General features: G+C 40.1%; 4 protein-coding genes across 6 annotated transcripts in view; all 4 read left to right on the plus strand.

Moving 5' to 3' along the window:
• The window catches only part of SCARF1 (scavenger receptor class F member 1), a 17,292-nt gene extending 15,827 nt beyond the window's left edge, over positions 1 to 1,465 (plus strand). Inside the window, exon 11 of the mRNA XM_053457119.1 lies at positions 307 to 1,465. Coding sequence (XP_053313094.1) covers positions 307 to 1,352 — 1,046 coding nt within the window. The 3' untranslated portion in view covers positions 1,353 to 1,465. The remainder of the gene's footprint in view (positions 1 to 306) is intronic.
• An 11,255-nt stretch (positions 1,466 to 12,720) lies between these two features.
• Positions 12,721 to 37,794, plus strand: SLC43A2 (solute carrier family 43 member 2). The gene is made up of 14 exons (XM_053457120.1): positions 12,721 to 12,927; positions 16,604 to 16,796; positions 23,538 to 23,760; positions 23,842 to 23,897; positions 24,159 to 24,235; positions 28,422 to 28,514; positions 29,530 to 29,663; positions 29,749 to 29,951; positions 30,513 to 30,659; positions 33,341 to 33,479; positions 34,146 to 34,278; positions 34,557 to 34,630; positions 34,935 to 35,058; positions 35,238 to 37,794. The coding sequence occupies exons 2-14, from the start codon at positions 16,637 to 16,639 to the stop codon at positions 35,397 to 35,399; spliced, it is 1,725 nt and encodes a 574-aa protein (XP_053313095.1). The 5' UTR covers positions 12,721 to 12,927; positions 16,604 to 16,636; the 3' UTR covers positions 35,400 to 37,794.
• A 31,547-nt stretch (positions 37,795 to 69,341) lies between these two features.
• Positions 69,342 to 90,352, plus strand: PITPNA (phosphatidylinositol transfer protein alpha). Its single transcript, XM_053457125.1, has 11 exons — positions 69,342 to 69,483; positions 72,170 to 72,200; positions 81,890 to 82,035; positions 82,661 to 82,752; positions 83,381 to 83,388; positions 86,410 to 86,484; positions 87,241 to 87,324; positions 87,829 to 87,906; positions 88,112 to 88,222; positions 88,878 to 89,000; positions 90,291 to 90,352. The coding sequence occupies exons 1-11, from the start codon at positions 69,464 to 69,466 to the stop codon at positions 90,336 to 90,338; spliced, it is 816 nt and encodes a 271-aa protein (XP_053313100.1). The 5' UTR covers positions 69,342 to 69,463; the 3' UTR covers positions 90,339 to 90,352.
• Positions 90,353 to 99,417: 9,065 nt separating this feature from the next.
• INPP5K (inositol polyphosphate-5-phosphatase K) lies at positions 99,418 to 121,548 on the plus strand. 3 transcript variants are annotated; one of them, XM_053457123.1, is made up of 14 exons: positions 99,418 to 99,689; positions 102,409 to 102,478; positions 109,602 to 109,709; positions 110,789 to 110,897; positions 111,255 to 111,371; positions 112,174 to 112,349; positions 112,985 to 113,096; positions 114,290 to 114,399; positions 114,505 to 114,531; positions 116,347 to 116,539; positions 118,051 to 118,188; positions 120,021 to 120,104; positions 120,211 to 120,315; positions 120,882 to 121,548. In XM_053457123.1, exons 2-14 carry the CDS (start codon positions 102,411 to 102,413, stop codon positions 120,975 to 120,977), a joined length of 1,443 nt encoding a protein of 480 aa, XP_053313098.1. In that variant the 5' UTR covers positions 99,418 to 99,689; positions 102,409 to 102,410; the 3' UTR covers positions 120,978 to 121,548. The 3 variants fall into 3 exon arrangements, with proteins under 3 accessions (XP_053313098.1, XP_053313096.1, XP_053313097.1); XM_053457121.1 differs by lacking the exon at positions 120,021 to 120,104; XM_053457122.1 differs by lacking the exons at positions 114,505 to 114,531; positions 120,021 to 120,104 and having other exon boundaries at positions 99,419 to 99,689.
• Positions 121,549 to 121,896: the final 348 nt, after the last annotated feature.

Consider the following 121,896-nt stretch of genomic DNA (forward strand, 5'->3'; position numbering starts at 1 on the left):
TGACACAGTTCTTCTTATATTAACTTAAAAACAGGATTTTAAAGAAACAGTTCAGCTTCGTTATCAACAATGCCTTATTTTCACATGACAATTATGGCTTCCTGGCAGAAATTAAGATGTGTCAACCTTTTACACAATTCAGTAATTATTTCTAGTATGGGTTTGGCATTCCACTGTGAGAACGATGTTTCCAATTTTGCATTTAGTTACAATTTAACAGAGTAGGTGGAATACCACATTTAAAGAGCGTGTTTTTATAATAAAGTACACCTGAAATATAATATCGAAATGCTTGTTGCTTTTCAGGAATGTCTGTAGCAGATATGGATGGATGTCAAGAGATGAGTTCTAAATGCAACGTGTTTCCAGATGCACTGACATTGAACTCGGAAGATGCAAGTCATCTGTTTTCTATCCCTAGGACTTCCAGCATTGCCAAGGCCAAAAGACCATCAGTATCATTTGCAGAAGGGACCAAATTTGAGTGCAGAAGGCCCTCTACCACTGAAACACCTAATCTTGCTCGAAAACCAAAACTTGCATCAAGTCTTCTAAAACTACCTTCTATACAGTCACATGCAATAAAAGGTGGAGAATTACAACAATGTGACCAAACCCATGAAAACACAAACACTAGTCAGGAACCAGAAGATCATCCTAAACTTCAGAGGACCATGCCTGTTGGGCGACGAAGAACTATGTCTAATGCTCATAAAGTAGCATTAAAAAGTGAAATGACAGAACCTGCTTTAAATGAAAATATTTATGAAATGAAAAGGAAGATCCCCAGTGTTACAACCGTTTATGTTAGCGTTGGACCACCCAGAAAACTTGGCAAACCCCGAAGAAAGTCAGAAAGCAATTTAGATGGGGCTGTTCAAGCCGTGTTGAAACGACTTGGTAGTTTCCAAAAAGGTATTCCAAAACCAGCCAGGAAAAGCTTACTCCATTCACCAAATTTCAGACCTTCTCAAACAAAGATATCTTGCGAGGAAGATATAAAAAATGAAGACTCCACAATGGAATGTCCCAATACTACATCTCGGGGTAATGCAACAAAGAAGCCTTTAATTCCAACGTCTGCCATTCTTAAAACGATAGTAAAGGAGGGGGAGGGTGATCCAGTGCGTGGGGGCAGCACTGGTAATTTAGAGAATATGTATTCTACTTTAACAGAACCTGTGATTTTGGAACAAAACTTAAATGAGGAACATATTTACCAGAGACCAGAGGGTATAGCAGACTCAGAACCAAAGTATGAAAATGTGTCAATTCCAAATTCATTTGTGAATAATGAGGCTCATCCGTTATATGAAGACGCTCAAATGAACGGCGAAAGTTCAGATACATAAGTAATTCAGGATAAAATCATACAGCTGAGACTATAATTCCGCTAAACATGCTGCTTCAGATCAATCTACTGAATCAACCGAGACAAATAATGTCGAATTTTTCTTTTTTGTATTAGAAAGTCGGTGTTGGACTATTTTTTTGTTGAGATTTCCTTGTCCTATTTGTTCCTGCATTCCTACATCCACATCAGGCATGCTGTCAGAGCAAAATTTCTGTACTTCAGAAGCTAAAAATGTACATTATTTGAGCTTCAAAAATGTATCTATTAACAACATAAACCCAGTCATGTGCTGAATACAAGGCGTTATGTTATGGTACTCACATTTTGCATAACAACAAAAAAACTGTGTCTTGCTCTGAAGACTGTGAGGATTAGAGCTAAAGCGGGTTCTAGTATTGGTTTTTCCAACACAAAGTAGAACTAATACATATTTGATATTCCTTACTAAAAACTTTTACTGGACACAGTAGCAGGGGTAGGAAGCAAGAGGCTTTGTTGAAGACATATAAAGAATTATGTATAAAGAATCATTCTGGTGCAAAGAGTGGTCTTATAACCGTAGCAACCATTGAAGGCCGATACTACGGTAAATGATAAAATCAACATTACTGAATGCTATGTGGGCCTAGAAGAAACCAAAAGATTTAAAGAACACCAGTCCAGCAACATATATGAGATATGCTGTGTGGCCGTATAACCTACCTTAATACCTGAAAACCAGCCTGATCTGTGCAAAAACGAATTAGTATTTTCTATACCTAAAAAACTTCTAGCTGTATGATCCTTGCATGTGATTTAGTAGGTCATATGAAATCTATGGTGGAATCCCCTACAGGAATTGTATGGCATCAAAAGGAAATGATCTAATAATTAGCATTCGATAAGTGTAAAAAGCCAAGAAACTCCCCACAAATACAACCCTACGTTGGAATTGAAGGCTATGTTGTGTATGTATCTGCTATGTGATGCTGTAGCAGATATGGCTATCCGTGCAAATAGATTGTTGTCAGTTATTAAATCTATACTCGTTTCTTTTTTTTTTGTCTGTAAACAAGTGTTGAGCTTCCCATGCAGTCATTACATCTCTTTTCTGAGAACTAAATCATCAGGTTGTTCAAAAGAAATACCTGGTCATGCATTTCAGGATGGCTTGTTACAATCTCTGAATTGTAATGTGTAAACTATTACACTTTGAAGAGCAGTCAGACTGTTTGGAGCACTAACACCCTCAAGGATGGCCAAGTCTGAGGGATCTTCCTATATCGTTCAGAGATAATACTCGGAATTTAGATAAAATAAGAGCCCATGTTTTGCAGTTTATTTAGACAGTTAAACCAGCATGTTAAATATTTATTATTGGTGAACTTTTTGATGACACTCCATAACTGCTCATAGCATTTTCACTGAGCTGACGATTTGCTAATTACTAAGGCAGAGTTGCAGCTCTGTGGGCATTTAAATGTTTCAGATCATCCAACTAATTTTCACATAAGACAAAGATAATATGAGTAAACCCGAAATGAGTTAATCAAAACCAATATTACTGATGTGAAGAAGAAATTGTCCCCAATACCTAACAACTGGTTGTGCCACCCTTGATGGCAACAACTGCAATCAAACATTTGCAATCACTGGCAATGAGTCTTTTATGACTGTGGAGGAATTTTTGTCCCCCTCTAATTGGCATAATTGTTTTAATTCACGGACATTGGAGGGTTTTCAAACATGAACCTTTTTTTTTTTTTTAAGGTCACGTCCCGCATCTCAATCGGATTCAGGTCAGCACTCTGACTCGGCCACTCCAAAACCTTCATTTTGGTTCTTTTGGCTCATTCAGAGGTGGACTTGCTTGTGTGCTTCGGATCATTTTCCAGCTGAAAATTCCAACTGCGCCTGAGGTTTAGGTCATGAACTAATGGCCGGACATTCTCCTTCAGCGTCCTTTGCGCCCCGTAACCCTCCCATGGATTCCATTTTTTCAAAGTCTCTTTCTTATTGTAGAATCGTAAACACTGATCTTGACCGTGGCAAGTGAGACCTGCAGTTGTTTACCTTAGTCTGGGTGCTCTCGGTCATATGTGTCAGTCACAAATGACCAATACGGCAACCCTATTGATGTCCAATGTATAATTAGTAGGTCTAATACATGCAGAAGAAGAGTATACATCTCTAAATGGCCTACAGGGAGAGATGTCAAGGTCTTTCAACTATAGCCCATACCAGGTTGACCATCAAGGTTGACTTAGAGTAACCATGGTGGAAATGAGCATCGGTGAAGACTATTATTATTATTTAATATTAATCAATAATAATAGGCAAGGTAGTGCCAGCTGACACAAGATAAACACAAGGGGACGTCCAGGTAAAAAAAGTAACAAACTTTATTGCAGTCTATAGACCAAAATAAAAGCACACAGACAGCTCAATTTGGACTGCTCAAACGAGGGACACTTCATGGAGCAAATAATGAACAAGGGGCAGAGGTATCAATCTGATTCATGTACAATCCTCCCAACTGTGGCAGACTTAAAATACAATAGTTTTTCAAAGTTTGCTGTTAATAATGGTATACAAATAAGATTAAGATTAATTAATGACAGCAAACAAATACATGAATAGACTTGATTGGTTAGTTGGTATTGTGCCACAGAAATTATTTCAATATGTAGTCAGGTAGCCTGTATATATTATTACTGGCACAGAGAACTGGTACTAAGATTCTAGTCGTTTTGAATATTTTTTCTTTCCGTCCGATGGAAAATTCCAACCTTGCTCACATACCTTAATAAACCTTCTGACTTGTTTTGGTGACAGATCCACCTTATCTGCACAATAATCTGTACTCACCTTTCCCTTGCCCAGTTCTTGTTGTTACATATATAGTTGCTATACACACCATTTTATTTTCCCCATCATGCTTTTGCTTTTATCCTTTGGAGAGTAACTAAACAGCAGAATTGAGCATGTTGTCACATTATGACATCATATTGTGTGAAGTTGTTTTATCTTTTCAACTACTACAGAATCTGTAGAGCCTGCACACTTCTCATTGTGTGTTTTTTTAATAATGCTCCTAAACACATAAAACATCAGTAAAAATACAAAAAATTACAAAACATGGCATTTGGAAGTAGAAGAATACGTTTTATTTAGATCTCTTTTATACACACATTTTTGCTGCTTTACAAAACAATCGGCCAATCAGGAAGAAGAGTTGAGGTGGATAGTTTAAAATACTGTTGGTGAGGAGTGTGTCATTTCCTGTCACATGAATATTCACTGTATTATTTCTATGACAACAGGAAGTAGAGTATCGTGTCATTTGCTACATGACATGTATTATTTAAACACTGATATATAACAAGTACTTCTGGTGCAGAGTATCATCCCCGTAAATCCCCGTACAGTATTAACCTCTACCACATCTGCTTGGATGCTGTTCCACTTACCTATCACTCTCCCAGTAAAGCAAAACTTCCTTACACTACATTAAAAAAAATCTGGCATGAAAAAAACTTTTTCTATACATATACATGTTCTATCACCAATACAGGAGGAAATGTGAGCTGTGAACTGATTAACTTTGTTCAGAAGCCAGTTTGTTGGCATCAAGAAAAAAACACGCATGAAATCGAGTTACTTGGCTGGTAACAGCCATGCTGACGCAAGGTATTGCCAGAATCTTTACGAACATTTAGTAACATTTTGTTTGTTAATGTTGTCGAAATGGTTGTTCCCAGATAATGACTGTTTTCGGGACATGTTTATCTGTACATGGAAATTAAAAAGTTTTAATATTTTGCTTGCGATAGGTCAGTTCTTGTCAAAATATACCCGGCTGTATACGCGGAGGTTTTTGTTGCATCTTGACTTAGTGGAAAATACATTTTATTAGCATAAAACTTTAGTAATGAGACAGAAAATAACTGCTGGGGGTTGTTGCAGAGAGATGTGTAAGCGAGAGCTAAAGTAAAAAATGGACAACAAAGTTTCATAAGGGGACACAAGGAAGATCCACGATAGGAATGACAGAGGTCCATCAGCGGAAATGTGTCCAGACCAGACACATCATCACCCTTAATCCTTATCCTTCCTCTCCTCGTGCCTTTACAAAGCCTCCCCTCCATTCATTTCTCTGTATCTAGATTAACTAATGGAATCTACATTATTGCCTTTGCATTGGCTTTTTGGTTAACACTTGACAGCTTATTTTTATTATTGTCAATGAAAAGGGGCCAACATTAGCTGTGGACTTGAGAGTCTCTGACCACCGCTCTCCATGAAGTAGACCTTTTAGTTTATCTTCTGTCTTTCTTGAGGAGCCTGACCTCTTTCTAACTAATAAGGGGCTTAAAACTATTACTGCACCCTTATGATTTACTATGTAGATCTTACAGAGAATATTTTATTGACAATAAAGGAGAACTGATTAACTTTAGCTATGGACCATCATTGAGAATTGTATAGGGTTAGTTTCCCTACTTTTTCACTGATGCACACTTAGTTCTGATGGTTGCTGAGCAGAACACGTGAATGTACAGCCATGTTGCAAGAACAGACACTTTAACAACAGCTCTTGACCAGTTGCCAATGAAGGGAGGCATCAACCTGGCTTGAACCTGGTGAAGATCACACCTGTTACCACTTTACCTGTGCATGCTTTGCTGTTCTAAGTGTATGCTTCCCTATGATAGCAAGACTGGGCACTGGGATATACTGAGCACAAACAGCTTTAACTCTGGAATGGTTTCTACATGCCATAACACAGACCCTTGTCACTATCATTTAACGTCACAACTTCGTAAGGGTTAGTGCAAAGTCAACCCACACAGCTTCCACCAACCCAAGTCATTCAGAACCATTAAAACAACCACCATCCCATAACATTTTAATCAAACCTTCTGGCACTAAAGGAGTTAATGAAAAATGTATTAAATTCTGTATTAAAAAAAGTGTTTTTGAAATACACCACAGTGGGACAAATTTATACACAAGGTCAAGAGAGACAAAAAAAAAATCAAATCACGTTGCCTCCCTCGAGCTGTTTGGTGTACACCTTGTAGTATTTTAAACACGAAGACAATTTACGACGGAATACAGAGTGTCACTAGAGGATAAAGGGCGTCCCACGAGAAGCCGAGCGCTGCAGGCTTCCCAGATATTGGTCTACACCCTCATTTATTATGTTCACCCTTGATATCTATCTTTCCAAATCTAAAGTTCTTTTCTTGTTTTTGCCTGTATAGCCAGCCTACATGATGTCACTATACATTTAAGTGTATAGCAAGCAACATATATTTCTCATAATATTGCTTAAAAAGCACTTGTATTTTTCCTTTAAAAATAAGGTTCCTGGGTATACATAGACAGCCATACAGACTTAGCAATGTTTAGCCAGCATGTTTTTTTGAAAGCACGTAGTTATCTGTAGGCAGTAGAAAAGGTAAACTGCCAATTAGGAAATACAAACCTCGTTGGGGAAGAATTGGATGTCCTAATGTCAAAGCTATTATATGCTTTAGATTGCATATCTTATGTTATCACACATATTCCTTGGTAAAAAGAGTCCTTAGACAATCAATGACTGCCTAGACGTGTAAACACAGTCACATTTACATTGAGTCTTATCTATGCATAAACGCTATGTCCCACAAGTTGTAGTAGCCTGGGGACAGGAAGAAAAGAGGAGAATAAAGGAAATGCATGCAGTGTGAGTAGGACTAACGAAAGTATTGTAAATGGCACATTAGGTAATGGTCTGCCATATGAGAAAGATTGTCCTAAGGCTCCAACTCACAGTCAGGGATCATCCTATGTATAAGCAACTTGTTTCACCAAATTGTGTATGACTGTGTTATTGCTCCTAGTAGTAGAGGGCAGTAGACCCAGTTCATTGCTTTTGGAGGGCATTGCAGTCCCACCTCTGTCCATTAGCAATCCCTGCGATAATTTCGCACTATGACCACTGAGCATTGGGGGAGCGATTCGAGCAAAGCATCCAACATTTAGTGCCAGTCACCATGATAATGTGCTGAAAAGCCTCTATTCCTGCATTTGTTGATAGACACATAGTAGTAAGGAGCCTCAAGACAATTCTCACCCACCGCCCAATAGATAGTCTTGTTCTTGTCCTAATATATACATTTTGTGAAGGCCAACACATTTCCGTCACATCAAGGATGCCAGTTGACCTCTTATAAAGCATTGAAGGGACACTCCCGTCATCACACGTACTTTAACGCATATGATGGCTGAGAGGTCTCTTCAAATTTCTGAGGTGTACCCATTGCAATTGCATGTGGGTTTTCTTTGTTTACTTTAAAGTACTTTAAAGTGGATTGGCTATTTATGGGGCCTGGAATGTCCCTTTAAGATTAAACTTTTTCCTATGACTCACAGATTAAAAAGTGAGTTAGTGATTAAGACACAAATGTCTATGTGTATGTCAAGCCAAAAAAAAAAACCACATATCCTTTCCCTGCTGCCATTGCAACCTGCCCCGAAAAACAAAACTGGGTCATCAACCTTATATGACCCCGCTGAAAATCACTACTGTACTGCCCTCTGGGATGAAATAAGAGGCTGCGTAGAATACCAATCATCAAGAAAAAATGAAGCAAGTTTATCCATCTCAAATACAAGGCGTTGTCAGATGGTCAGATGGAAACAAAACCACCGGGCAACCGAGACCCTTTCGGCAATCACACCACCTTTTTTTCCAGGCTTGAGACAATGCACTGTCTGCAATTTTGAAGCAGGGAGAGAGGGAAAACACTTTGCTCCTTCTAATCTTATCACGATAGAAAAAGTCTGCTAACACATGGTCACTTAGTCCAGAAACAAACACTCACTGCTAGCAGTCTTTACTTCCATCTGGGGTATATGTTAATATTAGTCTATTAGCGCCATTCATTTAAAGTACCCACTTTTTTTTCCTGACAGGTCTAGCATTCAAACCTGAATTTGTCGTATGGCATCGTTATTGTTAAAAACCTCTTATAAAATATGCAGCATTTGGAAAAGTGGATCAGAGCTTCTGGTGAAGATCCTCCGTTTCGATTGCAAGGCACCTTTGAGTGTTGGATGCCCAGTGAAAGTGCCATACAGAAAACATTCTAATGATCTCGTCCCCCATAAACCCTTTGTTTGGAATTTGTTCCTTTCCATAAATTTTTTTCCAAATCTGTCAGTGGAAGAATTTATTGTGGAATGTAATACAAACATCGGCAAATTTTCTCATTGTTTTTTGCCTGTTCTTTCTCCATTTTTTATAACATTTTTTATTAAGGCTAAGAACTGTACAGGTTCCAAAAACAATCAAAGTACATATAGAACCAGGGGCGAAAATTCCTTCAGGCCCCCCGCAACTACTTGTCTGTGCCTTCTTTGCCACTTTGCCCCCCTCAACATACATTCTGGCAATATATGCAGACACGCTTACACAAATTACACACACTTACTCACTCACTCACTAACATATACATTCACACACATTTACACATCCATGCATCATTCATCATCATACAAACATACATTCCTGCCCCTGCTTACCTCTCACTGCTCCTGCAGCTTCTTTCCTGCCCCCCCATAACGATCCCACCCGCATTATGCTTAAAGATGTTCGATGTTCTGGAAAATCTGTGACATAAGGAAGTCTACAAATGCAACAATATTCCAAGCCCAAATTTTTCCCTTATAAAGAAACAAAAACATACAATAATTACCAATAAAAGAACATGAAACCAGTTCCACTTCCTTTACTGTATTTTCTTGGTCATTAAAATGTCGATGTTGTCCTCGTCAGTCCAGATCTAGGACAAAACTAACTTTTTAAATCTCGAAAGACAAATATTGTTTGAGGCTGCAGAAAAGACAGATATTGTTTGAGGCTGCAGAAAAGACAGATATTGTTTGAGGCATGGTGTTCTGAGGCTGATCACTTGATATTATGCAGTAAGGAGTTGCAGTGCTAGCTAATGAATAACATTGATTGCATGGGGGCTACCATACAAAGGGGGCCCTCTGCAGTGGCATATTCTGGCCTAGGCGAACTAGACCGAGGGTGGCAGCCTATGGGACACTTTAAAAGAGGCCAATTGCCGTGTTGTGTGATCAGCCTCCCTAGTAAACCACAGCAGAGATCCCTTGGTTATTCTACAAATGCCTATACAGTCCTTTGTAGTAACATTTTCCATACTACCTCAGGTGGGGCATTGAGATGTGATGGGATATCCTGGTACTCTGTGAAAAGAAAAAGACCCCCTCAGCATGGTAGAGCCGAGGACACTGCCTGGGTCAGGCCTAGGGCTATAACCCACATAAGTATATCACTGGACCTCTGTTAAGTCAGGTGTATAGGTTGTTTGTGAACATGGAAGGTAGAAAGTATTTGGAATATCATGTGGAGAAAAGGAAACCTGTAGTCTAGGGGGTACATGGGGAGCAGAGTTGAAAGACAAAGAGGATATACTATCATAAAATGTCAATAAAGGTCAAGCTATAATTGTTCATCCAGCAGAGGAAAAATAGTTTTATTTCCTTCGAAGAATCCCTCTGCAAGAGAATACTTGTACTTTTGTTTTAATTAAGTTCATCGGTTGGCTTAAAAAATAGATAAATTCAATAAAATAGGGTGGAACCGACCATGTCATGCTTTATACTCTTAGTGTTAAAGTGAAAGCCTAGACTATTATGACCTTTAGGGCCTGATTGTAAGCAGGAAAAAAAGATGTTTGGGGCGCACTGCAGATGGTAATGAAGTTATCAATTAGCCAACAAGCGCCCCAAAGCTGGGACTGTGTCCTAAGACATTGTACATAAAAGAGGTACCGCTGTGACACCTGGAGAAGAGTCTCTACTACAACGTGAGACTTCACTTTGGCGTTGCCGTTGTTTATGGTGTTACTGTTATTGTGTGAGTCGCCAGGACTACCTACCGAGTAACCGGCTGCAGTTAAACCTCATGCTACAGGTGCAATTCAGCTTTCTCTCATATTCTTTTCAATTGTGGTTGTGTATGTGTATATATATTATATATATAATATATATATATTGTATATATATAATATATATATATTTACCGTACTCTGGTTACAAAACCAGTAAAAGTCCTACAATAATGTGAGAGGGAAGGAATTATAAAAAAGGTTTACTGGACTGAGAAGACCTGCCGTGTTCATGTCTTATATACATACATTATACATACCGTACATTGTACTGCATTCACAGTCCTTACGTAATATGTCTGATGTTTATGGGTGAGCTGTAGGTGATTCTAGCGTATGCTACATTGAAAACACTAAGATCAAAAATAAATCAAATGCAGACAGGAGAGAAAATCTTTAGAATGAATAAAAACTACTGTTTTTGCAAAATAAAACATAGTAAACATTATATGTGATTAAAAGACATACTAACCAAAATACCAAAGGGTCTCCAAGGACAATTATAGCTTTTGCTCCAAGAATTGCAGAGTAGATCCAGGATAATTTTATGCCTAGCTTATGCATGTTTAACTTCCCTCATTGTATTAGCCTCTACCACTTCTGATGAGAGGCTGTTCTATTTATCTCTTGATAAGGTGAATCTCTTGATAAGGGGAATATTAAATACCTCCTCTGGCTTTAAAGATGTCCTTTTATACCACATCTAGAATTCCAAAATCAATGAGCAGTTGTTCCACATGTACAGAGTGAATATTGTAGACATTGCTTACACATCTGACAATTATTGTTGTGAGAATGTGTCTTGTTCGCTTTGGATCGCAAGTGATAAATATTTTGTAACCTTGTCTGCACATTTTAGGTTTTTTTTTTAATACTAAATACTACTTAAAGTTGTCTGTAAACAATCGGTGTTATTGAAATAAACAATACCTATACTAATAATTTACAGTACTTTGACCACGATCCAAAACAGAGCTGTTACTACGAAGTCCACCAGGGGGCGCTCTATGGCTTTCCAGCAGGGTTTGCAAAACATGGTTAAAGATCTATTGAGCAGCTTCTCTGGAGAAGGAGCCATGATCGTCCCAAATCTTCGCAAGAGGCTGAAAAATAAACTACAGCTGGCTCTTGCGAAACTAGGGTTTGAAAGTACACGAAGGGTTTGGTAATTCTTAGACACGCTGTTCCCCGAATCGAGATCAAGACATAATCTATTATTTGAGGCGACTGGAACATCTGTTTATAGAGAATACCCTGTATATTACAGTCACTGCAGTGATTGAATTGCTATGAAGTCATTTCACTACTGAGTACAATCCTCCGTATTTGTTATTACATCACATTCATGGCTAAGGCTCTTAGTGTCCCTCCAGGGCTCAGGATCCCATCCAGATTCTTGCAGTTATGTTTCCAGTGGTCAGATGGAGTGTGTTGCCCGAGAACACACAGTTGCTGTTGTTTTTCTGCAGCTTTGTCCTCATTCACCCTTGGATCAAGAGTGAAAAATATGCTCTGGGTGGAGATTTCTTTGTGTGATTTAGAGCTCATAATGTACACAGCAATTTTCTTAGCTGCACGTGAGCATAAAAATACTTATTTTAGAGTAAATAACAATCATTAACTACTTGGGTGCCGTGGGGTGAAAAATACAGCAAGATTCTGAAATAGCGAAATGTTTGCTTAGCTTGATCTATAAAAAAGAGCAGTTTGGGTTTAACTTTGTGAATATCAGCATTTATCTAAAATATGATGAGGTCTTACTGATCTGTGTTTCAGATAAACTACACCCCTAGGAGAATATGTTCATGTATCTCCTGGTGTTGTTATTGAGTTGTCTTTAGAATTTGTCTACAAAGGTTATGATTGCCATATCAGCATAATACTACATTGCTTTATGGTTCAGTTGCCTGAGTGAGCTCCCCCCGTGCTATTTATTGTTTTAGTGGGTGAGGGTATCAGCCTCAAGTCTTTGTCTGTCCTACTGGATGCCATTGGCCAAGCTCTTTGGAAAAGACTTCTTTGTTAGAAGGCAGTTGCTTTATGCTAAGCTCGGTGCTCCCAACCCACATAGTAAATAGCTAGTATTTTTTTCATTATATAACTCGCTGTAATATATTAGTGGAGATCTACTAATACTTTTTCTTTGCGAGTCTTTTAGGTACCTGAAGTGTCCCTAATACAATGATCCCAGAATGTTAATGAGCATGACATAGTTTGAATGCCTTCTTTCTATTTCTTATCGATCCTGATTCAAATTTCTCTGTTGCCCATATTTAACTCCAAAGATTATCTATGTAACTACTTATGTATTTGTTCCAGTTGATCTTTAATAATCGCTTCCTGATTGGTTCATTTCTGTCTCTAGCCCATTTCAGCCAATCGCATGCGAGCAATGTTTTTCCCCAGAAGCTCCGCAATAAAAGGACCTGAATAAAGAAAGGAGAAAACAAGTCGGTCGGGCCCGAGTAAGAGGAGAGGCTGCGTCACCTGGACAGCTCCGGGTCAAAGGAAAATTGAGATCAAACGGCCAAACCGGGACCCTGACCGACCCATCATCAGAAACCGGACCTGGTATCATCAAACAGCCGGACTGCAGAAGGTGTCATCAAGGAACTACCTGTAAATCCAGTAAGTAGGATAGATCAACGGGTGAAGTGATAACTAAGTGACGGGTACTGGGCTCGGGGGTCGTTTATGTAAGTGAATATGGGACCGTCAATAGCTGGACGACGTTATCCTTATTATGATTGGAGGGTCCGGTTTAAGATGTTGCTCTATCTTTGTGTGCGCGGTACCGGTTTATACGGGTTGATACAACGGGCACTGGAGTGGATCAGATATACTTCGTGAATAGGTTAGGCTCTGAATGTACATCTCGGATATACTTATAAATGGGGTATTAGGGGGATGGCGAGAGTGCCCGGATTATTCAATTAACCGGGTACTAAGCCGCTGTAAATATTATCACTTGCAGTGTCCGGTGTGCCATCATTTATTACATGTTTATGACACCGGCAGTGTTCTGTTTATCGCGATGTACCAGATTCTTGTGACACTGTCAGCGTTCAGTTTATCGCGATGTACTTTATTCTTCTGACACCGTCAGTGTTCTGTATGTGATAGTTTTACTAGAAATGCCTGGTATACGGTGATTCTCGTGCGCTATCTAGTGCCGGTTCATTGATTCGGGTGTAGTTGCAGAGCTTCTGATACCGGATTGTACCGGTATGTCCCAATGCGCTGTTGTTTATCAGCTGAGTTACTGCAGTTGCGCTGTTGCGGGTATCCTCTGAATGGATTGCCGCATCCCCTGGTAACTACACTAGCTGGCCGCAGCGGCTAATGACATAATTACCCGGTATCTGGTTACTGCAGAGGCTGCGCTGTATTGCGCTGTTACCCTGTCAATTGATGCCGATTTTTGTCTCTCACCCTACACCTGCTCCATCCCCTCCAACCCGCAGCACCGCTTCGCCTGTGTCACCCCACCCCCTACTATGTATTTAACGCAGTTCTACCCCCCCCCTCCTGCTTCCTCCGGCCGCTACCTGTCCAGCATCCCACAGCCCTTACTGTGTGGTCACTGCATGACAGCCTGTACCTTACGCCTTAGCGGGTTTATATGAAGCGTCCGTTACCCGCGCACTGCCGTCTCTTCAGCTGACTCCCATTTATTGCCCCTTAACTTCATTTGCACCAATTCTTTACCGCATCTAGTGACCGTCCCTTACACTTCCTCACTGCCCCCTCTACCTCCCGCCTTACTGTTTGTTGCCCTGTATGAACGAGCACCCTACTCTGGTCTTTGACAACACCCACATTACTTCACCTCCCTCCGCCGCCCGCGTAGCAGCGCGACCGTGGGGCTCGTGCCACTTCGGGATTTACGTGCATCAGCTGCAGGGTCTCGCAGCCTCGCGCCGGCTGGTTCAAACCGGCTAGTATGACACCTGCTTCCAGCTCGTGCATTGCTCTGACAACGGGCCAATAGCAGAGACGATCATGGAGAGCCTAGGACCAATCATGCCTCGCGGGGCGGTGCCACTGTCACCGGAGCGCGCGTATTTGTCTGTTTCTCATTTCTCGGGGACTGAGGCGGGAGGCTGGGGAGTGATTTGGTTTCTAACTCACACAGCAATCAGTTGACAAAATGGAGAAAAATCATTATCACAATAAAGCCGCTTTATCAATCGATTGTTCTGCAGTCTGATAGGAATTCTTTAATAGAGCTGCCTGCTGCAGAGTGTTAGGAGTGCTGAGTGTGGAAACAATGTTCACTATAAAGATACATCTAGATTGTAAGCTCCTGCGGGAACAGGGCCCTTCATTTCTCTTGTATCTCTTTGTCAATTGCTGTATTGTACTTGTCATTATCTGTAACAATTTTCATCTTTGTACAGCTCTGCGGAATCTCTAGGCGCTTTATAAATAAAGTATAATAACACATAAGAACTATAGTCTCCCTATAAGAATTTAGAATGCCCACACAGGCATAGGTCTTTTGTCCATGTCGCCTGAGTGTTATGGAGGCTTCTGTTTTACCCCTGTCAGGACCCACACCAACTTCTACACATTGGGGGTATTATCTGAGGAGGCTGCTGGTACCCCCTGGTCCAGTCGGCTGACTCACCTGGCCCTAAGAACATGACATTTACTTTGCTGCGCATGAAACACCGGTAGACATACTTGTTGGCATAACTGACACACGTGCAGCCGTGTTGCAATACTGTCTGGCAGTCGGAGGTCTTAATTTTATGGGTCGGCCGCACCACACTTTCAGATCCCACAGGTCTAGGCGGTGGGAATATGTATCTCTAACCAACCAATTCTGTCAGATTAGTACCCTGTTGCGAGTCCAATTTTCCATCACTTTGACAGAAATGTAGTCTTGACCATATATAGTATTTTACTGTGCTAACTGGCAGCATCTATACTTCCTGTTGCAGCCAACACCTTCCTGTCCAACGCACCCTGACCATGTGACATCATCTAATGGGCCAGGAAGCTGCCACATTAGCCAAGTCATCTAGTCCATGGCACTGTGACCTGTTGAGTCCTAATGCTAGTCAGATCACACTATTCAAGTCATTTTATGGTATTTCAGGCCCTCTTTTTTCTTCTTCTACTTCAAATTAAGCCTTTGGAATATTGGCTTTGAGAACCAAAACTGGGTTTTATATGTATGAAAGCAACTGTCCCTGATAACTAATAGTGTTAGTCCTTTGTCTGTAATCCAGTTCAGGATGGCCCATGTTGGTTGAATTTTGTAGGTCTGAAAGCAGCTGTCCCAATATCTAAAAGTATCGGCCCCATTGTTTGCCACTAAAAGCCTCCCATGTAGATGTAGACCTCAGAAGCGTCATGTAGCATCTTCACAAGGCTGCTCTCCAGGTGTTAATGATAATGTTGTGGAGCTGAAGAGCCTCTCTTCTTATTTTTATAATGTTTGTTTAGCAATAAAGACGGCTCAGAACGGGAAGCAATTGGGCTAAAGCTAATGTGGTTAGTCTTATCTATGCTCTATTATCTGTTAGCCAGTTTTCAATTCTCACCATCCAGAGTCTTTGCTCAAGAATTATGCTGTTAGATCTTTGCCCCTCTCAAAGACTTACAGTTGATAAGAAAGATGAACCCATTGACTTTACTTCACTATATTTAACCCCTCCACTGTTGATGCACTGCTGCTGCGATTAATATGCATAATTTAAATGCTATTTTTATAAATGTGTAGTTATTATGTCATAGCAATAAATAATGCATATTAATGTATTTTTGTAATCACTTTAATATGCATTAATGTCTTGCCGGTAGAGTACTTACCCATAGTAGATGCCGCAGCCCAATAGCCCATCTGCTGTCCAATTTTGAAAGCGCCAATCACTGACAACAAAGCATCCCAGGTGAAATGAGTATGAACCACTTTTTTTCAGGGCACGCTCACAGGTGGGGGTAACTGTAGACCCCCTGCGACAAAAGTTGTCTCCCAGTGAGTATGCTGCATGGCTTATTGGTTCATATGAACGTACGCCAGGCACCTAGTGGACAGGAAATGTGACAAATGCATAGGGTAGATTCTAATGTAAGGGCCATAACGAGTATAATTTAAAGGGGACACTCTATTATATTAAGGTGCATATGATGCCTGGAGCATCCCTTTAAATTCCTTTACGCATCAATTTCCCCAATTTTTTTTCATCCCCCCCCTAAATTGTAGCAAGCTTGGTTAAAGTTTTTTGTATAGACGTTTGTATAGTTCTGTTTTTAACCTTATATACACTTTTATCTTTTCCATTTCTGTTTCCAGGTTGACATTTGAAAAAAGAAACGAGAAGAAACAATGGCCCCTACTTTGGCCACGGCGCATCGGCGCCGCTGGTGGATGGCATGTACAGCTGTGGTTGAGAACCTTTTTTTTTCGGCAGTGCTTTTGGGCTGGGGCTCCCTCCTTATCATGCTGAAGTCTGAAGGGTTCTACTCCTACTTGTGCCACTACCCAGGTGAGAGCCAGGCTACCTTAAACAAGCTTATCTTTATGATATTCTCTATCATATGCACTTCGTAACACTTTAACCCCTTCATGACAAAGCCCGTACATGTACGGGCTCACAATGCATTGTTTTTTATGGGGTTAAGGACAACCCATTGTCCTTGGGGGGGGGGGATCCTTTGAATACAACTGAAGTTCTATTGGCTTCAATGAAATCTTAAGGTTTTTTTTTGTTCTACACGGAATAAGTGACATAAGATGCAACAGTTTTTATAATACTATAATAAAGGCTAAATTATTTCAGTTAACGATTGTAATGTCTCATAAAACACTTTATTGCCACAGTGGTGGGCAGTACGCATTTGTTTTTGTAACAGGAAAGTATAATTCATCGTTATGTATGCTTATGTATTCAGTTTTTCAGCTTTCCCCAAAAATGAAATGACTATAGTTGTTCTGAATTAACCCCCCCACACACACGCCCATATGCACGCACACATGCACGCACACACACTCAACATTGTCCTCCTGTAAACCACTCGTCGAATGCTATCACCTCTGGTCTGGTACTTTCGTATCGGGTCAGGGAAGAAGGGTTGGGGCATCAGCCATTTGAAACATAATCTGGTCTGTAAATGATGACTCAAGATATGTCTATTTTTGATGCCTTATCCACCTTATCCAAACATATTTTACTTTGCTGGTTGCCTGCCGTATGGTTTTTTTGAGCATGCTCTGTTTTTAAATAATAAAATAAATCTGAAACCAATCATGACTTTTCTTGTAAGCCTCCAAAGCACAACCTTTTTTTAAACTGGTGTAGCGTTAACAATGTGTTGGTGCTTCACCCAAAACAGGATCTGCAAGTTTGTGCTGCAATTGTATAATGTCCAAAGAACGACCAGTAATGTTTCCATATAGATGAGCATTACGGTTTAATCATTGGTCTAAAGACAAGGACATATCTGTCTCCTCCAGACGTACAAAAAGAAACACTGTTCCTCTCCATAGTTGGTCAGACATTGGATTTGGTGACAACTTCCTAATAACCGGAAGGACCGCTGCCAAGCGACCGGGAACTGATGACTAAATGACAAGTTTCTTCGCGTGTGCCTTGTAGGCAGCAAATATCATCTCAGACATTTGACTCAGATATTTATGCCGAAGGGTACTCACTTTATAAAATGTGTGACACCCCTTCTTTAACCCTTTAATTCCCAGAGAAATGCACATCCTCCCCTTTGTTCAAATAGTTGCATAAAACCTGATGTTTCTCAGATGAAGAACCAGTTGAGCGCCACTACATGAAATTCCATAAACGTTTTAGATTCTATTGTTTTAAGCCAACATACAACCGGTTTCATATTTTCTGTGTTGTAAATGGCATCATCGTTTAATTCATAGTAAAATGGAGAGGAAATTAAGGTAGATTCGCTGCCCAACACTCTGAAGGTTCAAGGTGGAATGGGTAATTAAATGCCTCCTGCAGGCAACTGCTGCTAATAGATTCTGTCAGGAGACTGGTGCCTCGTGAATGAGTTACTTATTGTACATGAACTGGTATGAAACAAGCACAACGTGTGGTCATCCATTCCCCCCGTGCTGCTCCAGGTCAGGAAAATGTTCAGACGCTTTCTTGGAATCCCCTCGCTGTCTGGTTCTGCTTTGAGGCAGGTAGTCGAATTGGTTAAGGTCATGGCCAGATATGAAGATGGCTAGGAACGCTACTGTACAGAGAACCCTACACTAACTAGGTCACTAGTATTACATTGAAACCTCTACCTGAAAGCAGTGCCAGCCAACAGGCACCCATTGTACAGCGCTGCAGAATATGATGGTGCTACGTATAACAATCAATAACTGCCGTGATGCCTGTAACAGTTCCTATGCGCGTCAAGGGAGTTGTAGTCCCTAGCAGCTGGTGAGCTTTCTGTTGGCTACTTTACCACAGGTGAGTTAGCGTTTTAGTTACCAAAACTATTCCCTCTCCATCATTTTAGTAACTGGTCATAATTATTGAAATTCTCCAAACCAAGACCTTTTTAATCATTATATATATATATATATATATATATATATATATATATATATATATATATATATATATATAAAAATATAAAAAAGCTTGTTGCCACGTTCTCCCCACACCCTGGTTATTTAATTTGACTTTACCACAGGGCAGAGGGCAGATTTTTTTTCTTAGTTGAGCAATCTGGTAACTAATTCTGGAAACGCCTCAACCGTAATTTGTTCTAAAAGCTGCTGGCACAGGCAAGAAATAGAGTAGATGTAGCATAAAATATGAGATATGAAAGAAGGACTCTGATCACATCTGCATGTATGCCTGCTATCTTTCATCTCTCCAGAAACGGCATCTCAGCACTCCAGGAGCTGCCCTTTGGACTGTTAAGTAAATCTCAGCTGTCTGTCCGTGCGGCTTCCAGAACTGCTGAGCGCGCCTTTGGACTCCGGATACCAAAGGGCAGCCAGCCCAGTCTAAATCAAGCTTATATGTGTATGGCTAAGTGAATCCGCTCAGGATGATGCTATTAATGAATAATAGAATGCCTTAATTTTCATGCCACATTTAGCTATATGGCGCCATCTGTATCGAGCGCACAATGAGAGATCATACGATGGGAACACACAAACGTGCGCAATAATACACCAGAAATGGAAGCCTATTTGCTTGGGCATTCTGCTTTGAAGAGCAAATCTGAGTCAATGTATGATTCAAATGGATTTTTTTTCTACTCCCCATCAGCTTACCCACAGACTTCACATATTGTCTAACTACTCAATATTTCATACAGCAGGGATGACTATCACCCCATCATCTGATGTCTTTGCACTAATCATATATATATCAAGTACATTGTATTTGCCATACAAGTGTAGATTTTAAGCTTGTGAGCAAGGCCCTCTTAACGCATCGGTTTAATCTAGTTTTGTATGTATGTAAGAAGTGCTGCATCATTTGTTGGCACTATATATAGATATTTTATATATGATAATAGCACATCTGCCACATAAGGAGGTGTCTTTGAATCGAGAGCCCTTTTAACGCTCATGATCCACATATCCGTAAGGCAGAATCCTTAAGAATCCCTTATATTAAAGGGTCTATATGCCATGCAGCCCTACTAATGAATATATATTAAAATGATATGGAGATGAATCTCTCCACGCACACGTTATATTATGTGGGTTTTGTAGAGATTTGGCACATTGTGGGAGGAAGATGCTGCTAAACATGTCAGATTCTCCCTTTTTCTGATGTTGGTACTCAGGAGCTTTTAACCAACTAAGAGACTATTTCTGATTAACAGAAGTTACATGGATTTCACTGGCCAAGGCATAAATATCCCTGGAAGGGCAGTTCATCTAAACACAGAGAGGAAGCAAACTTTAAGCTCCAAGTACTTTTGGTTGTTGAAATACCTCCTAAACGCAGTGTTCTAGTTTGTGTAGAATATACGTTGTAACACAGATACTCTTATACACAACCCAACATATGAGCTGGAGTGTCCAGTTATGTGGACTTCTTGCAATGCTACATACTTGCCATTAGTCTGTTCCACCTGTGTAAACCTATTGGCAACGTATGGTACTAAAAACATGGCACCTGACATTATCTTAGTAAAAATGAATACCCTGTAACTAGCCTTTAAAGCTTAATTACTCCAGCAAAGGAAATGTACCACATAATGTTAGATAGTAAATAGTTTTGCTTACAATGGAGAAGAATAGGTTGGTGCTTCCCAAAAGCAGCCGGAGATCTTTCAGGCAGGCCTTTTATAAGCCAAACCTGCTGGAAATGAACCTTTTATTCTGGTGTCTGTCATTCTTTGAGTTTTGTGTACTTTTCTCCCCTATAGGACGGGTCTGTAGAAACGAGGTTTACAAGTGCTTACATGTCATTCACACGGCCTTGTTCATGGAACAGGGTAGACAAAACCTCTGTTTTCTTGTACTCGGAATCTCGAGAGGATGAGTGTTTTCAGACAGCTGGTATGTCCAGTGCACCTTAACGTGTTCCAACGGTTTATATTTATCACATAGTTACATAGTAATGTAGAACTTGACGGCAGATAACAACCCTTTGGCCCATCTAGTCTGCCCATTTTTCCAAACTCCCTATCAGTCCTTGGTCTTATAGGGGGTTTGGATCCCTTTGGATAACTTTGTTTTACAGAAATGTTAATTAAATTCATAAATCTTAAAACATTGGCCACATTTGTCCCTTCCTTCCAAACGCATTTCTTGCAGCACTGAAAACTAATTGTAATATTGAGATTTTAATAATAAAATGGCTATACAAAGAATGAGTTTTATAAGACTAAAATAATGCTACTTTGAATACTATGTCACTTGACTGTGCTTTTTTATCCCATTGGATTTAACACACAATGCATCGGACAAATATTCAGCATAGTCAGGGGTTAAGGCCGTTTCAAGGTATGCTACGTTCCTGGAATTTGCTCCCAAGCATGCAAGATAAATCTAAAGGTAGTACAATATAGAACAGCATATAGCCTTTACTCCTAAATAATACAAGGGTAATGACCCAAAACTGCATGGGGGAGGGGGGAGTCCAGGTGAAATTATTCACAACAAACTGGCACATCCCTTTCTTCTGCGTTCCTGTTGCCACGTTCCGCATGAAATACCGATTTACTGAATGCTAACCCTAGTGAGGCAGATGCTGGAATGCTGAGGTGGTAGGGGGCGCTATAAGGGTTTTTTTTTTATGCACGTGAGGGGGTGGCTGGAGAAATCTGCCCTTTTATGCTAAAATTCTACTTTTAGAATTACAAATAGCAAAGGTTGTATACCTTTTCATGAAACTTAATGTTAATGTATTCTCAGAAGAGAACCTGGAGCAATCATCACTGATCATACCTGATCACGCTGGTGGGAATTGGCTCGGTGCCTGTCCCAAGCGCTGAAATTTGCTTAATGGTGTGCTTTTTGACTCATTGGCAGTCCATTACGGTCTCCTGCACGGCAGGCTGCTTCCTACTACAAGCCCGTCCCTTGACAAACTAAATAAATATACTGGAATCTCCAGCCGTTGGCCCGCGGCATGGTCAGATCACAAATAAACAAGATTTAAAGTGGAGAAAAAATGAATTCTTCTACTTTGTGGTTCTCTGTGTGTTAATTTGAAATGGGACCAATGTATCTATTCAACAATAAGTTACCAATTATATTGTTGTGTTCTCGCTTTTATGGTTTCTATAGAAAACAAACTATATGCGTTATACATGATCAGGTGTACTACTGCTGCTGACTCAAGATACAATGGATTTCAGCTACAAGGCAGGGCTATTGCTTGCGATCTTGCTTCCTATGTTGCTTCCCGTTCCTTTTTGTTTTTCATTCTTTCCATCATCACCTCAGCGCACGCCGTATGAGAACCAGGGACAATCTTTGGTTTTGTGTTTGGAAGTCTACTCTCCTAATAACTGTAATGATGTCCAGCAATCCGCTGACTGCTGGATATAAACTCCTTCAAATCATTTTGCTTGTAATTGTGTACTTAGACCTGAAGGTATGACAAACACACACTTGGCTTGTTACCTGTGAATTTTGTGAAGGAAGCAGAAAACACGCCATTTTTAACAGTATCTGCGCAGTGAGCTGTTCTAACTCGTTCCTGTAAAGTTTATTTTTTTTCGAGGTCAATTCATAGAATCTGTAAGACAAACAGGGACACTTCTATTTTGGGAATGGAGCCAGGATACTTTAAAATAGCTTGAGAACACCGGGGAGACCTTTACACAGACAGGCTGTTCTATCACCAAGCTAAAACAAACTTGTTTACAGATTAGTTAACGTCTTGTTCACGTTGCCTGCCGCACGAATACCCAGCCCATCCATAGCAACTTGACTGGGAAGCCCAATGCCATTAAACTGCATTGTCCACAGAGTCAGTGCCTCTCCCTCATCATGTTTATCTCCATGACCTTTCACCCACATCTGTTTCCTGTTACCATATCCTCCCTCTGCCAAAGTCCCAAGATCATATGAGAAAATGGTAAAAAAAGGAGAGAAAAAGCAGGGGGGGAGGGTAGAAGAGAGCGCAGATTACGCTGCCGTATGTAAAAAAAATTTTTGGCTAATAGCCAAAAATGTATGCACTATATTGTGCTTAACCATTATTTATAGATGGATACAGCACCACCATATTGTGTAGTGCTGTACAAAGTGTAAACAGGACATCCCGTTGGGATTTACAGAAAGAAACCCCCATAATATTCCATGACTTGCTTAGAAAGGAACTGTAGTAGAAACACAAGATTATAATATGTTCAGTTGTAAGATTTTGAAATCGTTTATGTGCTTTATGTTAATCTAGCTAGTAATCCGCCCGCAGGTACCAAGCCTCCGGGGTGAAAAAATATGTTTCTCACCACAAATATGTATTATCACCTATCTTTTCTTAATCTGCCCATATGCCCATACTGGCTTAGACTGGTACAAGACTCCAGGTGAGTATTACCTAGTGGGATCCAGACGTCTTGTGTTTTGGTTTTCCTGTCCTGTCTTCATGTTAAATCCACATTGGACATTTCCGAACCCCAATAACTAAAGAGTTCATGGAGTCCGTACAACTCAAATATGCATTAACGAGAGGAAATTTGGGGTTAAAATAAATAAATTAATAAAAAAGCCAGTACGGAGCAGATACTGTATGTAGCAGTCCAGTATCACCTGCCTAATCTACCGTTTTTTTTGTTTTTTGTAGACAATGTTACCTCTGCAAACATCACTAACAGCAGCAGCGTGTTTGGAAATGAGACAGTCAAGGAGCAGATCATAGAGATAAATGGCTGGCTGGTGTGTAAAGAGCAAGACGAGATGTTGAATTTGGCCTTTACCGTGGGCTCCTTCCTCCTCAGCGCCATCTCCTTACCTCTGGGAATTATCATGGACAAGTACGGTCCTCGCAAGCTCAGGCTAAGCGGAAGGTACGTGCATCTCTCGTCAGACGTTTCGGGCTCCTGTTCTGTTGCTTGTTTGTTTATCAGGTGATCTATTTTTTATTTCAGTGCCAGCTTTGGAGTTTCCTGCCTACTGATTGCATATGGAGCAAGTAACCCCAACTGTGAGTAAAACCCCTCTCTGCTATATGGGTATTGGGGGGACCTATCCACTTGGCTCATTCCAACACCCCGTTATCAATATGCATTATGAAGGGTAGACTCCAATGAACCTTTCCGTCAGGCCCTGTTTAATGCAAAACTAAATCAGCAACAAGAGCTTTAAGAAATCTCCTGCATTCCCATTTTTTTTTGCACCAGTGAGTTGTCTTGGTTCTGAGTGCAGCAATCTTGAACTTCTTGTCTTTTCTCCCTTATGATGGCAGCTTTGTCTGTGCTGATATTCGTTGCCCTGTGTCTCAATGGCTTTGGAGGAATGTGTATGACCTTCACTTCATTGACCGTAAGTATGAAGCTTCTCTGCCTACTTGCTTCTATTACAGTATGTCTTTAGCAATGCAGGTCTGTAAAGTGCTGTAATGCTGATGTTTGTGACAAGGTGTTAAATACATCGCACTAATCTGTGAATTGCACAGACACCCATCCATCTATCCACCCATCCGTCTATCCACCCACCCATCCATCTATCCACCCACCCATCCGTCCACCCATCCATCTATCCACCCATCCATCTATCCATTCATCCATCTATCCACCCATCCATCTATCCACCCACCCATCCATCTATCCACCCATCCATCCATCTATCCACCCATCCATCCATCTATCCACCCATCCATCTATCCCATCCATCCATCCACCCATCCATCCATCTATCCACCCATCCATCCATCTATCCACCCATCCATCCATCTATCCACCCATCCATCCACCCATCCATCTATCCCATCCATCCATCCACCCATCCATTGATCCAAGGAAAACCAATGCGTGATCTGCTCACACTGGCCAGATGCACCTAGACAAGTGAACTCACAAAGCCCGTTGCCTTGAAATGCTAGATGGAGCCAGGGCCGTGGAACCGCTTGCCGTTGCTCAGAGATAGTTAGGTGAGGATTAAACCCACACGCCATAATGTAGCTTCACTGTCGTTGCACTAATTGGATCTCCTCATGTGAATGATTTGTTTGCTTTTGTGAGCCCAGCAATTTGTTTCTGCAAGAACACATTTATTTAGGTGACACTCGCCCTGATTCCATAGAGACGGATGGAATCATCCGACTGAGTTTTGTTTGGCTGTAGCACTATTTAACACACCTCACAATTACAATATGAAATTTGTGCAGCTCGGTATTAAGAGTATCATATACAGTTCAGCAATATGGGCTACAGGGGTGGAATAATATAGCAGAGCCTCAAGAGCTCATCATATGGCATCTTGTTTAAAAGTATGAAAGTTGAATTTTAACACTTCTGTAACTAAATGATGGATTAGATATATCATGCCTAGTTCTGTTGATTGGCCCAAACCCTTCCCAGATCATAATTATTTAATCAATTGAAATGTTGCTCCATTGTCCATTTTTGGCCGGGAACACTTAATTGTCATGTGACATAAAAAGCAGACTCTAAACTATTATCATTTTTGAATCAATTTTTAAAGTCATTAAACCCTTGGACCAAACATAAAATAACATTTTGTGTAAGTAGACGAGCCCCTCACTCCCTGTTAAGTTTGTACGAATGATTATACTGTTGGGGGAGGATACATGACGTGCGCTTTTTGTTTTGTTAACGTTGTGTATTGTTATCTATATATACTCTTTTTTTTTTTTGCATGCTCATAATAACGAGAGCCCAGGACCCGCGCGTGATAACGTTAGGAAAGTTACTCCCATACAGTGACATGTGCGATAAGTGGCTCTCCCCTGGCGTCCACCTGCAGCCCTGCAAACTGTATTGATGTCTTGTTCTCCAGCTTCCACGCAAAACACATGTTGGGTGCATCTTTCATTTTGTCCCAAATATATATAATAGAGAATGAGAACTATGCAGATGATTTAGTTAAAGTTTGAGAGCAGAAACTGTAGCAGCGTCATGAAACATAGAAACGGAATAACGGGTCTCTAAAGCTGCGCATGTTGCAGATGCAGGGCTACAGCTTACCGAGTGGCTGCTAATTTTGTCTTTTTATTTTGGTGCAAAAACGCAACAAATCATTTGATACGTGGCATGAGCATCTTATAGCGCATTGTGAACCAAAAGCTGTTCTACACAATCCAGAGCAAGTCTCCCCCATTCACTTTTTAACGGCCAGATCAGTTTGAGATGACGCCGGAGTGAGAATACTCGTGCTTTCTATTCACTTATTGAATAGTGGGAATTTTCTTTTGGATGAACATCAATGTCTGGAATGATATTTATCTAGATATAAATGTGAGAAAATATTTAATGATTTATTTAAAGGCTTACCCCTGAGTTTCCTATCATAAAATATGCTTCGTTGTTTTATCCTAGTAAGCGAGGCCTATTAAATTCATATAATATATATATTATATTCTATATATTCACCGTCACTCGCTGATCCTACCTGTGGATATTTATCATTGTGTACGGGAATGGGTTGGGTAATCTTTGGGGTGGGGGAAGGGTGATCTCCGTTTTAGGAGCTCTGTCGGAAGGTATTGTTTGTTATCACAGAGATATGTAAGGGTGGCGCAGAGAACGTGTCGTGTGAACGGGGATTTGGTACCAGGCGCAGGTCAGGGAGGGCTGATAAATGGCTCAGGGGGGTCAGTTTGTTGGCTAACCTTCCCAAAAAAATCTACAGTTACAACAATGCGGCACCAAACAGGCGATTGCCTGATAAACAACATTTAAAGAATACTGAATGTAGATTAGCCCGTTTAACGGGATTAAAGCACAAGATGATTGTTTTCGTGTTTACAACCTTTGGAACAGGTACCAATCCACGATTTTCTTTTCTGCTGCTTAATGTCGCAGATTAACCCCTTTTCCTCTGGAAATTGATGGGATTAGAAACAAGAGGAAGTAGCCCCTATAACATGAACTGAATAAGAGGGGTTCTAACTGATGTCCTTAAATACCCCCATACTGGGCAGTTTTCTGATGTCTACGTCGGATCTCAGCTGTCCGCTTGGCACAGCGTCACGTCACACGCTGGGATCCTTTTTACATTCCTCCTTAGTTCAGCAACATCTGTCTGTCACGGGATCCTGTCCAGCACCCGGTTTTCTGGGAAAACGGGATCCCCTTAGGGTCTGAATGTGCCAGAGTTTAAATAAACTACAGAGCACACGTTACACAAACACTTCAGTTTCTCCGTAGCCTCACCCGCTTCTGTTCTAGAACGGCACATTGTAAACATTGCAGCTCTGCTGGCTGTAAGGAGAGGACACTCAGGGCTCTGCTTACTAAACAGTGCGCCCAGATTTTGGAAGGTATCCAGACAAGACTGAAACGCAGGCTTGTGTCTGTCTGCACCATAGGGATCATGTGGGATGTTTATCGGCTCTCCGTGTGGGTGACATTGTTGGCTGACCTGGTACATAATGGCCCTGAAAGTCTCCGTATCGTCACAGAATGAATACAGCAGACACACCTTTTGTGAAGCTCAGATCAACGTTCAGGTTTCCAAGTCTCTCCGGCCATCTGCTCTTTAGAAGGAATTGACCTTTTTGTTTGTGCCGCTGCAATGACCGTCTGCGGCGTTTACTAACACGGGTCATTAGAAAATCAGCGGCTCCCGCCAACATATATGTGCGTGCCCCGCAAGGAAATAAAACGATTACGCTTCTTATCTGCAGGCTCGGGAGTTATAAATTCCATTTCAAAATAAAATGCTAATGATTCCGATAATCTGGGCTTTCTAAATGAGAATGTGTCATAGCCGTTTACAACACGGTGCCGTGCTCTCTGACTAATATATTAATGTTTAATGTCTCCGGAACAGAGTGTTCGCTGCACATGCGAAGCCAGGCAAGAATAAAAGGAACCATGTGCAGAATGTGGGATTATTAGAAAGAATAAGATTATCATTTGTTATTGTAACCATTTTCAGGGAGCTCTCACGTCATACTTTTACCCCCAGACTCCTTTGGCATGTGGGGTATTTCTCTGTGAATTACTTGCGGGGCTTTTATGTCCTTCTCCTTGATTACTTGGCACCTCTGAAGGTGTGAAGGATAGCCGGCCTAATCCCCATTCTCATGGGAGAAATGCATGGGGAGATGGTGAATAATACCCAGAAACCCAGTGCTGCCGATTTAAAGTTACAGGCAGCGTCTTGGTAACTAAAAAAATGAATAATAATAATAAAAAATGTATGCCAAGCAAACATGGCACAGAACCCATCGTTGGCTTCTTGTTAATTGTGTTGTACTGTTTTGACTCAACTTGGCATTTCTAATTAAAGGAACGATTAATGTATAAATGAATGTAGCCGGGCACGTCGAAAAGGACATATTGGCAGGAATGATTCTTGTTTGGATTGGTAGTGCGGGTTGCGCAAGTTGGAGGACAATAAACCTCAGTCATGACAGACTGCCCGGTATAAGTAATGGCGATGGATAACATCTTTTAATTTCCTGTGTATTTCAGCCATTGTGAAAAGATGAGATAAAAGTCCATATTTCATAACGGAACTGTTTTCATCTCTTCTCTCCTAGCTGCCCAACATGTTTGGCGACCTGCGCTCAACGTTTATTGCACTGATGATCGGCTCCTATGCCTCCTCGGCGGTCACTTTCCCCTTCATCAAGGTGAGGGTCTGTTCTTTAAACCAGTAGATGCTCCTGTACGAAGGATTTGAAGGCTGTTGGCATTCCTCCGAGAGGCTGTTCTCTTATACGGCTGCTATGAAAATATCAGTTTCAGAAACCAGTCCGATCTGGTTAGAGATTTGCGCTTCCTGGTTGTTATTTTAAAATGGCAGGAAAGGCAGGGGAGGATTAAATCAATCCATTTGTGATCCCTTTGGACACAAAACATTCGGACAACAATAACTCCAGTTTACTTAATACCCTGTCCTAGACTATACTCGCTATGTGTGTGCAGACATAAAACAGGTAAAAAGCTGTGGGTGACCCGGTATATCATACAGAATGTGGAAGCTTCACTCCCCACACAGACTGTGAAGGAAGAATGAACCCCAAATCAGCATTTCTCATTCTAGCACACATTATTTTCATTTCAATAGCTAGGGGAGGCAGGGGATATGCAGACAGCAAATATTGACCAGAGAGGGAGATTGTAAGACCTGCTCACACTTCTGTTTGACTTATGACTAAACATTAAAATAAATGCCCTACTATCAATCACCTATTGTTCCCGTGCCCAGGAGTCGTTTGCTTTTACCTCTTTAAACGTTAATTCCACAAAGTACCCACTATAATAGAAGAGGTTTAAAGTGAATGGCTATATCCATTTATAAATGCTTTACATGGTCTATTTACAGCTCCTGAAATTGGATCTGCAATTTAATTTGATATAAATAACTTATATAATGCCTATGAACCTTAAGACTTGGGCTATTAGGATACATATTAAACATGGCTTGTCCATTAGCTGAATGTTTTTATTTCCAGTGCTGCACGCAATGCACATATGTTTGACTTTGGAAGGCTATATAATCTTAATTAATTAAATGTCTGAAAGTATAAGCATTGCATATATAACTATATATATATATATATATATATATATATATATATATATATATATATTACAGTCTGTAATCAGCTTTGTTAACTATTGCTCATCTGATTCAATTTTTAGGTTATTTACGATCTACATGTGAGCTTTATAACTATTTTAATAGTCTGGGCTGCTTGCGCCATACTTGTCTTTTTCAACTGCTTCTTCAACTGGCCGCTAGAACCGTTCCCCGGCCCAGAGGACATGGATTATACGTAAGTTCTTCACGTGGCTCCTCTACCCGCTTGCTCTAACTAGATGGTGTTTGGGAATAACTAATGTATTTATTCTTGCCTCTAGAGTGAAGATTAAGTTCAGCTGGCTGGGCTTTGACCACAAAATCACAGGAAAGCAGTTCTACAAGCAAGTAACAACGGTGGGCCGACGACTCAGTGTAGGAGGCTCCATGAAAAATCCCAAAGAACTGGCAGCCCTTCAGGAGGGGAACAAGCTATGTCTCTCCACCGTAGATCTGGAGGTGAAATGCCAGGCAGACAACGCAGGTACATCCATGTCTGCCTGCTTGAGTAATTCTAGGTTTATGGGGAAATTGTGAAAGGCAACCTGCTTTTATTTTTACAACTTTGTATCCACCCAGCAGGCCCACTGCCATTAGCCTATCATAGAAACACCAAATTTGACAGCTTATGTTAGAAGAACGTTTTCTTTTTTTTTTGTACCTACTTTAAAAACTGTTTATTTGGCTTCACATGCATGTTTAAATCCCACTATATCAGAAAGGTTACCAGAATGGCATGGAAGGGACCATAACGTATATTAAAGCACCAAGGTCATATACTCTTTTAGACTTTGTAAATTATTAACCAAATGCATAAGTTGATAGACAGTTGTGTGTGTGTGTATATTGGTTTTGAAATTTACGCTAGAATGCTGATTCCATTTTGAACTTATCCGCAAACTTTAAAGTATCCGCATTTCCATCATATAATTAATTAAAACAAACATTGTAAATATATATTTCAAGGTCTTTGCGATGTGGTATTTCCAGACTAATCTCATAAAAAAAGAACTCTGTTAATGCTGCGCTGATGTTCTCTCTGCAGCAACTCCATCCTTTATGAAAAGCGTGTTCAGTCCCATTCTTCTGCTGAGCCTCATCACTATGTGTGTCACCCAGCTCCGTCTCATCTTCTATATGGGAGCCATGAATAACATCCTAGAGCACCTTGTGGATGGAGATTTGGAAACTGGTAAGTCACGTCCTGTGGCAAAGTTTCGTGAAAGTGTTCTACTTACAAGCCAAACTCTTGGATGAGGCATCTTTATGAAATAGAATGCGGATGCTTCACTGCCTACGCAGACCGTGGTTGCTATTGGTCAAAATACCTCACCAAAGCAATCCCAAATCAATGGGTATTTTTTATTATTATTATTATTCATACATTTAAATACAAAAACAGCACAATGGCAGTGACACTTTATGTTGTGATCTAACATCTGCTTTGGAGATGCTTACATCAGATGGCCATTGGATATCCAGAATAAAAGTCCCATGGGCCATTGCCTGTATGGCCATTGTAATGACAAAAATGAATGCATTGTATCGGCAATGGTATTAACCCCTGGGGAGAGTTAAGCCTGCCTGCCAGTGGTGTGTATAGAAAGGGCTACCCAAGTGTGGCTATAATTGTTCTTAATCCACTTGTGCTCTAAGTACAGCTAATTTATTATATAAAGCATTGCATCACAGAGCATTCGTTTTAAGTGTAAAGACTATAGGTGCATGATGCCTTTAGCTGTTATTGTGAGTTTTGTTCACTGCAAATATATATAGATCTCTTATTCCTTGTCCATCTATCCGTTAAATACGGTATTAACTACTTTCACTAATGCAGACCTGTAGTAGCCACAGTATAGCGTTAATGGCTCTGCAGCGCCCCCTGGTGTACAAAAATATTTTTAGTGACTCACAGTGAACAATTCACGTGCTATTTACATCAGTTATGATCATCTTGAGTTGCAAAATAGTTTGTGGCAGAAGTTCAATGTGGCTGATCCAGTCTGAACCTGCTCTATCAGCAGTCATCATCTCAAAGCTGAAAGACATTGTTCACAGATAAACAGGGAGACACGAAGCTTTACTCAAATAAATGTGCTCACGAATGTAATAAATAACAAAATATTTATACAGCACGCAATCGAAAGGTCCAAGGCCGTAAACCAGACCTTATAAAAGAATATCAGCAGTTGTGCCATTATGAAATAACATAGAGGGCTGGTTACCCCTTGGTCACACGGAGAATATTCCTGATGAGCACGTCACTCCAATAATGTTTAACCCGATTCTATGCACTATGTGCACACATTCCTGTACATACCTGCAGTAAATACCGTAACTAGTACTTTGCCATCATGATCCTGTTTTTCAACTACTGACATGCCTACTAGGGCTTTAAATAAAAAGCACGTTGCCCAATGATTGTTTTAATGACTACATATAATATGCCACGCGGTCTATGAATGGTAGCTGCAGCTTTACAGTTTTACGGGGACATTTGTGGAATACCTCGGTCACGCGTCACTTAAGCTAGAAAACGAGGCAGCAACATTGCTCCTGCTTTATTTGGCTCATGATGACGGCCAGAAATCAGGTGCTATTTACTAAGTCGCCAAGTGTTAAAAAGCTTGCATGAAACCCGGGTTGGGGGAGGGGGGCTTCTAGATTATCATATAACTGCAATGGATGTATATGGGGCTAGCACTGAGCACTCCTATATTACATGCTTCACTGGGTGTGTAGGTTGTTGTCATTCTCTGAATTGACGTACCATGGCGGGTACAGCTTTACCTGATACACAGGGAGGCTTTAGCAGTCATCCCGGTATAATACATTCATGTTCTATTTTAACTTAAGATATATATATATATATATATATATATATATATATATAATATATATATAAATATAATATATATATAAGTATGTGCCCCGAGCAGTTAGGGAAATAAAAACTAAATTATGTCTGATGGGAAGTAGTGACTGGAGCCTTCAGCAAAGATCCAACAGTTAATCAGAATATTTCTGCTCGTCACTCTGGTAATATGCTGATATCGGATTGTCGTACATTCACTTCCTCGTGGTTGACACAAATGCATTGGAGAAGCAAAATAAAACACTTTTGTATTCTGCTTGGGTTTTGCTTTCTGCGGGGAGATGGATCCAGTTTGCACGGACCATGTTTAGTCACCCGCTGTACAGTCATCATGTGAATTCCCCAGATGGGTTTGGTGGGTTCTGCAGTCCGTGCTAATGGCTCTCTCTTTTTCTATTGCTTCCTCGCTGTCACATGCTGGCTTCATGCTTTCCACACGTTTAGTGATGCACACGGGTAAGCTTGGAGAAACCTTACATTAAAAGCCATCGCCAACTATTTCTCAGACAGCATTTCTCATCATATTTGGGAAAGGATGTTTTAACCCACATAATAAAATGGATTGGCAATCCTGCAATGATTAACCCCTTAAGGAAAACAATGCATTTTGAGCCCGTACATGTAGGGGTTAAACACGTCACAGTTTACAGAGTAGACCCATAAACCAGATACATCAATCCGGGGCTTTTCTGCCTTTTCCGTTGGTCCCACTGCGTGCGGATGGATGGCGTGCGTTGAGTCTTGCATGGTGTATAAAGCCCCTGGTGTGAGGGGGCAAAAACAATGATCAGCGGACAGTTTCTTTTCCCAAACACTCTTAGAATTCCACGAAGAATCCCAGAAAGGCTGCCCGTAACTGTGTAACATCTTCCCTGTTAGTGCAAGGGAGGTGTATATCAATACGAATGATGGAGAATAAAATATTTCACATGTTCGTAGGCTGGTGTTAACGAAGATGGTCGAGGGAACGCTAACCGTATGTCTGTTTCTCTTCACAGTCAGCCTGTATACATCCATTTTTGGGGTGTTACAGCTGCTCTGCCTGCTCACAGCCCCGGTCATTGGATATATAATGGATTGGAAGCTGAAGGAATGTGACGACGGAAACGACGATGAGGAGGACAAGAGCAATGAGCAGTAAGAACCGCCTTCAATTCTTTAAAGCAGACCTTTTCCAACATATCTCCTAGACACAAAGACCTTATTAACCTTATTACTCAAAAAAGGATAATGCTGTCCTCTTAGATATTTGTGTTTAAAAATATAATCAATCCAACAAATGAGACATGTAGTTTATAATGTATTTTTATGTAAAAATAAATAAAATATAAAATCCATATTCTTATCAGCAGCGCAAAGGTTTCTCCAGTGCTGATAGCCGTTAATACATAAAGCAAATATTTCTTTGTTGGTTCATGTGTTAAAATAAATGTATAGATCTGACTTATTGATGCCACTGAACCAAGGACTCAGTTCTGTAATTTTACGGTCAGCTGGTTATTAGAATTATAATAATATATGCAACTGTATAGACCGTGGACTAGACAGAGTTTAATATCACACCTACCCTACACGCTTGTGCCAAAAGCATTATTCAGTTAGCGTTCTGTAAATGATTTTCTCATTCACTCTATCATATACCGTGTTTGATAGGATGATGTTGTTTTTTACAAAATGCTCACATTTCTATAGAATATGTTAATTCACTTTGTGTCAAAAAACTTTCTGCTGATCTATATTATGCCCCCTGGCTTCTTTGTTTTCATATATTATCTCTTTTACAAAATCCATATTCTCTTCCAGAAATGGCAAGAAAAAGAAAAAACGGGATCGTCAGATTCAGAAGATCACAAATGCCACTCGGGCCTTTGCGTTTACCAATTTCCTGATGGTGGGGTTTGGAGTCACCTGTCTCATTCCCAACCTACCCCTACAGGTGTGTGTGAATGTCTCACATACTGTGTGTTACTTATGGATGTCTTTGTGACGGCTGCCTCGGGTTATCTGTATCTTCTACTATGCACTAGTCACATTGGGGAATTTGTATAAACCTTGAGTCTGCTAGTAGGCGCTAAATGTGGTGCAATCACCTTAGCAACCAAGAATCTTACTAACTCTTTGGTTAGTTCTCCCTGCTGTTGATTAAAAATTTGTGGGTTTTTTTGTGTTGTTTCGTTAAAATGACGTAATGCTAGAATTTCCCATGTTTTTCAGATCCTTTCGTTTATTTTGCACACGATAGTCAGAGGATTCATTCACTCTGCCGTGGGAGGACTCTATGCTGCTGTGTAAGTGAACAGGGCGTCCGATTTAACCGTTTTAGAACCAGTCTGTTTAACGTTTGTTGGCCCAGGAGTGAGTTACCCCATCCTTCAGAGCCCACAATCTTAACACGTGAATGTATCGGGAAATGCAGTGCGTTTAGCAAACTTCCGGTATAGGCCACACATTCATTTTTATAACGTGTCCATTGGAAGGTCAGGGTGTAACGTCTATCCGGCCTAAGGATGATTTATTCTGCCTTTTGGTTAACTGACACACAATTCACTTGGAGAGTTTTTATTCTGACAGCTGACTTCTGTGTTTTTTCAGATATCCTTCATCGCATTTCGGCAGTTTGACCGGGTTGCAGTCTCTGGTTAGCGCGCTCTTTGCACTGCTCCAGCAGCCTCTCTTTCTGGCTATGATGGGACCTTTAGATGGCGATCCACTCTGGGTACAAATAACATTTAAATCATTGTCCTCATATATACGTATAAACATTGTGTTCTGTGTGGCCTACTAATAAAAAATTAATACATAATTAAAGCTATCTCACATTATAATTATAAGCCACTTTCTGGTACCGTTAATATTTTTGATAATCTAATATTCCGTTTTCTTTTCTTGTGACAGGTCAACGTAGGTTTATTGGGAATGAGCATGCTGGGATTCTGCCTTCCTCTCTACCTCATTTTCTTTAAGCGAAACCTGAAGAAGCAACAAAAACAGAAGATCGAAGATTCAAAGTTATACTTGAAAATCAACGGCACTCCTGATCACGAAGCCTTTGTGTAAATAATGTCAGGCAGCGAAGGCTCGGCCTTTCTCTCCAGTATGTTTCTTCCCATTTTCTCGATGGGAAGATGTCACTCCAGCGATACCACTTCAGAACAACTGTCCGACTCCTCTGCGTTCCCACCCAAGCACCAGATTCCTCCCGGTGCTTTCTCTAACAATGTCTCTCATTCTCCACTATGCTATTAAGGACAATTTGGAAGCAGGATCTTCTTCACAGAGAAATCCTCAAATAATCCTTTCCCAGGAACCTGTCGGTTACCATTTCTCATGGAGAATAAGCTTAAATCAATGTTATTATTTTCAGGAATCACACTGTTATCATATTGATACCAACCCCGTTATTGAAGGGTTATTCTTGACATGGAGCATTCTTCTCTGAAGAAGTGCGCAGCAGTAACTCTTGGGGCTATGATGTCAAGTATTAACACGTGTCAAAGCTGGAGATTACAAACTCAGCGCTGTCTGGATTCATTATTTCCTTTATGGGTGCTCAGCAAAGAAGTAGCAGGAATATTAATTTTCACAATAACACACGTCACGGCACGGCACTCTTTCCTGTCTCGGCTTCTTCTGGTAAGAAAGGGCCGCTTTTGACGTGTAAGCACCAAACATGGCAGTAGATTCCACAAGCCCTTTCAATGACTTTGAGTTAAGGGCTACTTCAAACACCTGTGTGAACGTGACGCTGTGCCAGGTGATGTCATAAAACGCTTCGCCACCAAATCTCAACAAAGATGACAAAAGGGATACCGCAAGCATCCTATAGATTAAAAAGTACGCAAAACCCAGTGTGTTGCAAGTATATTTGCTGTGCCATAGTGTCTACAGGCAAGTGGTTGATGTGACATTCTAAGCAATACCTGCGTCTGTTCACCTTTTTGATAAATATCAGTATGCTATATTATGTTCCGTGCATGATATGTTTGTGTATTTTATATGGAAATGTATCTGATTTTCTTTTTTCTTTGAATCCGTGTTTGGGTGGCGGTAGAAGTGACTTGGTTATCTATCTTCAGTGTCTGAGCTCCTTGCTCACACGGCCAGTCTGTTCTCATTCTGTGCCTTGGTGTTCGCCGTTTGTCTTTTCTGCTTACAAATTATTCATTCTGATTCATTTCCTCGGCTCCTTTTCAGTTTGTAGATTTCTGTAGGCATTATTTTTACTACAAACAGTTTCTGCTGTCTCTGCACATTAAGTATACTTAGGGATTATTAACTCTTACCTCACTCCAAGCCACCCTAGAGATGTTTTAATGTACCGTTTTTAAACAGGGTTAGCAGCTTAGGGTCTGCCGGCAAGCACTGCTGCCAGTGTCATCTGGGGCTTGTTTTTTTATAGGGAGGGCTTTATTTAATCAGAATTATATACCATATAGCCATACTCTATTTAATTACTAATGTAATGCGACGGGGCAAATGTGGTTCTGAAACGCGGGGCATGCATGTGTCCCTCTGCATTACACCCACCATTTGTATAGCAGGTAAGCTTCCTACTATGCAGTCAACTTCTATGTTATTCTACCGATTTCATGTAGTAAAACTAGAGGCTGCACATGTCACTTGCAAAGACTCTATGGGATTTGGGGGGATTTCTTACCAAAGTAATAATAATAATAATAAAAAAAACCCACACCTGCTTATCAGGCCTTAGGACCTAAAGTAAATCTGAAGTCACACCTTTAGATTTCCAATTTCCCCAAAGGTGATATGACTTCATTTTGGAGTAATGGCCACCTGTTCTTCATGATATGCTGCATATCTGTACTGTGAGTAGTTCACGTGCAATTGGTTTGGAAGCCCAATCCGCTCCAGGCAATACAGATAATACTCTGCTGACTTAAGCGCCATCGCGTTTAAAAGAGTAGTCTTCACAGCTGACCAAAAAAAAAATTTAGATTTTAAACACTCCTGTCCTAAAATGAGGTTACATATATATATTTATATATATATATACACACACAGAGATAACATCAACATCCTTGATTTTTTAACAACTGTCACATTGCAGTTTGGAAATAGTAACAAAAGGAAAAGAGACCGGGTATGACAAGGAGTTACGCCTGTTTTCCTGACATCATGGATGGAGAGAAGATGTCACATGACAGCAGGCATCTTCAGATAAGTTTTAGGCATGAAGGGGACATACAGCACAAAAAGCAATAGGAAACAAACCTTCAGTTCTTCATGTCTAACAGAGAAGTGACAAAGTAACGTCCGGTGTCAAAGCCCAAGCGCCAGCACTATGTAATCTTGGGTAACATATTGTCTCTCAGTGCCTGAGGTGCAATAAAAGATTGTAAGCTCTTCTGAGTAGGGATTTTGTTGTGCCTGTTCGTACTACATACAGTGTTTATTGGTACTTCTTAAAAAAATAAAATTCTTCTAAATCCAACTTGTACACGTGAAATTGTGTGTATCTTTCACTGTTACTTGGTTGTACCGTAACTCTGCTTTGTATTAATCTGGGAAAATGCTAAATTAATGTATCGCGCCACGTTCATAACCAGCAAGGTCAAACGGCACAACTGCCATAATACATTTTACAATATCTGATAGCAACAAACACAGGTAGCACAATCGGATGCGACGGCTGTTCTGTTTCTTCGATAGAAAGCAATAGAGTAATACATTGTGCAGTATATTTCACTGCAGTACCTTATTGCCTTCTTTGGCAGCGAAAGGTCCTGTGTTACTGGCAATATTATTGCATGAACCAGTAACTGACGTGTTTTAACAGCCATATTAACACCCATGCTGTTTGTATGCGGTCGGTGGAAGAAATGTTAGCATTTGCATAATAAAAAGGTTTTCTTTATATTGAGAAAGAATATGTATTTTGTGAGTCATGTTTTGTTATTTTAGCAAGTCATCAGTTCTTTGCTGGCAACTCGGCAGAATATTGCGTTACTGACTGGGAACACTGGTTTATGACGTTATCCCAGTATGGCCGGTCAATAACGCAGCACAATAGACCATGGAGAGGTATTGGAGGGACACCAGGGACTGGCTCCATTCTCTCTTTTTTTCATAGCTGGTGGAGATTTTTTTTTTTAATAAACCTACAGTTACAAGCAAAATTTACAAAAAAAACTTAGTCATCCATGAAAGCAAAGTGCAAGTAAGCGTTAAAAGGGGTGGAATAATGCCTTTAGAGTTATGGCAATAAGATCCACATGTCACATACTCCCTGATATGTATGCTACAAAGCTATATTAATAATCTACAACATAATGTCTATTATATAATCCTAAATACATTAATTGTTTAAATATGTGCTTTAAACTTATGGTTTAGAGAAATACTGTACTAAAAACTGGGTTGTAATTCGTTGATCTTCACCTTTTGTTGAACTGTAACAAAAAACATAATTCTTAGTCAGCAAGGTTTAATGAACATTATTTAAATGCTTATTAAAGTACCTTTTATCCACCCTCTCTAAAAAACTTTCCTGTTCTGTGGCATAGCTATGACGCACGTCACTGGTGCCATCACAATGCCACGTGTTCTGGAACATAGCAGAGATTCTTCAAGCTGCAAGATTTGTCTTCCCTTTGGCGTCAGCATTGGGATAATAGCATCAGTAATGAGCTGTTCTGGCACAAGTCCAGTTCAATACCTGGTACACCTACTGTGGTAATTTTCCAGTATCACTTTGGACAGGTAGCTTGTGAAATAAAGTAAGCAGTGCGGAGTCTTACACTCCATGTCACTGAACCGAACTCATGTTAAAAGTTTACTTTGTTAGAGGTGAGATGCTGTCAAAGGGTTGGTTAAAAAACAACAAATGGGAGTTATTTGGAAAATCCTTACAATTGGCTGGCATAGATTAGAAAAAATCTTGGTCTGGGTATATACATATACATACACACTCGCTGGCCACTTTATTAGGTACACCGGGTTGGACCCCATTTTGCCTTCAGAACTGCCTTCATCCTTTGTGGAAACATTCCTCAGAGATTTTGGTCCATACGAACATGATGGCATCACTCAGTTTTGTCAGCTGCACATCCATGATGCCAATCTCCCGTTCCATCACATCTCAAAGGTGCTCTATTGGATTGAGATCTGGCGACTGTGGAGGCCATTGGCGTACAGTGAACTCATTGTCATGTTCAAGAAACCAGTTTGAGATGATGTGAGGTTTATGACATGGTGCATTATCCTGCTGGAAGTAGCCATCAGAAGATGGGTACACTGTGGTCATAAAGGGATGGACATGGTCAGAAACAATACTCAGGTCGGAGATGCTCAATTGGTACTAAGGGGCCCAAAGTGTGACAAGAAAATGTCCCCCGCACCATTACACCACTACCAGCCTAAATCGTTGATACAAGACAGGATGGATCCACGCTTTCATGTTGCTTACGCCAAAGTCTGACCCTGCCATCTGAATGTCGTAGCTGGAATCGAGACTCATCAGACCAGGCAACGTTCTTCCAGTCTTCCATTGTCCAATTTTGGTGAGCCTGTGTGAATTGTAGCCTCCATTTCCTGTTTTTAGCTGACAGTAGTGGCACCCGGTGTGGTCTTCTGCTGCTGTAGTCCATCTGCTTCAAGGTTTGACGTGTTGTACATTCAGAGATGGTATTCTGCATAGCTTGGTTGTAACGAGTGGTTATTTGAGTTACTGTTGCCTTTCTGTCATCTCGAACCAGTCTGCCCGTTCTCCTCTGACCTCTGACCTCTGACATCAACAAGGCATTTTCATCCACACAACTGCCGCTCACTGGATATTTTCTCTTTTTCGGACCATTCTCTGTAAACTCTAGATATGGTTGTGCGTAAAAATCACAGTAGATCAGCAGTTTCTGAAATACTGAGGACAGCCGGTTTGGCACCAACAACCGTGTCACATTCAAAGTCGCTTAGCCCCTTAATGACAAAATGCAGTTTTCAATGGGTTTAGGGACCGCCCATTATCCTTAAGGGGTTAAATCCCCTTTCTTCCCCATTCTGATGCTCGGTTTGAACTTCAGCAAGTTGCCTTGAGCACGTCTACATGCCTAAATGCACTGAGTGGCTGCCATGTATTTGTGTTAACAAGCATTTGAACAGGTGTACCTAATAAAGTGGCCAGTGAGTGTATATATACAGTATACAAACATGTGTTTTGTTGTTACAAATTCAACTTCAAAATACACTAAATTCTATTAATGAAACAATGTTATTAAGTGGAGACAAATGACCTTCTAAACCTGGGAAGGAAATGGTGGCGTGCATGTGGGAATTAAGGAAATGGGATGGTGAGATGACACAGGATGTCAGCTTGAATATTAACACAAAGAAAAAAGTAACATCTAAAAAACCACAAAAACTAGAAAAAACAAATAACCTACACCCTATCTATACACTACGTACATCTCAATTATGAAGACATACAAACATACTACAAATATAGTTAAACTTATCTATAAAAACAAACTGTATGGTTATTCCAGAATACTAGAATATAATCAAATGTAAAATAATAAATAGATGTAATACACTGAGCCCAGAAACTGAGTGTTACGCCGACCTGCTGCCGCTCGTAGCCAGCACACGTGGGATGGCGCAAGCATCAGCGCGGCACACGCTCTTAATCCGGCCCTGCCTCCAGTGTTCATCAGCCAGCTGAAATCCAGCTTGTACCCACAGTGTGCTCCAGCCTTGTGGAGTTTTATTTGGCTAAACTTGTTTTAAATGGTTTGTAGACTGACTTTGTTTCACTTTTTAAGTAATTTAGTATTGATAGAATGACATATTAAGGTTGATCAAAAAACTGTTTGTCCACTGCTTTTTTCATCATCGCCTAATTAACTCTCTATTAATATGTATTATAAAGCTGAAGGCCATACTTTCTCTCAGTGAAAAATGAGTGCGGCCCACGGACACATCCATTCCCGATGAACTGGCCCACTGCAGAAAAAACTTGGACACCCCTGCAGTACAGTTTTTTTAGTACCTGGCACTATGCATCTTTGTTATGTTGTAATATACCGGGGCTTAGCTGAGAGGATGGTAAGTGGGGAGGTAGACCTAAGAGGCAGCAGAAGACGCTGCCCCTAACCTAAGTACTAAGTATACCACTGTAGGTATATTCCCAGCTTGTCTTATGCGATTCATAAAGCAGACACTATGTTTACAATTCACAGCAAGATGAGCTTAGCTGGAAGCCACTGTATCTAAATACACATGTTACGTCTCTCCTCTCCTGAAGTTAGAAGTTGTGTTGTCGGTTAGGGATTTACTTGACTGAGATTTCATGCCCACTTGCAAAACAGCTTGCAGATTAACTAAAATGTTATTTGTTTTCGAGGGCATAAGATTGTATGCGACTTTTAAACTAGGGCATATGATGAAAACCTAATATTAGACAGCAGATAAGGACCATCTGACCCATCAAGCCTGCCTGCAAAGACTCAGATTTTAATCAATTCTTAGTCTTATTTTAGATTCAGGATAGCTTCATGCAAATCCCATGCATGTTTAAATTGCCATACTGTGTTAACCTCTACTGCTTCTGCTGAGAGGCTGTTCCACCTATCTACTGTACCACTCTCTCAGTAAAACATCCTTACATTACATTCACGTTTTAGATTATGTCCTCTGGTTCTAACATATCTCCTCATTTGAAATAAACTTTCCTCCTGTACTTTGTTAAATCCCTTTATGTATTTAAATGTTTTTATCATATCCCAACAACAGTCTACCCTTCTAGCTATACATATTGAGATTCCATAGTCTTTCTTGATAATTTTGATCCAGCAAACCTTTTAGAATGTTAGTTGCTCTTAGTAGAATTGCTGGAGATGGGTTCTGCTGATTGGTACACAATAATCTAGGTGGGGTCCGACCAGAGATCTGTAAGGTGGCAGAACCAACTTCTTTCTGCTACTAATGCCTCTAGATATAAGCACCCTGCTTGCCTTTTCTGACTTGTATTGCCTGATTACCTTTAACTCCTCAGGAATAATTAATCCCAAATCCCTCTCTTCTGTTTTCGCTGACAGCACAGTACTCCCAATGCTATATTCTGGCTTCAGATTCTTACATCCCTAGTGCATTATTTTATATTTATAAACATTAGACAGCAGCCACCGCACTGTCAACCATTCTTGTAATTTGCTCAAACGGATAGCCATTTGGCTTATTTCACTGAGAATATCTAGCCTGTTGCAAACCTTTTTTATTATCCAGAAAAAAGACATACCTTACCTTTGAGACTTTTTGTAATATGGATAATAAACATATGAAAAACTATAGGTCCCAATAGTTACCCCACTAGTAACAGGGCCTTCATTTAATATAAACCATTAACTACAATCTTCTGTCACCTGTCACTCAACCATTGTCTTATCCATTCAACTACTCCCAAACCGCAAACTGTAATTTATTTATTCATATATATTACATATATGAGGCAGAGATTCAAATGCCTTACTGAAATCTAGTACCTATCTAGTGCTCCACCTGTGTCTATCATCTTAGTTACACAGCCAAAAACATTAATTAGGTTTGTTTAACAAGATCTCCCTGCACTAAACATATGCTGTTTATGATCTTGCAAATCATGAACATCCAGATTTAATTCTTTCTGATGGAATGACTTACTGGTCTTCCCTGTATTGAGCTTGCATGTCCTCACCTGAAACACCCAAAAAATCAACCCCCAACCTGCTATACAATAAAAAAAATAACATTAAGCCTTGTCCACTACCCCGTGTTTAGTGGGGAGTAATTAAATTAACCTGGGGGATACATTTTTTAAATATACTCCCTCAGCCTCATCCCCTGCTCAGGGGAAGGGGTGGTGAAAATTACAAAATGGACTCCAAAATTTACCCTTATCCCATTAAGCTAGCAACTTTAGGCAAACCTGTTTCTGTGTCTACTGCACATTTACCATGAAGATTACCTTATAATCCGTGCCATAAAGACTGCTCTGGAATTAATTATTACCGGGAAGAGATATTTCAGCCCCTTAATGACTGATTTCCTAAGATGGCATTGGCTTGCTTTTTGTTTACTGTACTAGCTTCGACACATGCCCCGTGGCCGCTTAGCCAGTTACTGCACGAATTGCTTCAGAACAAAGAGGGTTCTTAAATCATATTGCTGGTGAATCATAGCTACCTGTTTCTAGAGAGACCATAACCATGGATCCCTAAAGTCATACTACAGGGTGCACTGATGTTAGTAGTGTCTTTATCTGGAGTAAAGCAGAAGAATGTTGACTAACTTGACTGATTTACTAACACAATGGCTATCCTGTCACTAAGTATCTAAACAATTCATACTTCCTGTTATTATAGGATGTCACCGCCGTTTAGTGGCATTTAATGTTAATAGGCGAAGAAGAGTATTCTTTTGAGAATCTAAATTTCAGCTCAATTCAGAAGAATTTAGCAATTAATATACATTTTTGATCTGCACCAAATTGTTTGCTGACAGGTCAGCCATATGGCGCACTAGACAAAAGGCCGGCATTGCTTCATATTCGCACGATCTGCCACTCTTGCAATGGCGCATAACGCAGCGTAATGTGCGCCCTCTCATATTGCCTAAAAATGCCAGGACCGGCTTGCCTTCCGCAGTCCAGCCCTGGGTACTGTTACCTATTCACAGAACCTACAGGTCCTGATCTCTCAATGCAATATGATTATGGGCTCCCTCTGTATCAACATGAGAAACGGTGGCATTGTGGACCCCCCCCCCAAAAAAAAACCTGTGGAATACTCACCAGTACCCCAACATTCTCATTCCAGCAGAGGGATATTCTGGAGACAATTGTGTCTTGGTGGTTTAGTGTGGAGCAGCAGGGTCTGTGTCTCTACAGGAACAAGCCACCGACAGAGAGCAAAGATTTCCCGATTATAGGTCACAGGGGTTGTAGCTGTTATTCCTATTATTATGTACCAGAAGTTTGTGCTATTATTATCTACCAGACTTTTTTTCCCCAGTGTTATCAGCTTGGTGCAGTTTAGGACAATTTGGTTGAAACAGCCAACCACACCTTTAAATTACAACCTTTCCTATTACTCTTTTGATGGATTTAGCATATATGACAACCCAGTAAAGTTATGAGAAACAAAGTTTATTTTCACGATGGTCTCCTTCAAAAATATAATCAGCACATAACATTTATAACCGGATGTCCCTGAGATGGCACTGAAGGCTACTTTGGAGGCAGTATGTTCTTGTAACATACATACACGGCCTTGTGCATGGAGACATACCAAGTACGCTAAAGGCTTTTTTCCATCATGACAGGACAGAGTACAATCTGTACAAGACAGTGAGCCTTGGTTCTCGCAAAAAAAAAATGTTTATATAGGACGCTAAAGAAGGAAAACACATGGGTAATAGAGTATGTAAAACTGCAGCATGTCTCACAGCAGGGGGTTCTTACAGAAATCAGTACTTTAACCCTTTAAGGACTGGGCTTTTTTTTTTTGTACACTTCATGGCCGTGGCTATTTTAACATTCCTGTGGTGTTTGAACTGTACCCATACAAATTTTATTTTTTTGTACAAGGGCTTTCTTTAGACACCATTCTTTTGTTCATATCATCTAATTTACTATATTATATAAAATAATAAAACATGATGATTTTTTAAAACTTTTATATGAAAAATCTTTTACTCATCTACAAACGCTAACGAAAAAAACTACTAAATAGATTTTAATATTCGTCCTGAGTTTAGAAATACCCATTCTGTATAATAAAAAATTTTGGTTATCCTGCGCCCATATCCTATTTAGGACATTTTTGAAGCGAGTCAGTGCAATATACTCTTATCAAACCATATATTTTTGAAACCTAGACACCCCAGGTTACTTCAAATGCTACACTTATTCTACCACCATCCTTTGTCAAGGTTTGTAGTGGTAATTTTATTGGTGTTTTTCCATACATAATGTACTTCAGGTATGAATTTACAGCTCCTGGTATATGTCACTGTCAAATGATGTCCCTATGTGTTCAGCAGCATCTCCTAAGTACAGTGATACCATCCATGCATAGGTTTATTGGGTTGCTTGAGGCCTAGAAGACCACATGTGGGACATATGCAATTCAGTTCAGTGATATCTTATCACTGTCCTATGTGGGACATCTTTAAAGTTGGCCAATTCACAATATGCACTTGGATGAGTTTGGTTTCAAATAACCTGACTGGCCCGCACAGAGCAATGACCTCAACCCTATCAAACACCGTTGGGATGAACTGCAACATAGATTGCAAGCCAGGCCTTCTCGTCCAACATTAGTGCCTGACCTCACAAATGCTCTACTGGGTGAATGGGCACAAATCCCTACAGAAATACTCAACACTTGTGGAATGCCTACCCAGAAAGGTGGAAGCTGTTGTAGCTGCAAAGTGGCTACAAACCATATAGTAATGTCTATGTATATAGAATGCAATACCATGTTCCTGTGGGTGTAATGGTCAGGTGTCCCAATACTTTTGTCCATTAAGTGTGCATCTATCTTTATGACAAAGTGCCAGAGTATTAGTAAGTTCTTGGCTACTTGGTAGGGTAACTACATTTATTTTCTACAACCGTTATTAACTTTGTATTCACACAATAAATAGTCACAGCTCGGTTTACCCTGGGATTGAAAATTGCATCCCCAGAGGGACCGTCGTGGAAAGCAAGTTTTTGTTTCCACGTGAAAGTTAGCATTAAACTGATTCTTCCAATAACTTATTAAAAAAAACATGCCTTAGTAGCAGAGAAGCTACTTGTGCTGCTATACTGACATACAAAGTCATTTCCACTCTTACTGACAGTAATATGTAACTATCCTGTCACATGACATAAAGTGAGAAGTTCCTTCTACCACCACTGATCAAACTCTAACAAAGGAGGCTGTCTATGTCTCTGCAAATACCACAGCCACAGGAGAGGAACTCATATTTACCCAGAACCAGCCTGATTTTCTGGGCAGTGCCCGCTGTCCCAGGTAGCTGCCCCTCTGATCTCCCCCGACAGGTCCAGGGAGCTATAAAATCAAGGGAGCTCTGTTCTGTTGCCACAGTGCGAGGTGATTCTTCCAGTAAGGCAGATTCTGGAATCCAGTGTAAATTACTGGGGCCAGAAGTTGGAGAAGCACTCCATTACATAATGTTTTTAGGAAAAGTGTCATTTGTTCTCTTGGTTATATGTAACAAAAAGTCTTTAGTACTGTCGCTTGGATTTGCCTGTTGAAGATACAGTCCATGTTTCTGGATTCCCCTCACCCTGACCCATTGTCCAAAATATTTTACGCAAGGAGTACCAGTGTCCTACATTACACAAGGAATAAATGTTTTTCCAGTTTTTTCTAAAAATGTGTACAGATTTTCCAATAAATATGTATAAAAAGTGTGCCAAGGGCTCACTGAAGCCAGACAAGAGGCTTAGCCAATGACATCAGCAAAGAGATTTCAGATTAGAACGCACAAAATCTTTAAAACTGGGGAGGGGGATTAAGAGGTGGGATAAAACATTCAAAACATGTAAAAATAGTCATATTAACCCATTGGATTCCATGAACTACATCTCCCAGACACATCTATTGACAAAGATAGAAACCTGCTGTTCTCGGATTTGTGAAAAAATTGTAGGAAATGTTTTGATTTTCTAGATGTAGACATTAATTATGTATTCCTATTTCCTAGCATCACCGACTAGTTTTTTTTTTTTTTTTAAAGGAACAATTTACTGCCCCAAACAGTTTCAGTAAGTGTGATCACATACACTATATGACAAAAAGTATGTGGACACCTGACCGTGACACATATATTAGCTTGCTGGACATCCCATTCCAAAACCATGGGCATTAATATGGAGTTGTCCCACATCTTTGCAGCTATAATAACCTCCACTCTTCTGGGACGGCTTTCCACAGGATTTTGGAGTATGTCTGTGGGAATTTGTGCCCTATCAGCATCTGTCCAGAGCATTTCGGAAGTCAGGCCTGGCTTGTAATTGTTGGATTTTACTAAAATATGACGTAAAGTCATGATTTTATGAAAGACACGGAGGCGAATATTGTGCTTAACCCTTTCTTTACTCCCACACAGCAGCAAAGAAAAACAACAGTATATAAGAACAAACAAAGTAGGAGTGTACATAACAATAACCCCTCCCACGTGACATGCATTCCATAAAAGGGGACACATATCCCAAAATCCTCCTCTTTCCATGCTGCGACGAAGACCGAACTCTCCAAACCGGAACAGGCAACTTGAATCAACAGGAACTGTCTCCGCCACCACAAACACCAACGGAACACCGAAGGGAAGGAGGATGTCTACAGCCGACCTCAACCACCGCCATGGAGACCGGGACTAGAAGGAGGAACCTGAGAAGGTGAGAAAAAAGGACGTAGGCACGAGTTAGTCAGCCAGCCTTCAACACGGCCGAGTAAGCAAATACGAATAAACCATACAGGAAACAAGGCACTGAAAATGACACAGCATGATGCATATAAAAAACACACAGTACGAGGAAAAAACACCCCAAATACAAGGCAGGAAGGAAAAAAGAAACCTACCAGACTCCCGGAAACACAAACCTGCCAGGCAGAGGCACAGCCAAACAAAAAAAGGGGGGGAAGAACGAATGGGCCGGGAACAATATTCGCCTCCGTGTCTTTCATAAAATCATGACTTTACGTCATATTTTAGTAAAATCCAACAATTTTAAATCAAGACACGGAGGCTCATATTGTGCAAGTTTAAAGCTAGGAGACCAATGAAGAAAAAACATGATCAATAGGCTTGAAATAGAAGTCGCGAAAGGTGGATTCCCTGGACCAATCCGCCGCACGCAGAAGATCTTCCAGACGACCTCCAAGCGCCAGTGTCTTAGATGCCGCCGCACTCCTAGTGGAATGCGCTCCAAACCTAGACACATTAATACCTGCAAGGGCCATAACCCACTTGACCCAGCGAGACAAGGTAGCCGACGACACAGGAGAATGAGGAGCACGGAAAGAAAGAAACAACTGCGGAGAGAGATCCGAGCGGAAACCCAAAGTGCGAGCTTCATATTCTTGGAGGCAAGCCACTGGGCACAGAGCAACGTTGGCCGGAAAAACCGGGTAAGTGACCGACCTGATAGCGGTTTTAGTACGGCGTGTTATATCGAAACGCACCCCTTCCGGAATAAAGGATCGAGCGTCCCAATCAAGGGCCCTAACGTCCGAGACGCGTTTACAGGAAATGAGGCAGAATAACATCACCAATTTAGCCGACAAATGACGCAAGGACAACTCAGAATTAGAGGGCCAGGAAAGAAACAAACGTAAGACCAAGGACACATCCCAAGTAGAGGAATACTTGGGCCTAGGCGGACGAGCAAGTCGAATACCTTTGAGAAGGCGGCAAATTAACGGGTGCTTACCCAGAGGGACCCCGTCAAAGCCAAAATGAGCCGCCGAGATAGCGGAACGATACAAGTTGACCGTCCTGTACGCACGGCCCCGGTCAAACAAAGAGGTGAGGAAAAGAATAGCGGAGGTTAGAGGGGCTGAAAAGGGATCCAAATCCCGTTCCAAGCACCAAGAAGACCAAGCCTGCCAGGCTGCACCATAAGACTTGTGGGTACCTGGCGCCCATGCTCCGGCCAGGAGTCGCTGAGCTGAGACCGAAAGGCTGCTGGACTGCCCGGACTCCCGGAGATCAAACAAGCCAGGAGAGAAAGGCTGCCGTCCTGAATCAACGGGTGAGGAGCCCCTGCAGGATCGAGAAGGAGATGAGTGTGAGAACCGAGCAAACGAGGAACCGCCACCAGAAGGTCCAGAAGACTGGGGAACCAAGACTGGGAAGGCCAGAACGGGACCACGAGCACTACCAAGGCCTGCTGACGGCGGACGTGAAGGAGCGTCCTGGGGATCATAGCAAAAGGGGGGAAGGCGTAATGACGGCCTTCGGACCAATCTTGCAGGAAGGCGTCCACCGCCAGCGCGTCCGGGTCCGGCCGCCAGCTGTAAAAGAGAGGGAGACGGGAATTCAGCCGGGAAGCAAAGAGATCGATGCGGAGCGGACCCCAGAGTTCCATGATAGATGAGAACACACCCCACTCCAGGGTCCAGTCGCTGGCGTCCGTGAGATAGCGCGAATTCCAATCCGCCACCACGTTGGAGAGACCAGGAAGATATTCCGCCTGCACCGTGATGTTGCGCTCCAAGCAGAAGGACCATAGATCCTTGGCCAAGTCCGCCAGAGCGGCCGACTGGGTGCCTCCCAGGCAATTGATATAGCGCACAGCCGAGACATTGTCCATGCGCAGGCGGATGCAAGAGTTGATGCGATCCTTGGAGAAACTCCGTATGGCAAACGAGCCCGCAAGGAGCTCCAGACAATTGATATGGAGACCCGTCTCCATCCGAGACCAGGGGCCTCCCGTGGAGATCTCTCCGCATCTCGCGCCCCAGCCGTGCAGGCTGGCGTCGGAGTCTATGGACAGGTCCGGGGAAGTGCCGAAAATCGCCTTGCCATTCCATGCGGACATGTTGGCAAGCCACCAACGCAGTTCCGCCAAGGTGTGAGCATCCAGGGTGACGAGGTCCGCATAGGACGCCCCCAAGCGAAGGTGGTGAATCTTGAGGCGCTGAAGAGCCCGATAATGGAGAGGAGCCGGGAAAATCGCCTGAATAGAGGCGGCCAGGAGGCCGATGATGCGGGCCAGGTGGCGTAGAGAGATCACACGCAATCGCAGCACCTTCCGGATTTCCTTTTTGATGGAATGAACCTTGGAGGTCGGAAGACGAAGGACACTCTCCACGGAGTCCACGACGAAACCCAGGAACTCCAAGCGCCTGGACGGAACAAGGAGGGACTTGTCCTCGTTGATGAGGAACCCCAACCGCTGGAGCAACCCTAGCGTCCACCGGGTGTGCAGGCGCAAAACCTCCTTGTCCTGCGCCATGAGGAGCATATCGTCGAGATAAATGATCAGACGTACGCCCCGGGACCGCAGAAGCGCCACCACAGGCCTGAGCAGCTTGGTGAAGCACCAAGGAGCCGACGAAAGACCAAAAGGCAGGCAAGTGAAACGCCAGGAGACGTTGCGCCAGAAGAAATGGAGAAGGTTCCTGGATTCCTCCGCCACCGGAACCGTGAGGTACGCGTCCTTGAGATCGATTTTGACCATCCAATCGTTTGACAAAAGGAGATCCCGAAGAAGATGGATGCCCTCCATCTTGAAGTGGCGGTAGCGGACGAAACCGTTGAGGTGACGGAGATTGATCACCGGTCGGAGGCCACCACCTTTCTTGTGGACCAGGAAGATATTGCTGTGGAAACCTGGGGTGTCTGGAGGAACCCGTTCGATGGCGTTCTTCTCGGCCAAGGAAAGAATCTCGGCATCCACCAACTCTGCCTCCTGTTGGGAGAAGCGGAATGGACTTGGAGGGTAAGACATCTGAGGACAACCCACCAGTTCGATGACATAACCGCTCACCGTCTGCAGCACCCATGCGTCCGAGGTGATGGACTGCCAGACCTGTAAAAAATGGGTGAGCCTTCCCCCGACAGGATAATGGGAAAAAGGGTGAGACGGAAAAGGACTTACCGGAGGGACGTCGAGTGAACTGGGATCCGCGATGACCTCTGGACCGCCACGAGCGTCCGCGCTGGGGAAAGAACGGCTGACGGCTGGTATAAACGTCCTGGAACTGAGGTCTGTAAGACTGGAGCGACGAGTAGGAGCCTCGGCTCGAGCGAGCTGAGCCTGGGAAGGTCCGGCCGGACAGACGGCTCCTGCCTCTGCCAGCCCTGGGAGAAACCCGAGGGTTAAATACCTTCCTCATGGAGGATTGAGCTTTGTCCAGGGCCGTGAAGGCTCCCACGTATCGCCCGAGGTCCTTGATAAAGGAATCCCCGAACAACAGGCCCTGGGCTTCGCTACCCATTTCAGTGAGGGCCAGGTTAGATAACTTGGGCTCAATTTTAAACAAAATGGCTTTACGCCGCTCAATAGAGAGGGAGGTGTTTGTGTTGCCAGCGATGCAGATAGCGCGCTGCATCCAACCCCGTAGAACCATCGGGTCCGGAGGGGAGCCAGAAGCCACCCACTCCTCGATGATCTGAAACATCTTGGTCAAGGGACCAAAGATATCCAGGAGCTTGTCCTGAGTGGCCTTAAGGGCTGATTCTAGGCCCTTGCGGGGGTTCCAACCAGATTTAGCCAGAAATTGGACCATTTTCGGGTCCACAACGGGAGTTTCACACACTTTGCCCGGGATAATTGGCCGTGGGCATTCAGCGCGAAGTTTACTACGCGAACTCTTACTGAGGGGCTTGCGCACCCTGGCCTGAAGGTAACGGGACACATGGTCAGACGGAACCCACTCCGCTGAGCGAGGATGGTGAAGCTCCTCAGGGTCAAAAAATGGTTCCCCAAACTGGTCCAGGACTGCCGAGTCCGGGGATTTAACAAGCTGACCAGTCTGGGAAGAGCTAGCCTGCGCAGCCACTTCGGAGGGGTGAACCGAATCCCCAGTCAACTGATCCTCCATATCGGAATCAGAAGAATCCCAAGCCTCCTCAATAGATTCTGGATCAGAATCAGAAGAACTAGAGGATTGTGCCCTAGCACTCCTCCATTTCCTCGCCTGTTCTGCCCGGCGGGAGAGGGCTCGTTTGCGTTTTGGTGGAACGCTATCTAGGATGGGATTATCCACATCATTCAAAAGAGTTCTGGAGGCAGGCACACCAGTATGGTGTGATTTAAATGCAACCTTTTTCCCAGATGTCTTGTGGGAAGAGTCAGAGGGTGGGTCTGCATTATGGGCAGGAGCAGGCAGAGATTTTTTAATGGCCTGGGTCAGTGAGGCAGACAGAGCTGTAGTCATGGATGACATAGCAGAGGCAATAGCCATAGACACGGAATTATTTAACTCCTTTAACGGGTCAATAACAGGCACCTCAGCAGTGATATCCTCTCTGGGAGAGGAATCAACATCAGATAACTCCCTAGATGGAGATTGGCGCCCAGCCATAATACTTGGGAGAGCACAATAAAATCAAGAGGAAAAAACCAATAAATAGGTAATAGGGATATGCCCCTTTAAGAAACAAACGGAAGGAAAATGAAATAAAAAACGGGAATAAACCAAAAGAAATGCAGCAAAGGGCAGGGAGCGAGAAGAATGAATAATAGAACTACCGACGCTCGTCCCGAGGCTCCTACACACCACTCCGTCCGAAGACTAGTGAGAAGAAAGCCCGCGAACGAGCGTGGGAGGAGCCAGGGGCAGACGGACCGACGCAGGACCAGAGGCGATCACGCCGCCACAACGGAGGGAACAAAGGCCCCGGACGGCGGTACCAATGAGCTGCGACCGCCGAGAGGGGAGAGAAGGAACCCTCTGAACCGGGCCAACCAAAACGGGAGCGAACGGATCGACGCAACACGCCGGAACACTCCCGCACCGCGCACACGGCGGGCGGGAGGAGGGAGGCAAAGACAGAAAGGAGGGGGAGATGAAAAGACCCCGGACGGCAACGCCGCCGACAGGGACACTCGAGGAACCGGCAAAGGTAAGGACACCAGGAAAAAATCAAATAATAAATAAATAATAAGAACATATAAATAACAAATTATACACGAAAGTAAGACCCCAGGCCGCGGGCAGCCCAACCAAGGACGGGAAAAAACCGCGGCCTGAGCAGAGAAAAGGCAAAAGGACAAAAAATAACCATATACAAGAGCATACAATATAATGACATAGGGAATACTTATCTGCTGTCTGGGAGCAGCAAAGAAAGAGGAGGATTTTGGGATATGTGTCCCCTTTTATGGAATGCATGTCACGTGGGAGGGGTTATTGTTATGTACACTCCTACTTTGTTTGTTCTTATATACTGTTGTTTTTCTTTGCTGCTGTGTGGGAGTAAAGAAAGGGTTAAGCACAATATGAGCCTCCGTGTCTTGATTTAAAATCAGTATTCCAATTCATCCTAATGGCGTTCAATAGGATAAAGGTCAGGGCTCTGTGCCGGCCACTCAACTTCCCCCACACCAAACTCATCAAATCCTCTCTTTATGGAAGCATAACATTGTCTAAAATACCTTTGCATGCTGTAACGTAAACCCCGTTTTTACCGAGGGTGTTTTGTGCCCAAAAACCTGAGACTTTTTTCAGCATCTGTACACTTCATAACCATGATCCTCCTTTTTTAATTTCTCACGCAACTATACAGAGCTTTCTTTTGATGCCATTTTTATCCGTATATCCCCACACTTAGTATGAATAATTCATTAAAATAATGTTTGAGAAACAAATATATTTAGAATATTTACTATGAAAATGGTCCCCATTCAGCTGGCGAAAATATATTATGTTAGTGTCTTGAATTTATAAAACCTAACATGCATAGTTCTTTTATGTTATTTGTAAGTTATAGGGCACAAAATGGAACATCTCCACAATTTTTTTTAGTGTGCCAGCCAGCTGATCTAACCATAGATCAGCTGGCAACCTGTTGGTCCCTGGCCATTATCCCTCCTCCACCAAACTTTACAGTAGGCACTATGCATTTCAGTACATAGTATTCTCCTGGCATCCGCCAAACCCAGACTCAGCCATCAGACTTCCAGATTAATCTATCAGAGAACATGTATCCTCTGCTCCAGAGTCCAGTGGTGGTGTGCTTTAAATAACTCCAGCCAAAGCTTGGCTTTGTACATAGTTACATTCAGCTGCTCGACAGTAGAAAGCTATTTCATTTCCCAACGCACGGTGCTTTTGCTGATGGTGCTTCCAGAGGTAGCTTGGCATGATTCAGCACTTGACAGCCCTGCTCTGTGAGTGTGTTTGGTCTATTGCTTAAGGCAAAGCTGTGGTTAACCCTAAACATTTCCATTTCACAATAATAGCACTTACAGTGAACTGGGCAAGATCTAACAGTGCAGACATTTTATAAACTGACCTGTGGTGAAGGTGGCATCCTATGACCGTGCCAATGTTTGTCTATGGAGATGGCTGCCTATGTGCTTCATTTTATACACCTGTTAGCAATGGATGTGGCTGAAATATCTAAACTCAATAATTAGGAGGGGTGTAAGTATAGTACTTGGGAAGGTGCAGTAAAAAATAAAAATAAATGAAAGAGCCATTGATATCAAGGGGACCATTTTCTATGCATGTGTGTGGGAGGTGGGGTTAGCTCCCAATGGTACTCTTGTGAGTGCCTGTGCTAGAGATGACTGGCAGTCATATGCATTCTGCTGTGATCAGCAGGGGCGGCCCAAGACATTGTGCTGCCTGAGTCCAATAATGAAATTCTGCCCCCCTCACCAAAATCACACCCACATCCACTATGTTATATAACAGATTCTCTGTAAACCTGGCCTCCTGGATCCTATATTTAGCACCTCCTCCATCGGCCCTTTGCCCACCGCCGGTAACTCACACTCAAACACTTACACATCCATGGTCACGCACACACTTCCATGCTCTCACACACGCATACACATCCAAACAGTCACACGTCCATGCTTACATACACATACACATCAATGCCCACACAAACAGTTATACATCCATGCTCACATACACATACATGGTTAAATACACACATAAACCCTGGTAACGCACATACACACTTGCACTCACGCTTATACACACTCTCACAGTTGCACACACTTACACAATGCACACACATACTACCTCTGACACACTAGCACATGCTCCCCTGCTATGTTCTTGCCTCCCTGGTTCCCCCGCAGTACGCCTCTGCTCCTGGTGCACTTATGCAAAAGAGTGAGTTTCCGGTCACAGTCCCTTTCTCGTTCGGAGGTAAGGGGGGGAGAGGCTGTCCCTGTGGCTCCGCCTTTTTATGACAGAAACACTTCTCCTTCCTACAAATCTATCTGGAGCGGTAAATTGCCGTCCCTGTCAAAGTGCAGCCAGCTTCATTGATCAGTGAAATTAATTTCCTGCAAGGGGATTCTTATAAATCCTTTACTATATCTGACTGAAGGTCACACACATATTTTACAGTGATAATATATTATTTAATAATAATATATCCTCCTGAAAAACTATAAATTGTTAAAAAATCCACAATATTTAATAGTGTCCTTTGCCAAAAAGAGTAGTTTTGCACACATTGCTCAGTAGTGATTTTTTGTATAACACAATATGTCAGGTGGACTTGCTTTGGTCATCTTTCACTCCCACGCACACTTGTGCTCCCTGATGCACCCAAATTGATAAATATGAATGGATATCTTGGCTGCAGAGAAGTAAAGTGATGCCATCCTGCTGTGCCATCCTGCTTGAAAGTATGTGCTTAAACGAAAATGGGTAGTCAACCTGTCATTGACAGAACAGAAGTACTCTATACATAACCAACACAAGCATTTTATAGGCACCACTCAGTGGTGATCTGACTTCTCTTTAGGACATACCAGCCACACATAATATGGGAAGTGGAGGAAATGTCAATTCCAGCTTCCCCGATAAACAGATTATTTTTGAGTTACCAGAAGAGCTGAGCACGGCACAAATTATAGCTGTGGCTGCAAGTTTCTGGCAACAGATATGCCCTGACGCACATCCTTAGAACAACACTCTTTCCTTAAGCTCTTGAGTGCCGCCTAGTGGAATGTGGATATGATTGCCAGTTGAGTTTATACCTTGTGTTATTAAACAGAAATATTGACTTTGACGGCCATTGAGCCCATCTGGTTTGTTCATATTTTCCAGCTGTAAAAGCCACAAACTTCATTCAGTCAATGGTCTTTTCTTATATTCACAACAGCCTTATGTCCATATTTATGCATGTTTAAACTCCCTCATGTATTGACCACTACTATATCTGCTGGAATTATGTTCCATTTATCTACCACCCTCTCAGTAAAGTAAAACCTCCTTACATTACCAATAACCTTTCATCAGCTGGTTTTAGATATCTTGTCCTCTTTTGAAATATACTTCCATCTTTTACTTAATTGAATCTCTTTACTCATTTAAATGTTTATATCAAATTATTATTTTTTAAGTTCTGACCAAACATTTAATCTACCACCTCTCTCGCCACAGAAGTGCTTCACTTATCATGTCCAACATGTAATTTTAACTAACACCGCTGACTCCATTGTAATATGGTTATGTACTAGTTAAAACAACATTACCCAAAGTGTTTTTTATTTTTACATATATAAGATTATTTACAAAGCATTACATTTCTCTCTGCATTGGTTGATATATGTAGAATATGCTCCTCCTTCACATATAACAACTAATAAAAATATCAACTAACTTCAAGGATAATGTAACATTCTGTGCAAGGCCAGACAGGCAAGTTCCATGCCAAGTAAAACTTCAATTAAATGACCCAGTAACATTGTGTCCCAATCACAGTTGGCAAGTAAACTGTCCCTGCGATGCTAATTCTGTTCAGCACCCACTAAAATGGACTGAAAAAAAGCCCTGTGGAAGAAAGACATGTATGCCCTTTGTATGCCGTATTGTCCTGTGAAGTGGCGATCTGGTCCTACAATGTGACAGATTCCGCAGCACTGTACAATGGGCATACAGGACAGCTTACATGCCGAGCATTAATTGGAGCGGGGTGGGATATGATGAGGGAAGCACTGGGGTGGAGCGGAGAGAAAATGCCTGTGGGGTGGGTGCAAAGAGAGCATGCCTGTAGTGCGAAGGTGATATGTGTCTCACTTTGCCAATCTGGATTATTGGGAGGTATGACTAGTAAATATACCTTAGTCTACTAAAATCAATTAATATAAATAATCATATAAAATTTGCCCACAATACAGTTAGGTCTGGAAATATTTGGACGCTGACGCAAGTTTTGTTATTTCTTAAATAAATAAATAAATTCAAGTTACAGTTAAATAAATGAATATGATTAAAAGTGCAGTCTCAGCTTTATTTGAGGGTATTCACATCCAAATTGGAGGAAGGGTTTAGGCAGTAACAGCTCTTTAATATGAAGCCCCCTCTTTTTCAAGTGACCAAAGGTACTTGGACAATTGACTCAAAAGCTGTTTCATGGACAGGTGTGGGCCATTCATTATTTCTTCATTAATTAAGCAGGTAAAATGTCTGGAGTTGACTTGAGGTGTGGCATTCGCATTCGGAAGCTGTTGCTGTAAGCCCACGACATGCAGTCAAAGTGAAACAGGCCGTCCTTAGGCTGCAAAATAGACTAATAAATTCAAAGGTATTGTTTTTAGTAATTACCAAATCCAAAATCCTGTAAGGGTTTTTACTTTGTCACAAATAGTCTGCAAATCACCTAATTTCGCAAAGGCTCAACGATAAACAATAAAGCTGATTCCTTGTTTTTCTTGTTTATGCCGTCTAGACAAGGCCATTTTTGTAAGCTTCTTATAGAACAAGAATTTTACGTAATTTCTTACAATAATTTCTTTGTGCTCAAAGCTCTCAACTTGCCCTTTTAAATAGAGTGCCAGATTATTTTCTCCAAACCAGCCAGCATCCTGTGGCCTTGGGATTTCCTTCCTTTAAACTCTCACGACTTTCCAGATGCTGAAGTGTGGAAAATAAGTTTGTTTAAAGGACAAGTTTATGTCCAGAAATCTTTCTTAACATCTTATGATGTTTTGTCCTAAAAACACCTTTATGTCCAACATTAATTTAGCCAAAGGTGCCAAAGGTGTTCCACAAAGTATTGGAAAGATCCATTTGGAGCCAAATGGGTGAAAATATAAAGGATCACCATTTTGTAGATCCTCTATGAAACAGAAATTGTTTATTGAATAGAGCATAGGATTGTGCATTGTATATAAAATGAATCAAATTCAACATCAGAAGTGATTTTCTATATATAGAGAAACTCATATTTTACTATTCTATATTATTTTCTATATAGAAAAAAATACTTATTTAATCATTTCTTTAATGACTAGAAGTGCAAATTTGTATTTTAAAAAAAAATGTACCATTATGGGCATCACAGGTAAATAAGTCAATTGCAGGGGACCTGGATCCTCCTCTCTGGCAGCTGGCGAACGTCTGTGCGATGCGTGCAGATAACCTCCACTGCTACCCAAAACTTCCGCCGTGGCATATCAGGGAGGCAGGGTGGCAAATAGGGGGGTATAAGGCATATCTGGGGGCAGAGTAGCAAGCCGTGGGGCAGATGTGCATAACTGGGGGCAAATAAAAGGAAATAAAAACAAAAAATGCATCATAGTTTTTATTAAATATGAAATAATAGTTTACATGTAAATAAATATTTACAAATAAAACTTTTCTCTTATAGGGTAGTCTTAGATTCAGGCTTTTTCTTTTTTTCTAAATTAATATTCAAATTTTGGAGGAGTCGTCTTATAATCAGGGTCGTCTTATAATTGAGCAAATTTTGGTACATAGTGAGAGGGCTCAACCAAAAGTATTTCATATGTATGTTATTTTGCATAGTATGTATTATGCGTTTCTACCCTTACCTCACCCTTCCTCTCCTCACTTCACCTCCTCTACCATCCATTCAACTTAAGTACCTTCTACTTTCCTACACACTCCTCACCTGTCATCTCCTCCTTTCCCTACTTTACCTCACTTTCCTCATGTACCCTCACCAGGGTACATAAACACACTCTCCAACACCATACACTAATACACACTCACTCTAACACTATACACTTACATAAATATACTCTCCTTCTGCCATCATCGGAGAAACTCTCCCAATTTCTCTCCCCCTCTTACTCCATGCGGAGCCCCATCTTCAATGCAGCTCGCACTCTCTGTGTGAGTTGCCACACTGCTGCCTTCCTGCTAATGTGAGGTCATATTAAGTGTGTTATGTGACCCTGCTTGGTTCCCAGTCACAGCAGAGGGGAGCTGGAATGAGTGGGTCAGAACAGAGAGGCATTGAAGGGGAAAGGTCAGAGCCATAGGGTATCAGTCTGGAACTGGAGGGGGTGGCGAGCGACAGAAGGTTAGTGATGGGCAGCAGAGGGACACAGAAGAACATAGAAGACGTCCTTGTGGGCACTGAAAAACTGGGCGGGACAGAGACCAATCAGAGTGCAGATTGGTCCTTACCATAAGCCCTGTCCAGGATGAACGCCAATTACCATGGTCACAAGGCTATTATATATATATTTAATATATATAGTATATAATAGCCTTGTCACTGTGGGAATTGTTAGTCACACTGGGAAGAGAATAAAGTCCAAATTAGATCAACACACAGCACTCTTTATGGGGGCATTTAGCAAACATTGGAGTTGTCATTCTATAATTGCCTAATAATAACAACCATAAAATTATCACCATACCTGCAATTTTGCTGGGTTTGACCGAGAGGCCATCGGCCGAACACCGTCAGATGGTAATAGCCGAAGCAGAGGCGGACAAACTGGGAGATAAGGTCAGGAGGCAAGCCGAGGTCAAAGCCAGGAGACAATCTCAGACCGAAGGGCAAAGCAAAATCGTAGTCAAGAGCCAGTTCGAGGCTGGTACCAGAGGATCAAGCGGGGGCATGGGAACGAGGTAGGCTACAAGCAGGAATGGGAACAGGTACAGCTAGGGGTTCTGGCTCGGGTAAGGGGAAAAGATAGGATATTTGATGCCAAGTTGCAGCAGGAGTAGCCCATCAACTGAGCTCCTTCAGAAAGGTGTCAGTTGCTTAAATAGAGCAAGTCCAGCCTCCCAAGTAACAAAAAATAATGTTTAAAGGGATCCCAGTGATTACATTATCAGCCATACCCTCTGGAGATCCCAGGGTCACTGCTCATTGATAGAGCAGTGCAAAAACATTACATTTTTAAAAAAAAAATGTGAATACCAATGCGAATTTGGCAGGCACACTAAGTGTAGTGACATTGAGTAAAAGGGTCTCAGAAACAAAGACATTTTCTTACCCCAAGACTGCACAGCATGTACGCATATTAATGTATCTACTTTGCCAACTAACGTATAACATTTCCAGTTCACCCACTGCCTCTATATAGCTGTTTATAATGTTCTCGTCTTAGCATCTGAAAGGTTGTGGTATACTGTGTCAATGTATCTCATATTTTAGACTGTATTATTACCAATGGTGCAACAATATATATATATATATATATATATATAAAATAAAATTGTTATTTTAGTTTAGCTTATGATTGTAACTTCCACACTTGACTGAGTGCCTGCAGTACTACCCTTTGAACACAAGATGGCACACCAATCATCCAGACTAACCTAAAATGTTGAAGCTGAAATAAAATTGCCTACAAAAATATATATAGACATTTATCACTTAATCCAAAAAAATTTTGTTTCAAACATAGTCCAAACTATGGTGGTTTAGTCCCAACAGCAACACCTACGTTCTTACTGTCTCAATAGATGTCCTTACTATTTGACTGCAAACAAGTTTGCCCAAAAAGAGCTGAAATGAGTGAAACATAAGATGTCACTTTGCCACACATACTGCAAGTGGACTGAAAAGCGACACCTCCCAGAGCTTTCCCTCTTATTCGGAAGTGGCTTAATTAAGTCGGGAGGCTAGCTGTGCGGTGCGGCGACGTTCTCTCCCTAATCCTGGAAGTGCGGAAGTGATCGGCAAGCAGGGCCTGCCTTTGGGGTGTGCGACCTGTGCGACCGCACAGGGCGCCACACTCCAGGGGGCGCCGCCGCCGCACGGTCCGCCCCCGCGAGATCCTACACCACCGCAGCGTACCGCTGCCGCCAGCAGCGTACCTAGCAGGCGGGGGGGGGGGGCGGTCCGCACCGGGTGCCGCTCATCAGGGGGCACTCGGCACCCCTCCAGAGACGGACAGTAATGTCCGCCGCTGGAGGAGCAGGCTCGCAAGGGAGCGGTATCGGAGGTCTTTAACAGACCTCCGGCTCCCTTGAGTGATTTTAAGCCGGTTCAATTGGTATACGTGTTGATTGGTATACGTGTTGATTGGTATACGTGTGGATTGGTATACGTGTGGATTGGTATACGTGTGGATTGGTATACGTGTGGATTGGTATGTGTGTGGATTAGTATGTGTGTGGATTGGTATATATGTGTGGATTAGTGTATGCGTGTGGATTGGTATGCGTGTGGATTGGTATATGTGTGGATTGGTAAGTGTGTGAGAGTGATGGGTGTTATGCTGTACCATTTCCAATGTCTTTTTCATGATCTAATTATGCTCTAAAAGTACATCATAATTCCCATCATTCTATACTGTTCCATACAGTGACAGAGCTGGGAGGCAGAGGCCTTGCACCCCCACCGCAGGACTCCTGAAAGGTAAGTGAACTTCAAAAAGGGAAAGGGTAGATAGTTAGGAGGGGGTAGATAGGGAGAAGGGAGTGAGACAGGGGAAAGGGGGTAGATAGGGAGAAGGGAGTGAGAAGGGGTAGATAGGGCAATCATACTCCTATCATGCCAAGTCTGCGAGTACATCCTGGAATCTGGGTATGCCTGGGCATGATAGGAATGTGACTGCTGTTCATTATATATATATATATATATATATATATATATATATATATATATTATTGTTATTTAATTGTTTTGTCCTATTTTGGTGTGTTACTTACTTTAAATAAAAGTGTTAGATTTTTTTTATGGTGTGGGGGGGGTCATATTCGGTTTTGGCCAGGTAAATGCTGCACTTTCGGTTTCAGTCCAGAATTTGTTTTGGTGCATCCCTACTACTAAGCCAGACAATCAATGTTTGGCGTAGTATATAGTGATTGGGGTTTTGTTACAAGTTTTTATTCCTTTCTTTTTTTGGGATGGGGGGGCGCCAGAGGAGTAGTCCGCACAGGGCGCCAGAACACCTAAGGCCGGCTCTGTCGGCAAGGAAACATTTATAGAGTGTGTGAGAGAGAGAACAAGAATGAGAGTGTGAGTAAGAGTGAGCGCTTGTGGGCCCACGTATTTTAGACCAAAATTCTGAGCTTTTTGCTTTGTTTTCGTACGATTCCTGGGGGTCTGGCCTCTTTTTCGTGGCTTCATACTAATCACAGAATTTACCAAAATTCTGTAAATTTGCAATTTGTACAAATCCGAATGCACAAGTCTAATGCCCAGTGATACTTGATGGATTGCAAGGATAACATATAACACATCTGCAGGTTATCCTAGTTACTGAACAGTGCAGTGCAATTTGTAGCCACTTGTGGTTAATGTATGGATTTTTAACATTGCCTTGCCCATCATGTATTTTCTACTGAAACTATTAGATTCTTTATTTTCTACAATTCGAGCATTTTCTTTTTAATTAGTTTATCTGTGGCTTCTTCCCTTTATTACTGAGTGTGAGAATATTTAATTGGCTACTATTAAGTCTCTGTAGCCTCTGAGGAAGTGTGTCATTACCCACAGAGCGTATTAGGCGTTCCTGTCTTCATGGAGTGCCTGGACAACGCCAAGGTTCACTTAATGTGCATTCATGTTACGATTCTATGGACTTTTTATAACTGGACAATCATGTCATTATGCAAAAAAAAATTTATGATTTGAATTACTTTTTTTGTCACACTTTACATATTTTTGGTGTAGCCAACATTTGAACTTTCATTATAGCAAACAGCCAGCAAGTAGTCAGGTTATGAACTATTGTTTTAACCAGTGTGAATATGTTTTCAGTAATGTGTTATTTTGGATTTATGATAACATGCCTCCCAACTGTCCCCATTTGAGCGGGACAGTCCTGATTTTGGGACTCTGTCCCACCTATCCCTACCTCTGTGCCGCTTTGTCAGGCACTCGCCTCGGCGCACAGCCGCCCGATCAGTAGCTGCAGCCTGTAGGACTGGTTGGGGAGATCACAATCCCCCTCTAACCAGCCCAACATTAGGGAGCGCGAGGTCTGTCACTTCAGACCTCGGCTTCCGTGCTCCCTACAAACTATGCACCGGCAAATGATGACGAGTGTGTGTGTATGGGCAGGTGTGTATAAGAGTAGTGTAGGTATTTGTGTGTTTGTAAGCTGGTGTGTGTGTATGTGTGTAAGGCAAGGATGTTTAAGGGCAGTGTATGTATATATGTGTGTTTATGGGCAGGTGTTTGTAAAGGCAGTGTGTAAGGTTCCTGGGAGGGAGGCTAACATTAGCTTGTGGACTACTTTTCCAATGATGCTCAGCCAGCACCATGGTGAACACCTGAGAATCATGGGAATTGTAGTTCACAGCTAACATCTGCAGCTTTATCTACTGTTAACTGCACTTCCCATGATGGTCAGCCAGCCTAATGGAAGGAGTATGTCTGGCTGAGCCTCATGGGAATTCAATTCAATGTATTAATTATTTTTAATATGCATGACTGTGCTGACAAAAACAAAGCGATCCAAGCGCAACATTGTAAAGTGCAATTGTTTGTATTGGTGAGTTGCGCGATTAAAAAAGTTGAGTGATTAAAAAAAAAAAAGTGTCCCTCTTTCACATTTTGAAATGTGGGGAGGTATGTCATAAACATTTAGTAAATTAGAGGGCAATGAGAGGTTAATTATATGTTGGAATGTTTTAGGGAGCAGGTGTGGTATTGAAGGTGAGCTTACCAAATATATTCTCTTTATAAAGGCTCAAAACCTAAATAGTAGTTAACATACTGTAAAGCAAAACATTTTGAAAGTAATGATGCCATGATTTAAACATATTTGAAAACTCCAAAAAAGTGATATGTCTATAAAGAAATGAAAAAATATTGCTGTAGATTTGTTAAAATTTTGCTGTTAAGGATTTTTTAAATGTATTAAAAGCTTATTTAACACCCCAAGCTTCTATGTACTAGAATCATTTTATCATTAGCCAATAAATGGTTAGCTTACCACAAAAAGGCAGGCAATATATTCAACCCTTCTGGGTCATTATCAAGGCCACTCAAGTGCCAGTTTGCCACCTTGCACATATACGCCACACAACAGGGCTAAGTGTTGTCAGCTTGCACAGCAACTAAAATATATTTACTGAAAAAGTTTGATCTTGAAAACAGGGGTTTATCCAGAGCCTGGTCTTGGGAGGGGCACTCACACTAACATGAACTAGTACAACCAGACACTAAACACACAGATACTCAACGCTAACACACTTGCACTGAGACACACACTAACATACCCCCACACATATCCACGCTAACAAACCCACATTCACAAACACACACCTTGGCACTAACACACACACAGACACACACACAAGCAGACACACACTTACATACACACAAGCTATCATAATCAAGCACACACAGTCACCACACTAACATACCCAGATACACACACAACTCACTTACCATTATGAAGCCTCGGCCTGTCCTTAATACAGCTCACAGAGAGAGCAGCCACTCTACTACTGTGAGGTCATGCAACATAACGTGACCCCGGCTCCTCCTTGGTGGGGGCAAAAGGGAGACCAAAGGTAAAGGGACTGCAAGAAGTACTCTTTTTTCTTTTGATCTCGCATAAGAATAAGGCAGAAAAAAGGAGGACAGCAAGAGAGAAAAAGGACAGAGCAACTTGGAAAACATAAGAAAAGAAGAAGAGAATTATTTTCCTATAGCTCTTATTTCACACCTCTTGGCTTCTCGTTCATTTCTGCGGTGTTTTCCAAGTTGCTCTGTCCCTTTTCTATAGTTTTTTCTCTTTTGCTGTGCTTTTATTCTTTCTGCCTGCCCTTTTCTTCTCTACACCCTGTTCTAATCCCACCCACTACCTAGAAAAGACCACTACTTACTACCCCCAGGGTCCTCGCGTACGGTACTTGCGGCCTAGCAGTCAGCTGTCTCCCTCACTGCGTGCTGGAAATGACATCGCTTTCCAGAGCACCGTGTAGAGAGAAGACCACCTTTAGAGAGAGCACATCACGGGATTAGGTAAGGAGTCCTTGTACACCTTGCTGACCACTGTGTAGTAGAACTCTGAGTACAGAAGATGTAGCTCTACAATGGTGTCAATATTGAAAACTGAGGATATGAGAGTAGCTCCTCGCAACTAAATACCAAGTTTTACCTTCGGGGGTTTTGTTTTTCAATCAGCGTATTTATTTTTAAGATGTTTTGTTTCAAATTAAGAGACTATTTAACCTCACCAAATCTGAATTGCTTGGAAAAAAGGTAACTAATAACTGCCTTGCCAGAAGCTCATCTTGCAAATGCAAGAGAACAGGAAGTTAATGTTGCTGTTCAAATTGGTATAGACATATGATATTGCTATTTTTAAGTCTACAAATACCATTATGTGTGTTTAGGGAAAGTGACAGGGTTGGCCTTAGTTGAATGCTATTATTCAGGCCTAAGTGCTTCCACAAGTCAAACAGGAATGGCAACCTTTTGCTAGAAACCGTTGAGTGACTTCATTGTGTGTGTAATTGTATGCTTGGTGATGTGCAGTATTCTAAAATTCTATCAGTAAGTACTTTAGACATGTCAAAACAGCTATTTGTACACACTTAAAATTAACTTCTGAACTTGCAAGAACATGAACTACTGAAACTGAAGAGTTTAATATAAGAATTTGTGAATTCAGTTTTATCTGATTTACACCTGGCAGGAACCATGTAGATTCTTGAAAATGCTTAAGCAAAAACCAAAATCCTGTAAAATAAAACTTAACTTTTAATGAAACTAAACTAAAATGAAAAAAAAATCACTCCTTATGAATTACTATTTTGTACTTGCAATGATACAAAATGACGTGTAGTTAAAAACGCCACCACACTCGTAGAAATAAAGGGGGAACAAAAGAAGGTATTTAAATTCCTTCTGGTTCAACCAAAAATTATAAAAGTATCATTAATACCAAATAGCTAGAGTTCTAGTTGGCTCGATTTATCAACGCATATGTCTACAACCATAGGTGTGATTATGCAGAATTATCAGATGCATTCTCTTTCCATGCATGTTACCTGATACATGTTTTGTGAAGTCGGTACAGGTACAAAATAGTTATTCATAAGGGGTGTTTTATGTATTTTAGTCTAGTTTTATTAAAAGTGAAGCTTTATTTGATGAGATTTTTGTTTTTGTCCAAGTGCTTGCAGAAGCTTGGGCTGGGTGTATCAGAGAGACTTAAACAAACTCTATGGAGAGGATTCTGAGGATATCATCCATATACTGGAATGCACCCCGACATATATTCTAAGGTCACATACTTTTTTTGTATTTAGTATAATTGCATTACAGAACAAAGTTTATGAAGAAAATGCAAAAAACAAAATGTTTCTGATACTGAGCTAGCGGTGTAGACTAGTATGGATGCAGCTGAATTAGGTGCAGTTACCTGCCTTGCATTAACTGAGATATTGATGTGAAGTTTTGTTATTTGAAAATGTGGTTAGGTGTACAGTGATGGAATGGGGACAAGTAATTAGTGGGTTATAAGAAAGTTATCTATTTTAACAATGAAAGACGCTACTGTTGAGTATCCAGCAAAATATGACTTTTTTTAATATATTTCAGAAGCTCTGGAGGGGTATTATCTGAACTTCTCAGTGAAACATAAACACCAATATATATGGAGAAACTGCTCCTACCAGGACCATGTTCTTTTGATGCTTGACTGCACTCTTGGAAAAAACAAGTTACTCATTCTGAGCTGGTGACTCCCACTGGAAGAAACCAAATAAATCTAGTGAACTTTCATGCTGTTAAACTTATCATGAGTTTAAACTCTGATTCGGAAACTTTAATGATGCCAAAGTGCTTTTAGGCAATGTAAAAGCCTATTTAACAATCTCTTGATGTTTCAAATGACTAAAGACAGACAATTTTATTTTGGGAATGTGATTGTGAGTACAGTACTACTGATGCTTTAATGACCTATTTATAGCTATGGAGATAACAGTCTTTTGGAACATGGCTAAACATCTAACATGGACATATACTCAAATATAACACACATTATTCTGAGCTGTAATGCTTATAATAGCTGCTAGGTACCCATATGCAAGAAAACTGTAACATCGCACAATGGAACTATTGTGGGTGGGGGGGGTTTATTAGTTCAAAGGAATGTCTTCCTCATCCAAAACTTGACACCCCATTAGTCCAACCCTCTCCACAGTTGTAGGTTGACTACAGTTTCTAATTTGTAGCAGAGCTTCATAACAGATCACACAGCAACATCCCTCATCTTCAGGGTTGCAAATACGTCTAAAAGTCTATACTAGAATAATAAAATATTTTTTACTATGTTTGTTAAAGCATGATTCCCCTTTTCCATATTAGATGAACCCACACACATTATACATCATTTTGTTCAGAAGTAGGCCCTTCTTTTGAAAATAGAAACACATACAACACAATAGTTAATGATAATAGATTAAACAACTATGCTGAAATAGAAAAAAAAAATCACTTTTTTTGCAATCTTACTCCAATTTTCTTCTATTCTGTAAGCGCACCAGCTAAATGATCAATTTGTGTTGAGCAACATCTCCTGATTACATACCCCACATCCATATTTTCTATGTTCCAGAGGGCCACATCTATACTTTACATATTACCCTATATTAAAGATTTCTATTGACTTAAGGGGTTTGGAGGTAGCGATTTTTGAAAAATATCTTTACTTATATTGAAAGTTGTAAGGGGCACTTCTTTCAGAAAATAAATATTATTTTCATTTTTTTCCACTGCCCCTGTGCAGTATGGCTCAAGATCCCCATTTCTCACACCTTATTTTTATGCCAGTAATATCATGGTGACATCACTGAGCTCCCAATATTTTTTCTTTCATTTTTTCCCTTAATATTTCACATTGTTTTTGGAAGGGGGAGAAAATATTTTTCTTCCTCTCCTCCTCCTGCATTGGAGATTACAACTGCAATCAGCCAGCAGGAGGAGCAATGGGAGAGCCAGAATGGTCCAGAAAGACCCTATTGAGGCTCTCTTGTCCTTGAGTGAACTTCTGCTGGTTGTCCGCTTACCGGAAGGCAATGCCCAATCCTTGAATGACAATTTACTGGCGTACATCGATAGTCAGGACATACCTGTATCGATGTCAGGACATACCTGTATCGATGTCAGGACATCTGTATGTCCTAATGTCCTTCTTGCTACAGGTTTTCAGGACAGACAGGTACATCCTAATGGGACTGAAAGGTTTAATAATGAATACATTACTAATACGTATATAGCGTCAGCAGATTCTGTAGTGCAGTTACAATAGGGGGCAATGAAAAAATGTAACAATGACATTAAAATTGACAATCGCACATTAAGACATATTGGTACAGAAGAAGAGAGCCCTGCTCTTGCGAGCATATAATCTACTAGGTGAAAAAGATTAAACTACTCCCCTTCCAAATCTTCATTTAGTAAATAAACCCCACTTTCATGCAAACTGTTATTAAAGTCACTGTTCTATTTATAATAAAAAAAACAGCCAACTAGCTCAGTAAGATACTTGCTCTACCCTTCATTCGGTGAAAAGCAAACATTTCCTGTATCAAATTTAATACAACACACATTTAGCCAAGAACCCAATGAAAGGAGCACAGAGCGGACTAAGTCAAGGTATAGATCTTGACCAAAATCCTCCTTGTCCTATGCTCCTCCCACTGTCCGTCCCAGGCTTGCAATGGGCCCATAAAGACCTAATCTCCAGGAAAATTGGCTAATCTTCAGGAAAGGGGCCACTGGGCCCCAAATACCCAGAAAGGGGCCACGTGGCACCCAAACACCCAGTCTCATGTAGAGTACCACCAGGCTCTTATAGGGGGCCACAGGGGCCCAGTACTCGCTAGAGGATTGAAAGGTCCAATGAGGAGGCCCGTCGCAGATCAGTAAGGCTGCGCTCCATTGCTTCCCGTGGGAGCAGCAGTGCGTTTGCAACCTGTACCACACTCGGTTTCTCTACAGGCTGCTATTGAGTTCCTGTTAGTCAATAAAGCTGGTTTAATTTTTTTTTCTTGTAAGCGGCTGCCCTCATTCCCTGCCCAGCAATCACACCTATGTGTAATCCAGATGTGACACACAATGGGCGGCGCTTCTGCGAGCTCTGCTCTACCTCACTGCGTATGGTTTGTGACGGATCCAGGTGACGTAGCTGTTGCCGCAGTAACGCTCCGCCCCCAGCGCGGTGCGGAGTAGGAAGTGACCGGTAACCTTCATTCGGGGCCGGGACTAGCGGAGAAGAGGATCGGGCGACGCAGAGAGCGGCCATGGTGCTGATTAAAGAGTTGTAAGCGCTGGGCCAGGGGAAGGGGGGCGGTGGAGGGGTGATGCTGGGAATGGCTGGCGGAGGGAGCTGCGGGGATGAATGAGCGGAGTGCAGGTGATGGGTGCTGTGATGCAGGGCTAGTGATGTGGGTCCTTGGGGTGTTGGCACCACTAGGGATGCAGGTGGATCATGTGCTGTTACCCAGCTGGCATGCAGATGATTTATGGCGGTTTGGTGTCCAGTGATGGAATGGGGCAGGGTAATTACATAGGGCAAACTTAGTTATTGGCAATGAAGGAGAGTGCCCAGCAAGCCATGGGTGATTTCATGTTTCAGAAGCCCTGGGTGAGTGCTGTTTAGGGAATTACACAGCAGAATGGCCTGCTACCTGATTACTCATTTTAGGGCAATATGATGAGTGTAATTTGATGGAGGACCCCGGAACATGTAGCGCTGCACCTGCTCGATGTTAAGGGGGCAGAAAGTGATATTGTGACATTGAAGTAACCCACAGCAGGACCGTACCGTCATCACAACGTGATGGAAAATCATCTTCTGTGTATCCCTTATAAAAAGAGCACCGACGGATACAATTCTCTGTTTATTCCTTCTCTAATGTATATTATAATCTATTGATATATATATATATGTGTGTGTATATATATATATACACATATACCATTACACTGGCACTAGAGTATAGTAATGCATTGTGTTAACCATACAACATAACTAATGCCGTGCATGCATCTATTTGCACTATTACCAAAATATTTCCATTCGCTTGATATGCACCGGCTTCTATTGAGCACTCATTTGGAATTTATGTAAATGGTGCACCGGTAACTCATGAGACTGCATTAAGGATAGTCTGCTGCTTTGACAGGCGCTGTTGATAGGATTGATGGATTGGAGGTGTTAAAAATATTTTGTGTATCTGATTAGATGGTGCTGAATAGTGGAGGAGAAGTCCTGATGGATTGTACATTTGCACATGGTGTAGGGAGTGAATGCGTAGGGGACCCATAGCAAAGGGGACATTGGCACACCATCCTCTAGAATTGGCTTAAACCCTCTAGTAACAGACGATAACATGAAGCTTATCATTTGTTCTGTACAATGGCAGGCATTATTTGATTAAGAGCAGTGCAACTTGGCATGGACTTTAATATTGGACTCCAACTTGGCACACGTCACCGAGCTGTACGCGCTGCTCTCTGAGATATTTAAAAACATCCCTTTAGTTGTAAGCGGCCTGGAGCTCATCATAACACAGAGCATCCTTTAGACCCGAAAAACAAAAAGATTAAAATAGAAATGTCATTTATGGCTTGGGTATCAGACATGTCCACGGTGCCAATCATCAGGTGTTTGGGGGTCTGTAGCAATATTTTTGGGCTATTCCGTTGTATGAATTGAAAGCGTGTTGCGTGTGACATGGGCACAGAGATTTCTGGAGCTTTATGCAGGCTGCCCTCAAATGATCTGAAAGTCTCGTCATCTGGCACGTACTCAACTGTTGTTTTGGGCTAAGTAGGAGTTAGAAGGATTTTGGTTTTTATTCTTTCACTTACTGAAAACTGTAACGCCATCACCGATGGCAGATTGCAGAAAGAACATATACAGCAGAGTAAACCTTCACCGTTTTAATGTATATACAGTTTGTGCTCCGTATGAGATGGCAAACATTGTATGTACCCTGTTTGGCATAGACTAGAACCTACACTCAGAGAAATGATACTGTGTCACATGCAACGCCCAACTCGATGCAGAGGTGTTTCGTTCAGTGCGGCATCCACATAATAGAGTTAGAGTACACAATCTATAGGACCTCTGCACCAGTACATATATTTTAACCTAACACAGTAACATTTCTCAGTATTGTGTTAAAGACCATACTTCTGTAACAAGTCGGTTCTTCCCCATTGATGTATTCACGTAAAGATCGAAATCTACTGTCCTGCGGTCCCAATAATAATTATTATATGTTTTATACCACTGAAGGAGTTAACATGGGTAGCTGAGTATTCTAGTAATGTGGAATTGTGTACTCACCATGGAGTTATACATAGTCGCGCTGGTTTTGCATTAACAACATAGAAATAATTCACAGCTCGCCGTCGGGGATTGTTGCTCCAGCTTTTGGCAAATATTTACACAAATAGTTACTTGCCAAATATCAGATGGGTCCTGGTGGTGATCAGATACGTTATCAGTTTTCAGACCGTACAGGCGCATTTTATTGTCCCTATACAGTTTGTATTGGCAAGACAGATGGCTTCTAGAATATTGGCTACCAAATAGTGACACCGTGGCTGTCACTTGGTTCCCCAGTCCATACCATGTGTAGGAAATTCATATGGGAATACATAATGATTACATTACGCTTGGTTCCTAAGTGCATCAAACAATTCTGGCTCGTTTCTGGGACGCGGTCACGTTGCACAGGGCATTCCTGCCGTTTCATAGCGTTACCTTACCAGGGGCTCTAGATTTCACGTTAAGAATTGATTTACAGAAAGGGACACGAGTCAAGGTTACCTTCCATTTCCTCTGAATTATTATTGATCACGGTGAAATGTGTACCGAGCAGCCTAAGGTTTTATTGTACTCTGTTGCAAAGATGTGTGAAAAAATGAACTGCTTATGATTGCTTTCTTTACTAATGTCCTTTCCTCTCTTTTTTTGTTGTTTTCCTTTCTTTTAGCCGAGTTATCCTGCCAATATCTGTAGAAGAGGTAAGAACAAGAGTTTTTTTTTTGTTTTTTTTTTTACACAAGTGTGAGTTGCGACCGACTTGGTAAAATCATTTCTTATGTAGCAAATATTAATAGCTTAGGGTGGATCCTACAGAGCTTGAAAAACGTATGTACTTTGTGACTCAGTCCTTACCTGTATTACTAAAATCACACCATATGTTGCAATGACTTCGTCTTGGTGTTCCCTCAAGCAGATTGGTGCGTCACCTAATTGGTGATGTTGATGCGTCTCTGTTTAAAATGCTTCTATATTTCATATATTGAGATATCACTCATACATATATACAGAGCCGGAAATGGGTGTCATCATTTAGAGAATATTGTAGTTATGGCACCAACGCAAAGGTTAGAATAAAGGCAACATTATCGGATCGTATTGCCATTAAGATCCATGGGTGATGGCTGTTGCAGCTCACCTTGCATCCGGGAGAGAATGTTCCTTGACCCAGGCACTTTAGAGTGGTAGGCTGATCACTCATAGCCACATATTATACCCCCTGTATAATATGTGGCTACGAGTGATGTTTCAGTGGATGTCATTTGGCTGAGAGCGGTTGTGGTTCAGCATTATTGAAATTGCTCAATATGGTTTAGAGTAATCGGAGGTTGTATCAGTGTGGCAAACAGTGGCCAGGATAAGTGTGTGCGTCAGTGTGGCTGAAAGTATTCTGTGTGATTTATTTTACTTCTGTTTGGCTCTGGATATGTGTTTTTGAGTTTGCATTGGGGGGCTGAGCGTGTGTCAACTTCATGAAATTGTGTTCCCTTTGGGGGGGAAATCCTCGTCCTTTTATAAAAGCAGCGGGGTATTTCCCCCCTGTAAATGTATAGCCTGTGAGCTCAGCTTTTATAAGATCTGGTTAATTTAACTTTAAACTGTGTGGGGCAATTGTTTAACCATAGTTTAAATGATTGATCAGCTACTGGTTGTCATAGATACGTGTTAAACCAGTCAATTGTGCAAACAGCTCCTCTGTAATTAAAACCCTTTGGCTACCAAAGGGGCGTTGGAAATGTCTGTAACAGTATTAGACTTAACAAAGGATATACGATTCTGTTGAATTGTTGAAATTCTGGTTCCTGCAAACATCCTCTAGTGCTTCCTATCTTGACGTGTTCGTGCCGTTGCTTAAAGCAGCAGGACGATGACATAGGCAGCCTTTGCAAGACCTTTTATTGTCTGACCCGCCATAAAGGAGAACTGCTGTGAAACTTCCTATTAGCTACTCCGTGTTGATCCAATGACTAATCGATCTTTGAGTCCAAAAGTACAACTTGCCTATACAACGCCTCCAAAGTCTAATTCCTTTACCCAGCCTTGGCTGAACATGCTAATTAACGCCGTCGTTTGTGTATCAGTCACCCAGATGAAAGACGGAGACCAATTTATTTCTGATTGTATAATGTAAACATCGTATTGGAACTCCCTATCCAAAGTTTAGTTTTCTTGTTGACTCTACTGGCTTATTTATAGAATACAGGTAACAAGTTTACATTTTCTCTATTAACATAAACAAAGTGACAATACGACCGTGTCTTTTTACAGCTTGACCATGTAGCAGTTTAACGTCTTAAATAGTCTCTTCTTCTTGACACACACATAAGTCATGGATATGACACACCATTGTTACGAAATCCTTCGGGCAGAATCATGTAATATTCTAGAGAAACCTGCTCTACATTTTAAGGGTGTTGAATGTTTTATATGTTTTTTGCTTTTACAAACATAGTCCCCAAGATTTGCGGTTATATGATGTGTTACGTATGTCATCAGGTCCTGAGTACACTAATCGTTAACTCAGCCGATCTGGCCGGCAAGTAGAAGTCAAAAAGTGATTCATTGCTTTGTAGTCATTTTATTGATATGGTATGTAATACTGTTTATTCATACATATATCATCATTGGCCATTTTATATATATGTCCCTGAAAGCGACCATATGTGCAACTGCTACTTCATATTAAGCTGGTCCTCTATTATTTTTTTTCTGGAATCTGGCTTATTCTAGGAACTTTAGAAGAAATTAGGTCTAGTTATTAGTTATGTTGGTTTTTCTGCCACGTGCCACCTAACTGAACTAAATGATCGCTAACTGGTAATCATATATTTTCACATCAACTAGATTGACTTACAAACAAAATAACTATATGTATTCTGCTAAGGTATGGCTGTAGGGGTTGCTCTTTGAAACCGTGATAGTTTGGTGGATATTATATATAGTGATATCACAAAGTGCTTTACCCTTTCAAGTGACTTGAATACCACCACTCATTGTATTTTCTGTGCCTTGTTATAAGTTTATTCTTTCAAATAAAATACACATTCAGCTTTATACATTTTTTATGGTGTGTGGTCATCCAAGAAAATAATCATTACCAAAGTGTACTTTGTTCATTTGGAACAATTTCTACTATTCATTTTAAAAAGATAAGAATTAACTATTGCTTAATCTACTAGAACGTAAGCTCCTTCCAGAAATTGAAGAAACATTTGGTGTTCCAGCTGCTGGAAACTGACTATTGCTCTATGCAGCCAACCAATAGGACCTGAGGGCTGAATATTTTCCGCATAGTATACATTTATAAATTTATTGTATATGAATATGCTGAATTATACTTTGGATCCCATGGTAAATATGTATCTGTGGCGTCTTAGATTTTTTTTTTCCTCCTGGTATCAAATCAGCCTCCACACCCGGAAATAAGTAGAGATTGATGAGCCTCTATAAAACATAACCATCATGACCACCATCACATATACATCCTTGTTGATCTTGAACAGATGTAGCCACACAATGCAAATATTTTATAATTTGATATATTCAGTAAGGGCATACAGTATGAAAAAACATTTATCTCTGGTGCATATGAATAGAAATCCACTTTGTGAACCACCCACTGCCATTGAAAGTACGGTCATCAGTGGACATTGTGACAAAGATTCCTACAAATTGACGATACATCTCCAAAGAAAAAAACTCTTAACCGAATGGAAAAGTTAAATAAAAAATAGTTATTTAAGTTAAATTATTCAGACACTGTCTAGACTATATGACTAGAGACTTTTTTCTTTGTTGATGAACATGTTAACCCGTTATTAATAACCACTACAGGATGTATTTAAGAGACTCTACAATGTTACTGTGTGAAGACAGTGTGTGTTCAGGGTGATTAAATGCCATGTAGACATTAGCTCGGCCTCTTTTCTGACATCAGTCAGAAGCAGTCATGCATAAGGAGTTGTTGCACCAAAGCTGGTAGGTAAATGCAGTCATTGGGTTTGTTCAATTAACACTTAGTCAGGTAGGAAGAACCAAGAGGTGAAAAAATTGATACCCTGCTTAGAACATGAGAAGCTAGAACCTATAGCTTTACACGTGCAAAATAGGATAGAGTTTATGTGAGTACAACAATGTTATGGCTTTCAGTAGGAAAGAAATGAAAGCGACCAGTACCCACAAAATACATATAACTGTTGCCTTCATTTATTTAGCACAGAACACCAACATGTTGATCCTGTTACAGAGCATGTCTTCATGAAATCAAAAAGGGCCAAAAATAATTGCAGGGCTGCCTGGCTTTCCATAACAAGGTTTGTGTTAGCTACCATTCCTTGTCTGTATAGTATAAATGAGCCCTGGACTAGCCTAGTAGTTTGTCTTTCATGCCTGCAAGCTATTTACTTTATTTTTGCTGCAAAAGTTTCAGTAATATGCCTTTCAGGACATTACTCTTGGTCCACCAGGGGAAGGGAGATAAGGGAGAGTGTGTTAGCATTAGTGTATATGTCTAATTGTGTGTGCAAGAGTGTATGTGTAAATAGATGTGCCAGTGTGTATGTCACCGGCCGGAAAGGCAAGGGGTCGATGGTGGCACTTGGCTTTACCACCCTCCGGGCCAGAAGGGGCAAGGCCTCCGCTGTTCATCTGCTTATCTGTACAATGGAGATCATTCCTGTATCCATTTGAAAGACAGCAATTCTATGAATAATTTTACCTTGTGCACTATATAAGCACTCGCGGTGTCTAATAACTAATCATTTACACAGGGACCATAAATATTTACAGGGGCTTACTTTTCATCCCATGCACACTTTGTTAGAATACGCTGGTGGGGAAAGAGGTCATAACAAGACAATACAACACCAATATTCTTTGAGATTGGTGCCAATTTACAGAATTGGCTTTTAGTTAAATTAAATGGTTTCCTTAATGTATTAGATGGGTTTTTAATCAAACTGACTTCCCATTTATTATTTTCTTGCTGGACATTCTGAAGTCCAAAGTGCTGTGCAAGTTTTAAAAAAATGTTGATTAATTATACTAATTAAAAATGTTCCTTCATCGTGGTGGAAGTTACCATAATCTTTCCGCTTCTGTTTCTACTTAGAACACATAGTACTTTTAGTAATAATAAAAGCACTATAGAAATTGATATAACACTGTCTTAAGTAGTCGAAAGGAAGTCCTTATTATGGACAACTGTGTATATATATATATATTATACTTTCATTATATTCATGGTAGTTGTATTTACCTGGAAGACTTTGTAACCACATTGTTTTACAGTTCTAGAATAGAGCTAAAGCGCACCACGCTTTAGATATTAGATATCTTTATGTTATGGTATCTGCTTGAAGGTATATAAATCCTGTTGACCAGTGAATCTGCATGTTCCAACATCAGTGAGAACACAAACAAGCCTAATCATTTTAATAATAAATATCAGCATACTTGTCATGATACTCATTGTAGCAGTGACAACAAGCCAGTTCTCTGTTTCTTATAAATCATTATTCATAGATTTATAATAGGTATAATAAGAAAATCGGGAAGCTGTGGGCAGGTACATATTTAATTATAGGAGATTATATTAACTGCATTTAATCCCTATAATAACAAAGACTTGGGTAACTCAGTAAGCAGTATGTCATCGCATTGGTTTGAAATGGCTCAGGAATAACTTTTCAAAGTAAAACACCCTCTTACTTTCAAAGTAAAATACACCCCGGAGGCTATTTTACTGGCATTTTGTCCTTACATCCTTGAGCCTATTTTACTGGCATTATACCACGATTAGCCCTTTAGGATAAAAAAAAACGGTGCATTGTTGCAAACGTCAGGTAATCTAAAAAGATAGTAAACATGTGGCTGGCGGCGCTGTTGTTTACACTAGCATTGACACCACCCGGATTTGGCATCCTCAGATACTAATTTTACTTTCATTTTGAAACAAAGGCAGTTTCCAGTATGTTTTGTTTTTTTGCAATTAGTATAGTTGGGATATATTTATCCCAACCCGTAGCTAGTCCGGGATAATTCTTCATACTCTCACTAAGGGTTACTTGATACCCTATAACACAAATGTTGTTTACAAAGAGATTTTTGATATGTAAGAATTACACTATGTCTGTGGTTCTACATGCTTTATTATCTAGTATAGTAAACGTATAGAATATATTAACTGGAAGAATCCACAGAATTTCATTGTTATGGTGGTTGCACTATTCTCACTCACTAGAATAACAACAGTTTTTTCAATTTGAGTAATAATTTATTTTTCAGTTGCTCATTCACATTAAAACAATATATTGCTGCATTTTCAAATAGTTACCATGCTATATTTTGTTTACAGGATTACGTTTATGGAACTTGTATCACTTGTAACCTTTTTTTAGAATAACATACTGTTTTGCTGTATTTTCTAGTTGAAAACATTTCAGGCCTCTTAATCCTGTCTACCTTCACTTCTCAGCCTGCCCATTACTGACATCACAGAAGGGGGTTACCTTTAACGTTTTCGATGGGACATCACTCCCATAACACCTATCGCACATCACTCCAACCACATGCATCACTCCCATCACACCTCACTCGATACCGTGCCCATCACTGGCCAATGTGGGCATTACTGTACATTAGGATGTGTAAAGCTTTGTCTCACATGCATGAGCCTGAAATGGCAGATGGCTGTGCTATAGGTGATCACACTGCTGTGATATATAGAGGAGGCCTTTGGAGGCGTGACAGGACTCTGTTTCTAGGCAACTGTTGTCTTTCAACAAACTTTTAAACAGAGTTGTTAAGAGCCAGGGGCAACATAAAAGAGAAAAAACTAAAGTGGTGTTCTATATGTTTGGATATGATACTGTGGTCTAAACATGCCAAGCGTGACTGCCTTGTATCAAATATAATGTCTGTGTTAATCGCCCAAAATGGACCCTTTGCTTAGCTAAAGTCTAAGGGTCTTCATTAGCATTGCCATAAAGAATAGCTCAGTGTGGTGTTTGGTTTCGAAATGCAGCCAAAATATGTGGAGCCCACCTCATCTACACACAGTTTGTTGGAGCCAAACCCAGTTTTCCTCAGTGCTGTACTGTAGTAGTTTGTACAACCCTGAATTCAAAACCCTAAGAAAATATTATAGATGAAACTTGCCATCCAGGAACACTTGTACCTAGAATTTTTGTTTGCTTCATTGGTCACTGTTTACATTTCATAGAAGCATTGTGTTGAAATCGGCTGCAAGACACTTTTGCGTTTGGCATGCTAGGCTGCTAAACAAGCTAATGTGCTACCAATCTAAAACAGGTGCGACCTTGGCATCCTCCTGATATACGTTAATATTTCTTAAGTTTATCGTTGAATATTTAAAGAGCTTTACAGAAAAAAATCCGAACATTATATAAAATGTTGTTATAGAAAAATATATTGTAAAAAAACAAGTGTGTTGGTGATATTGGGATATATAATAATCACAATGACAATAAATTAATTCAATAATTATATATCTCCTATACAATGGAGGAATATGTGTATAATAAACCATATAAATATAGTGGTCAAATATTATATTAAATAGATATGATGCTCTACTTTGGAATTACTTTATAATGGGGTGGGGAAGTTCTGGGTTGTAACTTGTAAAAAAAGGAAGTCACTGTTTCTTCCTAGAAATTGTAATTAGTTGAAATATGATTGATTGGTTGCAAATTCTCAAATGGATGTAATCTCTAGTCACATAAATGCGACCTTTTACTGTTTATTGCTCAACTTGGAATTAACACCAAATGCTGTAAACATCCACTGTCGATAATTCATACAAAGATTTTTTTTCAAGAAAAAATACATGGATTCTCTTTTAAGCTCATTCAGATCCCCTGCTTTTCAGAGCTCTGAGTGTCTTATTTCTGTCATCTTGCATGCGTAGGAAAACTGACATTTCAAAATATTGCAGTGTTTGACAGAAAGCTTTGTTCCATTGCATTACAATTGTGTGGAATGTGTTGCTCTTGTTTTAACATCAACCACTGTTTTTATTACTATATTTTTTTCCAACATACACGGCAACCAAGCAACACACATCTGCTAGGCACACGGTTTACTGTAGCATATAGTACCATACCGAACATTCTACACATGCTTACACCATGGATAAAAAGCATCCAAGTTTACCGCGCAAGAGTATCCTGTGTGAATTGAGCAGTCAGGTTTATTCCCTTATTCCGAAACAAGTGCGAAAGCTATACAGCGGGTGACATGGTGGCAAGGGAATTCTCGCGCTGATACTTCTCAGCTACAGTACTCTGCCATTACAGACAAGCAGAGGAAACACCAACTGCAAACAAATTTAGTGAAATCTAGTAAAAACTACGACTTTGAAGAGACAGGCAAGGATAGATTTGTTAATCCAGAAACTGTGAATTGTGACTGATGATGCACAGCCAGAACTTGGGCTGGACTAGAGCCCTATTTTATCTAATGCCTATATCATGTGGCAACCTATTCCTTACATAATGATGGGTAAATATTTTAATTTCTGTATAAACGTGTCATATCCAATGCAGAGATCAGTTACTTGGAGTTTTAGATTTTAAAGTGAGTTTATTTTACTGGAGCAGCCACTCTGATATGATTTGTCCGGTTATCTTTCCCCATTGTTTTATGCTACCTCTGTAATAGAAAGAAGGTTGTGTGCCATAGCAGCTTCTATAGGGAGAATAAAGAGACGACAGGGAACCTAAACGGAAGTGAATTAATAATCTGCGAGAAAGAGCCCAAGAAGGTGCAAGGCTGAGATTGGCAGGGGCTAAATTTAGTCTCTCACTAATAACTGCAGTAAACCTAAAACAATTGCACTGCTTGAAAGCTTACGACACAAAAGATACTGTTTCAATGGGAAATATTGAATGGGCATAAATCTAAAGTGCAATCCTCTTTAACCAGATTCTTAGTACATGGACTTAAATACGCTTCAAATGATTTCCTTTGTTTCTTTTTAATAACTAACTGTAAGCTAGCTGTATGTATTTCCCAAATGTAGGTAACTACGTATTATACTGATATACATGATACGCAGGAAAAGTTCCCATGGAACAGAAATAAAAACAACTAAATATAATAAAAATATAATGGCACTGTATAAAACGATAATACTTTTACTGTCTTACAATAAGGGCTGTCAAATTTGAGCATATTTTACCTGGTTGCTTATTTCCACTGTTTACAGTAGTAAATTGCCTTTAACTAAGAGGTGATTCGGAATATGTGGCCATTTAAGACTGATATAATGTGTGTGTGTAATTATATATATATAACAGGTAGAACAAGTTACAATTTAAGGGCTGTTGCATATTAAGCTGTAAGTGACCTCTGCTTATTACTTGCAACCATAAAAGAAGCTTTTCTTTGTATTCACAATTACTCCTTCCCATGTTTGGATCTTGTGTGATCCTCTCACTTGTTTTTCATCCACCTCATTTTTTTTATTTTCTTTTTTATGGTCTTAATGAGATTAAAGGATCAGAAATAACAGGAAGGATTAAAGAGGCGATGGTAGCTTTGCTAGGGCCAGCTGATCCTCTTAAAACTTGTCCTGTGACCTGTACAGGAGAAAATAGGGATCACAAGTGAAACAAAAGTCTCTCTGTCTCTCCGTGAAAGCCACACACTAAAATGTATTATTGAGACCTTCTTGTGTATTTGGAAATGTTTATATTATTATTCCTGTGTGACTACTGTATTTTTACGTATGTCAGATCTGTTTACAAAAATCCAGTCTGTATACCACTAAGTACAACATCACGGCTGGTGGTTGTTGCTACTTTAAGACCTTTATTCATTGCTTTTTTACTGACTGTTTCCTGTTACTGTCAGCCAACATTATCCAGAACTCTGGAAACGCTTTAGAAGATACTTAGAACTTTTTTTTTTTTTTTTAACCCGCTACCACCCGTATTTTAATCATACATGGCACCAGGCACTTACGGCGTACAAGAATGACAGCCAAACCTGCTGAAAAACTAAAAGACCGGAGTGGTCTTGCTGTGCAAGGGAGAAAATAATTGACCTCCAGCAGTTCAGGTTTCTAGCTCATTCTCTCATCGATACAGGCGGTTTAATCATTCGCTCGGTCTTCCTGACAAATCCACTTGCGCTAATTGGAGATCACCTGGGTGTTTGTGGGGATATCCTGAAAACTTCAGCTGTTGGGGGCATTGAGGAATGGAAGCGAGAACCACTGTTCTAGATCAATATATTGATTCTGAAAACACAGCCAGCTAAATCACACTATTGCATATGAAATCATATCTTTAGGAAACCGTAAATTGTGTAAAATAGTGATGTTTACTTTTTTTAATATATATATATATTTTCTAACCTTTTCTAGTACCAAGTTGGTCAGTTATACTCTGTGGCAGAGGCAAGTAAGAATGAAACTGGAGGTGGAGAAGGTGTCGAAGTACTTGTGAATGAACCTTATGAGAAGGATGGTGAGAAGGGTCAATACACACACAAGATTTACCACTTGCAGAGGTAAGATGAGTAGATCATCCAGACAAAAACATGAGCTCAGTGTTTATTTCCAAGATAAGGACGGTGTTTTGTTTATCAGTATTGGCTATTTATCTGACATAATGGGCTCCATTCCAGATTACTGAATGTTATTGAAAAGTCACAATGTCAATGTGAAAAACTACATAGTTAAATTATGCTTTTCTTTTTAACATATTTAAAAAAAAAAAAATTTTTCTTTACAAAATTACTCAAATGAACACATTCTAGTTAAATCGGGGGACAAACTAACTATAGCCACCATGCTTAATGGTATAAATAAAAGTGCTTTTCACATCCACTATACACTCTGGAGCAAAACATGCTTAAGTTTTCATATTAAAGTACATTGCAAACCAACTAGCAAATGCAGCGGTGGGAAGAGGTATTCAGCTGAATCCCTTCATGTATATTATGGCTGGGCTGTCCCTTTAATGTATTATACATATCTCATGTATTGACGATCATCCATTCAAAATTCCCTGTGTCTGTTTGCTCCAGCCCACCCTACCATGTGCAGTTTTCAGTATAAACAGTCATAAATTTTAGTCTGTATTTTCTTGGTAGCTGTTTACAAAAACCTTTGCTATGTTTGTTCCTTTTACAGCAAAGTACCGACATTTGTAAGAATGCTGGCGCCCGAAGGAGCCCTGAATATGCACGAGAAAGCGTGGAATGCCTACCCCTATTGCCGGACCAGTGAGTATGCAGTAAACCGTCTGGCTGCAAGAACAGCATCATAGTCTTTTACATGGCTCTCTCCTCTGCTTTGTTACCTAATATGCAGGTACCTCTTTGGGATAAATAATTCATCCCATTTTGAAAGGCGTCATGTTACCTGTGTTTGAGAGAGGCTAAAAGGCTAAAACCAGGCAAAGCAGGCAACTGCATGTTCTAGTTTTCTCTCCCTTATGATATCTCCTTCCATGCTACTTCTCCTGAGCTGCTGTAGAAGTAAGGTATCATTGTTAGGATGATTCTGGTGGCACTCAGGTTGATATCGCTAGTTGATTGGAGAGGGCATCAGTGTTTGAGAGATTCATGTTTGAGTGGATCTGTTTTTTGTGTTTCATTTGTCAAGCTTTAAACAGCATTGAAATTAATTAAAGAAAACAAGACATTTGCAATAATATTTTAAGACTGTAAGCTCACTTGAACAGGACCCTCCTTACCTTTTGTCCCTGTTTTCCAAATTGTTATGTAATAACATGTTTACCCATTGCAGAATATGATGGTGAAAATCAAGACTAATAATAATGTCATGTTTAAGAAATTTATTTTTTACTAATGTTATTTTCTTTTCTTCCCTTCACGCGCCCCTGAACAGTAATTACAGTAAGTAAATATTTATTATCTAAAATGTTTAAACTGCATATACAACTTAAAGAGCCAGTCGTGCCATTTTTTAGGGATCAGTAAACCAGTTAGAGGACTATATTAAACTCAGGGCCGGCCTTAGGTGTTCAGGTGCCCTGTGCGGACTACTTCTCTTGCGCCCCCCCTCGATAAAAAAGAAAGGGAAAAACTACTAGTTTTAGTAAGAGATTTATGTGCAAGTGCAAACAAGTACAATAAAATATAACTGGAAACACTGGTAACAATAATGTACTTTAAATACATTAAACAAAGGAAAAAAACAGCTAACAGTGCAATCTTTGTAACAAAAACTTGTAAGGTATAGTCCCGTGCAGCCGCCTTGCCGTGGCCCTGGCCTTAGTAATGGGCCACGTGGTGCCCCTGCTGTCATGGCGCTCTGTGCGGCCGCACAGCTCGCACACCCCAAAGGCCGGCCCTGATTACACTTATGCATGGGTGCAGAGACATTGGGAGTACGTATCCAATGTGTTCTCCCCATTTCAGGCAGGTTAGCATCTCTAGCAGCTTACTGTGCCACAGTCACCTGCTTTATCCGGCTAACAAGTCTTAATATATGTCAATAAAAGGAACATTTCAAAAATTGAGGGGCTCATTTTGTTTATATATGTAGATATAATGATAATGGTAAACTCGGTTTTGATTTGCCATTTTCACTTGGGCTGAATTATACCCTTGGTTCTAAGAATTCTGCTTTGCAGTACGTTACACGCTCCTTTCATACTCCAAAGGTTTATGGAAACAGAGTTAAAAGCCAAACATAGAATCTGCTGGTGCTATGTAAATAAATGTAATTATGTAAGTTATGCACTGGAAGTCTTTGCCTATTGCTTTTATTGTCTTTTAACATTTTGTTGCCAATCTTATAGTTTTTTTGTTACCTTTTCTAAAATACTTACAGCATAGAGCATTAAAATAGGAAAACACAACCCACCAGCTATTTGAAGTACAAAAAGCACGCACTATTTTATTTCTCTAAAGCTAGACTTATACTCCAGAAAATACGGTAACCAACATACAATTCTTGTATATTTTGCCTATTTAGTGTTTAAATAGCTTTATTATTCATATCTGCAAACAGCCTGGAGATGTTCCCTGGTAGAAAACATCATCAGGTCTTTGGGGAAAGATATTGCAGATATTAATAGAAATAGCACATCTCCAATTACCTTGTGAATTTCTAGCTGCATTGTTATGAATATGTTGCGCATGGCCTTTGACTCTCAGCTAAAACATCTTAACATGAAATATTGTTAATAATACAGAATATTTGACTAATATAAATGTTATTTAAGGTCTGTGGGAGTTGCATATTAATAACAAGAACATAGTTCTATAGTAAAAAAAAAAACACACACAAAAAACCTTTTAAATCTATACAGTAAGAGCTACATAGCTGAATACCCTTTTTGCAAATAGTAAAAAAAGAGGGTTAATGGTACAATGATTTATAGAAAAAAAAACATTCAATTGCATTCTGTTTATTAAAATGAGATGTTAAAGGCCTTGCAATTAAAGCTTTATTTGGTGGTCTGGTGGGACAATTGTCAGCTATTTTCTCTAGGGAAAAAAGGAAAGTAACAGTCATTTTAAAGGTATCCTTTAATTTAGCCCCATATTCCTTGCTCCCCCTTCACCAGACTTTCTTACCTCAGTGTTAATGATAAAAAAGTACAGTTGCATGGTTTCTCCTCATTGGCTTGTTTGGCAGGCCGACTCACCACTATACCATACAGCTGCTAGGTACGAAAAGCATTGTGAGTGCTCACAAGTGAGCCTGTGATGTGAATGCAGCATCATATCGTATGCAAAGTACCTTGGCGGTTCTAGATGACCGCATACCTGGGAGCTCTCAGGGTTTGATCCCTAATCTTGGGGTCTCAAGGTGAAGGGGCAAAATCTCAGGGTCACACAGACTGGAGCTGACTCGTTGATACTCAACATTGATCTGACGATATCCAAAACTCCTAATTAGTGTTTCTACCAGTATGTCACAGTTGTTATCCCTGCTTGAATGCAGATGACCCAATTAAGTGTATCTTTAAATAATGACAAGTCAAGGTTTCCATGAGGACTGTTGTTAGAGCCGTTTGGGTTTCACTACATAGAATTTTGATGGTAAGTTATTAAAGGGATAAAATTTCAGGGTCAGCTCATTTAGAAAGTTCCCAGGTATGGGTGACAGGCAGCAGCTTGCAGGAAACCAGCAGTGTCTCTTTGTGAAACACTTCTCGTTTAGGTGAATGAAGAGAATCAGTAGGATAAAAATAAATAAAACAGGGCAATATGAGAGTCGGGCAAGTGGGTACAACATAAATACGGTTATTGTGTCCCTGGCCAAGGCAGTCCAGAAATGGCTTTGCCACCGGCTTCTGCACTTAATTTCTAGCGAGGCATAAGCAGTAATACTCAGAAAGTGTGTTTGTAGAACCTTTGTGTGGTTCTTCATGAGCAACAAAGCATGCATCCTAAAACAAAATGGCTCGGTGGGAAAACAGAGACATAGACCTGGAGATTTTCCCATATCGTTGAGGCCTACCTACTGATGAAGTTAACAACTTCTTTTTAATGTCCGTAGTCACCATACATTGTCTAGTGTAGTTATGACACAACCACAGAATTTTCTGATGAAAGTTTTTCATGTGGTGAGTTTTCAAATCTTCACTTCAAATATCTCAAATATATTTTTAGGTTAGCTTTACAAGGTAATTGTGTCAAACTATATGAAATAATCCTGCTATTGCAGAGGGTTGTCTAATGCTAGTTTTTTTGTCAAACAATGACCAATGTGTTCAGCTATAGCAGTTACATTATACTCAAATACATTATACAAAATAAAATAGTATATGCTTTTAGGTAATAAAAGAACAACATAGAATTTACTTTTTTAACAGAAAATGTTTACCAGAGGCAGGATTAAAACATTCCATTTGTAAGAAACATGCCTCTTTTAATGCATATGTCCTTATATTCTTATTTCAGAATGAATACATGAAAGACGATTTTTTGATTAAAATTGAAACATGGCATAAGCCTGATCTCGGGACACAGGACAATGTAAGTCAAACTTCTTGGTATAATCATGTACTTGATCAAATGAATTATCAGTGCGATAATGTTCCAGACAGTGGTGTATTTACTTTGCGGTCCTAGGCCGGACCCACAGCAGCTCCTCACTGTGGAACGACGAGAAATGATGATATTAGCTGTCTTTCTGTGTTTACTGCATTCTATGAAGGCCGTGCCACCATAGTGTAAATGTTCTGGTAAGGAAGGTCTGAGATCCCAAACCAGCCCTTTGAGCAGCAGCACATCAGGGGTTCTGATTGCCCAAAAGGACTATCTTCTCCCAGGTTTTGTGGCCATTCCCCTTGACCTGCTGCCCTAGTATGCCTAGGCCTGAATACGGAATAGACCTTCATGACACACCTACGTTTTACAATTATGAGAAACATTTATCTTTTCCTCACCAATTTGTCTATACCCCATAATAAAACTAATAGTTTTAACAAGCCTAGCATCCGAAACAATTTTGTCAACATTTAACAGTATGAGACGCTCTCAAATTTCCCTTCAATGCTCTATTGTACCACTTCCCCCTGAAGGCTTGTCTGTGCCACACCACCAGCTATTGTGTAGACTTGTTCTAGCCATTCTAATTCTGTGGGAATTGTCTCCTAAACTATTTCACGTTTATTATGTTGACTGGGTTTGTATTTCCTTGGGTTTTCATTTCAAGAGTTTGTGCTCTCTGGCTTAAATTGTTCCTGACTTTATGCATTTATTAGAGACCAAACATGATCTTGTCTTTAGGTACACAAGTTAGAGCCAGATGTGTGGAAGAATGTGGAAGTGGTTCATATTGACATTGCAGATCGAAGCCAAGTTCTAACGAAGGTTCGTTTTGAATTAGCCAAATTGGTTTATAAATGAACAATTCACTTCCGTTCACAGATTTTATGCTGTTGTACATTACATTTTTAAAACATTACTATATTAAAATAAAAGAATGTATACAATACGAATAAACCTAACATTACTTCTTTGAGAGGTTATATATCTCACATCTTGTAGGGCAGGATATTGTTGGTCTGCAACATGAGAGATGTATATATTGTTTGAGAAAAAATGGCTGATATAACAAAGAAATAGGGTCCAGATAACACATAACATTTCACGAAGCCTTAACGAGCACAAATATTAAACCTAATGGTGTACAAGACAATGACTCCTGACAGGCTGCCCCCTTTTACTTGTATTGGGCATGTACCATGAATGACCTGTAACAAACAGGAAGTATATTTTATATTTACCTATTTAAAATTAATTTTCATATTTTAAGTTATACGTTTTTTTTAATGAATGCCTTCTTTTGTGTAATGATTTTTTTTTAATGTTTAGGATTATAAACCAGATGAGGATCCAGCAAAATTTAAATCCATCAAGACTGGTCGTGGACCACTCACCCCTGACTGGAAGGTAATAAAGTATAGCAATAAAAATCTTTTCCATCAGAAACATAGAACATTTTACTGCAAATAAATAATTGGCATATTATTGCACAATTTTTTTTTTATTTAAGCAGGATTTTCAATCCTGATTTTTTTTTATTTATTTATTTTTTTTGCAGTGATTTGTGTTGAAAAACTTCATTGATCCTTTTTGTGTGCGATGCTTCTTCTAGAAAACGTTGGGGCAGCAGAAGGACTGTCCGCACATGTGTGCTTATAAACTGGTGACGATCAAGTTCAAGTGGTGGGGACTGCAGAACAAAGTGGAAAGCTTCATACAGAAGGTGAGCCATGGAAAATGTCTTTATCCAAGCATAAGAAATATGTATCCAGAGAATAAATATCTCTTGGAGGCTTTAAAGCAAATGCGTCTCTTTGGTTTTTAGGGACTCTAGGTAAACCAAGCCCTACCTTCTGAATCAATACATCTAAAGGGAAACTCGCACATTTTTGCTGGCTGCATTGTGACACTTTGGTGGTGTACTCTTATTACTATTTATTGTATTATATAGCACCATCATATTCCACAGTGTCGTATAGTGGGTAAACAGGACATAAGTAGTGTATAACATAACAATCTGACTTACGGATACAAGCGGTAAGGAGGGCCCTGCTCAAACAAACTTACAATCTAGAACTTCACCATTTCAATGTTAATGATAAAATTCTCTTTCCCCTGAGCTTTGGTGCTCATATGAACATTCTAACTTCCGCATGGTCAGAGCGTCACAACAGATAATAAGGTGCAATGACCTTTGCTCTGGATGAATTGAATGTTATGTCATATAGGCCTTTCAGGACTTCAGAGGTCTTTTGTTTTAATTACATCCAAGTGTATGCAGCCCTACACCTTGTTTTATGATTATGCTGGACAATTTGTAGCAAACTCAAAATATTGTACATTACACTTTTTTTTTTTTTTTTTTTTATTGTTTTTAGCAAGAGAGGCGGTTATTTACAAACTTCCATCGTCAGCTTTTTTGTTGGTTGGATCGTTGGGTGGAGCTGACAATGGAAGATATTCGCAGGATGGAAGATGAGACAAAGAAAGAGCTTGACGAGGTTGGTAACAACCTTTTGTTGGTCTATGCTGTAAAATGTATAGTTGGTTACACTGGACTCCCCCTCTAACCAGTCCAAAATGAAGGCAGCACAAGGTGTGTTCATATAAACCTCTGATTCATTGCTCCCTCTCACAGTGTGATGGGGGTTGATGAGTGAGTGCAGGGATATGATGCCATATCCTGGGGCTAAGCACTAAAGCCACAAGCCCTGTGAGGAAGCACTGAAACTGTAGGAACAGATCTCATCCTCCTACCGCGGGACAACCATGTTAAGCAGAGATGGAGTGTCTGCGAGAGATAACGAGAAAGGGGAGAGAGAGTGTGTGTATTGTGAAAGTGTTTGTATGTTAGAACAAGTGTGTCTAAGGGCAAGTGCATGGCTGCAAGGGCAAGTGTGTATCTATGTGCGTATGGGCAGGAATTTGTGAAGCCAGTGTGTATGTCTGTATCGAACATACTTTAACCCAGGGGAACTATTTAGTATTGCTTTAAATTTTAAAATATATATATATATACTGTCCTTCGCTGAGTCTAGCAACTGTGAAAATGTTCACCATGAACCATGTCCATGCCAATCCCTTGTTAAAATGAGTGCGTATGGGTGTCGGTATACAGGATTAGAATAGGTGTGTTGACAGTGTTCGAGTTAAACTGTATATATGTCAGTGTACAGTGTTAGACTGTGTGTCACTGTGTGGTGTTTGTGTGTGAGTGCATAATCAGTAAAGCAGTACACAGTTTACTAGTGGGGGGGAGCAATTCTTTTTCTGTGTCTGGGGCTCAGTATAGCTTCTTCTCTGCTTTATCCTGCTAGGCGTTAAAAAAATTTGATTGATTTAAAAAAGATTGGGGGGAGGCACAAGAGAACATTCTTTGCCTGGGGGTGCTACGTGGTCTGGGACATAGAGCATTAGGAAGGTAATAATGATTTCTAGATAAACCAAAATTAGTAATACGGTAAGAAGGAATGAGCTGACCTTGCATAATCCATTCACATCATTTTAACTCACTGGGGTTGGCCCTTTACGATGTTTAGTGAAGTTGGTGAGCTTGTGTTCCCACTGACCTCCAAACTCCTGCTTTGTTGTATAAACTCCTAAAAGCGGGCAAACATATTGCTCTATTGTCTGAAAACTAATGATTTGAGAAGAGAATTCATAAAAAGAATTATACATTTTCTGCTGCATGGGCCAATTAATGCAACCCTTTCCTTTTGAAATCCTTTACATTTCGGTTACTTTTACTGACATAAGATTAAGTCCTCTAATGTGTCTGTTTCTATCTGTAGATGAGAGTTAAAGACCCAGTAAAAGGAATGGTGGCTGCAGATGATTAACAGTAAAGGACTACATTCTGTAAGTAATGCTTTCTACAGGCTGGACTGATTTAATTCACAATTGTTTTTTTATATTTTTGCCGAACCTTCAGAAATTACCAAATACAGAAGTTGTGATAAAAACATTGCCCTTGCAATTCCTGTCTTTCTTATGTTTAATTGTATTATTGTTTTTTACATAGTATTTTACATATAGATGGGGACTAACAAACAGGCAACTAAGACTACTGCTGAAGGCACCATGAAATGTGTCAGATTCAGCAATGAACCCATCAGATATTGTTTATTTGCTTTAAATGCTTATGACTGCAGGGCCACAATACTACATGCAGTCCACGGACATCACTATTAGCAGGCTTACTTTGCCTTTCCCATAAAAGTCTTCTTAAAAGCTACTAGGCTTTTATATTTGATCAGCCACTAAATTTGAAATCCACACCCTTCACCAGACATCTTAACTAAGTGCTTTACTGTATAATTTTATTTTTGTGTATTTTGTTTTCTTTCAGTGTTGAGTGACCAACAGGATGTCTTCATGCTCCAGTCCTGATGGACATCTCACATATGAATCAAGCCCGTCTCCCTGTTTTTTTTTGTTCTGTTTTTTTTTTTTTTTTTGCATAATATAAACCCCCTGTAGTTAAAATCTAGACACCCTTTAATATTGTGAGCTACTTATTACAAGCAAGCACTAATTTCTTACACCTGTGTGATTCAGGAGCATTGTGTAAATACTGTATTAACAAAGCCCTGTCCTCCTATATTTACAATATCTTTGGACAGTTTTTCCATTGAGCTCCTGATTGAACTTAATATCACTTTTAGTCAAACGGTGTCTTGTGATTTTATTTTTAATTTTTTTGTGTGAATTGTAAATGGTTTGTTTTACTTTCTTGAAACAGATGAACTGGGGGCAATGGGCTATGAAGATAACCTATTTTCATATTTTTCTTCAGTACCACCTCTTGCCTGGGGTATTAATAAATCCTTTGGCAGCATATAATTCAATTATATGTACATTTTGTTCCCAGCCAGCCAGAGGTCCACTCTGCCTTCCAAAAATGTAGTGAGCGCTTAATCTGTCAAATTTTGAATAGTTTCTAGTAACAGTATGAGATGTATAAAGGGCCATGCGCTGTCGTGCTTGTCTTCTTTGTCTGTAAATATGCTGTTATCCAAAAGTTAGCGCAGTCATCTGTGAAATATGGGGATTTACCCACATCTAGCAACCAGCACTTGTGCAATAATACTGATTTCCAGCTACGTCAATTGTAGATCTATTGAACTGTTGTTTGTCCTTTAACAGCATTTTAGTTTATTTTTTTAAACCAGTGGTTCCCAAACAACTTGCATGCCCCAAGCTGCTTGAGCACTTGTGAAATATGTACGTAGCGGCATAATTTTCACCTGTGGTCAAACAAAGGGGTAGCCTTAAAAATCTGGCCTACAAATTTGGGAACTCAACTTTAAACCTTCATCAGTTTTTGAAAGATACTTTCTCCTTAATAGTCCATTCCAACTCTATGGTAATAACAATCAAAATAATATGAAATATGACTATTATAATTAATAAGTAGCCACGCAAACAGTTCTGAAGGTTTGGAATGCTTGGTATCAGCAATTTTTGTTTCTGTTATTTTGATAAATCCCCCTCCTTAGTTTAGTTATAGGATATTAGGAAGCTGCGAATTGGTAATATTTGTACTTGGGAAAAGGTCTTGTCTGTCATTTGCGATCAGTGCAGTGCTCATTCTATGGAGCTTTCTATATTGACCAGGACCTAGACTCCAATCATGTTAAATAGCATTTCCATATCTACACATTTATCACCTCTATGAAAATGTTATAGCAATGGACATAATCAGGTACCTTTTATGGCTTTAACTCTTTACAGTGGATGCCATGCCATTTCAGGGTATGGTTGTGGATGGTTTGGTCTGTGACAGCGTACTTCCAAGGACAGATCTTTAATACAGATCTTTAATACAGATCTAGAGGTAAAGCTTACATTACAACCATTCACTGTATCTTTTAAAACGTCTATAGGCAAACTGGGGCCATATGACCCCTTGGCTGCCTAGAAGTGTAATAGACTAATTTATTAACATATTATATGGTTTGTGTAAATAAGAAAATTCTAACAGCTGCTGGAATATAAGATATTTTAAAGGATTGTTGCGTCTCATTCCTGGAGGTGGAATGATCGTTGTAGAATTTAGTAGTTGAGATTTTTTCTTTCTTTCTAGAAAGCCGTGAAGAGAAACATCCATAGAGTTCAGAGTAAGATAGCACAAAAAAAGAAACACACCAGCAGTAAACCTACGGCTACCTTGCTTCGGATTTTGTTCAGCCCAGACTAAACCCATTGCTAGAACATATAGGATTTACCTATATGCGAAAACAAGAGTAGTCGCTAGCCAGGGAGTCTACAGTAGATATGGACCTTTCAACGTAAAAATAAACATTAAAAACCCACTACTGTAAGATTTTCATGCAAGAAGTGCCGAGTTGGCCCTTAATAATGTATAGATATATCAGGAAACTGAAGCATTCACCTTTTGCGTATTCCAAGGCTAGTAGATACTCTTTGTGGCGTTCTCATCTCGGTTAAGACTATCAGATTGAATGACAAGAGTCCTGGACGTATTTGTTTCTCGTGTTGCCTGAAAATCAGCAAGTTACTGTAGCTGAGCCTCTCCCACAGTGCAGCTTCAGGACTGGATTTTTATGTGTATCATGCATGTCTTTGCTATGCTTTAACAGATGTAAGCCTGCTCTGAAATTTTAGTTTTTGGTGTCCGTTTTATTATTGCTTTGTCATAGGTGCTAGTACTATCTTATAGTGCAGTTTGTCCTTTGGTTTGTTATCTTTACCTTCTTAACATTTGTCACCTCTGGTTGTGCAAATATCAAAACGCACTTGCTTTTTGTAATCAAGAGCCATCATATCACTTTATAAAGTCTACAAATAAGACTGCATTCTCGTTCCTGTGTAGTCTAATGATGGTGCTTTGTCTTCTGGGAAAATGAGAAGAAAGATAGCTTCCACTCCTAAAAGAGAACTTGTTTTGTCAGAGTTTTATTATGTGTACAGTTCAGTTACATACAGTGCTGCTTATAATATAGTATAATTTACTAAGAAGTAAAACCAAGATCCAGCAAACTAGTTCGGTATTCATAATGGTGGATACGCTAGCTATTATTTATCCCCTTTGTGACCTTGCGGTTTTTTGTTTAAAAGTCCAGGCTGTTCTCTCTCTGGTGGTTCTCAAAACTAAATTCATTAAAGAAGGAGTTAGAAGGAGAGTTGCAGTTTTTAGCTCACCAACTTCATATTACGTTAATATCTCATGCAAGAGGGTTGAGATGGCATAGAACAGCGGTGTCCAACCTGCGGCCCTCCAGCTGCTGCAGGACTACATCTCCTGCATGTAGTCCTGCAGCAGCTGGAGGGCCGCAAGTTGGACACCCCTGGCCTAGAATAATGCATAGCTTAGTCAGTGAAATTATTCTCAGTAACTAACTGATTTCACTCTGCATCGTCCAAGCCAAGAAAAACATTCTTGCGAGAGAAGCACACTGGGATTTAACAGTCAATAGTGTAAATTAAAGTTGGAGTCTTCAACTCTCCTGTACACTCACACTTTTAGTGAATATACCAGAAGGTTTTTTTTTTTTAACCCGAATATCCTAAAACCCCGTCGCTGCACTCTTAATTGTTAATCTAATCGATTTCTCCTGTTGTTTCTCACTAAATCTCGACTGAAATTTAGACGGGTTTTCATTATTCCCATCTGTTTGTACTGTTTGTAGAATTTACATAGATTATATTGTTGTTTCTTTTATGTGAGTTTGTGCCTTTTTGTCTAATATTCCAATGCAGGTATATTGGAAATAAATATTCTAGAAGACTCTAGATTTTTGTCATTTTGCCTCATTCATTTCTGAATTTGAAATCTAGCATTGTGCGATGTTACCACTAAAAATGACAAAATGGAAACGTTTATACAAATTTTAACGCATTTTTAATGTTCTACAACGGATCTTCAACATTTATTGTAATCATTAAAATGTATAAATTCAATAAAATAGGGTAAATATTGGTGCCTTTTATTTATGATCACATATCTCCTCTAAAACCTTGAGACCTCTTTTTATAACTCATAGTGCATGTCTTCAGGTTTTGCATTCAGATTTATATTGGAGTTGATTAGATGTTGCCGCACAGGAAAGGAATCACATTGGACATATTTCTTTAGAGATAATGGGCCTATACTTTTCAATGTGAATGCTGTCAGCAGAGGGGAACCACCGAAGACACACATGGTCACGCGTGCACAAAGAAAAACAAATGCGATGCATGAGGGCAATAGTAAAAATATTAACAATTAATGCCCCGGCCCTGAGGCTGGCATTATATATATATAGATATATATATAGATATATATATATATATATATATATAAAACATAGAAGGGCCTGCCAAGTAAAAACAAATAAAGTAGACTGAGGGGTGCTTCCATGCACATACCAGCAACATTTCTACATGCAAAAAACCCTCACCAACTCAGTAGACCTTTAACACCGGTAAGCTGAGTAGTCCACAGTTACAGGTAAACCAATTTTTAATACTCGTGTGTTTTTTGTAACACAATTTAAGCACCATTATAATTAAAATCTCACATTCTCTTCTCAACTTTTCCTTCTTCCTGTAATATTCTGTCTCAATCACACCCCAACAAAAATCCAGCCTTATCATTGCAAGTGAAACGTATTGTGGGTAGAGAATGGAGAGGACTAGGAGGCTGAATGTTGTCCAGATAAAGTGACACGCAGTGATAGTGATACGCAGGTACATTTCAGTGAATAGACAAAAAGACAATGGGTTCTTGGTGATCTACCAAACAAGCAAGTTATGTTAAGATGCATCAATGGAAACCTATGGCATCCTAAATAACACAAGGTTTAGAGTTACTGAAAGAGACTTGCTTTTTATAAAAGTTGGTTTCATATTAATATTAGCAGCTATATACCAGGTGCATACTGCATTTTTAATGGTTTAGCATTAGAGAAGAGTAAAACTATGTAATAAGATGAACAATATAGAAGATGAGCTGTTCAGCATCTCCAGATCAACTAAGATTAATGCCTGTAGTTGATAAACAAAAATGACATTGGGGAACACTGCTGCTGTGCCATCGTGTGCATGTTTTGGCACCTTGGTCTTTGTTTAAAATAATTAAATACATTAAGAAAATTTGCAGAGGCTTTTTAGTTATGACAATGGAAGCAAAGTTTCAGCGTAATATATTGATATTGTGACACTGTACAGTCCCAGGGGGATGTCTTGTGCATATTTGTGCACATATGGCGTGCAAATATTGTGTATGGGTCCCTGGGATGGAGCGTTCGGAGAGCTGAGCGGGACAATGTTTCAACTCCAACCTTACAACAGACTGGATGCCCAAGCTAGGTTTGTATAATCCAGTCCAGGTTTCCACAGGACACACCACGCTTTGGGGTTTATAGATCCATTGTAAACCTTTTTTCTGTCACCAGCATCCATGCAGCAGTTCGTGTTAATGACCTCTGCCCACAGACCATAACAGTGCTTTACCAGTATTCCCCAGCATACGTTGCAAAACCCTGTAGCTGAGGGCCATACATGTCACTTGTAAGGATCATAAGTCTTCTAAGGCAATACGTCTCAGGTATTTCAAGTAAACTGTGTTTTATTTGCAAGTACCCTTAACGCCCCCAAAACAAAATAAAAAAATAAATAAAACCTATTTGGCCCCTCCAGACTGACCATCAAATAACTTAAAACACCCTGCCAGACCCAGCTACTCCAGGCTCTGGAAAACCTACCCAAGCCAGGATACACTGGCAAACACTCATTCTTGTACCACTCTTCAGCCCTTCGCTGAGCAAACTGCTACTGCTATAGCACAATATTTGACTGATCAGTCCAGAGCACATGTTGTCAGTTTTCTTCATAATTCGGGGGTTTTCACTAATAGTTTTGTCTCTTAGCCTTGTTTCTGCATCAGGGGTATCGGGGTTTTTTTGCCACAAGTCTTTCATGATGACCTCTTCTGACCAGACTTCTCCAGACAGTAGATGGGTGTACCAGGGTCCCACTGTTTTCTGCCAATGCTGAGCTGCTGTCGCTGCTGGATATCTTCTGATTGCAAAGTGAAACATGATGTTCATCTGCTGCACTTAGTTTACTTGGCCGACCACTGTGGCTACAGTCCTCACCACCCATTTCTTATTTGTTCTTCAAAAGAGCACGGACAGAAAACCCCCATCTGCCTTTCTGCATGGGAGGGATCGTGCTGATGCAGTATAACTAGCTTGTGACTTGTTACTGTGCTCAGTCTTTCCATGGTGTACGACCTTTGACATTAAACTGCCTTCCGCAACCCCAGTTTTCGTCCTCCAACACAGCTGTTCCTCTTTCAGCTAAAGATTGCGTTTCAACCTACATGTTAAATTGATGATAATTAGCACCTGTTTGGTATAATTGTATATTTATAATCATACACCCAACCAAATGCCTACATACCCTCTGACATTGTACAAGTGTACCTAGAAGAATAGATGCCGTTGGTCACACTAAATGTTGATCTGATTTTTCTTCTGTTCACTCACTTTGCATTTTGTTAAACAATAAAAATAAACTATTAACATGTCAATTTGTGAAAGCATTTTTTCCAGCATTTTTTCACACAGTTCTGCACAGTACTGTATATACATATGTTATATTTCTGTATTGAGTCATACATACAAACTTAATAATACAATATAAATAATACTATACTAGTTTGCTGTTAACATTTTTTATAACAATTCCCATGATATAAAACTGGTTTGTACAATACGTAACGGAACTCAGTAATAAAATAGCAAAGATTAATTAGGTCGTAAAATGCGAGCTTTAATTACTCCTGTTCCCATTATTCTTGGTGAAGCATTTTCACTTTAAATACATTCAGCTCTCCCAGTGACTTCCACACATTGAAGAGAGACACCAACAAATCTGAGAACAGTAACTGGTTTTCAGGAAACAAAACTGCCCTTTGTTTTGGACAAGCATTCCTTATCAGTGGCTACTTGGGCTTTCAGCATTCAGTGTCTGTTCAATTCTGGAAACCATTTGTGTTTTCACTAGTTCAATTGTAAAATTACAGGAAAGAAAAAAAATATTTGCTTATACAATAAGCAAGAACCCAAATGACAAAACCCCAGCTCCCCACCCACATAAGAACCCATCATAAACCCACAAACAAAATCCAATAAATCATCCTTCCCTAATTATAGAATAGAAGCAAGAAGGGAAAGAGGGGCAGAGCAAAACCCAACATCTCCCTAACCACTCCAGAACCAGTAAATGCTAGCCATTTGAACCAAGTTGCAGTGTAGGCCTCCAGTTCCTCTATTACCCTAACTGCCTTAACCCCCTTGATTTATTCTTTATATGAGGGGATGGAGGTGTCCCTCAAATGAATTAGAATTAGACATTTAGCTGAATTGGGAAAAGCTTGCATGCTGAGATAGATGGTGGTGTATTATGAAGAACCGCATCTGGGGCAAAATGGCAGAGGGCGTTCAGGCACAAACAGGTCTGGTGGACCAGCTTCCAGAAGGGCTGGATTAGCAGGCATCCACACCAAATGTGAAGAAAGGTACCTATGTCTTCTTTGTACATCCAACAATTGATCTGCACCAACCTCCACTCTGCACATTCTGCAAAGGGTCCAGAAACGTAGGGTCAGCACTTTATATGCGTTTTCCTACATTTTAGGGGATGTAGAGCATATGTGAGCCAACATGCACACCTCTGTCCACTGTTGCTCTGAGAATTAATTGTAATTGTTACCAGCAACAACTAAATCACTAGCAGTTAATTCACGTTTATAAATACTAGACAGTAATGCTGCTCTACATAAATCTTTTGTATAAACCTGACATCTTTTGTATAAACCTGACAACGTTCTACAATTCCAACTCACTAAAGACAGAGTTGGCAGGAGAGTTGCAGTTTCACCTCCCTCACGTTATTATTCGTTATAAAGGGCCAAGAGGAAGCGGGAGACGCTGATTGAACGATGATTCTTCCAGGGCCAGCCATGCTGTTCCTGCAGAGGGGCTCACTAGGCATGGGTCTTCATAATGTATAGTGAAATCAAGGAGTTTAAACCTCCGCTCTTTTATAAACTCTCCCTTTAGTAAATAGAGCCCTTTAAGACTGTTAGTCCTGCAGTTGTTGGATGTGAACTGTGTGTGCTTTGTGTTCACACTTATCTACTGATTGTGACATGGTGAGCAATATCACTACCACTAAAAAAAATGCCCACAGCGTATCTATACGGCACATTCAGCATCATCTCTTCCTCTCACTCCCAAACTTATGAACCGTTGGGCTTTTTATAGCGTACACCTTTTTTCCATCACATTACATTTAATCTCTTGCACAACCGTATGTACTCAACCCAACCTTCCATACTCATCCTAGCAGCTATATCTGCTTTTCCCCTGCCCCACTTTCATGTATCCTTTACACCCAGCCTTTTAAATGGTCAAACATTTGCTTATAAGGGTGTAATTATTATTATTAATTGCTTTATATAGCGCCATCATATTCCATAGCGCTGTACAATGGGTAGAAGGGACATAACAAGTAGTATATTACATAACAATTTGAATTACAGAAACAGGTGTAGTTAGTCATGTGTATTCCTATAAATAGATATTTATGCAGTGACGTGTTTCACAATATATACATTTACAATGTATAAACTCATTTGGTGCTGTATATACGTATTATTGTGCGTTTTAGGGCTATACAGCACTGTGAAACACTCATATCCATCAAACATTCTGAGCTGCTGAAAGATGAACATAAGGCGGCGGGATTTCAGTGCCAAAATGGACTGCATTGTCATGTTGTGTTTCTTGTTAGCTTCTAATAAAGCTGGGTTTATTTAAATTCACAGCAGTAATATGCGCAGTGTGATGGTTTCTTTTTTAGCACTTTGTCTGCAAAGGAGATAGCCTCCCCCTACATGCCCTGCGCCTGGCACACCCACAAACTAACCATGCAGCAAACTCCTTTTGCCCTCACCAAGGATGGTCACCGGGTTGTTTTTTTTTCTTTCAGTGCCAATAGCGGGTGAGGAGAAAGCCTAACGTCATAGGACAATGCGCATCACGTGACTCGTGACATTCCGCTAGATGCCGCCCCCGGAAGGGAGTGAAGAAAAAAAATACACCTGACCAAAACAAAACGAAAAAAGAAAGTTGCGTGGCGAGAGGAAGCGAGACTCGCACATCCCTGAGAGGACCTCGGTAATGTCCTTACCCTTCACTGACAGAATATGCCATGTACTAAGGGGCTGGTTATATGCAGTGGGGGTATTCTGTGTCAGCACCGGTGAGATGTATGTTTTACTCCATGTAGTTACCGTTTATGGAGCTGTTGTTTGATTTGCAGAATCATGCTTCAGATGAGTGTTGGGCAGTATAGCGGTGATTGACAGGTGTGTGAATGAGTGTGGGTGCACTGGTTTAGTTACAGCTCCTGTAAGTAATGTACAGTGCAGACTGACAGTGGATCTCATTGATTCCAGGACATGAGATGTTAATCATATTAATTTGGTGTGGTTTTGATATGTATGTGAATTGATGAGCAAGGGCTTTTATGGGTTGTCTCCCATTTTGGTTGAACCATGAGCACCATTGTCTTCATCAGTTGTTATTGCTATATAAAGCAATACATAATGAAGCCATCATATTCGGTAGCGCTGTACAGTGGGTAGAGAGAACATAACAAGTGGAACACAACGTACCAACGTGACTTAGGGAAGCAACAGGTGATGAGGGCTCTGCTTGCACCAAACATGTGCTGTCACTGATGGAAGTTGGGAGTCGTTCTGTATGACATCATGGTGTTGTCTTGATGATGGTTGTCGGCATGTCATGACCTAGAGCAGGGGTGCTCAAACTGTGGCCCTCCAGCTGCTGCAGGACTACATCTCCCATACTCCTCAGCCAGCCCCTTAGCTGAAGGAGCATTATGGGAGATGTAGTCCTGCAGCAGCTGGAGGGCTGCAGTTTGCCCACCCCTGACCTAGAGGATGTGGGTTTTACAGAGACACCCGTATATTTGTGTTACAATCTCTGAGTCACAAAAGGTTTACACAAAAGCAAAATCTCACTAATCATCCACCATTGTATAGTACTAGTTTAAATCAGGTTATTATTATCTTTTATTTATATAGCGCCAACATCTTACACAGCGCTTCTTACAATACATACATTCAAGGGGTAGAATTGACAGAGTAAAACAAACCAAAACATTAGGTAACATATCCCAACTCACAAGCTTACAATATAGGGGGTATGGGGTATAGAGAAATATAAGGTATAAAGAAAAAAGGAGAGAGAGTGCTGTAGATGAATGTGGGGTTTGTATCTGTAGCTGAATAGGTTGTTCTTCGCCGAAGAAGCGCCCTTTGAGGTTTTTTTAAATAGTTTTTTTATATTATTGTACAACAAGCCATTGACTGATGTTAACTCACAGGCAGTAGCATGTTGGGGGTTCTGTATACAAAAAAATAGGGAATCTGGTGCAGCTTGAAAAGTGGTCTTGTTACCATAGCAACCAATTGAATGCTCCTTTTAACAAGAACATGCCATTGTTTGCTATAACGATGATCCCATGCTTCAAACTTTACGCCGGGATCACTTATTAATACCCTTGCGGCTTCTTGCATAAGAGCTAGCAGGATGTTCAGGAAGGAGAGGCATTCGATAAATAAGTGTAGTCACACCACGGTTATAAGTGGCAAAATACGCAATCAAAATCCTAAACCGTTTACAGTCATAAACATGTAATGCAGTTGCACGTTAAAGAGATTGATGCATCAGGCTATGATACATGTTTACTGTTAACATTTCAAATATATGCATCTGGAAATAAACACCAGGGTGCAGAAAACAAATGGTTAAATAACCCCATTGCTTCCGTAACTCCCTTCTGTACAGCTATTGACATGGGAGGGAACCATGTTTTTAGCCGATTGGCTGAGAGCCATAGATCCCACTGGATATACTTTGCTTTTCTGCTTATTCACCTTGTTTTCTGTTCTCGAAAAATACCCAGTGAATGGATCCTGGGTTTTTATCACCATTTAAAATAAATATATTTAAGGAAAGCAGCCCCCTCTCCTGAAACGCTTACAGTCAAACGCATTTGTACCTCTTGTACTTCATTCGTATTATTATTATTATTATATCTGACTACTGTCCTTTTTTATAACTACACTTTCTGTACTTCCCTTTTATAGTTTAAGGTAAATAAGCATCTGGATACATTGTCCGTTTTATAGTCAGTAAGATAAGTTGCAAGATTTATTAGAAATGTAATTTTCTCTACCAGTTTGTTAAGCGATTAGCTGTACATTTGTTACGGTTTCTGGCTACTAAACAGCTTGGGGAAAGTCACTAAGGATTGTGCAGAAAAACTTTATTTTTTTTTTTTTACTTCATGCTAAATGAATGAACATTTGTTCCCCTCTCTCAAGTGTTGTGTAACTATATGTTTCCTTGCATAACAGATTGAGTTGAATATAATGAACACAAAGCCACTTTCATGTGATCCCATATGGATCTGAACTCTTCATCAGTTAAGAAAACTTGGCCCGGAATTTTAATCTGGTGTTAAACCATGTAATCTCCATCCACTAGCTTCAGTCAATAGTGCATGGCTTTGTTACCAGCAGTGAAAGTTAAATAATACAATGTACCATGTAGATGGACGCTCAGGTTCTTAGAGGGACAACTCTGACATCAATTATTTATGTTAACGTGTTCAACCTCAGTCCTCAAGGACTGCTCACGCAATAGCAGTGCTATATACAGACGTTACATTAACTTTATATGTATATATATTGTAGTAATCAGTATCCTGGTTTTACACATCTATAGAAAAGTTATTATATTTAGAAATATTACACCCTATGGTCAATGCTGATTGTTTTTGTTTTGTCCTTGCATGCATGTTCAGTGATGGAAATGGACGCTGACAATCTTTGTCTGAATTCCTTGACTCTGGATCCTCAAGAGCTGAAACTCAGGTACATATATTTGTGTTTTGATTCACATAAAGCTACTAAATTTGTTTTACTGATCAGATAACGGTTTAGTAGGTATATAGTACTGTGAAAAAGTATTTGAACCCCTTCCCGATTTCTTCTGTTTTGCATGTTTGTCGCACTTAAATGTTTCAGATCATCAAACTAGTTTTGATATTGTACAAAGATAACCCGAGTAAACATAAAGTGTATTTTTTAAATGATTTCATGTAAAGAAGGAAAAAAGCTATCCAATATTACTTCTATGTGAAAGAGTAATGCCCCCTTTGTTAGCCAATTAACCAAATGTAATTGATAATTGGATTCATTTTCACTAGACACACCCAGGCATGATTATTGCCAGCCCTGCTGAATCTAAGCATCAATTAAATAGAACGTGTCTTGCAAGGTTCGACACAGGAAAGACAAATATGGCATCCATGGGAGAGTTACAAGGCAGAAACCACTGCTGGCCGAAAAGAACACAAATATTTGTCTCGTGTTTGTCAATAAACATCTTGATGATCCCCAAGACTTTTGGAATAAAACTCTATGGACTGACGGGGGTCCTGTTATACATCATACCAACAGTCAAACATGTTGGTGGTAATGTGATGGTCTGCTTTGCTGCTTCAGGACCTGGGTGACTATCCATAATTGATTGAACCATGAATTGTGCTCTCTGCCAAAAAATCCTGAAGGAGAACGTCAGGCCATCAATTCCTGACCCAAAGCTCAAGCTTTAAGCTATGTTATGCAGCAGGACAATGTTCCATAGTACACAAGCAAGTCCACCTCTGGATGGCTGAAAAGAATCTAAATGAAGATTTTTGAGTGGCCAAGTCAAAGTCCTGACTTTAATCTGATTGAGATGCTGTTTGCTGATTGAGAATTAAAATACTTCTCCCAAGAAGAGTCGACCAAAATTCCTCCACAGCGATGTAAAAGATTCATTGCCAGTTATGGCAAACGTTAGATTGCAGTTGTTGTCACCAAGGGTGGTACAACCAGTTATAAGGTTTCGGAGGGCAATTACTTTTTCACATGGGTGATATAGGTTATGATTTAAAAGCTGCATTTTGTGTTTACTCACATTGTCTTTGCCTTATATTAAAAATAGCTGGATGATATGAAACATTTAAATATGACAGACAAGTAAAAGTAGAAGAAACTGAAAAGGAGGCAAATCATTTTACACAGCGCTGTACGTGTTCGGAGTGAGACTTCCTGAATTTGGATATGTAATAATCATAATATATTTACTAAGGGGAGGGCTGTGGTTTTAACTCTCTCCCTTTTACTATTCATTATGAAGGGCCAACACAAGCAAATTTATCTGCCAAGAAGTTCTCAACCTGCCCTGCATAATGTATAGCTCAATGTGTGAAGAGGTGATGATATCTCACTGATTTTGCTATACCTTAAGTAGGGCCTGCCAAGCTCCCCATGCAGAAGAACATTACTGGTGGGGGCCCTTCAGTGAATAGACCCCTTTTATGTTGTCTGATAATCGGCTGTAAAAGAGAGTAAATCAAGCATAGATAGACGCAAAACAATGTTTAAAGTCTACGCCTTAAGTAAGTCCCCACAGTTACTTATTGGAGGGTTATATCTACAGTGTTGCTCATGCCCGTTGTTTACGTGCTGACGCTGTTATACAGGGTGCTGAGGGGATGGCGGGAGAATTATTAAAGTCCTTATCCTTTTGGATTTTCACCGTCTAGAACAAAAAGAAAAACTCTGGTTAATGATGACGATGTTAGATGTAAGATCTCTAAACTAAATAAAATATCTCAAAGATAACTATTGCATACACGAATAGATAGTGTTTTATGGAGTTTGCCATTTTCTGTGATGTCATGCACGACTATACTCGCATCATATAGGAACTAGTCAATGTGACTCAGCGTATGTTGTATAAACTCAGCGCGTACTGACGGCTTGGCTAGAGGATGAAGATGGATATCTCATGCATGACCTGCAAATGTCTATGGGGTTTATTGATGATTTGTTTAAGAAGCGTATTTACCCAGGCGTGTGATTAAAGCCTCGTACTGCTTCTATTCAGCTCCCCATTAGTGTGTCCTCGCTGGTACAAAGTGGGTGGGAAGCTGCTTAAATCACAAGAAGAGGCTTAAATCTCTCAGCGTTTTAACGTGGAATCTGGGGCACAGCATTTTCCACATTCATGGGAATAAAAAAAACCTGTATACTTCTTTCAGATGAGCCGCTTGGAGGTGTTTCTGATGTGGCTGCCTGTGGATGCTATGTAGTGTAACCTGCGTGCCAGCTTTAATAATAATAATAATAAAATGGGGGGGTAGTGGTTATGGGGGGGGTGAATACTTACCTTAGGGAGATGCTGCAGCTTAAGCCGCACTGGAACGGACTGTTTGAAGCAGCCTATCCGTATCTGGAAAGTGCTTTACTTGAGTGCTGGGGGTCAAGCAAAGGGGCAAATACATATGAGAGTTATGGGGGACTCTGCAGAATCCCCCATGTATTTGCAAGGGGAACCCCATGTAAAATGTAAACACACCTCTCGGCTATCATATACATTAAATATATATTATATACAGGAGTGTCCCTTTAGTTATTGTCCTTCACCTATCCACGTTTGCCATAATAATTCATTTAATCCCCCCCGTGAAAAGCAGTTCAAAGGCTTTACATCAAGAAGCTATTTTTTTCTGAATTAATAAAATAAAGATTAAAGGAACACAGATGTTTCCACAATGGTTAATGTTGCATTTTAAATGGGCTTTAGGGATGTAAGGCTTTTAGGCCGATGTACAAAGCTACTTGATCTGATTCTTTTTGTTTCTAAAGAGAATTAATCATGTATCCAATGATCTTACGTGTTCTACATTCAAAGATTTTCATTGTTATGTAGTTACATACATTTTGAAGATGGTCAGTCGATGGGGACAATATTGTAGTCTTTTTTTTTTTTCTTCTTTATCCATATGTGCTGATTTTATACTACAGCTTCAGGAACGTGCTGTATTTAAATGTGATGGATAGTTCGGGGCAGTTAGGTAAATTTAATGGACCAGTGACACAGTAGGAGAAAAATAGATTATTGCTATAAATACACCCATTTTTTTTATTGGTTTGGCAATGAATTACAATGTATAGTATACTATAACACCATTCAACTGTGCATTACACTAAATGACAATTAGTAATAGCCTTCAGAAACTATTCTGCAAGGAAAAAGAAACTAACCATAGTAGTGCGCATTTCTTGACTTTTGTGATGAGATCGCGACGGAAACAGCTCAGATATACTTTGCGGCTTCGTAGTTCGTAGGAACAAGAACATGGGGGGGGGGGGCCTTCATTTATAAGAAACATAAAAAGCATTGCATGGAATGTGACCTGGGATTGAAAAGAAGTCCTGGCACTTTAACGACAGCAGAATGCCGATTCTGAGAGCATGCAGTCCCACTGGGAGAAAGGTGCTATATAAATCGTCATTATGATTGCGAGGTATGTTGCTCAGGCACATTGATTAATGACAATGACAGTGCTGTAGTCACCGTTTTATGCAAACTAGGAATAATAATATGGAAAGCAGTGGTAAATTTAATGAAAAATAGGGACTGGGACAGCATATAAAGGACTGAGTGGGGCTGGATAGTTAAGACTTTGTATGTTTACGCATAGCATTTACATACATATATTTTTATGTAAGTTTGTCGGTGTATGAAAACAATGTTGCTGTATAATGCCTGACGTTATGGAAATTGCTCATGTAAGCATGCAGAGGCTGCTTGATGAGCTCTCCACGGTATATAAAATAACCTCCAACCAGTGAGGTTGTAATTTAGAAAGATATAAAGCGGGACAAGGTTGGTAGTTAGATGTGTAAAGTTCGATTACACTTTGTTACTGATACTTGTTAAATTGTATTGGTCGCATTAATTTGATGTACAGGAAAGTCTGATGTTTGGCCATGTCATGTTCACCTCCATTTTTCTTAAAGGGGGTTTATATGTGGAACGGCATAGTAGAGGATAATATAGTAAGGCGAACGTAAACATCCATCTGATATGCGTAAGGGTATCCTGAGTCTACGATGAAACCAAGGACTCAGTATGGAGTCCTTACATCAGGAGATGGGCAAACTAGATGAGCCGAAAGGTATCTTGTGATCTTGATGGCCTCAATAGCCTCTGTTGATACATGCCATCCATAAGGCATCATTGTGCTGTAAGCTGTATTTCAAGGGTCAGTTTAGTGTCCTATACTGTACCACTAATGAAAAATGCACCTGTATAGAGGAAAAAAAACCAACATCCTCTCCGTGGTTCTCGTTTGTTTTAAGCTATTGTAAATTGTTAATTACAATTCCATACAAGAAGGCATAGCAGGTGTGCTGCACTGTCCTTAAACTCCATAAGAAACCATAATAAGGATTTTTTTGGATACTGGTTGAGCTGGAGATAGAGTACATTGGATACTGGTTGAGCAGCATGGCAATTGTAGTTGGAGGGCTACTACTTGACTAACCCTATGTATTTTAGTTTGTCACTTTTATATATGCTGTCACAATGGTTTTCTGGAGATAGAGTAGATTATAAACTCATTTTAGCAGGACTCTCCTCACCTGTTGTCTCTGTCAGTCAATTTGTTATGTTACATACTACTTGTTATGTCCTGTCTACCCATTGTACAGCGCTACGGAATTTGATGGCGCTATATAAATCAATAAATAACAATAGTTATATTTGACAGGAGGCAGCAGTGTGGGGAGCATTGTGTGCGCTGTTTCCTCTTTACTGTAGATCACATGTGTCTGAAGGCCTTAAACACCCAAGTCTTCTTGCTACCAACTTCCATACATTTTCAAGGACCTCTAACAACCAATGTTCCTTTAATGAAAGTTCTTTAGCCTTCTCTACAAGGCTTCTTGTAGGCTTTTTTCCCTTCCAAAATCTCGCTAAATGTCATTCATGTGATATGTTATCCCATACCGCTTAGAGTTAGTCATGTTTTATGTAATTATGGGATTTTATGAAATGAGTAGAACAATGAATGTTTAAAATAGGATTTTGCTCTTGTAGGTTGCATACAAGACCTCATTTGTTTTCAGATTAAAGACTAGTTTTGCTACCGTAAGCAAGCGGAGAGCTTTATGCGAGAGGCTAGCACTCCTTAGCTTGTATTTCTAGCGGCAGGATGGACAGTCCCAGCCTAGAGCCTTCAGAGCTTGATTTCTTGTCCCTCGGCCTGTCCGAGAGCCCTCACCAGGCACGTGTGCGCTCTGACAGCTTGAGCAGTACTGGTTCCTGTGGAAGATTTGTTCTGCGCCAGAGAGTGGCTCAGCTCATGACATGCATGGAAGATGTTAGCTCCGACGAAGATATTCACGAAGAACTCTCCCGCTCAATCGATCAAGCTTTTTTAATCTGTGGGAAAAAGATGGCGCTCAAAACCCAGGATTTCAGGTTTTTCAAGTTGGCATATTTTGTATGTGTGTATGTCTGTGTGTCTGAATACATCCTCAAGAAACTCAGAAGTCATTTAATACTTTTATAGTAGGCCGTTCTTATGGTGAAGTATACCTGTCACCCAGAAATAACGCATATAGTTTATGGCCCAGACGATTTGATCTTAACATTGTACTTATTGGCTTACACCTGTATTCTGCCGGTATATAGCTATATAATATTTGTACCCCCATTAACAGGGTTTATGCACAGTCATGCAGTATGTGTTTGCTACAAGTTCTTCTGCTAACATTGTATAGATGCCTTTTCTCAAATTTAAACATTGACTCATCTGTCCATTATGTGGCTGTTTTGTTATTACAGTTTGTTTATTGTTCTGTTTAGACTGTTCCTGGTACTTAACCCCTTAAGGACAATGGGCGGTCCCAAAACCCATTAAAAACAATGCATTTTGAGCCCGTACATGTACGGGCTTTGTCATTAAGGAGTTAAGTTTGTCTTTTATCATTCCTACCAAGACCGTGAGATGACGCTACATCAAATATACCCTCACCCTGTACACTAGGCTGACATTGTATGTCTTAGATAACATTAATTCTTATAGCCATACAGTGAGCTAAAAATACACTTGAGTATAGCTAAAGTAGGAATATTTTCTTGTATTTTTATTTTTAAAGATTTTATTCTAATTTGTCATAAGAACACTTTATTGTCTGAGTGTTTTTATATTACTCCTGCACAAAGAGTAAAATGTTTTTGGGGGATTTTCAAAGATAGATAAAGGAAGAAGATAAAAAAGGACTCATTTGTCCATATTGGAATTATTTAGAATCCTTAGTTTAACATTCCACATCAATGCATGATCCAGCTGAATCCATAACTTTTTGTGAGTGCTTTTCTAGCCTCCATTGTAGTTTTGGCTAGTAATTTAGTTTTGTGACAGGCGATGCTTTCCACAGTTTTAGAAAGACGAGTGACTTAATGGTCTAATTCCATAGGTTTTGTCGGTGCTTGTGAAGATGACTCTGTTACCTGATCACAAAATCCAGAACGTGTATGTGTATATATGTGTATATATGTGTGTGTATATATATATATATATATATATATATATATATATATATACCGTATATATGCTTAAACTGCACATCCACACAGTAGCTTATAACTTTCTAGTCAGCAATCGTAAACTAGATATATCTGAATCATCAGCTTGTACTCTTATTTATTTACCTATCCTTAAACAGTCTATTCTTATCACTTTCCTCCTCTCATGCCAAGAGAAGATGTGCTGTTGGTTCAGGGTTATACCAGTGCTTGGGCTCTTAAAACATTACTTGCGGCTCCAAACCTTGAGTACTTTTGTATAAACATCTGTGGACATGCTTCATTCCTGCGCGCAACAGTCTGGCCTTTAAGAAAATTTGTTTGTCGATAGTTCAGCAACTACATAAGGACTCCATGATAATATGTACTTTAATACAGATGGAGCGCATGCTTCGGCGAGATATGTAGTGCGAGATTTACGGCTGGACTTTTCAGGGTAAAATGCCGTTTCAGCATTATAATTGTAAAACCACGAACTGATTCTTTCGCATACAATGAAGGTGAATACAATATCCCCATGTTTTTGTTTTGTTTTTATTTCTTATTTTGTTTCCTCTCTTACAGGATACATTTGGTAACCTGGAATGTAGGAACAGCGCCTCCCCCTAAAGATGTCAACTCTTTACTACTCCTTGATACATCCTGCTTAGAGATTGATATGTACATTGTTGGGTACGTAGAGGTTCGTGTTTTTGTTCTAACTCGTTTTTGTGTGATACAGTTCTATTTCAGGCCTGTTTAATAAATATAACATGCTAAATGTTGCGACTGTGCATGGGCTATTTTTTTAAAACGTATATATGTTTTAAATGTGTATATATAGGATTTGTGTAATAGAATATATAGAATTGCTTTAAGTATTTTAAATATGTCCTATATTTGAACAAAACAAGTGTTTATTACGCATAGCTATCTCTTGGGTTACTTTCAATGATGTTACCTGCTATCGGGATTGTAAAATGTATCAGATGGTTTACAATCTGCTGTTCCCTGGGTGAGATCCTTAGTGATGAGTGACGAGAAGAGACCACCACGCAGCCCCCTCTGTTATTTTCCCTCCTGCTTTTCTGTATGGAGCAGAAGGGTTACTGGTACTTCTCTTTGGCATCCAAAATCTCTCGTGTCCAAGTCCTTCATGTATCTTTGTGTATTAAGACATAATTAAGAGTATGAATCCTTGGTGTTAACGTAAATCGCCATGTTTGTATCTGGTTAATTCAAGATACTGTCCCACTTGCAAAAATCATTACACGTTCAAGCAAGTTTGGCAACAAAAATCTTCAATCTGAAGTTAAGGGTTACTCAAATAAAAAACACAAATTATCACATAATTAATGATATTTTTTTCTGATAAAGGTTTGGGCAATCAGCAATACTAGGGATGGTGTTTAAAATGCTACATTTAGCAGTTAAAAGTTGAAAAAGTGGAATTGGACACCTTCAGGACCTTTTATGTTTCCAAAGGATTTTTAACACCTTGTTAACCTACAAATGCATCTGAAAACTTCCAAAACATATCGTGAAAATACTAAATTCAGTGGGATCAGAACTTTTCATGTGTTGACTTGGAAAGCTGCTGTCTTTGTGGCCCTTAAGATCTACAGTCTGATGCCTCTGAAATAAAGAATAAATGGAAAAATGCTGTTGATATTTTTCTTTCCCTGTAGATTTTAAAAGAAGTGCATAGCTATGTGTCTTTGTACCGTCTCTATATTCAGTATGAGAATGGTGTAACATTTTGTTGCATTCAGCTTGCAGGAGCTAAATGCCAAGGTAGTCAATTTTCTATCAGACTTGGCCTTCGATGATCCTTGGAGTTTGTTCCTCATGGATATTTTGGCTCCTCTCGGCTATGTCAAGGTAATGTATGCATGAGCATAACAGAGATAATACCCTTATGTAATATAAGAATACACGTGCACCGCTGCCGCAAGGCCATATGTGCTTCTAAAGAGAAATAAAACATTTTGTGTAGGAAATAAGGACTTTACCCCATTCACCGTACTAAAGCCCATCGCATGCAGGGTTTTAATATTGCTTGAGGATCTGATGTTTGATTTCTGCATAATACTAATAATAAGATATCTGTGTTAAATATACTGTCAAGTGTATAGGGGTAATCTCCTGTTTTGTTTAGTAGCATACATATAGTAATGTTATGGGATCTTCTGTCTAAACCAAAACTATGTTCTCATCTATCTTTGGCCTCCCTGGTAGCTTTCCTCTATCCGGATGCAAGGACTTCTTCTCCTGGTCTTTGTAAAGCATAAACATATCCCGTTCATCCAAGACATTCGTACCAATTACATGCGGACTGGTCTCTACGGTTATTGGGTAAGAGTTCTGTATCCGTCAGGGGAATCTGGTATATTATCTCCAGCTTCAATGTGACCGACATGTAGTGGGGAATACATTACTGGCATAAGTAGGAAAGGTAAAATGACACATGTATGTTTTGCGCCATCTGAACCATGACAGCCAGGAAACGTAACACAAAAGAAAGTACGGTAGGTTTCGGACTTCGGCATAACTTTTACTACAGATGCCATTCTCTGAAGGAAAGACGGGAAGAATGAAAGTGCTGAAAGGAAACCTACTACATACTCTTTCAGGGGGCAAAAATACAGATGACCTTACTGCATAACATTGAGACTCATATGGGTTTATTCACTAAAAGGGTGAGCTTACAGGAGAGATTTGGTTTCTTCCCCTTCCCTATTCATTATGAGGGACCAGCACTGACAAGGTTCTCCAACAAGATGACTCAAATAATGCATAACTTAATTGGCTATGGAGGCCTTTAAATAAATGTCACTGCTTTAACTCTGTGTTTCTATAGGGCCAGCCAAGCTGTTCTTGCAGCAGAAGGTCAATGGGGCTGGAGCTTCAAAATAATAGTGAATAAACCCCATAATCTGGACAGAATATATTCAAGGCTAGCTAGGTTTCACAACCCACTATTGTGTTTCTCCGGCTTTCAAATTTGTCCTAGAGAAGTTTGATGTTCCAAACCTACTAACAAATTGCATCAATTTACTGTCAGGCAGAAATGCCAAACCTTTCTAACATCACTCATTGGCAGGTTGGGATGATTAAGATGAAATTTAATTATATATACATTTTTTTAATACTAAAGGGAAACAAAGGTGGTGTAACCCTCCGCATGTCTGTTTATGGCCACATGATGTGCTTCATGAACTGTCATTTACCTGCTCACATGGAAAATACAAACCAGAGGCTTGATGATTTTGAACGGATGCTGGAGGCGCAGCAATTTGATGGAGAAAGCGTTGGTAGCATTCTGGATCACGAGTAGGTTTTTGGGGGCTATGGGTTTTATTTTTCACTTTCATTCTGCGTTAAATGTGTTTGTGTAAATTATCTGCTATTGTCACTTTTTTTAAATCTGAAAGTAAAAATCGGATGATCCCGCAGTGTAGAGAGGTTTTTTATGCTGAAAGGAAAGAAAATCCCAATGGCTGGTACATATACTAAAATAATGGGTTTACATAACCTCCAGCATTTCAGGTGTCCAAATCAGAACATCTGTGCTGATGTGTGTGTGTGTGTGGTTGTGTGTGGTTAGGGGTCCGGGTATCCGCACTATGCGTCCACCATACCCAAAAAGCCATTTTGTGGAACTCGGGCTCAGAACTTGACATAGTTGGTGCTGTTGCAGTGACATGCGGCAACAGCACCAACTACCGTTGAATTTACGCAAAATGTTATCCGATCAAACTCATTTTACTGGGTTCCTTGCCCAAATTGGAATTTGTTAAACCTAGTAGTGTGTGGTGGTTGTGTGAATACATTTTACACTAATTCAGAAAGGCCTCCAAAATAAAAATTATTTTGGTTTGTTTTCTTGAAGTATGTTGAAAGTGGTGGCACTTCCTATTTTGTTAATAAGACCATGCTAATAAGATCTCTCTTTTTTGTTACTAAAGTTTGGTGTTCTGGTTTGGTGACCTGAATTTCCGGATTACAGACTTTGGAATCCACTTTATTAGAGAAGTGATAAACGGCAACCGATACAACCTACTTTGGGATAAAGATCAGGTATAGTCATCTTTGAACATTTCTATACTGAAAAATGCTCATTTTGTGGGATTCTATGTTAGCATTATTTGAATATAGTAAGACTACTCCCACTGTCTTGTTGAGGTGAAGGTAACCTTGGCCAATGTCTCGAGCCCTTAGCCAAGTAGGAGTAATGCTATATTCTACACGCATACTCACTCTCACTATGTTGTGAAATAAGTGAAAAGAGTAGGCATAGATCAGCCTTATTGTGGTACCTGCCTATGCCTTGGCTGAATCTTAAGCCAGATCACTATAATTTGTTCCCCTAATCGCTTTGTTCGCTTTTATGGTTTTTCTAGTTGCAGATGTTTTTAGGGCAGATGTTTTTTTTTTTTTTTTTTTTTAGAAAACTAGATCTAAAGGGCTTTGACGTACTGGTGGCCCTGTGCTGATTTCCAATCCAGTAATACTATATCCAAGACCCAAATCCTTTTCCCTTTAGGGTATATGTTGAAGGGTATCACTGCCTTTCCAGGCTTTGAACAAATGCCACTACTCTCCTTGTAAAACAAAGCAGCCATGCATTGCAGAGCCACAGCCCACACTGAAAACCTGTTTCATTTATTGTAATAGAGCTATTTTCATGTTTCATGCATATGAGAGTATACTATACATGGAGTCCGGTGCATTTTACTGCAGGCAAATGTGTGCAGGCATTCTTTAGATGTTAGAGTTAATTCCTCCCTGGTTGCCTCTACTGAAAGCAGGAAGCATACCTCTGTATACTTCCTGCACATGCTCAGTAGACTTGCCCGTCTAGTCAATGGGAGTAGCAGTCGCTGAGTACTGGTTTTGCTAGATACAAGTGATTGGCTGCTGCTTCATTGACTTCAATGTTAGTGCTACTGAGCACGTGCAAGACATTTCCATACTAACATTTCCTAGATTTAGTACAGGCAGCCAGGGGAGAAGTTTTAACTCCAATACCTAAAGCTGTTGAAATGCGATTGAATAGAAATCTTTCCAAGTGTATGATATCCTTATGAACGAGTGACTTTACGTCATGACTACATCCGTTTCGGCTAAGCTAGAGCATGCCATATAAAGCCAACTTCCCACATTACACCAAGTGCCGTTCTATGTATAACAGTGTACATGGGGAGAGATGATTGAACAACTACAGCTACTCTGTCCTCCTTTTTAAATTCTTAATTTTGTTCTACCCACAGTTAAATATTGCCAAAAAGAAGGAAAAGTTCCTTCAAGGTTTTTTGGAAGGACCACTCAAGTTTAAGCCTACATACAAGTTTGATCTGAATTCCGACGTGTATGACACCAGGTAAAAAAAAAAAAATACGGAGCAAACCGCCGATCAGCCTAGATGTGAATCCGATAAATGTGTCACTCCGTACAATGTCCATTAATCTGTATGTTTTATTTGTAGATGGCAGAAAGCACTGTTTGGATTTAAGTAAGAGTAAATCTCATTCTGGCATAGAGCTAAACATAGTTGCTACTTTGGTAGAAATCTGTAAAAATACTAACGTATGCTGCAGCATTTCCTCTCTCATCTGGCTTTAACCAAGAGAATGCGGACCACTTTTCATCAATTGAAACCCGTAGCTTCCGGAATATTTGCTTGTTTGAAGCGGGATAGACATTGTCCTTCTTAATTATGAGAATTTCATTATGTAATGTTCAGAATTTGTCAAACAATTGTGAGTGTCTGTTTCTAGGACGCAGAGAATGTATTAGGTAGAACATTCTACTCCACCAAACCTGATGTTTTGATTCTGAATGTGAAGAGACGCTACAGAATAGTATTTCTGTACGTTCCACCCAGGCCTTGGTCCAGACCATTTGGCTCAAAGCCATGTATTTGGGCAACATAATGTAACCAAGAGACTCAATGCACTCTAGCAAGCCACAACTCAAAGCACACTCATTAAAGGGGCATGTACTGCATGTTAATATACAGGGACATTGTAGATTGCAATAGGTTTAATGTGGCTTTATATTGCTTTTACTGACAGCCACTTACTGGCTTAAGAGACAGTAACATGTCAAAACAGCTTTTCAAAACCCTGTTGTATCCTCTTGATTACATGTTAAGTTTGCTCTAGTAAGTTTCCCCTGTATAGATCTCAAATAAAGTTAAGCTTCTTGTTGCAGTAGTAGTGAGTGGCTGCACCGGGACCACTGTCTATCCAGATCCTAGATGCTCAAAGAAAGCAAATTGAAACGTCTAACGTGCAAGCTAAAGTCTCCCAGACCTCATTAAAAACTTTTGGGTTTTATTTAAAAAAAAAAAAAAAAAGTTTAAAATCACTCTAAATAATAATACTTCTGTTGACATAATACCAAAACTACCTTACGTTTTCTACATTTAAAGATGCATAAAAATAAGTAGGCGTTTCCAGTAATATTTCTTACCCACCTCCGATTAATTTATGTGGGTTTGTAAATTATTCCAATGTAATCAGCAGCTGAGTCAACTCAATAAGAGGGCGTCCTCTTTCTGCTTCAAACTGGTAAATATATTTACATGAATTTTGGATTCCCATTATTTGGATGTAGTGTTGTGTACAGTAGTAGTTTAGCATGTCTTTTTCATGTCTTATTTGTGCAAATCTAGTTTCCTGTTCGTTGTCAACAATGCAGCAACCATTAATGTTTAATAACTAACCCTCTCCTTCGCTACTGACCGAAATCTTCACGGTATTAACCTTAGATTCTGCTATCGTTATTTTTTGTTAATCGGTGTTAATCGGTAATTTGCCTAGTATGTTATTGCAACTGTTACACAAAGTGTACCGTTATGTCTTCTGTTTCTGCATTTGGAGAGTTATATGCTAACTTTATATTTTAAGGTTCTCTGACACACAATTACAGATTGTCAGCTCTATGTCACACTGTCAATAGCACAGGGTTAGAAGGTGTCTGGGGCATCTGCTACATACCAAGGTTGCCTGTGCTGTGGCTTGAAAAGGCATGTGGTAGCACATTTATATGCCTGGATAATTCTGCCCTGCATCCATTTGGCTGTGGCCCTTGGACTGTGCATGCGCAACTTCTTTGATGAATGTTATCTTTTTCTCTGGATCACAACTGGGACAATTCTATTGTCTTTCTAGGGATATTCAAGTATGGAAGATTCCAATTCATGTATGGACTATCATGGCAGATTATTTTCTTTAATATGTAATATCTTGCATGTTTTTTGGGACTAAGGATTGCAATTCAGATGTTCTTAGATCTAATGTTGATAAGGAATGTCATCTTTTAGTGGAAAGAAGCGTAAGCCAGCCTGGACTGATCGTATCCTATGGAAGCTGAAGAATGCTTCAGATGATGAATCAAGTGAAACCATAGGATCGGAGTATGACCAGGTGTTAAAGGTGCATTTGGAAAAGTACACCAGTCACATGAGCTATGGCATAAGTGACCACAAACCAGTAACAGGAACCTTCACTGTGCAGGTAAGCATTCATAGGCAGGTAGATTACACTATTTTTGGCTATTATGGATTTTTTCAAATGTATTGGTTTCGGGGGCATTAAGATTTTCACACTTAAAGGAAACAGAAGTCCAAAAGCTCCCATAACTAAAGAAAGTCTGCCGTGAAATGCATTGAAGTTGATGCAAAATGAATGCAAATGTTAGCAGTGCTGCAAATGTCTACACATGTATTTCTGATCCGTTTGATGTTATTTTAATGGGCAAACTTATCTTTTTTACCAAAAACAAGAACATTTCTAAGTGACCCCAAACATTTAAATGGTAGTGTTATATACAGTACTGTGCAAACATTTTTAGGCAGGTGTGAAAAATGCTGTAACATAAACATGATTTAAAAACTAGACATGTTAACAGTTTATTTTTATCATTTAACAAAATACAAAGTGACTGAACGAAAGAAATTGAAATCAAATCTATATTTGGCAAGACCGCCCGTTGCCTTCATAATAGCATGAATTCTACTAGGTTTTAAGGTATATAGTTTGGTATAATTGTTTAATCATATACCTAACAGGTGCTAATTATCATCAAATTGAATACGTAGGTTGAAACATAAGTATTAACGGAAACAGAAACAGTTGTGTAGGTGGAATAAAGCTAGGTGAGGAGCGGCCAAACTCACTAACAAGTAGAGGTTGCTGAAGACAGTTTAATGCCAAAAGGCATACACCAGGGCAAGACTGAGCACAGCAACAACATACAAGGTAGTTATACGGCACCTGGTAGGTCTCTCCCAGGCAGACAGGGGCTTCCAGATGTTCTTTCCCAGCTCTTTTGAGTGAAAGATGCATCATGCTTACTTACTTCACAATCAGAAGACGTACAGCAGATTGTTTGCCGAAGTACTGGAGTAAAGTATGGTAAGGGTTCCTAGAAGAATTGAAGCTGCAAACTGTGATCACACCAAATATTGATTTGATTTAGATTTCCTTTTGTTCACTTATTTTTTATGATTTAACAAAATAGAAGCTTTCAACCTAATACATGAAAACTAATGTATTAGGTGAAAGCAGTAACTGACACGCTTGCTTATAAGGACATATAATGGATAAGAGACTTAGAGGTTTGGGATGGTGTTCTTATATATAAATATGTTGGATTCTGTTTCCGCTCTTTCGGTTTCTTTGTTTTGGAACCAAGCCAGTATGTCATGTAGAGCTGCCCCCCACCAATATTTGTTTATTACGTCTGGATGTTTATGGTGTTCCTGGGTGGTGTGCAAAACACAGTAGTCCTGTATAGAGTTTGTCTGAGCTGTGGTTAAACATCCTTGAACTTTTGCTGGGGAGTAGAGCGTTATATCTTGCGTAACCCTAGCATCCGTGATGAACCCATATGTCTGACCCGTATTAACTGAGACCCATAGGCTGTCAAAGATTATGATTTTAATGAACTTTTGTCCAAATGTCAGGATCGTTTCCAATTCTGCTTTAATCAATCAGGATATAACTGGTGCATTGTTTTTTTGTAGATGAAGCCTCTGCTTGCGTCGGCTCCGGTGTCCCTGAGAGCTGAAGGTGAATGGCATGCAGACCATGACGCCCTGATAAGCTATTCTGTGGCAAAGGATTTTCCCAGCAGCACCTGGGACTGGATTGGACTTTACCGGGTATGTGTTGGATCATTGTTTTAACGAATTGATGTTAATCGCATAGAGACTGTATCTATATTAATATCGATCAGAATTCATCAAGGCATTTCCTGTATCATTATTTAGGGAGACAGTAGCCATCTCTAACACAGACAAGTTAGCTTTTGTCATTCCGTTGCTTATAAAGCAGGGTAAAAATCAATTTGTACAACGTTTTACTGTCTGATCACAAACCTCAAACTAAAATATTATTTCTTATATATGATAATAGTTGGTAAAATGGTAAGGTAACTGCTGCCACTGACAATTCTTATTTATATGCAGCAGAAAACTGCATATAAATAATTGTACTTCAATTTACTTGAGGTTATAATTGAAAGGTGCTTTCTACCTGCTCTGCCGAACTTAACATTTTTCTGCAACGTTGGGAGTTTAATTCTTAATAGTGCTGAATGCCTGAACCCTTCCCATGAATTATTTAATAATAAATAAAAAATTTGTCTCGACCAAAACTTCTGGAAAGCTGCTACTACTACATTTAATATATATACCGTATATATATCAATAATAATAAAAATATTTATTTCTTTTTGTGAAAACTTTTCTGTAAATGTTTTGAATGTAATATAGCCTTTACCCTTACCCCTACCCTTTGATTTTATTTGAAATTAAACATTTTAAAATTGCTTGGAAAACTTATATCTTTTAAGCTCTCTGTCCATGAATTACTAATACATTTGGATCTGTCACCCTGTTATTTGCTGTGAGACAGAACCATTGTGAGTTGTGATTTGACTATGCAAACCAAAACTAAGGAACATGGTCACGTCTGCGCACATAATTTCTATTTAAAGTAGCCTGCTGGCCATCTCCAGATAGCATATACCAAACATACATGTAGACACTACTTCTCGGCTTTAAGAATACAAAGCTATGCAGAATAGCAGTTGAGGTTCTGCGTGCAGCAGTGAAATCATTTTTAGGTTTGTAAATTACACCCCCTCTCAAATAAAGGCAAAGATCAACAGTGCCTAATGGCAAAGCCCATGCTTGTTTGCCCTGGGATTGGGTGGGAAGGAGTAGACGTGTGCAAATGGACACAGTTTTCGTTTTTGGCCTGTTTGTTTTAGGACTACAATTTTCATTTCGTACCCATTTGGTTCAGCTGAAAATGTGAGTACATTTTTAATTCAGGATCAAAATTCACTGCCCAGGGCCCATATTCACTCACACTCTCGTTCACGCCTTAATCTTCCTTGTCTACATATCTTTGGACATAACCCGGCAACTTTTGCCAAAATGGCGGTGCTGCGGTGACGTCCTCCCTGATCCTCCAATTATGGAGAGGATTTTGCTGCAAGTGCCGCCATATTGCCCTCAGGTGAATTGAGGGCCAAATGCCGGCGCTACAGTGATGTCCTCTCCTCCGATTGGAGGATCGGGTGATGACGTCACAGCAAGTGCCATCTTTTTTCCCTTACTGAACTGAGGGCAATATGGTGGCCCCTCCAGTGAGCTTGTCTTTAGGTAAAGACAGGGATGTATTTTGATGCCAACCCTCCCAAGGTTATTTCTAAAAGGAAGCAGTCTGTTGCCACTATGCCAAAATCCAGCCCTGCAGCCAGCATTGGTTAAAGCAAAAGGTTTTCTTAAAGTAAAAAATCATTAACAACAATGTTGTAAATAGCAGTGGCTGTGGTGAGCATTACTGCCTTTTAGAAGTGCGCTGTTCTGGAAGGTCATAGTACTGTGGGGTATTAGTAGCATATGCTACTATCTTTCCGTTTCAACTTTTATTACTGTAGTGAATGTTTTATATCATCTTGACCGCCCTTCTGGATATTCCTTAGGCCAGCTTCAGACATACGAACGATTATGTCACCTACGCCTGGGTCAAGGATGATGAGATTTCCTTTAGTGAAGACTGTAATCAGGCAAGTGATATACGATATCTATTTATACCACAGTATAAAGATACGTTATATGATGTTGTCGTGGCCATGCTTCTATGTTTTCATTTCTGCTTTCTAATTGTTATAGGTTTACGTTGGTGCTGATGAGATCCCACTTGATGGAGGGGAGTTTCTGCTGTGCTATTTTTGTCACAATTTGCAGTGCCTGGCCGGCGTCAGCGAACCGTTCCAGGTAAAATCTCTGGCATGTGAATAGGGTTGCCGTATGTTTTTACTTACTGAAAAATATATATTGGATTTGGGAAGATAATGAGCTGTCCGAATATATATAAATTATATATAATGTTGTAGAAAGATGGCCTCTATAATATAACTCTTTTCTTATCATTACCAGTATAGAAAAGTTTATGCTAGTTTATTCTTATTACTCCGTATTTTTTAAAAAAGTATATGTATTGCTGCAATGTTTTGGTCAAATATTTGCCTAACTTCTGGACAGCATTATAGTAAATATTAAAAATGTACACTTAGCGTTCCGGGTGTGAAAGTCTGTTTCTAATTCCTCCTCACCCTTAATTAAAATTGAATCATTGCGGAGACTAAAAAGAACTTGACATGCTTTTTTCCCCCCAAATGTTTGGTTTTTGCCTTTTCCATTTAGATTTGTGTAAGAATTAGATATATCCTGGGGGAAAATGACCCAAATGGCAAGTTTAAATGTAAAAGGTTGTGTTCTCTAAAACCACCCATGGCGTTTATGACGTTCACTGGCAGCGTGCTTCTTTTCTGTTCATATAGATTCAACCAGGCCGAACTTTAGAAGCGAAGGAGGGTGTCCAGAAGATTTCCGATGGCTCTAGTATTACTGACAATTTTATGGGTGACGGCTTCTGAGTTCCTTACCCAGCGATGGCGGAGTCTTCTGTATCACTTTGGTTCCGTTAAGTCTTGTTCATTTTTATTGCTGGGGTATGCAGTGACCGACACGATCTCAGTTGAGCAGATCAATATTATTTCACAACAGATGGAGTAGAACATTTGAACTTGAAAAGGAAACATGAAATAACTTTGTTTTTATGATTTTATTTGAGGGGGGTATTTTAATGTTTTGTTTTTTTATTTATTTTTCAAACAATCCGGTTCATTTCATTTCACTTTGGTTCAAGCACTGCGAGTCACTTTGCTCCGTGGTCTCTTATTCTGTTTAACCCTTTAAGTTCCAGGGGGAGGGCATAAAACCCCTTGCATTCAATGGGTTAAAGCAGTGTCGTGCTTTAAGATGCTCTAACTTGTTGCCTTGTAACGCAGCTGTGTCTTTCTTCAAGTGACCTTTTACAACATTTTGTAAGTGCTGGAGACTTGTTAAATGTTTACAGTTTAGAATACATCGTTATCAGCATGGGCATTTATGACATTCTGGACTTTTTAAAGCGTTGTCAACACACACAAATGAAGCTTTCGATTGCAGTTATGTTTGTTGCACGGTATTGCGCGTGTCACAGAATTGTACATGATCCGCAGACATCACGTGAAGTATGTAGACGTCACACATCGATGTGTGTTATAGAGGACCTGTATAAATAGCACACGGCTCTCATACAGTACATATTTGGGTAAAATTTCATCCAGTGATAGGAAATAATGAAAGTAAAAGTTATTGATTTGCTTTACAGCTACAAAAGTAGTCCTTTGAGATGCTTTATGTATAATTACTACCCACTCATAAGCTTCGTGTATAAAGCCTTACATCCTAGGTGTGGACACCATTCATATGACCGTTCTGTATGATGCTGGTGTCTTTATATTTTTATGC

This window comes from Spea bombifrons, chromosome 2, assembly GCF_027358695.1.
Source record: "Spea bombifrons isolate aSpeBom1 chromosome 2, aSpeBom1.2.pri, whole genome shotgun sequence".
Lineage (NCBI taxonomy): Eukaryota > Metazoa > Chordata > Amphibia > Anura > Pelobatidae > Spea > Spea bombifrons.

What these genes read in the sequence shown, in the direction of transcription:
- PITPNA (XM_053457125.1), top strand. Translation starts at nt 69,464, where the DNA reads ATGGTGCTGATTAAAGAGTT. An exon ending in AAGATTTACCACTTGCAGAG is followed by an intron (nt 82,036 to 82,660) that starts GTAAGATGAGTA and finishes TTCCTTTTACAG; the next exon opens with CAAAGTACCGACATTTGTAA. An exon ending in CAAAGAAAGAGCTTGACGAG is followed by an intron (nt 89,001 to 90,290) that starts GTTGGTAACAAC and finishes TTCTATCTGTAG; the next exon opens with ATGAGAGTTAAAGACCCAGT.
- INPP5K (XM_053457123.1), top strand. Translation starts at nt 102,411, where the DNA reads ATGGAAATGGACGCTGACAATCTTTGTCTGAATTCCTTGACTCTGGAT. An exon ending in ATTGATATGTACATTGTTGG is followed by an intron (nt 109,710 to 110,788) that starts GTACGTAGAGGT and finishes TGTTGCATTCAG; the next exon opens with CTTGCAGGAGCTAAATGCCA. An exon ending in TACTTTGGGATAAAGATCAG is followed by an intron (nt 113,097 to 114,289) that starts GTATAGTCATCT and finishes TTCTACCCACAG; the next exon opens with TTAAATATTGCCAAAAAGAA.
- SLC43A2 (XM_053457120.1), top strand. Translation starts at nt 16,637, where the DNA reads ATGGCCCCTACTTTGGCCACGGCGCATCGGCGCCGCTGGTGGATGGCA. An exon ending in TCACTTTCCCCTTCATCAAG is followed by an intron (nt 28,515 to 29,529) that starts GTGAGGGTCTGT and finishes TTCAATTTTTAG; the next exon opens with GTTATTTACGATCTACATGT. An exon ending in ATGCCAGGCAGACAACGCAG is followed by an intron (nt 29,952 to 30,512) that starts GTACATCCATGT and finishes TTCTCTCTGCAG; the next exon opens with CAACTCCATCCTTTATGAAA.